At 40.4% G+C, this 144,179-nt stretch overlaps 6 protein-coding genes across 10 annotated transcripts in view; 4 read left to right on the forward strand and 2 right to left on the reverse strand.

The window, feature by feature from the left end:
* LOC138201266 (myc box-dependent-interacting protein 1) overlaps positions 1–9,305 on the forward strand; it is a 16,257-nt gene extending 6,952 nt beyond the window's left edge. For 2 of the 3 annotated variants that reach the window (XM_069154614.1, XM_069154615.1), the window contains 7 exons: positions 395–517; positions 2,635–2,655; positions 4,868–5,257; positions 5,797–5,868; positions 6,397–6,489; positions 6,595–6,696; positions 6,848–9,305. In XM_069154614.1, coding sequence (XP_069010715.1) covers positions 395–517; positions 2,635–2,655; positions 4,868–5,257; positions 5,797–5,868; positions 6,397–6,489; positions 6,595–6,696; positions 6,848–6,949 — 903 coding nt within the window. In that variant the 3' untranslated portion in view covers positions 6,950–9,305. The remainder of the gene's footprint in view (positions 1–394; positions 518–2,634; positions 2,656–4,867; positions 5,258–5,796; positions 5,869–6,396; positions 6,490–6,594; positions 6,697–6,847) is intronic. The other variant, XM_069154616.1, reaches the window with a different exon arrangement.
* Positions 9,306–11,407: 2,102 nt separating this feature from the next.
* On the reverse strand, positions 11,408–16,465 carry LOC138200746 (indian hedgehog B protein-like). Its single transcript, XM_069153621.1, has 4 exons — positions 16,160–16,465; positions 14,696–14,853; positions 14,294–14,397; positions 11,408–12,138 (listed from the first exon to the last, which is right to left on the reverse strand). The coding sequence occupies exons 1-4, from the start codon at positions 16,463–16,465 to the stop codon at positions 11,408–11,410; spliced, it is 1,299 nt and encodes a 432-aa protein (XP_069009722.1).
* A 25,364-nt stretch (positions 16,466–41,829) lies between these two features.
* LOC138201267 (sorting nexin-4-like) lies at positions 41,830–50,468 on the forward strand. Its single transcript, XM_069154617.1, is given in 15 exon segments — positions 41,830–41,885; positions 42,828–42,952; positions 43,907–44,027; positions 44,029–44,049; positions 44,240–44,389; positions 44,770–44,817; positions 45,063–45,118; positions 45,466–45,538; positions 46,073–46,134; positions 46,403–46,468; positions 46,638–46,727; positions 47,357–47,456; positions 47,800–47,945; positions 48,372–48,486; positions 48,656–50,468. Coding segments are annotated over 15 exon segments (1,254 nt in total). The 5' UTR covers positions 41,830–41,852; the 3' UTR covers positions 48,704–50,468.
* A 1,746-nt stretch (positions 50,469–52,214) lies between these two features.
* Positions 52,215–71,811, forward strand: LOC138201268 (brain acid soluble protein 1). Of its 3 annotated transcripts, XR_011178482.1 has the most exons (13): positions 52,215–52,502; positions 58,768–59,030; positions 59,438–59,612; positions 59,987–60,087; positions 60,197–60,329; positions 61,014–61,046; positions 62,972–63,058; positions 64,991–65,017; positions 65,484–65,501; positions 67,067–67,180; positions 68,682–68,741; positions 68,865–68,954; positions 69,595–71,811. XR_011178482.1 is itself a non-coding variant. In XM_069154618.1 (12 exons), the coding sequence occupies exons 1-12, from the start codon at positions 52,439–52,441 to the stop codon at positions 68,891–68,893; spliced, it is 1,104 nt and encodes a 367-aa protein (XP_069010719.1). In that variant the 5' UTR covers positions 52,216–52,438; the 3' UTR covers positions 68,894–71,811. The 3 variants fall into 3 exon arrangements, 2 of the variants coding, with proteins under 2 accessions (XP_069010720.1, XP_069010719.1); XM_069154618.1 differs by having other exon boundaries at positions 52,216–52,502; positions 68,865–71,811; XM_069154619.1 differs by lacking the exon at positions 62,972–63,058 and having other exon boundaries at positions 68,865–71,811.
* Positions 71,812–73,636: 1,825 nt separating this feature from the next.
* arsh (arylsulfatase H) lies at positions 73,637–81,747 on the forward strand. The gene is made up of 11 exons (XM_069154620.1): positions 73,637–73,713; positions 75,416–75,571; positions 75,719–75,840; positions 75,971–76,093; positions 76,686–76,888; positions 77,908–78,128; positions 78,971–79,107; positions 79,360–79,497; positions 79,650–79,809; positions 80,124–80,245; positions 80,709–81,747. Exons 1-11 carry the CDS (start codon positions 73,709–73,711, stop codon positions 81,116–81,118), a joined length of 1,797 nt encoding a protein of 598 aa, XP_069010721.1. The 5' UTR covers positions 73,637–73,708; the 3' UTR covers positions 81,119–81,747.
* A 32,124-nt stretch (positions 81,748–113,871) lies between these two features.
* LOC138201271 (matrix-remodeling-associated protein 5-like) lies at positions 113,872–131,663 on the reverse strand. The gene is made up of 13 exons (XM_069154621.1): positions 131,628–131,663; positions 131,367–131,549; positions 130,533–130,758; positions 130,188–130,317; positions 128,533–128,774; positions 127,761–127,912; positions 123,431–127,017; positions 122,157–122,298; positions 121,273–121,408; positions 119,794–120,981; positions 119,451–119,658; positions 117,879–118,097; positions 113,872–117,643 (listed from the first exon to the last, which is right to left on the reverse strand). Exons 3-13 carry the CDS (start codon positions 130,724–130,726, stop codon positions 115,469–115,471), a joined length of 8,373 nt encoding a protein of 2,790 aa, XP_069010722.1. The 5' UTR covers positions 130,727–130,758; positions 131,367–131,549; positions 131,628–131,663; the 3' UTR covers positions 113,872–115,468.
* Between the last annotated feature and the right edge of the window lie 12,516 nt (positions 131,664–144,179).

Raw genomic sequence — 144,179 nt, forward strand, 5'->3', positions numbered from 1 at the left:
AGACACCCAGTTTTCTCTTCCTTCAGAGTTGTAAGAGTTGTCCTACATAATTATGTTTTTAACACAGAGGATTGGCTGTGTGTAATTTAGGTGACAGCTCCAAGGTGCTCTTTTGCATTCAACTCGGTGTCACGGTTTACTGATCAATCACCCCTTTTACATACAGAACACTTTCTGTGACTACATAAAACATGAATTCATTAATTAATCTGACTTTTTTTTAAAAACATATATAACATGTACAAAAAAAAAAATAGAGACAGTTTGAAATACCTGAATGTATAATCAGTTAACAAATTCTGACAAAATTTTATTTCAGAATACAAATTCATAACAGGACTCATATTCATTTGGCTTGTGGAACAACTTTATCGTATTTTCTTCTGTATTCTAGCTAAGACCAGCAGTGCCTCCTCCACCCAAGGTGACCCCATCTAAGGACATGAAAGCAGAGAACATCATCAATCTGTTTGATGCTGCAGCTACTCCTGATATCAGCGTCACCTCCCCGACAGAGGTGAGTGAGCAGCTGCTGTCAAATGCTGTGGAACAGCCCTTTAACTTTCCCTTTTTCTGCAGTGGTCAGAACCTTTCAGTGTTCCTTCTTCTGGCCTGCCCCTCCACCTATTCTATTCTATTCTATTCTATTCTATTCTATTCTATTCTATTCTATTCTATTCTATTCTGTTCTGTTCTGTTCTGTTCTGTTCTGTTCTATTCTATTCTATTCTGTTCTGTTCTGTTCTATTCTATTCTATTCTGTTGTATTCTATTCTATTCTATTCTATTCTATTCTATTCTATTCTATTCTGTTCTGTTCTATTCTATTCTATTCTATTCTGTTCTGTTCTGTTCTGTTCTGTTGTATTCTATTCTATTCTATTCTATTCTATTCTATTCTATTCTATTCTATTCTATTCTATTCTATTCTGTCAAATTCTGTCCTACTCCCTGCTGCCACTGTTGTGCCCCGTTAGCCAATGAGCCCTCCTGTTCCTGTCGTTATCAGTTTGACAGTCCTGCAGTGAGCAGCTTGTTGGACATGGACCTGGACTCTTTCAGTGCAGCAACCAAAACCTCGGCGGCCACACAGGTGGATGATTCATGGCATGAACGTAAAGATCGTAGAGACGCTTTTCTGTAGGATATGCCAATCTTCACAAGAGATTTCATGTTTTATTCAGACAAGTTCATTTCATGATATTTAAGTGCAAGGTAGGTGGGGCAAATTATCAGGTACTAATAGCATACAACATTTATGGTTAGCAGTGCAGTTGTTTGACTTTAAATATGTTGAAATAAGCTTGATGAGTCTGAATATATAATGAAATAACTTGGTAAGCTTGACATGGTTTGAGGTGTTGCTTGCTCTGCTTCTTCCCGAATTTCAAGAGGTGGATGATGGCATGATAATCTGTAGAAACCTGCTTCTATAGCGACCACTTCTTCCTGCTTCAGCACTGTCCACAGGTCACTCATGGCATGAACGGCAGATTACAGCCCTGCTCTGTGCTTTTCTTCTTTCTCTTCAGGACCGGTCAAATCTTAACATACAGTTCAATCATATACACTTTGCTCATATTACTGGGAGGGTGTTTTTATTTATTTATTTTGAAGGTTTTTAAAAGTAACCTTTTTTTGTTTTGCATACTTACATATATTTGGCATATACACAACATTAACAAAGTTTTTGGGGGGGGTTTTACTGCATAATGCAGGGCTCCGTCTCAACATCTGCCTGGTGCCAAACAGCAGAGAGACAGAGTTAGTCAGAGAAGAACGTGGAACATGCAACATGCTAAAGACCTACTGTAGATATTTGTCTCAGAAGTAGGTGGAGAGCAAGCCAGAGCTCAAAGAGTGAACATTGCTATGGCCAAAAACATAGCAACAAATGAATGCAAATGGTTGGAGCAGAAATATTTAGCTTCCATAAAGTACATAAAGTGCAGTTAGTGCCCATTTTCACTATTAATGTTAATGGTAATATTGATGATAATACAATACAATCCTGTCTTTAGCAACGCCTTTTACAGGCTGCTACAATTCAGTTAAAATGAGAGAACTTGAAAAATCTGTTGGAATTTCTTAGTGACATGTTTTGCTTGTATTCAGTGTAGACTGACAGGAAATGTAGGGAGAGAGCTGCACATCACTTTTAACATAGCTGCCAACAATTTTCACTTTCCCTCATTGCAAGGATATTTAAAATTAAGGTAAATCATTAGCACTGCACCCTTGGTGTTAAGATGCTGTCCTCTGATTCAAGTGAAAAAAATGGTTCACTGCTGGTACGAATGATATTAATTTTAAGTAACGTTAGCTCTTCAGACAGATTGCGAGATTAAACAGTTAAATAATGTGGACATTAGCATTTGTGCCTTTCTCATACGCTACACTCAAACTGTGCAGGTGACCGTCATGTACAATAACCACTTAAGCGAATCCAACTCGTCAGACATACTTCACTTTGTGCGTCAGACTTCACCAGGTAGTGCTCTTGTTCTGGGAAGATCTATGGGGCTTGTAGGTTTAGAGCATGAGACCCGCACTGATTAAATGCAAAGGCCAAAATCACAAACTTTGGAAAGAACTCTGCTTTTCTCATTCTGTTGCTTCCTTGGTTTTCTACAGCCGGCAAACTGGGAATCATGGGTAAGCAAATCATCCTCATGGTATAAATGTCTTGAAAATATATGTAAATATCAACAATGATCACCATCTTTATCAACATATTGTTGTTTGTGTTCGTGGTGCCCATGAACTCATTATCATTGTTTGTAGTATGTAGCCATTTTAAACGCCCCACTGTCCCCATGCTTCTTCTATGATGGATTTTTTTTTTTTTTGGTTCATAAACAAGCTTGTTTGAATCTATTTCATTTGTGTGTCCCAAATCTGTTTGTGTGTTGTCTGTGTGTCTGCAGTGCTTGGTGTGATAACACTTAAACACTGAAGATATTGTCGTACAACACAAATGGAACTTGGGAGTGAGCCGGAGTCAATTCAGTTTTAAATTGACATTTAACCCTGTTACGCATATTGAATCAATATAAATGGTATCTCGTGTGCAATCCTATCTTAAAAGCAGTCTCTCTATGTCTCTCTACAGTATGCTGTATATGCAGCGTGTACAGCATATTGATGATGTACGGATCTGAAACTTATAAAGGATTATTCGTAAGACACTACTAACATCTACAAACGATGAATGTTTGTGTATAATAAATGTAATTGTAAATGTAAGTGAAAGTTCTCTGTGGCGTGAAATAATTTGTAACTGAATTGAGCTCCTTTCTTTCTGTTTCCCCTCATATCCCTGTATGTTCACATATCAAACAGACAGAACATGTAGCCTTTACATGTGTCCTCATGCTACATGTGACACACAGGGATCAGTCTTGTTCTGAAACTTGAGTGAAGTTGCTCATGTTTGCAGTGGATTTCTTCTTTTATAGAAATGAGAACAGTAAACTAACAAGAACTAGTGGGCAACTTCACAACGCCTTGCTTGTAGCTCGGCCTTCTGGCCATTTACTAACCTTTGCGTTCATCCCTGTCACTGTAAGAGGGATGTGTCTCAATAGTCATGGAGTATATCAGAGCTTGAGGCAAAGCAGCGATGACTCACAAAGGAATGACACTTCTCCTCTTACAAAGCTTCCTTCCTCTTTCTCCATCTGAACATAGCCGTGGGATTATAAACCATGCTTGCTAACTACACACAGAAGATCCAACATCTATCTTCTGATGGGAAAAAGATTTTGCGTTTCCGCCTTCTGCTGCCACCCTTCCTAATCTTCATCTGTCTTTTGATTTAATCTGAACCTTCCCTGCGAAGGTTAAGAATTCTACATCAATCTTCTTGGGTCTTATGATGATGATGATGATGGTGATGCTGATGACTTGCTGACATGGCATCTTTCATGACCCTGTTTTTGCTCATCAGTGCAAAACTGCTTCTTTTTTTTTACCCCTTTAAATATAGTAGATCATTTAATCAGAAAAATACTTGATATCACCTCCCCAAACATTCATCCACGTTCAAATCCCTGAAAAGACTATTCTCATTTTGCAAGTTTTAGCCCCTTTACTAATCAGTTATTTACATTACTGCACAATTTAAAATGACAAAGAGATGAAACATGTAAACAGATTCTCACAGCGACAATGCTAACATACAATTTTACACCACCTTAGGGTAGCTTGTTAGCCTGCTATCATTTGCTAATTAGCACTAAATACAAACTACTGCAGACTCTAATAGTAATGTCATTTTGCAGGTATCTGGTCACAAACCAAGCTTAAGTTTTGACCTGATCATAGTGCCAGAAAACTTACCAAAATTAGTACAAATCTTTTCCCCTGGAACACACATGGACATGAAAGCTGTAAACTAGAGAAAATTATATTTGAATGCCAACCAAAGTGGCCAACTGAACAACATTTCCATCGGGTCATGCCGCTTGTGTGGCTAAAAATATTCAATAGAATATGGTCAACATAAGATGCATTAATCACCATTAAGTTAAGGGCTAAAGATTTTAAAATCAAATGGTCTATTAATTTTCAAACATTCAGTTTTGAACCCCTTGTTTGGTATTTCCATAATGCACCGTTTCAGTGTTTCTTTAAAATCCCTCTCAATTTCCGAATGCCCTCTCCATCAAATATTTAACTGTATTCCTTTGCCCACTGTTGTGTTCATACACTTGGACACACAAGCCCTTAAGTACCTCTTCTTCCTGGCCTTTCTGTCCCTTAATACTCCCCCTTTCCATTTGGTTTATGAAACCCTTACACTGCCCATAAGGTATTCTATCTCTGATGACCTCTGACTCCTTAAAACCTAACCCTTGCCCTTCAGCCTGAGAACATTGGTGCCCAGGAAGAGGACACCGAGCAGCACTATGATCCCGTGGCTACTGCTACAGAGGCCTGGGTGGATGATGGCACGCAGCCTGTCCACTATGACCCCATAGCAGCTGCCACAGAGGGCTGGGGGGATGACGGAACCCTACCAGTTCGCTATGACTCTGTGGCGGCGACTCAGGAGGAATGGGGGGATGATGGGACCCAGCCGGCTCATAACGACCCTGTGGCTGAAGCCCAGGAGGGTTGGGGTGATGACAGTAGCCAGCCGGTCACAGAGGTGCCTGCCACAGACGATGAAACACCTGAGGATGAGGCTCCGGCTGATGCGGCTGAGAAGGAAGCCACCCCAGCTGCTGATGTGTTGGATAATAAAGAGGGTCAGGTAACCAAGGAGGCAGAAATGGAGTGATGCATCTGGACGAAAATGGTGGATGCATCGACTCTTGAGAAGGAGGTTTGAGCATGGGGTACTGGACAGCAACAGATAATGCCAAGATAAGTCGTGAATAAAGGTGGAAAGATGGAGAAGTCTTGTCATGGGTAGGTTTAGGATGCATCTGGACCAGAAGGATGGATGCATCAACTGTGATGAAGAGGGCAAGTTGAGGGAAAGCAAAGAATAGCAACATCTGCTTTTCAACACGCACAGTTAATCTCAGTCACTGCTAATCACAAGTCCACGCATTTAGTATGCTGTGCAGAACCTTTATCTCTAGCAACTGTGCAATAATATCAAATCTTGCTGTCTATTCAACATGCCTGTATTAACCAAGACTTTGCTGTTTAGGCTGTAAGCTTGTCTTTTTTTGTCTGTCTTTTCTGCCTGTTCTTCTTTCACTCTTTGCCCCTCTTTTTTTTTTTAATCATTCATTTGTTTCACTCTGTAACATCTTTGTTTGTCCTCTTTCTCTCTGCTCACAGGGTGAGTCAGCAGCAGCAGCAGCAGCAGCTGCTCCAGCAGAAGAAGAAAAAGCAGCAGCAGCAACAGAGGAGGTGAGTGCAAGAGGAACTTCTGTTATAATGCACTTGTTATTGCAACATTAAATTTCCCATTTTGTTTCCAAAAAACAGCGAAGCAAAGAAAAAAATTTATAAAGCTCTGAAGAGCCCTGTTTTTGTAAACAGTTATACGACCCCTCCACTTTGCATTGTTATGTGTTAGGTAACCATATAAGTTTATCTTTTAATGGTTCTGAAATTCTCTAAGAAAGCAAAATACTCTTACAGGCTTCATCTCATGAACCACAAAAAAATCCATCTGATCAGATAATTTTGTTTATAATTATATCATAATTAAGTAGCAATTACACCATTGGCTCGACTGACATTTGTTTTATGATCAAACCTTTTTGGAAAAGCTTTTTTTTTTTTTTTTTTTTTTTTTTTTTCAAATATGGACAGTCGGTCATCTGCTGTCGGATTTTCCCTTTTTGCTTCAAGAACATCAAACCTAATGGGCACAATTATGTGTCTTACAAGTGTTGCAGTGTAAACAACTTGTCAGTAATATTTCCTGTGTAGACACCTCCTGCAGCAGCAGCAGCAGCAGCAGCAGCAGAAACAACAGAAGCAGCATCCGAACCTGCAGAAATGCCCCCTGGCTTCCTGTTCAAGGTAAAACAGGCAACTGATTTAAGAAAAATCTCAATAGTCTGAGCATTTACACAAATATATCCTGCACATATGGAGATAATTCATGTTAGTATTTATGTGAAACAGGTCCAGGTGATGCACGATTATGCTGCCAACGACACAGATGAACTGGAGATGAAGGCCGGTGATTTGGTGCTAGTAATCACCTTTGACAACCCTGATGAACAGGTACACACACACACACACACACACACACACACACACACACACACACACACACACACACACACACACATATATACAAAGTCATATAGTGATGTGCTGTAGTGTCACAGACTCTGATATGATTATGTCATTTTTGACATGATTGTGTGTTTAGGATGACGGCTGGCTGATGGGAATGAAGCAGACTGACTGGCAGCAAAACAAAGAAAATGCCAACAAAGGAGTATTTCCCGAAAACTTCACCCAGAGGCTGTGAAAAAGGAGGACAGGTCATTCCAGCGCTCTCCTACATGTCTCTTCTCCTCTTTCCTATATCTTTTTTCCTCCCTCTTGCCCTGATACTGTATCTTTACTAGGACTTTGGCCATAGAAGCAGAACTGTCACAGCCCTGGGTGAAACCACGCATTTCTAAGGTCTGCTACACTGTGCTAAGAGTGGATCTTGGCATTTCTGTGGATTTCTGCCAACATTTACGAATTACAAATGTCGCCATTTCACAGGTCCCACTCTTTGCTGTCTCTCTGTGGTATTGTTGCTACTCCACACTTGAGGAATTGATTAGAGAGTTCTGGTCATGTAGGAGAGACACAGGGAGACAGGGATTGACCTCTGCGATGGTTACAACTGAAATTAAGGTTTTATTCTTGGTCATGTCTCATCATAAGAGAGAAAATGTCTTATGAGATGTGTTCAGCTGGTATTGAGAGCAGTGTAAAATTATTAAGACAGTGCCATGTAGCAGAGTATCCCGTACACACAAATAAGCCCTAAAATCTGTTTTTATAAAGGATGAAAGAGTGTAAACTACTAAAACCAGATTTACAAAAGGGTAAAAACACATATTGGTTTGTCTTCTCTGTAGTAAATAATATTCATCACACTCCTGACACAATGCCTTTTGGACACATCTAGCCCATCATCCATCCCTTCTTTAATCGTTTACTCGTGGAAATTGGGCCCTTGGTTGTTGTATTAGTTTAGATTCTATGGTGGTATAGGTAGTACGAACCTGTTGTTAAAATCCAAATACATGCATTCACAGTTTACTGGTCATCAGACAGCAGCGTAGCAATCCAGTACAAAATTCGGAGTCATATAGAGTAGAAAAACACAACCGTTAAAGTCATTTTTGACCATTTTTAATTCCTTAAAATTGTGTGGATCGATCTTTTTTTTTTCACAAGGGATTCCAAATATGCATTAGCAGGCCTGTTAAAGAGCAAGCCAACAAAACTACATCAACAAGAAGCTGCTACTGGTAGTATAAAAATTGTGTTTGTCAACGTGGTTACACCCTAATACTAATCAAATATATATAACTGAGCCAGCCTCATTCAGCCACACTTTTTAAAAAAAATCGTGCCGAAAACAGTTCCCTCCGTTTGCATAGAGACTACTTCACTCAAATGCTGATGATTACGAATATGCACCAGAGCAACTTCTTTTATTTTTGTATGCTGCCAAGCAATGATTACATATAGCCTAATGTAACTATGTCAACATAATTGCCAACTGAGGATGTTATGGAGTCTTTTGTACTTCTGTAAGGTTTACTGCTCTTGACGTAGCCGCTAGGTAGTTGAAACTATCTCACATTCAGTCATTCATTCAGTCGTTGACTAAAAAGAGATTCACGAGTCTCATGATATTACTAACGTGTAATAAGTGTGAGAGAAAACGTGTGTGTACGATTGTGTGTGTGTGTGTGTGTGTGTGTGTGTTTATGAGTTGTTTGAGAAACATAAATCTTTATCTATAGGCTATTGTTATTGGACGATATCACCACCACCAACACCTACCAGGGGATAAGGTCGTCCGTTTTACAGGAAGTTTTTTCTGACTGGACAAAAGGCAACTCAAACGTATTGGGTCTTTTCCCGCTGACTGGTTTGATGGTTCCAGGTGTTATTGTGCATTTGTTGTGTATAAGTGTAATTTTTGCCAAGCTGTGATGACAGACACATATTCTATAAAGACATTCATATCTGTATGTGAGTTAATGTGAGCATGCTGACTTCCCATGTGTTGTTGTGTGAACACCCTTAATTTAAGACGGTGATACTTGGGTCACTTTTGAGGCAGGAGAAACAAGCAATTCTTTATTTTTTATCGATTTTATTTTCTTAATCTTAGCAAGAGGGATGGTGGAGGGCAGGTACATCGTGTTGTGATTCCCCACCATTCTCTCTTAAATCAGTCCTGATTATAATTGCTGGTTGTCCATCAGCCTTGCCTCAAAATGTTGCTAGGTATCGTGGTCCAAACAGAGTTAATTACACGGAGACAGGACACATAGAGATAAATTGCAAGTCACCAGACTCAGGTGGACTAATGGTTTTCAGTATTTGAACCACTCGGGATGTGCATGATTTTTATTTTCAAGTGTATTTAAAAGGCCTCATGTGAGAACAACACCTGCAAATTTAGGTAAATCAATCCCACTCACATTTTCTTTTCTAATTGTGTGTATAATAATTGGTGAGTGTTTTACCTGGGTCTGGTTCTGTATCTGTCTTTATGGATCAGTCTCCTGCGATGAGCTATGGGATACGACAAAAAGGTTTTTCCTGTACCTAACTGACCAATAATAATAAAGATTACTTAGAATCTACTTTTCTTTGGTTCTTGTTTGTAATCTGCTTTGTGCACATGACTTGGAAACACTAAAAAGTGCAATTTCCTCTGAACAAACTGATAAAATGAATTTTAAGCATCTTTACTTACTCGTCTAGGTCCCAGATAGAAAACCTTGCAATGGAAACGACAGTAAAACTAAAGTATCCTGTGCTTAATTCTTTATGATGTCTTCTCTGTAAATATCCAGCAGGGTGTGCTGTGTTCAAGGACTAACTCTCCATCCTGGAAAAAAAAAAAAAAAGAAAAAAACTTTCAGCCATCAAGAGGATGAAAGAAGAGCGTTGCTGTGTGCTGCTGTCCGTGGTACTGAAACCAACCAGCAGCCCACCCTCTAACCACAGCTATTCATGCTGTACTCACTTCGTGCCGGTTGTTGTGGTGCTTCGCTTTCCACAGTGATCACCAGGTTATTTCTGTTTATATATCAACACATAATATAACATGTCGGAAACTTTTTTGTTTCTCAGCCCCACGGTAGAACTGCTGAAAAAGTTGAATGACATTTTGAGTAGAATAAGCATGATAAAGTAAAAACTGACTTTATTAAATAAAACTTTGTCTTCGTGATTAGTAATGTATGACTCATGATAATTTTTTTGAATTTGGTTGCTATTACAGAAGCACAGTGCGGTTTGGTTTACAAACAGAAACTTTATGTTTCAAATACAAATTTTATGAACAGAGTTGCCAAAAAAAAAAATACATTTACATTATTTTCTAAAAAATAGATCTTTAAATAGTCTCTCCAACAATACCTTAATATACATATTTGACAAATCTTTGAGCAGTCATGTAGAAGAATGCTTTGGAGTTTATAGATAATCGTAATGTTTAAGTCTTGATCAACAAGTTTCAGCTGGTTTTAAGCAATATGAACTGCATATTGTATATATCCATTTCCATTCAGCCATCTATAAAAAGATAAAATCCCACAGTGTTGGTGGTAAAAGTCAGATTCACTGCACCTCTGCCAATTAAGGTAACAGATGGGATAGTAAAAAAACACCATGCAAAGGAGAGCTTTCAAATAAACTCGTATTATACAAGAATAAAAATAATAACCGTTATTTCATACGGCGCCTAGCTGTTACTTAATACAGTAGTTGAATACAGCCTGAGTTTTGTGTATGTCTTAACTAAATACCTGAAAACAATATAAAACAAAAGTAAAACCCTTTAAACAAAACACCCAATAAAAACATGGAGATGCATAAATGGATGACGTGAATCAGTTTGAGATGATCAAGTTGTATGAAAAGCAGATGGCAGACTTGATAAAACAGATAAGTTACAGCACCAAGCGTATTAACCTGCATCAATACTTGACAAATGTAAATTTCAAACTATATGTGTGCACAAATACTGTGTCTTCATCTTTATTTCCTGCTATTCAACATAGTTCAAATCCCCTTTCAGATGTAAAGCTACACCAGCAACTTTATCTGCACCTTCATCATCCACATTGTAATCAACTTTATGAATTGCCCAGTTAAAAAGTATTTTGCAAATTAATTCTAACATACAGTATAGGCTCTAAAAAAAGAGTACAAAAAAAAAAAATCGGTGACTTTCCTGCCTTGATAATTCTAACAGTGAACTGAACAACGTTCAATTGTTGTCTGTCTTTCCTTCCGAACCGGACTTCACTGTATAAATACTTATGTACATGTAGAGCTTTGCATCTCAACTTGTTCAGTCACGAGTTTTCTCCCTGCTGTTCTGTCTGTGTTCACCTAAACCTTCTCTCTTGAGCCTGAAACTCTTAAACTGTGACACAAAATGTGCCATTATATATGTAAATCTCTTCTGTCATCAGTGAGTATAAATGTTGACAGATTACAGTACAAAGGAATGATAAAACCTGACGATCGGACTTCACTATTTATGTTTCTGATTTGATTAAAGTCTCTTGAAGTACAGCAAATACAGGCAAGTGGAGTCAGTATAAAATATATTTACACTATCAAATCAATTGCCTTTGGTGGTCCATCTTGCTTTCTTCTGAGTAGAAAGACATTTGTGCTTTGGTGCTCCTAAATACAGGTAACTGACATGTCTCTGTGTCTCCTGTCTCTGTCACTGTTCAATACCCCAGGGGTGGAAGTGTCCAGGGTCCAGCAGCGTTTTCCCCAGCCTCTGTAGAAGCCAAGGGTACCAGTGCAGCCCATCTCTCTGCACTTCTGAAGGCCCTGTCAGGCTGTAGAAGAATCTCAGCGGGGCCAGGACCCAGTGGGACAAATGGTGACTGTCCACAGCAGCATAGCAGGACGCCAGCACGCCATTCACCGCTATTGACCCATGCTGGGTGAGGGGGGCATACAACCCAGTGCGCCTGTGCTCCTCCACAAAGGTCACAACTGAGAGTCTTGACCTCACCTCCCCTGCCGACGTAAACACACACTGTCCCGGCCGGACCTCGCTGGCAAAAACTGTCCTCAGACTTGCTCCCCAGCGAGCCCTGCCCTCCCATATGGAACCCAGAAGTGACTCCTCAGCTGTTTCTTCCCACCCTGGTTCCCTCGGCCCACCAGTGCAGTCTGTGGTGAAGATCAAGTGAGCCGCTGTGAGTGTAATATTAAATCCGGCGTCGGTCCCGATAACGTAGAAGATCTTTGTGACGTTGGGCTGGCGGTCCAGGAAGGATAAGACTGGACTGTAGAGGAGAGGACCGTGGCCGTCTGTTGATGAGGAGGCCAAGACGAGGTCGCCAGGAAGGAGGTCACGCATCTGTTTCGTAGCCCCGCCTTCAAGGAGAACCTGAGCATCACCAGGGAAACAACCGCCGGTTTTGGCTGCAACAGAATGTTCTGTAGAAGTGAAAGAAACAGAAACATAATGATCGTACTTTATTTGATTTACATTATTTTATTTTGTTGCAGATGCAAGGATGAGGAGACAAAACAGAAAGAGAGAACAATGGAGTTGGAATTCCTCTCAGGGGTGCGTTTGGCATTTGGCCTTTTGCAGGGCCTGCATCTTCACACCATTCTAGGTCACTGAGTGATCTATAAAGCAGGTGAGACTTTGACACTGACTCATAAACAATTTTATCTCAGTGGATCAGAGGTGGATTGTTAACATATGGATATAATACAACTCAGGTTTTAAACTTTGCCTCTGGCTCTCTCCTTATGCTCAGAACTCATTCACACACACAGAAATAAAATTAAGACATACCCTGCTTTTTTCAGCCTTTAAACATCATAAGTCCTAAAAACATAAACAGCTAGTCCTTTGATTATTTTGAACTATTGCTTTCACTATTGTGTGGAAAAGCAAGTGGATTAGAACTGGAGTTATTTAAAAACTTTATAAAAAAAAAAAAACATTTTCAAAAGAGGAACTCTGCCGGTGCTTTAATTTGATATTTGCCCTGGCATGCACATGCATATCTGTCATGCTACTGTATGCATGTGTCAAATCAAATTTTGCATGTTACCATCAGTGTGACATAAGAAAATAGAACATTATTAGAGAAACATGCTTGCTCCTGAATTTCCTCGCCTGGGGATGTATACAGTGTTATCTTATCTTGTTTATTTTCTTTTGGGCTATTGTCACTCATCTGGACTGCCAAAGCCTCCACAGACTGTGCATTTGATCTTGTTTGAGCATATCTGAACTAGTTGGCCCTTTAAGACGCAGTGAGATGAGGTGGCAAGAAGGGGTAAGTCAGCGAGAGCTAATGGATAACCAGCTGATTGTATCACCGCAGTCAGAGCATGGCCTGGGGTCAGAGAGACAGGAAAGTACACAGACTCAGACCTGGTTCTGGATATTGTTTGGATTACAGCACAGTTTGTCTTTTAAATGCGAATGCTCAACGGTTCAGTGACGAGTGAGACTTCACAATGAGCCTGAATCTTAACAATGAATCCTACTATTTCAGAAAGTATCTGGTACAATGACCTCAAATCAACTGGAAAACAAGGAAAGGAGAGAATAGAATAGAATAGAATAGAATAGAATAGAATAGAATATTCACCATGACTACTGAAGTCAAAATCTGTTTGAAATAACGAATTAATCAGTGTAATTGTGTGTGTTTGTGTGCGTATTTGTGTGGGAGGTTTGTCTTAAGGCAGTCTTAGGGCAGCCAAATATTTGTCCAAGGTGTGTGTGTGTGTGTGTGTGTGTGTGTGTGTGTGTGTGTGTGTGTGTGTGTGTGTGTGTGTGTGTGTGTGTGTGAGCCCGAAGGCTGCAGAAAAGGAGGGCTGCGAGCTGGAGGTGATAAGACTCAGATAAGGGATCTGAGAGAAACTTACTGAAGGAAAAGCAATAGCAAAACAAAGAGAGAGTTAATCATCTCACAGCCTACTAACCTCAGCAGACTGCGAGAATGTAGCTTGGCATCAAATAACTGGTGGTACCAGACATGGGTGAATGGATTTCTAAAATGTCTCCAAAGTTTGAATAGCTGGAGGTGGAATGGTGTCATCTATTGTTCGCATGAAGACTGTATCCAATAAAATTTGTGTGTTGGAGAGATGTAACTTATTAGAATAAAAATGTGATAAAATGCCAATAATCTATAACAGAAATGCATAGTCAGTTGCAACTTTAAATATACAGTAGATGTTTATAATTCTTTATTTATGACCCACCATTAAATATATCCGTGCTTACATTCCTGTTTTACACCGGCTCATCCGCACATTATGCGGCTAAATATCCTGCAATCTCAACGACTGATGACTTTGAGATCTGACCAGTGAAGTGAGACTGAATACAGCAAAGAACACAGGTGCACGCCCTGCTTTGATTGGCTCCCAATAGGCCATACACACAAACACACACACAGACAGGCACCGAACGGCAAGCTTCAACCATTAGTGACTCACCAACAAAGGGCCGAGCATCAGCCTCATTAGCGGTAATGACAGCTGGCCACACATGCAAAAAACATACAAAAACACATTCAGACGATATAGACAGACGCTGTAGCTCATATCTGTCTCTTACCCGACTTGACGCTACAGTGAATGTGGGCTTTGGACTCATAGTAGACCCAGTCAAATCCAGCTTCTACAGCCAAGCGGGCCAGCATGGCATACTTATTCCTCTCCCTGTGAAGAGGACAAAAAATATTTTTGAACTTACAATGTGTGGTTTAATTAGACAAACAGAGAATGCTTCTCTATAAATCTACAAAGACATTGACAGTATGTGGATGAAATAATGGTCTTGAACGCACTCAAATTTAAATTTAGTATCACCAAAAAAACCGCAGCTGTTTTGCTGACTTGTCACATTACTGATAAATTGATTGACTGACTTGTCAACTTTCATAACTGACAGACTTTAAGCAGTTTAATTGTTGTCTGGCCCATTTACACCACATCATGTAGTCCCCTGCTTGCCTACCTGTCTGACGTGGTGATGTCGACAGCACGCCCCTCATAGTGCAGCGAGTCCTCTGAATGATGACCGTCCTCATCCCAGCCCTCTGTCACTCTCAGCTTCACGCCCGGCCACATGTTCATCACTGAGATGGCCAGAGAGTTTAACTTGTCTTTACAACGCTACGAGAGATGCAGAGAGAGAAACGGAAAGCAGGCCGTTACAATCAAGAAAACAGTTACTCCTAGTAGTACACAGAAAATAGCCTGAGGTGAAAAGTGGATGTTGAGAGGTGAAATGATGTGATGAACATGAAGAAGGAAATCACAGCAAAGTAATCAACAAACAGAAAAACACTCAGTGTGGACAGTTTGTGTGTCTCATTTAGTTAGAGATATCTGTGTCATCACACAAATATGGGACGGTGAAGGTGGATCAGAAATAGGATGACCTACAGAGGAAGAGCAGAACCCAGACAGATAACAAGAAGGAAGCAACTGAGTGACAAAAAGAGCAAAAGATCTGCCCAGATACTGAAATAAAAGTGATAAGGAAACTAATCAAACACAAAAATACACAAAAATAGTACTTTTGGATTTTAACTGTATATTACAACTGTGTGAGGTGAATTTTGTCAGGTTAATGGTCAAAGTACAGAAAACTGGGATTGTGTGTTTGCTGGGAATGATTTAGCAGTTGTTGTTTTTTCAGATACTTACATAAGGCTAGAGGTCAAGATGCCTCTCAGCAGTGGACATCTATTTACTCAAATATGTTGATTTGAACCGATGCATTTTTAGGGCAATTAATTTGAGTCCATCATTGAATTAATGAATGAACGATAGATTAGACTTTGTTTTACATTTCACTTCAAATTCACGCAGCAAGGCTGCAAGGAGTGTTGACTTGATGCGTTGTGCGTAAAAGAGCCACTGCTCCAGTTGTTAAAAATTACAAATAGGTGAAAGGTGTGTTCTTGCCGGCCAAATAACCAGAAAGACTGTGATAGTAAACTAGGATTAAGACGACTTTTTGGTTGGTTAACCGTGCGTTGCATCTACAAACCCAAACGAAGTCATTTTACGCATCCCATGTCTGTCATGGCCAAACGGAAAATTGCATGGGACCACTTGGTGCGGGAGTAAAAAGCAACACTTCAACAGCAGCTAAGTATGTCACGTAGCAAACTTCAGAGGTGAAACGGAGGACCAGGAGTCAATGAAATCAATCATTTTGGTTTAAACATTTAACTGACAGCAAACATTCAGCAGACAATTGGGTGCAACATTGTAGTTAACGTGGTCAAACGTGATTCACTTCAGTCATCTCTACGGAATATGCATGCAGTCAGCTCATGATAAACGAAAATTATGTTTGTTACTTAAATCTAAATACCAAATGTAAAGCAGTAGAGTCTGGGAACAATATTTGGCCAATATTTGCGCGTCTTTGCATGAGGTATGCTACTCATTCATCTCCCCTTCTCACCTGGGTCATGAGCCTGTCGGCGCCCGTGTCCTCTTCATCTTTAAAGATTATATCTGTGTTGTAATTCGGCGTCAGTTCTTTAAAGCGCTCGGAGTTGCGCGTTATTTTGCCCTCCGGTCGCCCGCTGGCTCCCAGGGTCTTCTCGGCGACGTTGGGGCTAAACTGCTTGTAGGCGAGCGGGATGAGCTTATTCGGGAGCCGCCTCTTGCCGTACCCCCTCCCCGGCCCGCAGCCCTCCGAGGCAGGTGCGAGGAGGAGGACCAAGGCACACAGAGAGGCGGTGAGAAGGAAGAAGGAGATCCGCATCGCCCCGGGGGGAGGGAAGACTCTCCCGGGGGAGAGAGATGTCTTCAGTACCTCCCCGGTTTAGTTCCCGAATCCATCGTCCGGGACAGTTGCAACACCACGTCCGAAAAACTAGGATAAAAGAAGACCAGCACCTCGGCTACACGGGACACCATTAGGACACCAAAAAGTTTTTAGCTTCTCCAAAACCTTGACCCAAATTGAGAAAGTTCTCTTCCACCGCCTTACAGAATCAACAGTAAGTGTGCAGGCTGTAAAGTCCGTGTATTTAAACAAACAGGTTCAAAGTCGATTTGGTGGGTGAGAGAGTTAAAGAGAGAGAGCGCGGTTACTGATATCCAAGTTGCAGTGTTGTGGTTTCTCTCCCTCTCTTTCTTTTGCTCTGGGAAACTGTCACAACATCAGCCACGTTCGCCCGCTGTTTGGTTGGTGCCCTCTCTGGATTGAAAGCCTTTTCCCTTCCCATATGCGGCCGGCGTGCAACAAGCTGTAGCTTTCCAGTTGAATTGGAGGGATTTGAGTGATCCAAAACGATCTGTTGCCACTTCAGACCGCACCCTGCCAGTCCTGCCCTCCTCTCTCTCTCCCTCGCTCCCTCTGTCCCTACACTCTGCCACCCACCCCGCCCCTCTTGGGCACAGGGCGCACTGGAGAGTCCTGTCCACACTGCGCTGGCAGGCAGGCGAGCAGCAAACATAAGCTTTGTCCTTCATTGCTGCCACTTCACATTTCTAGTTGTTGTCTTTGTCTGTCTGTGCCCTTGACAGCTCTGTAAGCTGACAACCTCGTTTTTTTGTTTTTTTGTTATAGATTGTAAACAACAGACAAGCACAATCAATTAAACCAATCAATCCCATGCTGCCACTAGTGTTTACTCCCAGCTGCATTCCAATATCAAAAGAGATCAAGGGTTATTGGTTGGCTGGCTGTTGGGTGCCTGGCTGGGTAATAGGGTAATTTACCAGGGGTGAGACAGACTAATTGCCTGGATGTTTGGCAGGTGGACTAAATGAAGGATTGCTTGGCTGAATAACTCATTGACTGACTGACAGATTGTTTGACTGCAGGGCTGACTTACATCAGTGACAATCGGTCTAAGATTAATAACTTTATGCCAGCTTTACAAAATGGATCTATTTAATTTAATAACTTTTGGCTGCCTGGCTCTTTGGCTGCGTGAGGATAGCTCACACGCACACAAACACACAAACACACACACACACCCCAGCAAACCCAGCCCCTCCAAATTAGCTCTTCAAATATTTGCCAGCAGAAAATCAGTGGTCGCACCGCTGTTTCTCAGGGCAGGCTCCTTTGAATGAATTGAACTGTACAAGACTTAAGGTTTCCACAATTTATGTTTTATTATTTGTGAGTGTAAACACCGTAAAGTATTTTTGCTGCACAGCCGCTTTTCAAGTCTCTTAATGGAACAGAGAAAGGCAAAGAGAGAGATTCACATACAGCAAACAGCCATCTATAGCTGTGTTTACCTTTTTAACCGAAATAGAACTTCTACTGACACTTGTGTAAATTCATTAGAGCTTTCCTGGGATGGAACACACAAACCAGTTAAAAGAAATCAGAATTTGTCAGAGCTGTCAGTGTTTTGGCAAATTTGTTTCCAGCTTTGTAAAGTGGAAAGGCTTTGATAATGAAGTTCCACTTCTTTGTGGAAGAGGAACTACTTGTACCTTACTTTACTTGTAAATTCACACAGACGTGTCAAAGTCCCACTTTTGCTCTTCCATTAATGAGAAGTTGCCTGAGAGCTCTCAGCAACATCTATAGGTGGCAGTTCATCAGATGGTCAAGCATCTCGACTACTAAAGCAATCGTTTGACTGTTGGGACAATACGTTTAGAAGATCAGTGCCAATCTCATATCAGTCCAGCAAATAAAAAGGTACTGTCAGATGCAATGTTGCTTTGCTTAAAGTCAGGAAACAAGGGATAACAGCTAGCCTGCAGCCTGATTTCACGCGAAAGCTTGTAATTCTCGTCATCCCACTAAAGGATATTGTGTCAGTGTCCCGTTTTGCCTCGTCAGTAGGCATGAAAAGTACACACACATATGATCAGGTTCAAAGAAGGACAGCATGTGACGGATGTAATTTTATACAGGTCATGTGAAAAACTATAAAGAGTAATAAAGAGGAGGGAGGTAGGTTAGGGGCGGTTGTAAGGATAAAACCAAGGACTTACGCCCAGGGGACCGGAGTTTGAATCCGTGAGAAAGCCTTTAATAAAAGTTACCTGCATTACGTATTCAACTTACATAAAGTATGTAAAGTAACTTGCGTGATATACATTGTAAAATGACTTATTTTAATCCAAACCATGATCTTTTCCTGTCCCCAACCAAGTAGTTATTGTGCCTAACCCTCGCCAAGTCATTTTTTCCTAAACCAAGTGACAAGGCAAAATGTGACACTGACATGGATCCTGTCGTGGACTGACAGGTGTACTACACACTTTGGTGTTGCAGCCTGGTTCCATCCGAAGGTTACAGAACCCACCTATCAGCACCGCTAAAGCTCAGTAGCTAACAGTGCATCTTGTTAGTTAAGTCTGGCATAAGAGAGGTTATGTGTTTTCAGGTTAGATGCCGGACTATTCCTGTATTAGATTTAACTAGGAGTCACCTCGTACCTGAAAAAGTATGATGGAACCGCTTTGGAAGTCAAAACTATGAATCCCTGAACAAATTCAAAGGACACAATCTCAAACATTAACATTAGGTGTGGTGAGACTGATATTGTGAGTAACGTTCTGACTAAATTGATATAAAATGTTGTGTCTGACAGTCTCTTTTATCTGTTGTTCATTTTCTTATGTTACATGTATCCAATTAAACTCTGTTGATGTTGCAAATTTTCATATACAGCTTGCCAACAAGTTTGTCGCTGTCGGCCATGGTCATTGTTCACATTTGTTCTTGTGAGTCTTGGAATGCTGCAAGCACTAAATTCAGAGGGTTTGGCATAAAATTGTCTGACTTCCAAGTTTAATCGAATAAAGTAAATATCTTTGCGGGGACTAGTAGCTCCACCTGCTGTTTACAACCTCATGGTGAAAGGACTTCGGAGCTCCTGGCCAAGAAATAGTCCGACACATGACCCGTTGTAAAACAACAACTTGCCTTGTTTACACTGAAATAAATTAGTTAGTTTAAAATGGACTTTGCTGCAGGGGGAGGCTTCATATTCAACATACAGAAATGAGAGTGGCATTGATTTTCTGATGTAAATGTAATTCTGCAATAAAGTGGGAAAGCATTCTGTATTTTCCCACAACATCAAACCACTCCAAGGCTTGGTGGTTACATATGGTTCCTCCAGTCTCTAACTGTTCTTGAGCAAGACACTGAACCCCAAACTGCTACTAAGGAACAGATATACACTTGTAGATGTTGGTATAGGAGCTTTGCACTGCTCTCTGGTTAATGGCACTGCATGAGTGCAGCCAGTTGACAGCTCAACAGTAGACAGCATTTCAGTTTTCAGTTTTCAGTTGATCAGAGCCTTTACATACATCACATGAGTCCTGATACTTTTGTTTGCTTCATTAAAGGCTGCTTTTTTGGTTTTGGTTTGCACGGTCGTCTCACAGCCAGAAGGTTTGCAATTTGAACCTACTGGTCGGCTCGGACTGTTCGTATGGAGTTTGTAGGTTCTCTCTGTGCCTGTGTGGGTTTGCTTCCTTTCACAGTCCAGAAACATGTGTTTCAGGTTGTTTGCTGATTCTAACTTGGCTGTTGGTGTAAATGTGAGCATGAAATGTTGTCTGACTTTCTCTGTTGACCCTGTGATGGACTGGTGACCTGTGCAGGGTGTAACCAACCCTGTGACCCTGTACAGGAGAGAGTATAGATAATGGATGGATGAATGTATCTTTTTCCACATGTGTACAAAGGTTTGTATTTTTTCAAATCTACATGCAAATTTGTGAGTACCCACATTTGCACAAGCATGTGTTTTCCTGTAACTATCAGCATTTTGTGGGTGTGCGTGAGTGTGTGTGTATCATCCTTCCTTTGAAGATCATAAATACAGGCGTGGCTGCAGGCAGGCCCGCTGCCTATACAGCGTGGCTGTCGACAATGCTTCAGAAGTGGTCACATTCTCCCATCCATCCATCCCTCCCTTCATCCATCCATCTTTCAGTTCCTCTTGGCCTCAAGAAAGGACACTACGGCCTTTCAAGCAGACACCAATCTGATCAGATCAAACCAAAGTGGAGCCCGACACCCCCCCTTAAACACACACACACACACACACACACACACACACACACACACACACACACACACACACACACACACACACACACACACACACACACACACACACACACACACACAAAATCTTGTTTTTCTGTTACTATTTATCAACCTGTCAAATGCTGTGCACTATTCCCGTCAGCCTCTTTCAGCACTACTAAAATTGCTTACATACTGTAAGGTATGAGCTCAAACACATGCACATGCATGCAGGACCATAAACATACAAGCAGAGACTCACATATCCAGGCATGTGTTCACAGTACACATGCTCACAGATACACTCACACACATCCACCAGGCCAGCCGACGAGCCAACCAAGCATCAGGCCCTCGCTCATTGATGTTTGTTAAAGTTATTAATTTTCTCTGTGAAATAAGAGGCCATGGTGGCAGGACAGAGGGAGATGGGTGCCAGCCCCAAAATCTCCCTCGGCTTTCATCTGCTGACACTGAGGCTGGAATAGTCCACAGCCTTCACATGGGCATCGGGGTTACCCACGCATACCCAGGGCCTTAACCAACAAAGGCTCTGAGTGGGGCAAAAGGAGGAAGACACAGATGAAAGAAAATGCTTAGAAGGAGATGAAAAGAGAACGATTGAGAGGATGTGAAAAATGATTACACAGAAAGACAGAGAGATAATGAGAGAGGGTGAGAAAACTGTACAAAGGAAACTATATCAGAGAATGAGGACAGGGAACGGAGGGAGCAAGATGTGAATTCAAAAAGTTGATCAAAGACAGAGAAGGGAGGGTTTAAATGAGTAAGAGGCAGCAAACGGCACATTAGCTAGTAAACGAGTGAATTTGGGTTGTTTTCCACTCAGTGGAAGCTAGCGTGTTTGTGGCCTGTGGTGGTTTGCTGTAATGGGGGTTAAAGGACGTTATGCTCAAGGTAACAACAGCTGGTGGCTAAAACCACCATCCCTCTTCCTCCTCCTCCTCCTCCCTCTGTCCCTCCACACACTCCAGCGTCCAACCCCAGACCACAATAAACACCTAACACTATGTCTTTATGCACCAGGCTTCGAAGCACCAGACCGGTTCTGTCTGAAACGCTGCGGGCCTTAATCTTCCAAGACAAGGAGATTAAACTTCCTGGATGCGCCGCAATAAAGTCTTTGCGCATTTTTTTTTCTATACATTTTTGGCAGCGAGTGCCACTTGGCCGGTGCAGTTTAGCAGCTAAGCTGGGGCTAACATGGCAGCCAGTGAAAACCACAATGACCAAATCTGTCTGTCAACGGCTAAGAGTGGCACCGGCACTCGTCTTGCTAAAGGCCGGTTCAGTGCTGCATGTTTGGTCAGAGAGCAGACAGAAGGAAAATAAAAGCAGGATGATATAAAAGTGGAGCACAAGCTAAAAGTATCTTGGAGTTAGCGGGCTAGGATAGCCACCGCACAGCTAAAGCAAACAAAGAGCTGCCCAGGGGACTGAAGTAGGGAACATTGTGCTCTGACATTAAACACATACTGTATGCATGGAGACACACACTTACACGCACCAGTGCACATAAATAAAAGCATACAATTGCAGGTAGCGTCGGCCATAGGTCATCAAACACACACACACACACACACACACACATGCAGTGGAAGTTAAAATGCAACATTTAATTTAGCAATAAATGCATACAAATTTGCACTATTGCAAGAAAACAATCTTATACAACACACAATCAGTCATGATTGATTTTGATTTTTTTTTATTTTTTTATTATGCAACACACTAATGTGTAGGCCTATAGGCCATTGACTGTGTATAAAAGTGGATAGAGCTTCTGGGTTTAAAAAATTAGGCCAATGTGCCTTAAGCTGCAATACCACCAAATGCCTCTAGGGGTTGGCTCCAAAAAGCCTCTGTCTGCATAGACTGCCATTCAACTTGTCTCATGAACTCTAAAGTCAGAACATTTGTACCACTAGTACTCATGGTGTTGTTAGCTAAAGTCCCTCTTTCAGCCTGGCAATCCATCTGAAAATAATCTCTTCATTAATTAGAAAATAGGCCTCAACAAGCCGTGTTTGATTGTTTGATCGATTGTTTGATTGACAGGCCTGTGCAGTTAGGTTTCCACCCCAGCTTGTTCAAATATGCTCACTTCTGGCTCCAAACCGATCCAAACAAGCAAGATGGCGGCGGCCGTAATCCGAACTGGAGGCTTCATAATGACAGTTCACAAACTAGCGAGCGACGCCACTTTTATATAGACATGCATAGACACATACTGCGTCTCAGAATATTTCTGTCCTTCAGACTATTAAAAAAAAAGAATACTGTAGAACAAAATAGATTCACACAATAGTTGTCTTACTTGTGTGATCATAATAATTATTTAGGTGTTAATTTAAAACCAACACATTGTTTGATTTGAAAAGAAGTGATACGAAGAGAAGTGGAATTAATTTTGCTGACCAGAAATGAACACTGCCAAAATATAATACTCTATTTATGCAAAAGAAGAATCTGATTTCTACCCCAGACAGAAGTAGTCAAACTTCCCTTTGATCCTTATAATTGCAGTTGAATGGCATATTTATTAATGACATAGACAAGTCTTAAAAATAAGACTTGAGGACTGAGTGAGACTCAGAGATTGGAGGGTAAAATTGTCGACATAGCCCTAAGTCAGATTTGTATGAAGTGTCCTAATAACAAGTCCAGTAGCGTGGTATTGCCAACAATAATGCAGCCGAGTGCTCCTGCTGCACTCTCTCAATGTCAAATGAGGGTTTTTTTTTCTCTCCCCCCCTCCCCCCTCCTCTCTCTCTCTCTCTCTCCTGAGTATGTGCCACATCTGTGGGCTCTGTGGTGATGTTTCTCTGCTCAGAATGGATTCACCAGCTCAAAAACGTCCTTATTATATTTATATTTTACTACACCACCAGAAAACCATGCCAGCTGGGCTGCAGAACTTTGGGCAGAAAAAGGGAGAGAAGGCAAAGGGGGAGGAGGGCAAGTGAGAAAGAGAAGGAGGAATGAAAGATGGAGAAAAATGGAGAGAAGCAAAAAAACAAGCATGAAGTGAAAGAGGATAGAAAAAAGCACACACAGAAGAGAAAGGATAAAAAGTGACAGGGAGTGATAGAGAGAGGTGGAGTGGGCACCCTGAAATAAGCTTTAACAATATGACGACCCTCAGTGCTCAAAGGTAAACACAGAAATGGACTGACAAATGGATGGATATGACAACAGTGTCTTTATTTGTTTTCATGACAGTCAAGCTTCTCTTGCACAGATATGCACTCGCATACACTCACATACATACACATACACACACACACATACACACCCTTTTGTACAGGCAGAAACCAAAATCAGAAACAAACACAGTGACCTCGGATGATTAGAGCTGGAAGAAGGACCGAGGGATGTGGCTTTGAGAGAACACAGGGAGTGAGAGCTGATGAGAGATGAGGAAGAGAGGAGGTCAGGGCAGGGTAAGTGGGATGACAGAAGGATTTGGTTGAGTAGAGTGAGAGAAGAGAAACACAATGGGAAACACAAGAAAGCTAGAAAAAGCACAGTTAAAGGTTGATATGAAAGTTGAGGAAATCAGAAAACAGCTTGTTTCTCCACTACTCCTCTATTATCTCTGAGATTCAATCCATTCATATATGTCCCTATGTTCCTGATGTTGTTGACATCTACACAGGCTACTGCTGAAATTTTTGCAGAAAATAGAAGTTTATTGTCCAGAGTCACATCAAGGTAACCTGCTGATGGAGATGGCTTTACCACAGAATAGCTAGTGATGAATGCAGGTGTCAGTGTGAGCATGGCTTCCCCATAAAAAAACACAATTACATTTTAATCTAGGTGGAGGTGGTGCCTAACGTCTCCAAAATGTCTTCCAGGCAAGCTACTGTGTGATGCATGCCTTGACTTGATTGTCAGATTGTCACAAGAATAGCAGCGTGTCATCACCATAGCAGCAGCAATGAGAATTGTACCTTCTGGAGCACTCATCATGGAGAGTGCTTTAGACACTAATCCTTTTCTTGTCATCTGATAGGAGTGAACTGTCACCTTCTGATGCACTTTGAGAATATGGAGAGCCTGAGACATCCAACCATTCAAGGGTGGATATAATGGTCTGGTCGAATACCAAATGCTGGAGAGGAAGGACAGAGGAGATTTGTCTCAGGTAAGTGGCTGCCTTGAGTCCAGTGTGGTGGGGGGGACAAGAAAGTTTCCAACTTCCCTCAATCATTGTGTCATCATGCCATCAAAGTAAGATAATGAACAAATCTGTAAATTACTTCACATCCATTATGCAGTTAATACTATCAATAATTTCTCAGTGCCTCTTTTTATCTGTTGCCATCAACATGGTAAATACTTGTATAGCGCTTTATCACCTTTTGGTCTCAAAGCACTTTAACATGGTTTTCCCATTCACACACTAATGAGACAGATCACCATGCAAGGTGCTGCCATCAGGAACACATTCACACACCGATGGGACACCATCGGGAGCAACTTAGGGTTCAGTGTCTTGCTCAAGGACTCTTGGGCGTGTGGACAGGAGGAGCTGGGGATTGAACCACCAACCTTCTGATTAGTGTGCAACCCACTCTACCATCTGAGCCACAGCCTCCCTTGGTATCCTGGAGAGAAAACACATTTGTCATGGTTTCCTTTGAAGTAACAATAAAAGTTTTGTTCTGGCTTCTATTTTCAACTCTTAAAGCCCTGTAAGCAACTTTCTATTGATCACTGAGAAATACATTACAAATTTCTATGTGGTCTACTTAGTTAGATAAAAGCTCATGCATTTAGTTGGACATTTAGTCTTATGTCCATCTAGTGAATTCTAATTTAGCCTATAATATTAAATGGTGGACTTAAAGCAATGTTTCTTTTACTAATTTTGCATTAGAACTAAACATTTCCACACCGCTCGTTGCACAAAAGAGGTATTTCTCAAAATCTGCACTAAGATTCTTATCCATGTGGTTAATAGTTACTAGAGTGAAACAGCTACTACTAAGGAAGGAAATCAGGACATGGGAACAATTTCATTGAACAAACAACAGGATTAATCAAGATTATTATCAAAAGGAAGTGATACAGGCTACTCCCCATAAAACTAAAATCACAAAAGCCACTGTGAGAGTAGGTTTCCTTTGTTTGTTTGTACCAAACTGAATCAATCTGTACAGTACAAAAACTGAAATGTCCGTTTGTTCTTTTCCTCCATCTGAGGGATCAAGCTTTTCAATCATAGGACTCTCTTTAGTATCTGGTTGGTTTATCCACTTGAACAAAGGCATCACAGTCAAGTAAAAAAAAAAAAAAAGTCACGCATGAAAGAAGTGAAGTTATGAAGTGTTCAGTACCAGTGAAGAAATAACAGGGACTGTTAAATGAGGGCCATAGACACAAATGAATTTGATTTAGATGTTGCTTGCGTTTCAGAAAACCTACTAATTTACAAAAGTCAGTGAATCTGGAAAAATCAAGCATTGAGAAACTTTTATCTTATTTTGCACACATTTTCAAAGAAATTCTCATTCATAAATAAGACACCCGGTTTTAGTGCCCATGTGCAACCATCAATTAAAAAATCTCAGCAGGAAGATGTGTGAAGGAAAAAGACTGATTGAGGGGTAAAGACAGGAGAAAAACTACTTGACAATGACAGTGTATGGTACATTAAAAGGAATCAAAAGCTGGATTAGACAAAGAAAGAGTAAATAAGATAGAAAAATAATTATTTTATACCAGTTAAAAACACTGCAGGAAAGAAGGAAGAAGAGGGATAAAGACAGGAAAAGAGTATGGTGAAAAGAGTAAGCCAGTGAGAAAGAGCAAAAGAGTAAGATGGATGGCTGTGAAGACTGGTACTGATCAGTAGCTCTTTCTGTGATGCGGCTTCCAGCTTCCAGCCCACCGATTGGTCAGCTGCCTAACTCGGAACATGCGTTCCCACAATCCCTCAGCACCACTTCAATCCCACCACACTGGTTTACCACTCTGCGGTTCAAAACAGTGCCTGCTGGCATGGGCAACATATCAATAAATTCATTACACATTTATACTTAAATATTTATACTGCAGCAGTGTGTTTTGCACAGAGATGGTATTTATAGTATTTGTGTGTACGTGTTTGTGCGTGTCTATGTGCGCTCATATTTATAGCGCGGTGTCACACCGTAGCTCTGTGCTGCGGTGAGACAGATGTCTGGGGTGGGGGTGGGAGTGGGGGGGGGGCGTTGGCCTTTGGGTAGGGTCGGGGGGGTGGGGGGGTGAATGCAGAGTAACAGAGAACAAGTGGAAACACTGAGGGACAAGCGTTTAACAGAAATATATGATAGATGAAGAAAGAGGAAATCCACTGAGGGAAATATGGAAAAAAAAAAAAAAGAAAGAGAAAGGGGTGGCACACAGTGAGGAAATCGGAAAGTAATAAGTCAGGGATTTCATGAATAATGAAACAAAGAAATAAAAATAGCAGATAACAATCCATTTCGCTTCCACTACAAAACAGTAATAACAAAGCTCAAAATAAAGAAACACAAAACAGAAAATAAACTTAAAAATGAAATGTTCTTTCATTGGCAGCAGTGCTCCCACCCATAGACTCACTTGTGCAAAGACAGAGAAATATTTACTCTGTGAACATAAAGAAACTGGGGAAATTACATGGTGTTTTATTGTTCAACTGTTTATTTCATGAAGACATTCCCATTCAGAAGACCTTTTAGATACTTCACTATTGTTCCAATGGTTACAATGGTTTTTATAAAGTCCATTGAAAACAGTAGCGTAAGACTACGTGCCATCTAGAACATGGCAGAGAGGGTGAAAAGGCCACGGACACTTCGGCTCAGAGCTGTAAATGAACTCACATGGAGGTAGTTTTAGCAGCGGGCATGTCATGAAAAGGAAGTTCATTTAAATTGTTGTGGTGTTCACGTAATGACATAGATTCCTGGTGACGAACAATGAACATTAGTCACTTTTAACACTGACTATGATGTGTCATTAGCACCGTGATTCAATTAAAGAAGTTGCACTCTTTCTTTCAACGTACGTTGTATTATATCACACATTAAGGCTTGATGTTCTTCAGCTAAACTTGAAAAGTCCCTTTTACTATTGTTTCATACGATAACTCCCCTCAGTTTTCTCATTTCACCTTGATCTTTAATTTTACAACAACAAACTACACATTAGTTTAATCAGAATCAAACAGAAAAATCTTTTATAAAGAAGTGTGCCGTTTTTTCACTATAGGGAGGTAAATGAAGCAGGATCGAAGTTGAGCGTGAGTTCAGCCTGATCTAAGCACAGTTCATCACTGTATGTAAACCAAATACATGGAAGTACTCTATCCATATGTCACACACAGTTTTTCACCATGACTTCAGTTATTGAAAGAGTGACAAAAGGCACTCTTTTAAAAGATGTGCCACTTTAGCCAAGCTTTCATCACTGGAGACCAACTTAGACTGCGTTTACTGATGGAAAGTTGTTGGGGTTAGCAGCATGTGTTGACTTGTTCACTGCGTACATGTTGCATGTTTACTCAGTGAACCAGTGAAAGGAGTGGAACATGTGTGTGTACTTATATGTCTATCTTTGTGAGGACCAATTTGAGTTTTAGACCTTCGGAGTGCAGAAGTCTAGCTGGTCCTAACTCTCAGACACACCTTCAAAAGGCTACAGTTGGTGTGAATACAGGCGGTAGGGGCTAGTGTGCATGAGCTGAAAACAGTTCTTGGTTGCCCCTTATTTATGCATGTGTTTGTGTAGAATACAGAACACAGTGTTATACTTTGACGTTATCCCATGAAGCTCAGGGCCATCGGTCACCTCTTATCTAAACTGCTCACACACTGTGGTTGAGCTAGCTGGAAACATCTTTCCACTGCTTAGACTATCACCAAGGGCACAACATGAGCTTTAAATATTTTTCCCACATCTCTTGTCAGCATCTGTCTTGTCGCCTGCTTCTGTTCAAAAACATGTCTGTGTTGCACACATACAGAGGCCTCACTGAAAATAACACCCCAATCAACAACGTCTTCATTTGACTTCATTCACCATCAACAGCGTCATTTTACCTTACCATAATTATACCTCGACCAGCCTCCATTCCCCAGCAACAACATCTGCACTGCATTTGCATCAAGCATCTCAACATTACAATTACATTGTCAATGAACCAAATATCCATCTTGGAATTAATTAAGACATGTACAACAACATGTGAGACTTTTATCGTGCTGACATCTGGAAATTATTGATTCCCTCATGTTCTGATTTTATGTCAAAAGGCGAACAGAACTGAGTATATTGTGGAATAAATATAGCAAGGTTCTTGGAAACTTTGGGAAACCTACACTTGGTCCAATTTTTGTCTGATCAGACAAAGTACAGTCACAGCATTATAATGTGCGCAGCCAAATACGGTAGTGGCCCAAAAGGGAGAAAGAAATTAGCATAGCTGCTGCAGTGAACCGCAAAGCCTCTTCATGGTCAGTAACGTGAACCTTTAACATTTCCCAGTTTTGTTTAAAAAAGAAATGTCCTCCTGATGCAGCCGAGGGAGAAAAAAAAAGAATCATCATTGAGATACAATTCATTATGTTTCGAATTGAGGTTTTTATCATAAACCCCTCAAAAAATGCCCAGAAACAAGAGTATGGCGCCCCTTTATCTGATGCTGTTAATCAAAAAATTAATGAATTAAAGAGAACCTAATACTCCTTTATAATGTTCATTTTCGAAGTGAGAGCTGAAAGAAAAGCAAAGAGAGAAGGCAAAAGTGAAAATGTTACATGTAAACACATCAATATGAATGCAATACAAATCAGTGCACAGTTTAATTTAATGCACATTTTAGATTTATGAATGCATACTTTGTTGGCTCAGGTCAGCACTCTGACCTGCATGAGAGAGCAGCAGTTTTTAGATGTGTGAGAGAGAACTGAGTGAGATGATGTGAGAGTAAGAGAGGTTAAAAGAGAGAGACACAAACTGGGAGACAGCGACGGACAGACCGAGAAATTAGGGGCTCCACTGACCAGAAACTGCTCTGACTCAGACAAAGTCAACATCTTTGCTGACATCACTGACCATCAGCTCCATCATTTCAAATTTAAATGCTTTGATGGCCCAAGCAACCTTCATTTGTCTAAACCCACAAGAGTTTTACTACTGCCAGTGAGACAGGGGTAGTCCTGTCACACTGTTAGAAAAAAAAATGCCACACCAACTTTATGCTGCAATTCAAACACATTAAAGGATTTTAAGTCAAATGATTTCACTTAAATGCAAAATTGTAGTTTCAGGTTGAAAACACGGTCAAACTTAAATGATGAGCTTGGCATCTCTAAAAGATTATTTCTTTTTTAAAGTGACTTTACTTATAGAGGGGTGTTGTGAATAAGAGGACTGTTGAGTGAGATGAGAGAGGTAGATGGCTGACCACAGGCGACCTGCAGGCACCAGTCAAATATACACAAGCTTAATTAACACTTGTAAAAAACCCTTAACAAGCCTAACAATGTGATCCATGTTAGGTTTTCATATACATGGAGAGAAGTTAGGATGTATGAGTCTATAGATGTATAGGGGCATGTTTTTCTCTTTTTGTTTGGAAGGAACAACATGTACGATTATAGATATAGGTTAGGTAAGCCTTCATATTTCAATTATGAACCAGGCTGCTTTCATTCATTAAGGAATACATTGAATTTGGCCACAAAAGCAACAAAATTCCGAGACTGTCCATGTAAAGTTTAATGTTGGGCATTAAAATAGAGGGAAATAATGAAATAAGTTAATAAGAAGGGCTAAATTAATGGAGACTTACCTTTCAATAGCACCAATACCTATTAATGGATGATATGTACCGAATAAACTGTCCCATATTTGTACACAGTAAAATGATAGCCTCACAATACAAGGAGCACAAAGAAGGGTATGAGGGATTTTAGGGTTTAAGGTTGTGGTAGTCAGCCTGGGGGGGCAGGCACGAGGGGGAAAAAGGGGTGTCGGGGTTTCAAACCAGCAGCCTCTAATCCTGACACGCTGCTTCTGCCAATTATAAGGGCTTCAAACACGGCCGGTGGGAGGAAAAAACATGACCAGGGAGACCAGACTAGCGCCGGGGCGTATTTAGCAACATACAGGCAGACTGTAATTACATATATGGCCAACAGAGAGATTTAATGACTTTTTCCTCCTTCTACTGATTGACAAGGCAGAAGGATGGACGGGGGTACGGGTGGATAAGGCAACAAGGGCGAAAGAGCACGAGTTACAATGTTTCCTTTTAGCAGGAAAGATCTCCTGATTCTCGGTATACTTTGACATCAGTGCACTTTCTGTGATATATGATCAATCAAACATGTTGTGGTATGAAATGATGTTCTTCTAAGACTTTCATAATCGTGAAATTTTAGCTGACGATTAATTGTGCTAAATTGTGCCGAAGCAAAAGTCAGAGGAGAACCAGAGTCATAAGCTTCAACCTCTTAGGACCATGAATGTCTTTATAAAATGTATAGCAATCTATCAAATAGTTGTCATGATAAGTGTGGCTCCGCAGTGATTCCCAAACAGGAGTATTTTTTTTAATTTCACTTTATTAATCCCTGAGGGGAAATTTCTTCACTACAGTGGGGGGGCTCTCAGGGGGGAGCTGCTGCAACAGGCTGCCACTAGCACGGCGCCAGGTAACCTGACCTGAGGTGCATGTTTTTGGATGATGGGAGGAAGCTGGAGAACCCGGAGAGAACCCACACAAGCACAGGGAGAACATGCAAACTCCGCACAGAAAGGCCCAGGACCGGATTTGAACCTGGAACCTTTTTGCTGTGAGGCAACAATGCTAACCACTGCACCACCGTGCCGCCCTTTATTTTTTTCTCTTCAGAAGTAAATACTGCCGTTTTTTTTTTTTTTTTTTTTTTTTAAAGTATTTTTAAAGTACTTTAAGTACTTTAAAGTATTTTAAGTATTATTTTTTAAAGTACAAGTATCCCAAGAGGTAGCCAATGATGAATGTATTCATGATTAAAATGGATATGTGATGGCCAAATAGTGAATGTTGTTGGCTAACAGATACAATTGTTAGTTAAACATTTGGATAAACATTTAAAATGGTTAGCAAACAGTAAACAAATTAAATTGTTTTCTGATAATAGATAAAATGATGAAAGAGCAAACAAAAAATGTTAATAAACAGTTGGAAATTAGCAAAAATGATGGCTAGGAGTTGAAATTGTTCACTATAAGCATGCATTAGCAAACACAACTGCTAGATACAATTATGATTCACCACATGCCAAAAATATGGAATGGATGAAATTGTTTGGAAATTATTAGTTAACATAACTAATCGTTGTAATTGTTAGCTAGTATGAATTACGAGTTGAAAGTGTTAAAAGTATGGATAAACGCTTGACCTTGTAGCTGAAAGAATGGGTAACGGTTGAAATTAATTGTATAAACAATGAAATTGTTCACTAAGCATGAAAAAGCTGAAATGGGATGTTCGTGAATATAGTTGTGAAATGGAACAGAAGCTGAATGGTTGAAATAGTAAGCTCACAGTTATTAGTTAGTTAATAGTTAGCTCACCATAATTTATAAATGGTCCGCTCAAAGTTGTCCAGAAATGTTTAGAATAGCTAAAAGTAAAGGCTAAACAGTTAACAAATAATGGTTGCATTTTTCTCATTAGAATCATTTTTTATTTTTTTTATTTTTTTAGAATACTATAAAACTTTTTGCAATTGAAAAATGCAAAGATACACACTAAAATAATACCCAAGCAAAACAATATATATATATATATATTTTTTTTCCCATATAAGCCATGTTTACCACAGGGTGCCTTTAATTCTAAATTCTAAATTCCTCTGAAGATGTGAAAAGGGATTGTGGTGTATGTTTCGCCTGTGAGGCTGCACCATAGCCACAACTTGCCTCTCATATATCAGCATTATCATAGTCAGAGTGGTGGTAACCATTCGTTTCTCAGAAATCCAATTTCCCTGCAATCTCGAAAACAACAGAATTTCATTTTACAACACTGCTGTTCTCCAGACTCTTCTAAATACCCGCATGAGAAATAACTCCGTCCACTCCACAATAACAACAAGTTTAAATACCTTTACCAAGTTGCAACAATATGCAAGTAAGCAGCTATGTGCCATATTTATTTGGTTTAAGCAATAGAGTCACAATTTGGGAATTTGGTAAAAAGTCATTATTTATACGAGGTCTTCAGTAAATGTCGACTGTGTTGAAAGGAAGCGTTTCTAAGAGGTGTCCAACAAAATATCTGAAGTGAATTTGCTTTAATTTTGTATGGAAAAATCTACATATTTAATCATTTTTATATCTTGACCAAAGACTTTTTTACCAATTGAGACCCACAGGAACATGATGTTTTCACATGTTGTTTGTAGATAGCGTGCTGCTCTTGTTTACTCCCTAGCAAGTATCTTACATCATTACAACCGCAGCAACATAATAATAGCATGCACTGCAGACACACACACACACACACACACACACACACATACACACACAAACAGACATCCACATACACACACACCTCATCCCATCCTTTCATCGCACACCACATTCACACTTCCCGTAAAACCCTGGCTTCTTAATGACGGGTCGGAACCCACGATGGGTCGCAGCCCTATTTCCGGTGGGTTGCCACATGATAAAGAGTCCTCATATTGTTTAATGAGCTTGCATCACATGCTATATTTCTCCTTTTGGTTTAAAAGTCAAAGGATGTGAAGGAAACTGCCGAAAACATCCCCTGTTATTTGTGATATATCTTTCCAACCCCTCCATCTATCAAAAGGTTCCCGTCGCTAGCTTTAATTTCTTCCTTTGAATTGCTTTGAATCCTTTTTTTTCCCAAGATATGACCACAACCTGATACCATGGAGATGAATACAACATTGTTTGGGTATACTATACATGGCACGCAACACAGTCACTCAAAATGTATTTTAACCCTCCCGTTGTCCTCGGGTCAAAATGACCCGCAGCTGTGTTCAACCAAATTCTATTTTATTTCTATTTTTTATATATTTTTGGGATCATTGGTGATCATTCTTTAAAGAAACCCTCACAGCCTCCTTGACACCAATGATCCCAAAAAAATATAAAAATAAAATAGGACTTGGTTGAACTCAGCTGGGGGTCATTTTGACCCGAGGACAACGGAAGGGTTAAATACACCATCGTATCACCAGGGTTTCATTTGTCATCAAATATTTGTTGGTGAACCAACAGGAATAATATTTCAGCTGGTTACATTTTCAACCAAATCGTCCTGCTTCTGAATCACTGGTGAAAGATGATTCAGACCATCACAGGCCTCATCTGGTTGATCTGCTGTGAAAAAAAAATATTTGCATTGACTTTGTATGTAATCGCTGCGCGGGAGTAATTCACTTCGGGTTCGGTGAACACAGCTGCAGACGGCTTTGTGATAAAGACTGAACTGGTATGAAGGTCCCGGCGCTGTGTAGCTGTCATTCTCTACATTTGCGGGCCAGCGGTGGGCTATTGGAGAGCTATGATGATGTAACTCACGTTAGCCGCGGAGCCCAGCAAGCTACTATTTGTTGGTGCACCCTGACAGGTCGGCCTGCCTCGTCAGCGCATCTTAACGTTTTTGACATCCGATAATGCCATTTGTCTTACCCACTGTTTGCCAGCAGAGTATCTTCCCTTTTAAATGCGAGACACTCACTAAAGTACCTTCAGCTCTCCCTGCTGCCTCAAACTGTATCCCTTGAGTCACTGTGTTGATAAAAACAATCTAATCATAATGATTACTAGTTTTACTTCTTGTGCTTTGGATGCTGCGTTTGTGAGTGCAGATGCCATTTGTTTTATGAGGTTTTAGATTATCTTCAAAGCAACATTTGTATCACACACAAACATGTCTGAGACATCTACGTCAGTGGTTCCCGACCAGAACCTGTTGTACCACAGGTGGAGTTTACATGCGTTTACCTAATCTACAAGAGAACCAAACACAAGAAGTAATGGATAAATATCTGTGACAGCTGTCGGTAAAAGCTACATAAAGTTAAAATCCTGAGCTAAGGAAATGGATAAATTACAGAAGAACCTGGAGGTAATTTTTTTTTTTTTTTTTTACTGTACATTACATTTTATGATTAAATAAAATTTGAAATTTCTGATACATATTCAATGTGTCAGGCTTAAAGGCTTATAATGTTTGTTTTTCTTCAGCTATAAAAAAAAAAAAAAAGGGAACATCCAGCCTGTATAAGACTAGCCCAGTTGTTAGCGTTGTTGGCGTGGCAATGCACTTCCATGTATTTGGTGGGTGGAGCTTCTGAAGCAGCGCTGAAGAAAGGTATATTTGTTTGGCTGTTGAATGCCTCTCCAGAATCACTGACTCTACCTTTAACGTAAAATTTTGTTATGTTTTTTTTTTAGGTACCCCAAACGTTCTGCAGCTACCTCAGTGACACTCATGAAGTACTTTATCAGTTATCTTAATGGTGAAAAAGTAAGTGAAAACAAAATGTAAATTCACTTTAAATGTATTTTCTAAACTATGGTATCTTTCTACAGTTTCACTGAATAGCCCTTAAAGTTGTGTGTCAAAACAATAAGTATTTTTCTCACTATCTCTTACTATTTACTAATCAATGAAACAGATCTGTAAACTTGAACAAGATGCCTGGGCAGTGTCCCTACATGCACATACTCTCTCTCTTTCTCTCACATACACACACATACACACTTGCATACATCTTGCTGCCAGCAGATGTTTCGTCCACCGCTGCCTTCCCAGAAACCCACAAGTGAGCGTATTTTCCCGCCGCAGGGTCGGGGAGCAGAACCACTGAAGAAGACCGCTGCACCCCAACATAAAACAAAACAGCAGAGGGAAAAAAATGTACAGAAAACCTTTCAAAAAGCAAAGGAAGGGAAAAAAGCAAAGGATTTTCTAATCCATCCTTTATTGAGGTGGCTGGTTTTCGGCAGCGCAACCTTTTTTATGTGTGAGAAGGCTGGCCTGTAATTTGGGTAGCCACGACGACCAGAGGGACTTGTAATAAAACGAGACTCTATTCTGGGATGCTCTGTAATAATGGACGCCACCATCCACTCCTCTTGTTAGAGATGGATGGATGGATGGATGGATGGATGGATGGATGGATGGATGGATGGATGGATGGATGGATGGATGGATGGATGGATGGATGGATGGACGGATTGAAAGACAGATGGACTGTTGATGGACGTGCACCGTGAGAGCAATGGAAATGGACTAATGGAGGAATAGGTCAAACAAATCCAAATAGCTGAATTAATAGCTAGAAACATTCTTCCCAGACAAATAAAAATCGTGACCAGATGGACAGATGAATAGACAGATAGATTGGGAGCTAAATGGACAAACCACTCTCTCTTGAACTACTCGTTACGTCACTCACTCTCAAACTCACACTAACTAACTCAACCAGTAAAGATCTTTCTGAAACTTGGTATTACTTCTGATCAATACCTGGCAGAACTTCTGAGTGGCCATAGTGCCCTTCAGCAGTGTTACAAGTCCATGTGGTTGAATTTCTGCATTCAGACACCTCTCTATAATCTCCACGCCATGTTAACAGTCCCCCATTATGCCAAGGCCATAATTAGGAAATCACATTGGCATATACATCCTGTCATTAGAAGTGTCTATTGCTATTGCATTGTAATTACATTTTAGTAGGTTGTTATTACACCATTTAGAAGCTGTCCGTCTCACCTCAATCTCCTCCTTAATTGGTTATGTTGGTCTGTCCCGCCCCCTAGTTCCGCCCACCTCTTTGACAGAACATTCCAGTGGTCTGAGCATTTTAAGCTGGAGAGTATTACAACTGAGTCTAATATGCCACAGAATGAAAGAAATGAAGAAAAAAATTGGAAAGAGAGAGGGAGAGAAATTGAGCTTGGAAAGAGGGGTAAAAAAAAAAAAAAAGGATCGAAAGGACATGAAAGAAGGAAAAAGGGTGAAAAACACAGTTTTCTTGTTGCATGACAGATTCCCTCCCAGCCAACCAAGGCTTGTCCTTTAATACCCAGAAGCCTTCATGTGGCTTCTCAACGATTGCACATGGGGCAAAGCTGACCACATTTCTGCCACGCTGCTTATTATACTGCATTGCTCACACTCTGCATGTGTGTTTGCATATGTGTGTGTGTGTGTGTGTGTGGGACTAAGTGCCCATCTACAGTAAATGTGTACACATGCATGTGTAAGCTTGTTGGAAAGTAGCGGCAGTCATGCAGAGAAGCGCTCAATGAGACTTGCATGTCTTAATTTGTCAACACGCTGGTGATGGATGGGACAGAGGAAACCAGACGGACATTATTAAAATGTGTTGGCGAAACAAGAAAATATAATTTTTCAAAACAACGTTAACTTAGCGCAAGTATTGCCAAGATCAGTAAAGCTTGTAAAAGTTCAAATTACGTGATCTATCCTCTTATGAAATGAATGACTTTGAATTCAATTAAGCTTGTAATGCTGCTATAAGGGTAGAACTATGATACACTACTAAATATTAATCTAAACTAGTTTGTTGATATGTGTCTAGGTGTAAATTAGAACAATGATCAGTTTGTTTAAGGCAAAATCAAATTCTTAAGATTAACATGTGGATAACTTACAAAATAGAAACATTAAGAATTGTTAAATATATAAAAGTTATTTAAAGAAACTCGTTCTTTTATTGTGGGTAGTTCCAAGCACACTTACTCATGACATTTTATAGATGCGTATGCTTTACAGGTTCACCCACACAAATACAGGCCCACTGGACACACTGCATGAGTTTTCCACCACTGTCAAAGGCAAGAATAGAAGGATGAAGGAGAGGAAAATGAAGGACGGAGGCTTTGACATGGAGCAAAACATGTGTTCCTTTCTACTGACCACAAGGACTTCCTCTTTATGATCTTCGTGACCGGGCTTGTATGCAGCACGCACACACACACACACACACACACACACACACACACACACACACACACACACACACACACACACACACACACACACACATACGTAAATATGCACATAAATTGCAACCGCCTAAAACTTCCTGTAAACCAGATATTTGGTAAATGTCACATATTTTCATTTATCTCAAGCAATGATGCAATTAGTTTAAAATTATAGAAGACATTCAAATGAATAACCAGACACATAAAGCTTTACATGACAGGATGATTGACCATACAGTAAATACCAGGCAGGATAATAGTTCACTAATTTTAGTGTCTGAAGTAAAGATAAATATGCTGTGTTTTTCTCAATGTTCAAACATTCCATTTCAAAATAGACTTTACTTCCATTCATATGCAGTATGCTTCTTTGTATGACGTATATTATATCCATTTATGTAACAAATAATTAAAAATTGTTTTAATTATACATTCATGCCAATAACGCACTGTTTTGATAGCATATACACAGTGATATGGTTAAACATAACGAACAAACGTTATCCTATAGGATAACAACACAAAATACTTTTCCTTAAAGAGATGCTTGTCTTGTATTTCATGTCATGACTCCACATTTCAAAAGAACAGTGCCATTAGCAACACGTGCTTTTTTGCAATGACAAGTCAAACTGTCTGTTGTAAAAGAGACCTGTCACACTCATTCATACTCCTACAGCCTCACTATGTAATGCTATGAATGCTGATTGTGATTCTCATCTGACCACACGTAGCTTAATTTGGTTTGTGCTGCCCTCTGCTGTTCAGACGTAAACAGACAGAATAATCATTTCAAAAAACAAATATCCATGCAAAGGAACTCAGCGATTGATTTGAACAGATAATACAAAAATAATCCATTGAAGTAAAATATGTTTTTTGACAACAGACCTAAAAAAAAAAGTCATCTGTCATCTGTTCAAATCCTACGAATTAAAATAGTATTATAAAATAGATTTTTGTATTTACAATATTCAGCTATAATTAAGAACCATTATTGTACCTCTTTTCACACATTTTAGTATGAAAACATCTACACTGCCATCATTTTCGAAACTAATTTAGCTTTTTAAAAAAAGCTGTCCTTTGCCCTTTAGAAACCCATGAAGGCTTTTCTGACTTGATGTGAGTGTACAGTGCAATTGCTGGTTTGAACTGAAATTGTAATTATATTTCTCTTCTATTGTGCTCTGCTCTCTAATTGGCTACGCACACTCATAGAACTCCAGTTACATCCAGTAACTCCATTATTTTGAGATAAAACTATGGAAATGAGGGTCAGGTTATCAATTCTCAAATGATATAAATCATTTTAATGACACAGATGCACCAAGAATTATTGAATAGCCAAATGTAGAATATCGGGTTGCCTAGAATCTTGACATTTGACATAAAAATTTCTGTTTGTGGCAAAGACTTAAAGAATGAGAAATACTAGTAAACAATGTGAAATACGGTTTGCTGGAAAATAAGATACATATTTATGTTTAAACAACAAACACCATTGATTTATTGGTGAAGATGCATTCAAATTTGATTCATTAATGATTCCTTGGTTGATCTTGTGTGAATATCATAATGGGATTTTCATGAGATCACCCAAGGAATTACACAGTTGGCTATGCGATTTATCTTTATTATATAGTCTTTTTTTTTATCTTGCTTACATTCCACTTTATTGTTCAGTATTTTCAGTATGCCACGCTAAGATTTTTGCAGGCCCATTCGGCCACCACTCTAAATATTTTCTGCAGGCGCCACTGAGCTTAGCGTTCAAAAACATTGGTCAGAGAGTTGTCAAATGGCCAATTATAGTCAGCCAAATAGGGCTAGAGGCGTGTGTGTCCATATATGTGTGTGCCCATGTGTGTGGACAGGAAGTGGTGATGGCTGGTTTGAGGTCAGTGGCAGGAAAGAATGGTAGCTATGCTGTTGCTGAGACAACGGCTGGTCACAGCACAAGCTCAGGGTTTCCTGACACACTGCAGCCTGAAACCGCATCCCACCATCACTCCATCCATTCATCCGTCCGTACTGGCTGCGCCTGAGTCATTGAATATTTTAGAATGAATGATGATGTCAGTTAATGTCACCTTCATACCTTTTCTTACCTTTTGGGCATTTCTTTTTTTTTTGTCTCACACCATCCTTCTCTTTTTCATCCACCCCACATCCCACAGCACTCCAGCACCCCACTCTGTGCCCAGTGGCATCTATATAAAATGCTTCCTTACTAAATGCTGCTCCACCCTTCTCTTTAAACATTAAACACTGCACAACAGTGTGACCGCAGGAACTAAAAGGCCGTGTTTCTGTGCTGTTTACTAGCCTGAGGCACACCGCATCCCTCTCATTCAGATCAGGGCCCACAACCATCTACAAAAAATGAGAGAAGGACCAAGTGATATCACCACAGTGAGGAAACTCATCATCTATGACACCTTTTTCATGTTTTTGTTGTTAAGGACCATAAAAAACTATGCTAAATAGTCATTGTTTGCGTTAGTCAGGGTAATTTTTTAAATATATGGTGCACTGGCCTGGATATTTTACAATCTGGGACCACTGTTCAGAGCCAGGCAACTGTCAACACACGAGTATCTTGATCTCTTCTACCATGTGGTTATCATTCTACGGGGAAAACATTTAGGCTACAGATGGGACTCTGCAATTGGACCAACTGGTAATTAGCATATCATACATTTCTGAGTGTCAGTAAAGTTGCCAAAAATAAGAAATCAAACAACAAGAACCGAAGCATGAGCACTGGGGCCTAAGTGAACACGATCTATTTTCGAACCACAGTCCCACCAGTAGATGTCAGCCTTGCTAAAGAAAGGTGTTGAACCCATAACCCTGCTGCACTGCTGCAAGGAAACTTTTAGAAGCCATTCATTTAACTACTTCAAATATGCACCGGTTTTTATCATCTTCATGTGGAATGATGCTATATATTGTGTAACACCTACACATTAACATAATACTTCAATTTCCTTCTGTTCATTAAAATTCCTTTATTACTGTATATGGTCATTTGTTGGAGCAATTTCAATACAGATTTAAGGTCTAATTGCTTGCACTGTCTTATGTTGCACCTCTAACTGCATGATTACATTTTTAGTTGTTCCATTTTCTTTATTCTTCTTCTTTTTTTTTTTATTCAAATATTGGACTCTTGACCAGGATGTTTCTGATATTATGTTGCTTTTAGTCTTGTGGACTCTCATTTAAGATAACCTTATTTTATTGCATGTTTTAATCATTAAAAGTGATGGAAAATAAATAGGTACATTTAATACTGTACTTACAATTTTGAGGTACTTGTACTTTACCTTAGTATTTCCATTTGATTTATACTTTCACTCGTCTACATTTCATAGGGAAATATTGTACGTTTTACTCTTTATTTGACAGATTTAGTTACTTTTCAGATGAAGAAATTTGACACAATGGATATAACAAGTATTTAAAATCCAAGATTAACCCAGTGCTCTCCAATCTTTTTTGGCTTCTTATGTTTTACAAAAAGCAGTGTGCAGTCAGGGTCACATTTAAAATGTCTCTGAGTTGTTAACAGCTCCACAAAAAAAAATATTGTTTTGCCTCTAAACCTTTCACCCGGATTTATTTCAAAATATGTTCAAACGATCCAATATCTCACCAAAAATCAAGTTTAGAAAAAAAAAAAATCCCCAAATTGCCCAAAAAAATTATTTGTGTACCAAAACAGTTTTTTTTCCCCTTCTTTTCTCACAGTAATCATTTGATGACCATTTGGATTTATCTGTTGACCCTGGAAATAAAACTGAATATAAAATAGTTCAAGCTCGCCAGGATATTTCGTGAAACTTATTCACGTATAGAGTGTTTTTACATTGCTCTATTGGTACTTTTACTTTTACTGCTGTTGAGTCGCTTCTTTTTAACGATGTCGATTTAATACTGATTTATTAGTATCTTTAGTTTATCAGCAGAAAAAGCGGTCACTGATCCCTGGCCTCAGCCTCAAGAGCGCATGCGCAGAGAGAGAGCGAGAGAGCCATACAGTCCACTCCGCCAGCTCAGCAGCAGCCAGATGATCATGGCGGACTCTGGGAGCAGCGAAGAGGTAGCCGCGATTGGTAGCGCCGACATCAGTCCTACGGAATCAGAGAACAACATAATCAACACGGTCGTACTTTTTTTGTTGTTATATTCTACTTGAAGCTTGTTTGGAGTTTAAAAAGCCCGTTTTCACAGGTGAAAACCTTCCCGACGAGGCCTAACAGAGCTGAGCGGAGTTAGTGACGAGACTTTTTGCTCGTCCGGTTTTGTGGAACATACGTCGGCTTTACGGCTGAATCCTCAACCAGATGAGCAATGTGAGGTTCAAGTTACGAAATGAGCTTCAGTTGCTCGAGACAACGGTGTCTCAAAAACCATTTGGTAAACTTTAGTCCTCCCGTTAGCTTGCTAGCTAGCAACTCCAACGCTAAACCACGTATGTTTAGTTTACTTTAAATTAGCCTCATTCCTCTTTTCTTTTGTGAAGGTCCAGTCTCAGTGAACGTGGTGTCTGTAATTCAAAATACTACACCTCGGTATTCCCGGTATTTTGCTGGTTGTTGTCATGTCTCGTGACATGCATACGTCTGTCATCAACCTGTAGAGGAGCAGACTTAGTTACTGTCTTCAGTGGCAGAGCTGATGTCCGTCTGTCCCTGTCTGTTGTTCTTTTAATGCTTGTCTGTCCCTGTCTGTTGTTCTTTTAATATCCGTCTGTCCCTGTCTGTTGTTCTTTTAATGTTTGTCTGTCCCTGTCTCCTGTTCTTTTAATGCTTGTCTGTCTGTGTGTCTCCTGTTCTTTTAATGCTTGTCTGTCCCTGTCTGTTGTTCTTTTAATGCTTGTCTGTCCCTGTCTGTTGTTCTCCCATCACACCTGCCTGTTCACCTGATGCTACTTTCCCTTGATGCGCCCTCTTATAATTGTCTCACACCGCACTTCTATGTTTCTTTCCCCTTTTGTTTGCCTTTTCACGTTCTTACTCTTCAGTTCTTCTGTCCTCTGTAGATGGTGGAAAGAGGGACAGCTCTGTTGAGGAAAATGGAGATAAATGTGGCGGAGGCAGAGAAGAGAACCGGGAAGAATACGGTCAACATGCAAGAAACCTATACTGTCTACCTCATAGAAATAAGGTAGGTCAACAACTGGAGCGTTTGTTTGTTTGTTTGTTTGTTTTTGTTTTTTACCAATGAAGTGATTGTTTACCCAGATTTCTGATATCAGGGTTAAAGCGTATACAAATGGCTTAATATGGTGCTATAATAACCCAACAGGGTTTGTTATCTCTTTCTATCAGACATGTCCATGTCTGTAACAGGTTGTATATTTATTGTCCTGCATACCTTTGTTTTACTTGTCATACTTATCGTATGTTCTCTGATTTGTTTATGCAGTGGGGGAAAACAAACACAGATTAATGACATGTACACACTTCCACCGATCAGTCGCAACATGAAAACATCTGACAGGTGAAGCATAAAGTCTCATGCAACAGTCCAGAGTTGGTCCTACTATTTCGTCAACCCTAATTTAAATGGCAAGGTCAAAATATTTGCAACACCCCTTAGTATAAACCCACAGAGTTTTAACGCTTCCACAAGCCGTAGTCTCCAAAATGACCACGTAAATAAATCAATACCTCTCACTCAGATTGAAAAACAACATCAAACATCCTTACAAAGGCAGGATTTATTTCTGTGCTGCTGTATTATACCTCATGCTCAGTGGGTTTAATGTCGTGCCTGATCGGTGTACATACTCACATACTAATGTAATCACAGCTGGCTGCATGCAAAGGTCACAGAGCAGATTAGTATCATCACTATAACGGGAGATTAGTTGGCTCTTCAGCTGGCAATTAGCGAGATCGCTGGGGTAATGGATATTTTAAAAGATCATCTTGTCACAGACGTCGTGATTATTTTTCCCACCCTTACTTGAAAAAGGCAACTGGAAAAAATCATACTTAGATGTCATGTGTTGCTCTTTCTGTGGCTGAAGCTGCTTTGAACGAAACGTCTTACCACTTCAAGGAAACACATGTGAATCACCAAAAATACTGTTTGTTCCCACTCTTCTGTCTGCAGGCCAGCTGAAGCAGTCCCAGAGGGAGGTGTGCCAGCTACACCCGACACTTTGTGGAGGCGCTACAGTGAGTTTGAGCTGCTGAGAACATACCTCCTGGTCACCTATCCCTACATCATCGTCCCCCCCGCTGCCAGAGAAAAGGGTGAGTCACAAATAGGTGGCAGGGTAAAACGAATTCACGAACTAATAGATTCGTGATATTTTATTCATTTGGTGGATACAACCAATAAACTAAACCTTGCCCTCACTTTCGTCCTCATCGTAGACGATACACTGCCTAGTCTTTGACCCTGCGCTGTTTGTGTTCTCTCCCTTGATTGTGTCCCCTGAAGGCCGAGTTTGTGTGGCACAAGCTTTCAGCAGACAACCTCGACCCAGACTTTGTTGAGAGGCGAAGAGTCGGCCTGGAGAACTTCCTGTTGCGTGTTGCATCACATTCTGTCCTTTCCAGTGACGAGATTTTCTTCCTCTTTCTCACAGAGGTTAGTGACCAAACACGTGTCCCACGTATACACGATTTATAGGTCAGCTGCTCTACATCATGCATATTCTCTATAACAGAGATTTCAAATTGAAAATAGCACTATTGAAAAACAATGCAAGAGGCTGCACTGATGGGAGGAGGAACAAGAAATATCGCCCTTTTCCAAGTTGTAAAATTATTTCTTGAAGAGTCTTGCCATTGGATACCACATTAAAAGGAACCTACTGATTTGTATTTCAACTCGGCTTGTAGCAAAAGGCTCAGTCCATTGCAGCACCTTTTGTTATTTAATTATAGTGTTGCTGTCTTCTAGAAGACCCGTTCATATACAGCATGAATGATATTTCCGTCTGTCTTGTGTCCATCATCTGTCCTCAGGAGAAGGGATGGAGGGATGCAGTTTTGGAGACAGGTTTCCAAGAAAAGGTACCGTCAGTTGTGCTTGATCTCTGTCACTTTCAACTTAAGCGGTACATTGTATTTGAACTGTTTTACAAACATTCAACAAGTTCCTCTTACTGAATGTCTTCACTGAGAATTCGTTCATTACCGAGCAATGTCAATATTCCGGTATTGTTTTATGATATCAAACTGGATCATATCAAAAGCACCGCTTGATAGATTTTCCTGTATGCCATCTGCAAAATGTGTTTAATTCTGTTCCCTGCCAGGTTGACTCCAGACTAAAGTCTCTGAGTGCCATGTTCAGAGTCAAGAACCCTGACAAGTAGGTGTAAAACAGACACAAGCGCTTGTTTTGAAAATGTAAGTTTACATTTCATTCGCCAGGATGCAAACAAATCACACAATGGAGACTCATTTTTGAGCTGTCGTCAAATAGTTTCCCAGCAGCTTTTAAAGAGTAGATTGAATTAAATATTAATAACAGGTTGTAAGAGGTATGATAATGAAAGCTTGAAGATATTTATAAGCACTAAAAGCAAAGTTACATTTAGCAACATATTCAAAAAGAATTTATTCTGGTGTAACACAAACTGACACACGTACACAATGCTCAGATTAAACAATGCAAAAACACGGCGTGACAAATTACCCATTTGTTGTGTTCTCCAGGCGATTCACAGCTCTGAAGCAATACAGTGATGAAATGCACGCTGTCATCTCTCAGTTACTGCGGGTGCGAGCGGTGAGTTTTGGCACATTTAAACACGCTTGCAATTTAACACTCTGTTTTGATCTGGCCAGCGTTAAGGTCAAGTTTATGTCTGTCTGCATGTTGTGTTGTGTACCATGAGCTTCCCTTCAGTGAAATCCAAATTTCACTGACAGTTGGTGTGTCAACACCACCCCACCCTCTCACACACACACACACGCACACAAAATGTCTGGACCAACATGGTAGATTTATGGCTGTCTTTATCAGTTACTCACTGCCATTTTGTCTTTGGCAAGTAATCCACCTCCTGCTTACATTTGTTCATAACCCAGTATTAGTCTGGATTTATTTTCGTGGCTATTCACAGCAGTGACTTAAAAGATGACTGCAGTGCATGTTGATTCTCGGCGTAAACATGAATTTGCAAGCCTTTATCGTCAGTAGAAAGTCATTTGAGTCCATGTTCACATGTATCGTGTATCACCTGAGGGACTTTAGATAGCGGGTCATCTGAAATAACAACAACAACAACAACAACAAAAAAACGGTTTCCTTTTTTCTTAGCGTGTAGCAGACAGGCTGTATGGAGTTTACAAGGTCCACGGTAACTACGGCAGAGTTTTTAGGTAAGAAACACCTGTTTTATTGTGTCTGGGTTTTTTTTACATTGATAAAGTCATAGATCAGGGCTGAAACAAAGAATTACATTGAAATGAAATGAAGCATTAATGAACCAACAAGTTATAGGAAATAACAATCGGCGCATGTACTGGATCAATCTACATTTGCACTACACAGCTGCTTGAAGAAGCAGATGTGAGCCACATCATATCTTACATCACATTGAATTTTTTTTGGTAAATACATGTTACAATACAAATTTCCGGCCTCTAGTGAGTGGAGTGCCATTGAAAGAGAGATGGGAGATGGACTGCAGAGTGCCGGCCACCACATGGACACGTAAGTAGCAGCCTACACTGGAGACTTACTCCCAACCAGTGTACCATCTCAATTCATCACCTGCATTTCAATGTGTTAACCGAGTTGTCACATCCACCCACACTCTCACGCATAATGTTTGATTGACACGGGTTCGCTTCTGAATGTGACGGTTTGTGTATGTGCCCAGGTATGCATCATCAATAGATGACATACTGGAGGAGGAAGAGCACTACGCAGACCAGCTGAAAGAATACCTCTTCTACACTGATGCTGTCAGGTACATGAGTGCTTGAAGGAAAGAAACATTTATCTAGAAGTAAATCTAGCTCTATCTAGATTTATAAATCCATCTCATAGAAGACAAGTGAATTTAGCTAATGTCCTCCATCAGGATGGACAAACCATCTGAATATGTGGAAAATTAGTTCTCGGTTTCTTACAGTTCTAAACAATTTGGGGGAAGAATGTTTACCCGATGTGTTAAAGTAGAATTATTGATTTAGGCCTTATAATAATCCATCCTCCTGGATTGTTCTAGACTCTTTATGGAGCTGTGATTAACATCAGACTCAAGAGGACTTGTCTTCTTAATTTATCAGACAAGTATGGGAGGATCCTCCTCGTGGATCGGGGCATCGGTGTTATCTCAAAGATAAAGTCTTAACTTTTCTTCTCCAACTCATATTGCCCTCATATCTACGTTTTGTAAAAGCTATCCTCAGGTGTGTTTTAGAGCTGTTCATCAATGAACACAAATTAAGTTATATTAAGTATGCATTCATGTTGCGGGACTCCAATTCAATCTGGGTCTAAACCCTGTGTGTGTGTGTGTGTGTGTGTGTGTGTGTGTGTGTGTGTGTGTGTGTGTGTGTGTGTGTGTGTGTGTGTGTGTGTGTGTGTTTTAAGGTCAGTATGTAAGAAAAACGAGTTGATCCAGTATGAGTTGGAGATGGCAGCTCAGGACCTCGCTCACAAGAAACAACAGAAAGAAGAGCTGGAAACCGGGGTAACACACACACACACACACACACACACACACACATCAACAGATATTCAGGTCTTACAAATTAATTATACTATAACATTTAGGCAGAAGGTGAATGTGAACTTTTGCACTGTTTGAAGATTTCATCCATTTTTTACTCAAATTGAAAACAAATACACACACACACACACACACGCACACACCATCTTAGGTGTCACACACAACTTAAAAGCTGTCAAAATGTCACTACACAAACAAGTGCTAAACATTAGTCAACAGAATTAGGCACGTGTTAAAAACATCCTTGTGATTGTAATTGAATGAGTTCATTTGTGTGTCTGTCTCTGTCTTTGTGCGAGTGCAGACGGTGAGAATCTTTTCTCTGAAGGGAATGACCAGTAAATTATTTGGCCAAGAGAGCCAGGAGCAGAGGGAGAGCAGGCTGGCAGCCCTGGAGCTGAGTATCCAGGAGGAAGAGGAAACACTCAAGGAGAAAAACACAGAGTGCCAGTAAGCCAAACATCCACCACAGTCTGTTTTACTACTATCTGAAATTAAAGAGTACATAATCCGACTCTGGTTACCGACCGATGAATTGTATCAACCAAATAATACAAATATATCCTCACAACTTGATTATCAAAAACAGGAGAACAGATATCTCATATTTCGTGAATAGAGTTACTTCCCTAAAGTTGAAACCAACGGTCAGGTGGCCGAGAGTCGATGTGTAATTAAAAAGACGTAATTGATATTATTCCGTAGTTTTGAAAACAAAAACCTCCTTTATCAGGAACGAGAACACAAATAAATAAGGAACAAACATTGTTTTAGTTTTCTCTTCCTCTACCTCGTCTCCTATTCTTCTTCCTGTGCATCTCATCCACTCAAAAAGACTGACAATAGGAATGTGTTTTTGTTTGTGGCCGTCATCAGGGAGTTTGTGCGAACAGCGTGGGGCGACATTGAACGTTTTAAGGAGCAGAAGAACAGAGATTTGCGTGAAGCACTAATCAGCTTTGCCATCATGCAGATCAGCATCTGTAAGAAGGTGTGGCTTTGTACTTTCTCTTTCCCACAGTTTGGGTTTCTACTCGCCCGTGTTAAAAAAAAAAAAAAAGACCTGTGTTTTGTCATGTCAACTCTTAAGCAATTCTAAAATCCTATCTTTAAAAATCTCAAAATCACTCATGTTCTCCACTGTTCATTCACCGTTTCAGGGAATCCAGGTGTGGTCCAACGCCAAGGAGTGTTTCAACAAATTGTGAGCCACTTTCCAAACCAACGACGCTCTGCACCAAAACAACCGTCACTTGGCCTGTACATTCTGGAACCATCAGGCATTGAGAGATCAGATGGGAGCCCAGATACTGCCTACACTTTGTTTGCTATGCTGAATTGCAGCTACCGAGAATAATTCTTTCGCTCCGTCTCACTCACTCACTCACTCACTCACTCACATTTATTGACAAATATTTACCAGATGGATGCATTCATCCACCTTTTGAAATTCAAGTGTCTTAACAGTACTCCTTTCTTGCTAATATTAACCTTCACACTGCAGACAATCCTAAAACTTTCATAGCTTGTTGTTGGTTTCCCAGTTGACCGCAGGTACAAGACAACAACCCAACACTAACAATGCTGATTCCACAGAGGAGTGCTGCCTCATATTTGAGTTGTAGAGAAGGGGCTCAGTGGTTCATGTGACTCGTTGTAGAGTTACCTGCTACAGAGACAATTAAACAACTGTGGTTTGTACTTATTTGTAACATGTTTTGCCCGTCAGTGTTCCTCAGAGATTGTACTCGGAGGTTTTCACATGAGTTGAACTGCAGCTAGCTGTCCATTTACTAAACTGGCAACAAGCTGAAGAATGGAAAAAAATAGCTTGTTATTAATAGAACTACCAACCAGAATCAATTGGGATAATTTGTCACTTGGGTCAAAACTTGTAATCTGCAAGAGCATCTTTAAACTGGGAGGTTTTGCGGTGGTCCCCGAGCCTCCCAAGTATAGGTAAACAGTACATTGAAATGAAAATGCAGGAATTAGGGAATCAGCCTCCGGAGTGTTCTCTGCCTTTGATAGATTCATTTGTTTAAAAATGTGTTAAAAAAAAAAAAAAAAACAGTCAAACAAATCAATCTGAAATTAAATGCAAGGAATCAGACTGTAAGGCAGGGAACATGGACCACACTTACAAAACCCACTACACTGTCACACTTTGTTTTATTTTTTATTGTTATTGAATGAAGTTCTATACATCATTCTAAGGTTAGTCTTTGTTACTGCTGATTGATAGCCGACCAAAGTGCTGATGACCAAGTGCTTTTATGGTACAGAGGACAGGTGGAGAGCACAGAAGAAGGATGGAGGTAGTTCTGCTAATTGGTATTGATTTTTCGGTTTTTGTTTTGTGCCAAAAGAAAAGAGCAGAGGGTACAGTGAAGAAGGCCCGGCACCATTTTAGTGTTTACTGCCTCCTATACCTCCTTGATCTACCAAGTACAACCATTAAAGTTGTTGATTAATAGCTGAGCCTTTCTTTGCTGTCAAGCTTTATAGCCTTAATATGAACATTTGTTTTGTACAATCGAATGGATAAAAAATAACTTGTTGACCTTCTCTGCCCGTTGTCAATGTGCCTCACACCTTTTTCTGATATTAATTTGACGCAGGTACAGGTTTAACTTCCAAACTTTCCTCAGGTCTGTGTTTATGAAAAGTATTGACCAAAATGTGGAAACCTTTAAATTGGATCCCCGCAATTTTCACAATGTGGCTTAATATATAGTTATAGTTAAACAAAACACATTGCTACTTTTTTCTTTATTATTTTCTGAGAAGGAAAAATTCATGCCAAATGGATCTGACATTTGAATGTCATGCTGAGACCAGCAAATCCTACCTTTTTCAGAATAAAACTAATATACTGAAATCTCAAATTGAGGCTTTATGTATGTTTTTTATGATAAATGTGTCAAATGTAATTATTGTGTTAAGACTAATAAACTTTTTTTTTAACTTAAACATTTTTTTGTTTTTTTTTACCTGATCTTATGCAGAGGAGGAGTCAAAGATAATACTAAAAAAAAAACAGGATGACATGGTTTTACATCCTGTTTAGAGGTGACTGAAGAATTCTTTGATTTTCCACTAAGGATTGTTTGTTTTTGGTGGTGACCTGCTTTTTTTCCTTGTGTCTCAAAGATTAGGAAGAAAAAGGCTTTTAATGAGCAAAGTCTGAAGGTCAGGCTGTGTGAAAATAACACAGCCTTACCCACATGTTGGGATCATCTTTTCTCCGTGACGCTGGTGGTGAAAGGATGTGTTTACACTCGAGTGATGGCTCTTGATCCTTAATAACGTTACTTCCTCCATGTTTCAACAGTTAATCATGTTAACGTACAGGTAATAAAATTAGCTTACTTTTTCCTGCAAAATCATTGAATTTAAGGTGTGATTTGAGTGTTAGTAACAAATCGAGTATTAACCAGAACCAAGAGAAGAGAGCACATCAGTCCAGCTTTGGCTGCCTGTAAGACACAGGACTGACTTTAAGCTCCTCCTCCTCACATACAAAGCTTTTAATGGGCACAGACCGAATTAGACCGAGTCTCTGGTTAACTATGGTGCTGTGCAAATAAAGTTTATTATTATTATTATTACATTATGAAATGTATTTTCAGCCACAGAAAGAATGGTGATGCTGGTTACGAAAATGTTCATGTAGCATAAATATTCCCTGTAAATCAATTTGTTTAATGTGTGCCTTTTTGGTTTAAAATGATTTATTATAACTCTATACCATTCTGAGTTCATGGCTAACGTAGTCGCCAATATAATGGACATACAAGATGAGATATTTAGAAAATAGTCTTGAAAAACGTCTAAAGACTCTCCTTGATTGGTGGAATATTACCTTGATACATTGGATTTTATGTATTTGTCCAGTTCGGGTGGACAAAGCAATGACCACGTGTTGTACTGCGATTTGAACACCTTTGATTGGTTGCAGGTGTACACTATGAAATTATGAATGAATGTCGCCACCTGCTGATTAATGCAGGTATGAGCGTTTGAGTTTGGCAGAGAAAGGTACGGAAAATAAAACGTTCCCCTTTGAGAGCCACCGACTGCTTGGTCGTGTGGTTTACTCAAATAGAAACATAACATTAATTTATCATTAACAGACCGAAGTCTTAAACATCCAGTAATTCTGTGTGCCCTTCAGAAACTTGATATTGTAATAATTCCCAGTGAATTACAGCCTTATTGGGCTGTATGACAGCAGTGAGGACGGCATGTTATAACTTTAGGCCTGTATGGGAATTTTTAAGTAAGGAAGTAATTTCCTTTCGGGCATCCGGTATATGGCACAGCTACTGTAGGATGGATAGATGGCCTTGTTAGACCAATTGTTTTAATGAAGGGGACAGCTACCTCCAATTAAGGGACATTTGAAGTTACAACTGCGCGCATCGCGACTGTTTTCATTTAAAATAACGACTTAAATGACACAATACGTTTCACTTGGAGTTTCTGGATAATTGAGTTAATTATCGGTCTAATCAGGGTTGATAAAGACCAGTACGAATCTAAATTGGAACAATCTCGGCGTCGGGTTGATAAAGATAAAGAATGCTTCTGATTAGCGGAGAAAGTATATCTTAACACCCTCACAGCAACGAACATATCCAGCCCTTCTGTCTGTCTTCTGCCTGTATTTGGGTAGAGGAGACCCGCCCACCTTAATAAAGACTGGACCTTCTCTCCCAATCCAGACAAAAGAGGACGACATATCCGCGGCGGCGCGCACTGAGCCTGAGCACCTTGGAGCAACGCGGGATCGATCCGACGCGCAAGAACGCACCGGCACTCTGACAAGCACGCCCTCCAGATTCACCTGAAACCCTCAGACCGGTAAATTGTCCTTTTTGAAGGGTGAGACAAGGGAAACTGAGCCCAGGATTCATTCGCAGCCAGAACACCGTGTTCCCATGATGTCATACCTGTGGATTCTGCTATTAGGAAGCCTGCTGGCTGCACACGCCAAGGCACAAGGTAACGATTATTTCCAATTAATTCAGCCCAGCCTTCAGTTGTATGCAGATGTTTTTTTTTCTTCTTATGCCTGCATGGCATCTATCTATCTATCTATCTATCTATCTATCTATCTATCTATCTATCTATCTATCTATCTATCTATCTATCTATCTATCTATCTATCTATCTATCTGTTTATCTGTCTGTCTGTCTGTCTGTCTATCTCTGTGTCTCTCTGTCTGTCTGTGGTCATCTCACTGTCTCCATTTCTCTCCCCACCTTTACATCCCTCCTGTTTCTTTCTGTCTTTCAGTATTTCCTCTCCTTGTGAGCCTGTGCGTGTCTGGGTGCAATTATCCAGTCTCTCTTGCCAGTCTGTCTGAATCCCTGTCTCGTTTCAATTCAGTTCACCTTCAGCTGCATTCAGTTGAATGAATAAAAAGCTCTTCATCTTCACTGTAAATATGTTCCTGGCTCTGCAGCCCAGACATCATCAGTGAATAAGGTGTGTCATGTAATATGGCCATATCTTTCTGGATTTGAGTTCTGGTTCACAGGGGTGTGGTGGACCCAGAAGAAATCCTCTCCTTTGTTTGGGATTGATCCCCATCTCCATTTTTCTTCTCTGTATCTATCAATCCCCCATTTTTGCTCTCTCCTCTTCCTCTTCCTTCTTGCTCAGCTGGCTCCCGGCCTCTGCCCTTCCCTGCGGCGCATGCAATGATTTCAGTGTTCAAATGTGCAATAAAACTCACAGGGAGAGATGGGAAGCATTGAGAAAAACACATAAACTGAGGGGGAAAAAATCAGAGGGAAAGAAGGGGAGATGTTGGAAGAAGATGAAGGTGAAATGTTGTAGCTGATGCAGGGGGAATAAAAGGATAAATACAAGGAAGGAGAAAGTGAAATAAATGGTTGGCCTTGTTATCACTATGCAAACAGATTCAGTTGAACGTTTGTGTGCTTGGATGTGATCTAGGATAGTCTCACTCTACCGGTTCAGTTTTTATTTCCACAGAGGAACCACCCTCACACACACACACACACACGCACACACGCACACGCACACGCACATACTCACACTCAGACACATTATTTTCTTATTTCTTGCTCTTTCCCACACACACTTCCTCTTCAACTGTTGAACATAACCTTGCCATAAACTCAGTGGACGTTGGTCTACTGAGACACAGAAAATCTCAGTGGGTGTGTTTGCTGACTTGTGTGTGTGTGTGTGTGCACCAGTTCACAGTCACACTTGAAAAGATGGGGTGCTGCTGGGTCAGTGGCATATGTGCACATCATTTACTGTGTGTGTAAGTTAAGAGGTGAGGGATAGGGAGTGTCGGTAACTAGATCCAGCTCCAGCTGTAGACAACACCCAACAGCACAACCAGTTTCAGCGACTTCCTCTCCCCCAGGGCCTTCAGCATCTGTGTGTGTGCGTGAGTGAGAGTGTGTGGGAGGGTGTGGGCTTGAACTTTAATGTACAGAACATGTGGGAGTAGGGAAGTGCTTCATTAATTTGTGTGTGTGCATTAGGTAGCTATAGAACATGTGTGTGTCCTAAAGGCAAATGAAAAGAACAAAGAGCCTTATGATGTGTGCCAAGTGTGCGTGTGTGTGTGTGTGTGTGTGTGTGTGTGTGTGTGCGCACACTTGTCTGTGTTTACACCTTCAACTGCCAACCCGTAAATCATTCATTTAGTGGGAAGAGAAACCCACACCAACTCTCGCACAAACACTACACACACGTAATCTCCCATAAAGGCACTCTTAAGGTTTATGTGAGTGGTGTAAACACAGCACTTTCTGTCCCATAGACACACAATAGAACCATACTTGACCGAACAATGTGTTTTGCGGCGGGGCCGTTGTATCACCTGACACACACACACACGCACACAAACCGTTCCTAGTGTACTATTACGGACCATGGCTTGCTTAGTATGTACACACATTATTACGCATCAGCCAAATACAGGCTGACTGATCTCGCACAATTTCATGAAGGAACCAGATAAGTCAGAAGATAAAGTTGAACTTTTTAACATTGAACTTTATGTAATATGGCCAGTGCAGTACCTGGTGTTACCCAACTAAATTACTTAAAGAAAATAACAGAAATGAAAAGATTTTTAGTTTTTTTTTATCAGTGGGCTTACCAACAGCTGCTGTTAGATGTTAACTGTTCGAACACACGTCACCTTCTGGACATCAAACAAAGGCACCTGCATCCACACACCAGTGCAGCGCTAACACGTCCGTGAAGCGTGTGAAATGTGAAATACATACAACACTTCAAGTGCAGTGGTCATGTTGTATTGACTGTTGTCATAGTAACCAGCAATAAACTGCAGTTTTTATAATAAACATACTACATACTTTATAATCCTGTCACATACAGTCTTTTAAATAACATTATAAAAGTGTCTTTCCTTTTATCATACCAGACGTCACATTTTCCATGCACCTTGTTTTTTACTGGTCATCTGAACAATTCTTGTTTTTGTCAGATGAAATGTTGATTTTTTTTTTTTAAATTTTTTTTTTTTAAGAGTGTTGAAGCCTGCAGAGTGACCATTTTGGAAAACGTAGTTCCAGTATTAGTTAAATATTTCAAAGGATATCAGAATCCTGCTTGGAGTGAAATGGAAAGTAATGTTCATTATGATCTCATTATGACAGCATCATATAGGGGGAGTTTCAGGTTTCAGTGTTTCAGCAAAATAGTCAGTTTTCTTTCAATCACAGAAACATTTTCCTGTTAAAGGTTAAAGGTAAACTCTTATATTCAACTTGGGGAGAACACCATGTTTAACTCTTTTCAGTTTGTGTTTAGGCAAGTTTCCTATTTGTTACTGTCCAAAAAGTAGCATTGAGCTCAGTTAGTAATTAGAAGATTAAAACGACTGGAGTTTGTGGTTTATTGAGGAGTTGTGTGTTGTACCATTTCTTGACCAAAAGTTGGTCAAGAAAAAAGTTTCTAGTAGAGCTGCAACAATTAGTCAATTAATTGATTAGTCGATTGATATGAAATTAATTATCTTAATCATCAAATAACAATTTTAGTCATACTCCAGCTAAATTGTTAAACTTTTGCTGTTTCTAACTCGCCAAACATGAGGATTTGATGCTTAAGGAAACTGATTATCTTTTGATTTTTGTTATACAAGAAAAAACATTTTATGTTACCTAAACCAACCATTTGAAACAATCTACTTTGATTTTATAGACCAAACACATTTTGATTTGTAAAAAAAAAAAAAAAAATAGACAATTAATCAATAATGAAAATAATGGTTAGTTGCAGCCCTAATTTCTAGGAACCAAGAAGCTCCCACATACTGTAACCCCCAACACAACTCCCTGTTTGTACACCTTGGTTTTTGTACAAATTAAGAGGAGCCTGTTAATTAGTGAGCTCAGAGGTGTTGGTGGGTGGATTTTACTGCCTTTGGACCGAGTCAGGAGCTGTTTCCATTCTTTCTGCCAAATTTGCTTGATCCTGTTCTCTCCGATGTACCAATATACATTAAAGACAGAACGTTTTCTGTATCTATCAAACCACGTAACTAGTTTTTAACAAAACACTGTGACTGACAGGATGAAGCTTTCCCACATGTGTAAACTGGTTTGACTTAGGAGTTTTTCTCTGGGGACTTTTTTACTGTTTAAAACTGTTGTGTTGTACAGCCCCATACAATAGCGTGCAGCCATGTCATAGACACAGATGAATCACTAGCCTCCAGGGAAAGTAGTGGCAGTGAAACAGAGAGAGTTTGGAGAGAGAAAGAGAGGAAAGGGGGGGGGGGGGGTGATAGACTTAAAGACAGAAGGGAAGGAAGGAGAGAGCTTGGGATGTGCAACACTTGGTTTCTCTGCTGCTCTAACACAAAACAGGACTCGTCTTACAAACTCATAAAACATTTTCTCCTCCCCTTTCATTTCAAACACACAACCACATGTTCACACACACGTGACAGTTCATGTGCATGTTCACATTCACTACATGTACTTGCAGTAAATATCTGCATTTGTGTGTGTGTATTGGTGGGTGGAGGGGTGTTTGTTGTAGAGGTAGTTAAAGGAGGAAGCGCCAAACCGATAGATGGGGACAGAATGTTCTGTGGAGAAACAGAAAGTTTGCATACAGTCTCCCTCTACACACACACACACACACACACACACACACACACACACACACATGCACACACACTCCCACACCTCCCCACACACACCCACACAGGCTCTCACGCACAAAGAGCGAGAGGACTTTTATGAGATCCACATACCTGAAACCCACTGTAACACACGCATGCATGTAGGCACAACTCCATGATGAAATGTGTCCACTCATTTCCACATTTACTCAAATTGAAAACATAAATACAAATATGCACTCTCTCTCTCACACACACACACACACACACACACACACACACACACACACACACACACACACACACACACACACACACACACACACACACACACACACACACATCAACAGATATTCAGGTCTTACAAATTAATTATACTATAACATTTAGGCAGAAGGTGAACGTGAACTTTTGCACTGTTTGAAGATTTCATCCATTTTGTTTTTTCCGCATCTTTTCGTAAGTGGTCTGTGCACTGGTGAGACACATCACCGGCATCTTCACTTAGTTTCACTTAATTTCCATGACTGGCGTGCCAGAGTATGTCTTTGATGAAGACAGCGATTTCGGAGGAAGTCATAAAACGGACAAACACCACACCCACTCATTCATGTGCGTACTGCTTTCCTTGAAACCACTGATTAATGTTTACTTTGGATGCTAAGGTGGTCCAGTGACATTCACTGGAAAGACAGAGTGGAAGAAACAGGGAGCTCTTGTTTTTATCAGTCAGTAAGCATGTAGCTGTGTATGCATGTCAAATATTCATATTTTAGTTCATGTTGAGTGAGTAGAGCCGTGCTTGTGTGCACTTTCATGTGTGTGTGTGAATATGGATTTGTTTCCCTGTGATATGAATGTGTGTTTGAAGGGAGTCAGGGTGTCGCCAGGACTTCTCGCCTCGGGAGTATTAACGGTGTGATTGAAATACTTGAGATGCGTTCATGCTGCTCTCCCTCAAGGCTTCACTGACTCTGATATAATCTGACTTGGCAAACCCAGTGATCCTTCAATGAACATTCACTCGCCAAGGAATAACTGTTAAAAAATATAAAGAATTATTTTCTCTGATGTCAGCATATTAAAGAAAAGACGTAAAGAACTGAGCTCCGACTTGGTGATATGTGTTCATTTTTCGATATCTTGTTTTAGTACTTTAGCACCTGTCCTGCCTTCCACTGCATTTTAGAGTTTTCTCAACAGGAAGAAAAGCGTCACTCACACCATAACTTCAGATGTCCTTTGTGCATGTTTTAGTCAATAGTTGGTATTTCTTTGGAGGAAAGTGCTGCCCAGATGAACCAGCATCAGGGTGCAGCTGAAATCAGCAGAGCAAAGAACAATTAGGCACAGTTTGCTGTTTCAGCTTCTCTCATGCAACAGGGGAATGTCACAGCGCTGGCTCAAACACGCACACATCCACACAGACACACACATTGTGCACATCACAGAATGACAAAGAGTACGCCTTTGTCGTTTTCTCATTAGCACAGAGTTGCAATGCCAGTGCTGAGGTTGAGACGTCGTATGATGTCGAGTTAGGTCAGACGTGATCGATGCGTCTGTCATCTGGTTGTGGCTGGAGCGCTAACATCAGGCACCAATCAGGCCAGGGTGTGGCTCTCAGCATGTGTGTCATGTTTGAGAATGTGTTGCATCTACAACATCTTAAACACCCCTCCAATGATTTTGATGATTTTAAATGACAACAGATGGATTAAGGAATGCAGTTTTTAATTACCAATGATTACACTAATCACCTTCAATCTGTGTTGGTTCAATTTTAGTTTCGATTTACAGTATAATATTTCCCCTTATTCGTTTGTGAACAGGAAAGGGCACAAATGGAACAGATGTCTGACTGTCAGTTTTTCAGGGATGTTGTGTTGCATGTCTTTAAAGGCAGGAGAAACTTCCTTTGCGGCATTGATTTTTGGTTGCCATGTTTGCCACCACCCTTCATTTCAAAAAGGAAATGCTCGTTGCTCGGGCTTCTGTCAGTCGTGTGATGTTTATTAAGGCACCAGGATTTTCCCTTTTTCTTTCCCACACATTTGAAATTGATATGTCCCAGTTGTACATCACTTTGTGCTCTTTCTTCTTTCACACATTTTCTGTAGACGATGCAGCCCCAACAGAGGAGGAAACAGTCCCTGAGACCCCTGCAGTAGAGGCAGGACCAGAGGCCCAAACTGAGCCAGGAGCAGAACCGGAACCAGAAGCAGAAGCAGAACCAGAACCAGAACCAGAACCAGAACCAGAAACAGAACCAGAACCAGAAGCAGAGCCAGAGGCCGAAATAGAACCAGAATCAGAGCCAGAAGCAGAGCCAGAGGCTGAGGGCGAACCTGAGGCTGACGAAGAAACAGAGCCTGCATCCGAGGTGAGGGAAAATAATATTTTGTTTGTTGGTTTGTTTTGCTTTATTGATTTTTTTTTTTTTCAGTCAGTCTTTTATCACTGTAGAAGTCTCCTGGTAACTCACAAATCTCAAAGCAATGGAAAAAGAGTGGTGGTTACATGATCACAGCTCCAAATAATGGAAGGAGAATGTGGTTCAAAGTTTGGATTATTGTTAAACTGCAGAATGTTTTAACTTTTGTGTTCGTCCTGACCACAAACTCCAGAAAATGTTTATGTTGCATCGCCAAGAACACAACTACATAAATATAAAACATGGCATCTTTCAGAGCTTCTGTCCAGCTGCGCGTCTCCGCCTGCCCTTTGATAATCTGAACGAACATTACGTGAACGTAATTTCATGAGATTAATATCTTGTGCTGAATACAGGAAGTAGCACCAACGGTGAGTGAGCCTGAGCCTGATGCTGACCCTGAAACAGACGCAGATCAAGCAGCAGCTCCCGCAGGTGGAGATGAAGAACCAGTGACTCCTGCTGATGGAGACGCAGCACCACCAGCTCCTACAGCAGACGCTGACGCTGAAGCAGCTGCAACGACAACAGGTGATCTACAGCAGTTCAAATATACACATTTAAAGTGAAGATGAGATGCAATAGTAATTGTCGTACTGAATATCTGTCTTCATCGCTTTAGGCTTTCTGAAACATTTCAAGCGTCTCTGTTGCCAATTTCCCTAATTTTGACACAAATTCTGTTTGCGCGGTTGTTGTTCAAGTGACGAAACTAGAACTACTTACAGCTACCTTCTGCTCCATGCACGTCACTATGCTGCACCCCGTTCACTCGCAACAGGAACAGTCTTTTTGATCGCAGCTCATAGCCGATGCCATAACACTGGATAAATATATAATAAAAACACAAACCAGTGATCTAATATTTGTCCTCTTCTCTGTTTCACTCTTCAATCCATGGCCAGCTGCGGACCCAGAAGTTATCGATCCAGAGGCTAAGGAACCAGCAGCTAAGGGAGAGGAGGAACCTGCCTTAGTTGTTGACACAACACCTGCTCAAGAGGAGGTCAGTGGCTTTTTTTCAAACTTACTTTGTCCCGCTGTGTATATTACAAATATTATTCAGGAGCTGCTGTATTATTAAGCTAATATTTCCTTTGTACACATTTTTATAGATCGGACCAGATGACAAGACCACACCAGCACCGGTAGCAGATAATGTTCCAGCTGCTGATGAAGACCCATCTAATGCACTGGACAAAGTCGTAACAGAGATCGCAGCGGAAGCGAGGGCCTTTATTCCCCCAAGTAAGTACATTGATATTTGGGTGCATATTTTGCATACTCACATATTCAGAGGGTAAAACATGGTCTCACATATGTGGCTTGGCTTATATTGTTTTTTTTGTTGTTGAAATTGTTAGTTGATTTAGCTTTATGATCATTTTAGAGGATGCAGTGGTGCTCCTGAGTTGCAGTGAGGCTTATGGACAGATTTTGTTTTCCACCCCTTTTAAATCTATAGGCTGTGGCAGTAGGCTAAATTACAGAAGCACCTCTCTGTATAAAGAGTTGTAGCGAGAGGTGAGCAGATGTATTCTGTAGATGATCTCACCTCTTCAGCATGTGTGTCCTTTACATGGGGAAACTGTACAAACTTGTTTGTGAAACGTTCTGCCCCTCGTATATGGTACAAGTCAAATAACATGCCATGTTATGCAACTGGGTACAAGTCATGATAAAAAGTGTTCAAAGTACATGATGCCTTTATTTTAAAACCCGGCCTATGTCTTTGGGCCTGATGCAGATAACGATATTAGAGAGTAAAATTATATATCGGTCGGCTCTACTTTATATATGATCAGTATATAATGTTCACTATATAAAGAGAACAACTACTGCTGATAATGATGTCGCAAGAATTGTATATTTTAAAAAGTAGTAATAAGATGTTTTCTTCAAACCTTGATTCTCGTCTGTCTTTTCCTTCAGTTAAAGAGGAGGCTGATCCTGAGGTAAAATCAGGTAAAAATATATTTTATTTACTATTATATTTTATTTTATAAACCTCAATCAAATCGTACAACTAAACAGATGGTTAAGGTGCGTCAAAAATAATGATTCTGATGTTCCTTTCATCACACAACCTCTGTGCAAAAATGTTTAAACTACTTTATTCCAGTAGATACAGTAACTATTAAGCCATGAAAAAGCCCACCTGTTCAATTAATGCTCAGAAACTATTTTAAAACATTACAGAAATAGCAAGTGACGATCAGAAATAGTTTGAAAATCACTAAACAGAGATCTGCAGTGTTCTTGTTGATTGTGTTGAAGGTAGACTGTGTTTTTCCCATAAACTCTGAATGTACTGCAGCAGCTCTGAGCAACCAGCTGAAATTAAACAGATCTGGAGATTTATACCCTTTTGTTTTCTAGATTAAATCCATCTCAAGTTTATTGCTATATATTTCAAAACATATTAGATCTCCAGTGTATTCTTTTGACCCAGAAATTAAATTGCCATTGACAGAATGTTGTATCATCAGTCATTTAAAAAAAAACGTTTATGTTCTGCTTTCATGGGTTATCATGTATTATTGTTCTGCAACTCCCCATTTTCTGAACAAATTAATAGGCAACAGATGTGTCTTTCTATCGAAAACTGCAAATCCTCAAGAAGGCTATGAGGTGGGACTTGGGCCCTTATGATTTTACCTCTTAAATTATGTGCGATTCAGTAAGGAAGCCTCCCAAATGACCTCAGATTGATTTAATCACAACTGTCGACCTGTTTTTTTTAGTTTTTTTTTTTTTAACATCATCTTATATTCTCTTTTCCTCTTTTGCTCTTTCCTTGCTAAACTTCATGCTGATTTAATTTCAGTATTTCCTGTCCCAAGAAGCCTTGTTGATTGCATTTACTGTATTTATAACAGGACATCCTCCTTTGCGTCACTCAAGAATAGTAATTCTATGTTTAGCGTAGCTCCTTGCAGTGCTTGAGTAAGAATGGGAAAGAATGTGTTTGTTGTTGAGAGAGTGGTTGCCATGGAAGGCTTCTTCCATGTGATAACTGGCAGGAGAGCATTTTCTCACCTCGGTGTCAAGAGGAAATTATTTGAGAAATGGATAGCAGCATGAAGGAAGAGGAAGGGAGAAATGTATTCAGAGGAGAAGATGGCAGAGAGAAGGGACTGTAGAAACTAAAGTTGAAACATAAATAGAAGTAAATAAAGATGAGAGTAGAAAAAAGGGGAAAGGGTAGAGAAAAGATGGTGCGGGTTAATGGAAAGGTCGGGGAATAGTAAAGGTTGAAAGAAAGGCCGGACAGCAGATGGAAATAGTAGAGATAGTCTTTGTAACATTCACGCACTCACCTGTGACAAATGGTGCTTTACAATGTGAGCACAACACTTAATATTGTATGTAGTCGGGAGGCCAGAATCATCACTGGATAATTGTGCCTTTGAGGTTCTATCAGTGATAAATTACCTCACTGATCATCCTGCACGTTGCCCTTCCCACACGAAAAGTGCTTGAGTCACACATGTTGTATAAGTCACTTGGGTTTCCCCCCCCTGATGAATATAGAGTGGGTTAAGGTATTGTCCCTGACAGATAATAATCCTTTAATCTAAGTCAAACACTGGTTCACAGGATCATTGTTACACCCTCGGTGCTGGTAGTGTTTCAGAGAGCTCATTGAGGACGCCTCTGCAGGGCATTCACAATGGGGCCATGAGGGACTGAACCAAGCTGTGCTGCTCCGATGCTCCATGTGATCACCAAAAAGTTCAACATGAAAATAAAGAAGTGTAGGCTGTTAGAGAGACCGTATGTTTTTGTGGATGATATTCTCCGGGGTGTGAATATTCCCTTACATGGATAACTTTTACATTTCTGTCACCCATGATGGTTCATTGCTTTCTTATTTTTTTTTGGTGCAGGGTTTAATTTGGAAGATGCTTTGGCAGGAGATGCAGCAGTGGGAAACTCACCACATTCAGATAAGAGCAGCAGCTTTGGAACTGAGGGTCAGTAATCACTCATAACAACATCTGTAATTGTCACCCAAAATGTCCAGAACATGTGGAAATACACACCAATCTCTCGTAAAGCTATACCGTGTTCAATTTTAGTGGAATTGTTTTACCTTTTGCTGTTACTACAATCTAATGAATGACTTGTTTCAGTCCACTTGCTTTTTGAAACTATGAGGTACAATGAGATTCGCCTTAATTGTTTATTACAGTGACTGGAACCCATTGAGATCTGCAGTGTCTCCACTCGAGGGAATATCATGACGCTTACACAAACATAGAGGGATCAGTACTTGTAACTTGTTAGCTGAAATTAGCAATTCTTTTTCTCAATGTTTTCACAAATATATAGAAAATCTCAATAGTTACTATCGGACACTTATAAACATTAAGCTGGAGTTATTTTATATTATCTAATTCCGTTAATTGCTGAAATAAGAGTTTAATAAGTATGCAAAATTAGGTTTAAAGTTGTATTTTGATGCCTTATTTGAGCCGAGTAGCTCACTGAACCCACTGAGATTTGTACATTAAACAAAGAGCTGTTCTTATCCTTCAAACAAAAAGGCTTCTCCTTCTCGTTTCATGTAATTTTCTGTTTTAAATGGCTTTGAGCCTTTTTACTTTAACATCAACAGCCTCATGAACAACGTCCTCCAATGATGAATCAGCCGTCTTTAAGCCCTCCATGTACTGACTGTGGTCTCACAACAAAACTACAAAGTCACTCCTCGGCAAAATAGTTTGTAGTACCTGACGACTCGAAAGCCGCCTCGTAAACTTTGTTTTGAGACATTTTTCTGGTTTCTCTGTAGCGCAAAAATGCTGTTAGAACTTACTGAGCTTTTCTCTCATGAGAAGACACTGAATTGATTCGTTTTATGAAAGCATAATCACAAGCCACAAGGCAATTTGACAGTAATGCAGCAACAAGATATTTTCCTTAAGCAGCTTCTCCCAGTGTTTACCCTTTATTCCCCATTTGAAAGCGGATTTATTTCGATTGGTATAATCATTATATATTACTCAAAGGTACTCTTCTCGAGGACTCTGTTATTAGCGGCTTTGTCAAGTTGAAGCAGGCAGAGGGCTGCCATGATGTCCCAGACAAATACAGACTGGCAGCGCTGAAGGAGATAACAGGGTTTTTTGTATGTGAATCAAATGAAAGATCAGAGACAGAGACAGAGACAGAGAGAGAGAGTGTCTCAGATACTTTATCACTCTGATGTTATAAAAGCATCTTTGTTAGCATATAGATGGGACACTTCAAAAATAGTTGTGTGTGTGTGTGTGTGTGTGTGTGTGTGTGTGTGTGTGTGTGTGTGTGTGTGTGTGTGTGTGTGCGTACATACATGTCTTTCTTTTTCTTTGTGAACTAATCTAATACGAAGAACTGCATTTCATTTTTTTTTGCTGTAAAGCACTTTGAGCTGCAATCTTTCAATGAATCGGGCTGTACAGATAAAGTTTATTATTATTAATTTTGGTTCAAAACTATCATTGTAAGGACATTTCTGAATCATGAGTATATTTAAAGTCGTCCGCACAACTTTAAAGGGCAATTTGAGAGTTAAGATTTAGGTTAAGGTTAGAATTCGGGTAGGATTTGGGTGGCGTTAGGCGCTTCACTGTGGTGGTTAAGGTTCGGGTAAAGGGCTAGGGAATGCACTATATCCATGAATGTCCTTACAAACATAGCACAAGTTAGTGTGTGTGCTTCCAGACCGGTTAGGACAGAAACATTAGAGCTCGTAATGCCCCTGAGGTATAAACTACAACAAAGAAAATAATCTCCCCCTTCTTCTTTTTTCCGCTGCCATCTCTGACACAATGATTTACATGCGTCATTAACACATTTTAAAAAATACCTTTACTCTCCTTCCTTTATCAAAATCTGATTTCTCTTGTTTTGTCTCTTTTCAGGAGTTGCTGCTGGCACCTCAGGAAATGGTAAGAATATTTGTTTTATATACTTATGCTCAAAATACGCATAATAACAACCAAAATCCTCCTTCAATCTCCTTCGATCTCCTTCAGTCCAAATCACACACATCCCTGTCATATACTATGCAAACTGTAGCAGTGCGACTCCAGCAGTAGCAGTAATGTTCACGTAGTTCTGAAACTCGGTGAGATAGAGGCCGTTACTGATACACCTTTGACAATTCAAACAGGATGCAAGAGTCTATTGGTCTTTGTTAAAGTCACATTACTATCAGTTCTGTTGGGAGTATAACTTCCGCTCCTGAATATCAATCTGGAAACAGATTCATCAGAATGACAGGAGTACGTTGATGGTAGATTAAACTGTTAGACATTCATTGTCACATGTTTGTGCATTTACTACCAATTAGTTGTAATTAGTACAATTTCAAGTTGTTAACAGTATTTCTGTATTCTTTGTTCCTAATAACAGACAAACCTCAGGCTCAAGGTGAGTTCTCTCTTGTCTTTCACATTAAACCACTCTCACTGCCAAAAACTACATGCAGCATAAGTACTCTCCTATTGTTTTGTGTCATGCACCGGCTTAGGTAGGTAGGTAGGTAGGTATATACTTTATTAATCCCCGAGGGGAAATTTTTTTAGGCAGGTGTGTTATTGCTGCATGGTATTTCCAGAACTTTTTTTTTAAAACTTCACTTTGAAATTCAGTACATTTGCATAGTTGTTGAATGACTTCAAGCAAAAGAAGGAGCAGTGGCAGGATTTTAACCAAATGACTGAACGCTTCAAGTTACCAGTGCTGAAATATGTGCTGGGAAAAAATGTAACTTGAATAAAAAGTTAAAACTTAAAAAAGTGTTTTATAAGAACGAATAGTATGACTTGGAGATATAGAAAAATTAGTTTTATGACTGTCAACACACCTCTTTCTAATGTTTGGTATCCTGCATCTGTTTAAGCACTAAAAATCATGAGTCAGTTGTGTCCCGGCTGAGTGTCGTGCGTGCGTACACATGCATGTTCATACAGGTTGGCACCCATCTCTACATCCGTTTACCAACTTACTCATTTCTCCTGTTTTATTCCACAGAATATCACTGACTCATTCCCTTTTTTTTTTAATGTTCTGTGACTCATGCCACTCCGCTGATTTTCTCACCTTATCTTCTATCACCGGATTTACTGTATATCCTGTTTAATTCTATCAAGTATGTTTAAGTTGCAAACTCGTCTTTTATACCCCAACATCGACATTTCCCCTCCATCTCCCCCACTGTTGTCAATTCAGCATATTTTGCCATCATTACTCTGTGGTGCCTGAAGACACTATACTATATAAAACCGTGAATATTGTAAGTTGTGTAGACACCTTCTTTATATTTCACACTGGATGTGTTAAATCTTTGTTTTTTTCAGTAAGAAGAAATCCTTATTATAAATAAAAGTTATATACAGGTTCATCAAACATATTTGTTGTTGATTATCTTGTTAACTACTCCAGCATAAAGCAGATAATTACATTCACTGCCTATCTGAGCAATTTTGTGGTATTTGTACGAGTGCCTATACTTCGCTGTATGCTGTCACACTGCATGAAAACTCTTCAGATTGCTGTTGTCATAGTAACTAGGTTACAGGTGCAGACAGATTTCTATGACTGCTCGCTGTAAAAGCTTTTAGGCATTTAAATTACAGAATAGACGAATGAAAAGGGATCAGAAAATGCTGGAACAAGATGATGTGTCTCTGTCTCACATGTATACGAACATAATACGCACATTTTTCCATGTCATTGAGCTTCATTTCTGTTCATTCTTTCAACTGCAAAATGGCACTCGGTGGTGACACTGAACATCAGGATGATGTGCTTTACAGAAGTGTTAACTAAAAGACATTCATCACAGTGCAGTCACATTAATAACACCATAAAACATGCCCAGGCTTAGATATTTATAGCTCAAATGGCATTTTTCCATATAGCTTTGCAGCACATTTTCCTGTTCTGATTCACTGGTATCATTTATCTTTTTATGTTTGTTTGTTTCCCTACAGAGGGCTCTGGCTCTTTAGCAGGAATCCTGTCTGCAATCGTTGTGTCTGCAGTGGGAGCAATCTCTGGATACTTCGCCTATCAGAAGAAGAAACTCTGCTTCAAAAATAGACAGGGTAATTATATTACTGTCATTTTGTAGCTGATTACCGAACTAATATTTAATCAATCGAACAAAATGCTTAATAACACAAGAGTGCAGAAACGGCTGGACAAAAAGCTAAATATTTGACTGAAAAATAAGCAACTTACAATGCTTATTGTAGAAGTTCCTCTTAGCCATTCAGTATCTTAAGCCATTCTTAGTTTTTTATTTTTTTACTTCAATTCCAATGAGCTTCCAAAAGGTGATTTCTAGTCTTCCTGGGGACACACAAAAACAACAACAAACAAATTAAAAAACAAAAACAAAGACGACTGTAAGAAATCAAAAAACAATTAATCAAAAATGAAAACAGAATTGTCACAAATTTGCGGCAATAAAAGAGGAAAATTAAATCATCAAAAGTTCAAAAACTGCAGTAACAATAATATCAGCTTGATCAGATTTTTTTGTGACTTTAAGAAAGAAAATCTACTTTTGATGTGTCTGATGTTGATGAAAACATGAATGAACTGCGAGCCAAATTTGTATTTAATGTTCTATATTAGAAAAAGATTTGATCTCAACTCCAGCCTCTATGGCTTGTTTGGGTCTAATCACCGATTAGCAGATGTTAACCCCCATCAGAGCTCCAGATTAAGAGTCAATGACGCCATGCAAGAATTACTGCGGAGTTTTCACTTCAATCTGATCTGAATCTCACCACCATCTTCAACTCTTTGCTGTGGCCTGGCTCCAGTGTGACACAGACAGGGTGTGCTTTTGTGTCTTTTAGTGTGAAAAATTTTGAAGGTCATTCGTCCTTATACAAGATAGACTCAGCCTTACCTCTTTGGAAGTGTTTTTGATTACAATCAACTCACACATCCTGCATCCCAATACTGCTAATTCAGCAAAGTTTCAATTTACAGTCAACATGAACATTATGCCATTCAGGTTTAGCAGTGTAGGCCAAAGGTCAGATCTAGAATAAGTGTTTTACTCTCAATATTTACAGTATGTTTCAGGGATCTAAATTTGAATAAACATCATGTTTGAAAATTAAGATCTCCTATTCTCCTGCATATTTCTAAGAATGATTCCCTCAGTGGTAAAGAGTAAGAACTGTAATTTGTAATGTAATGAGGATTTACAGCCTGGAGGTGCTCTACTAACAATAAATGGGGATTTCTGACTGCACAGATACATTTTGCACTTTTCCACCAGAAGACTATGAATATGGTGGTGATGATAGGCTATTAGAGCAGAGAAATATTAACATCCTCAGAAAGCCCTCCTGGGTGCTTAATTCACACCCTGTGTGACTGTATAGTTTCACAATTACAGAAGGTGGACAAATGCATTTTCTTCAGATTTGCTGGAGGGGACGCCATAAAGTGACCTATGGTCAATAGTAGGAAAATTATGTATCTAACTAAATACGTGTGAAAGTCAACCTGCCGATGTGTTGCCTCGTCTGCTTTATTTAGTCTTTTTGTGGTTTTCTGACTGACTTTTTTAATCGGCATTATTAGAAGTGGATCCAGAGGCTGCACACAAAGCTGATGCTACAGAGGCCCAGGCAGATCCCCAGGGTATGACGCAGACACACACAAACACACAAAAATAATATTTTGAAGTGGATACAAACATCACTCTCAGTACTTTGAAAAGTTTTAATTTTTTAACTGTTTTTTTTTTTCTTTCTGGTTTTAAAGTCCTTAGCAACCTGCTGAACTCCTCCTAGACCAGCAACGATCACGTGACTGCCTGGACCAACTACAGTCAAGCAAAGTGGCAATCTCACTGTAAGGCTCTGGAGCAAAAGTACTGTGAGGCCCCAGAGTAGGGCTGTGTGTTTCTGTCTGGGTGTGTGTGTGTCTGCAAATGTTGGTCTGTATGAGCCTGCGTGTGTGTGTGTGTGTGTGTGTGTGTGTGTGTGTGTGTGTGTGTGTGTGTGTGTGTGTGTGTGTGTGTGCACGCGTGTGTGTGTGTGTGTGCATAATGTGTGTTCTCGTGTGTGCACGTGGGGGAAAAAGAGTTAGTTCAAAATCAAGTAAATATATGTGAATTCTAAGGGTTTTAATTGTTACAAGGTAGGAATTTATTCAAATTGATCAGACAAACTTTCTGCTTTCAACCAAATCCGTCATTTTTTTTTTTTAAGAGTGGCCAAGAGATTAAATCTCAAATTAAATATAACCATAAAATGGCTTAATTATAGATCTACTTGTACATTTTATTTGAATGGCCACTATTCTGTTTTTAGTAATCCAATGTAAATATAAACCAGTAATAGATATTGATGTTGTAGGTGTTCAACTTGTAGTGAATTATTACAAGTTGGGTTTTTTTTTTTGTTTATTTTTTTAATTCTGCCATTGTCTGAACCATCCATATGATTTTGAAAGCCACTGGCAACCTGTCAAACTGATTTTTCTTTTTCAGCTGTCTGCAGGTCAAATGCAGGGTAAATGGATAACAGGGGGCTTCAATAACTACCACTGTATTTAATGGATTCTGATTAGGAACAGTAGTATGAGATGTTCACCCGTATTTTTGGGATGCTGTTATGTGGTCCAGTCTGTGTTTAAAGGGCCGATGATGTCAGTGTGTGTGTTTGTTTTTTGACTGGTGAAGGGGCTTTGTTTAAAATCCTGTTGAGTGACTATCACTTCTCCTCAGTCAGTTGAATACATTTGGTGTTGATACAAATCAAGTAACATCCACCAATTCAAAACAAATCTATTCAAGACATTCCAAAACATTTAAACAAAAATTATATTTTCTAAATCTTGCTGAGGTGAGTTGAAGCGAAGTGTGATCCAACCCTAGATTGGATAAATTGGTCACCTGACATGAACAAGTTAATAGATGTCATGTAGAAATGTTTTAGACAGTGTTCTGATGTAGTATGTGTCAGTCTAGTTGTGATGCAGTAATTTCTTCTTAATAGTGCCTTTCACTGACACAGCCTGGCTTGACCAATCTACAGACACACAGGGAAGAATTGCTGGGACATTCATGTGAAAACAGGCAAAGTAGTTGGTGAATGTCAGAAATATATGAGACAGAAAATAACAAATATGTACTTTATTAATTCATAAATGATAATTTTGATGGTTAAAAATGGTTACATGAACTGCTCATCCATGTGAAATAGCTCCATTATAATACATGATTGTAACAGCTGCTGTATATGTGTTCACAGTGGGCCAGTTTGCCATCTTTGTTCTTTTTAATAATAATCTTGCATTCCAAACTCTTCTAACAGCCTCTGTTGGCTTTCAGCTGTAAAACTCTCCTCATTGTGTGCCTCTTTATTTGAGCAAGCCAGTTGCTGTCACAGTGTTTTTGTATCATTCATATATCCACATTACAAACACCATTCACCTGTGACTTTTATATGAATCCTTTACATTTTAGCAGTGGTGCCTCTGAGCCGACACAAATCGTTTTAGTCAACTTGTTTGCTGTGGTATTTTGTGATTATGATTGTGAAATGCCTCAGAAGCAGCACTACTGCTTTTCTTTTGCCATTGTAGTACAAAAAAAATGTAACTTCTGAATTTCTTTTTGTTGCCTTGAAGTTTTTTCTACTTGCCCTGCTCCCTTTAAACTTTTCAACATGGTTGTAGAGGTTGCATAGTGCTGCACTTCATGTAAAGTGTGTTACTTTGTAAAGCACCATATAGCTGCAATACAGGACAGAGACTGTTGCTAACAGCCTTGCCTCAAGCTGAGAAATATTAATAGTCTGTGATGTCACGTACCAATTAACTCTACTCTGTAAACTGTGGGCTGGACGCAAGGTCAAAGCTCTGTTTGAAATGCCTTCTAATCCTGTAATCTGTGACGATAGATGAGTTTCTCTTGAGACACCAAACCAAGTGGATAGTGTGTCTGCATGGCATGGAGTAATAAAACACTAAATACCCTCTAAATGATAGTACAAGCTTTTACAACTAGCCGCCGATGCCTTCAAAATAGAAAATCGTCCTTTGAATGAAGTACTCGCTCCTTTGTACCCTCCAGTAAATGCTATACGAGTCAATAAAAGCACTGTGATGTCCTGCAGTGCACATTTAGAAAACTTGCTTGGACTGATTTAATGTAAAGGAGACTCCAATGATAATATGATCCCGAAGAATGGAACACAATTTGCTTGTTGTGAGCATTATGGTCCACACTCCATTAATGTCCTGAGCCCTTAGATTCCTTGTAAACACAAAGTATTGGAGCATAGCATCCAAACCAGAATGTAAACCTTGAGACTTATTGGGTCCTGAAGTGCACTTCTCAGATAATGCTAGGGCATCAATCATGGCGCTGACCAGTCCTGCCTTATACCTAACACCCTCTTCAATATTCCTGCGAGTAAAACAAAACGTCATCATCAGAAAGACAATGAAATGAGCATGAGATGTTTTGTAATAACAATCTCTATGGGAGAAGCACTTTCCTATCCTGTATACATCTTGATTTATTAAACATATTTAGACAATTCATTTTCGATTTGGACAAGTGTAAGTCTTTTCCTTTTAATTTAAATACGCTGTTTGTACTTTGTGTAGGAACCTTCCTCATTTTTGTCATCTGGCACTTGTGTTCTTCTGGAGTTGTGTAAATAATGTTTGAGGAGTCAATTAAACAGTTTTCGTGGGAGTTGTTTGTGTTGTTTTCTAATTTTAGTGACTGTCAATGGATCATTTCATTACTGTGGTCCAGACTGAAAAATTTCAGTAACGATTTGTCAGATTGCCATAAAATTTGGTAGAGCCATTGGGGGTATCTAGAAGATTAATTGTAATAACTTTGATCCACAGACCTTTCATCTAGCACCATCATCGGAGCCAAATGCTTTGGTTTATCACCAAATACAACTTGCTAGCATTGTCCTCATGAGCATGTTCTTGTAACCTGGTCCAGTCTAAGCACAATGGGCCTCATTTTCCAACCATTGTTACAAAGAAATTTAAGAAGAAATTAGTGAATCAGGCCGTGATCTTAAAGGATGATCTAAATACTAGTATTAAAAAAAAAAAAAAATCAAAATATATTACGTATGTAAATGATACTGTTTTATATGGATGGAAAAACACCTTTATGTAAAGTTTGTGCACCTGCATGACCTTATTTTTCCTTGTTAGTGTCTCGTTTAGTCCCTACAAGCTGTTGGAAAATCAATAAAACTCAGAGGGAATAAACAAAAAACCAGGCACCATAAGACATGAATCAAAATGCTTGATATGTAAGGTATTTAGAAGGAAACTAATACAACACAAGTTCAGGCATTGTGGCTGATTAATGGTGACAGGTCTATAACCTCATCAGGTCCTCAGAAGACAAATGTGGGAACTTGCGTAAGGTTTTCCTTCTTACCACAAACACACCTGATGTCTGTTCGTGTGCACATATTCATTCCTTACCCGCCAGCTATTTCACCCACACCAACTATAAACAATCTAATTAAACCCAGTACTGAGAGTGACTCGGAGATGCTCTCATGACTAATAGAGTCCATTTGATTCCAAATGCATCAGTCACATTTGTCACGGATGAAACGCTGAAACTCAGCTGTGTTGGTATCTGTGGGATGAGCTGACTCATAAAAATACCAGAGGTGAGGACTTATACCTCAAGGTAACTGGCTCATGTTTGGATACCTCCGTAAACAACTCAAGTCGCAGTTTACGTCCATGTCTATCCAGATCAATATGATATTTGTAGTAAAGATGTTGAGGGTTTTTGGTCAATAAAGTTGATTCTGACAGAACACTTGTCGCCATGTTAGTAAACAATTATTTAAAAATCTAAAACATTGATGATTCATAGGCATTTTTAACCCAACACCACAGAGGCTCTGAACACGGTGCACACCGAATATTAGTGTCAACAATTCAGTCTATGACCAATGTTTAATATGGTCACAATCTCCCCCTTTGCTCCTGAATTATGTTTTGTGTTTTTGCAAAACACTAAAGGTGAAGCGCTGAGTTACTGCATTCACAAGAATGGGACATATGTATATAAGTATTTGGACAGATGGATAACAAGAATGTAATAAACAGGAGCAGTTTAAGTAGCAAAAGTCAAGTTGAATTCAATTAATGTCAAATGATTCCTGCACTAATGCATTGTTTAAACCAAACCAGCGGTTTACAATCTGGGGGTTAACTGAGGTCACAAGATAAATCTGAAGACAAGTATTACAAGTATTACTTATATAAGACAAAATATTACTGTTGTGTCTTTTTTGTTTACGTTTTGCTCACTTTAAACTACCATTTATAGTAAATGTTTCATCCATACACGTCACTATAATCAGGACACAAAAACAATTGATGTCAACCATTAATTTACTCTTGGTCAGGAGCCCAGCTGCTCATTTGCTGGACTTCCACTTTTTTTTTTTTTATTGCGCACGTACTCCACACGTTAAGGTAAACGCGGTCTGCGCTCATAAATCCGTCATTACGGAAGAGCCACGGAGGCGGGCCGGTTTCGCCAGCAGAGCAGGAACACGACTGGGTGCAAGAATAGTGCATTGTGCAGGTACAGTATGAGGTGAGTTCACATGGCAAGATTTGCCTGCTTATTCAAAACAATTGCTTATGCATTGTGTGCCAAATTAACTACAGTACAAAAGCTCTAATTAAGACATCAAACTTAATGCGCCCATTCGATTCGACGGCTCTGCTCTCCTGAGTGCGTGGACTTTGCTCATGGCACAGACAGTTTACAACTCACTTTGAAGCACTGGCTTTTAAACACTAACTTTTCTTTTGTAACATAAATCGTCACAGTAACACGGTTGTGTTAACTGCACACCGCTGGCCAGAGTGCCTGGGAGATCAATCATTAGGGCCCGAGCACCGAGAATCGGTGCGAAAGCCCTATTGTTTTTCGTGAAAATGTTCTTCTTCTTCTTACATAAAGTGATTTGCCTTTTTGGAAGCTTCATCATATTCAAAAACTCATGAAAGTGAATACACACGTGTCTCCCGGCGAAAAATTTCGTATTCTAGTGGAGTCGCGAATGGGCGTAACCAAACGGCTCGAGAGCGCCCCCTACAGAGATGCCCCTGCGGCCACATTTACCTAAATTCACAAAATCCGGTGGACAGGTGTATCACACCCAGACGCACAAAAAAGTTACATTGCACCTTTACCTCACCTGGACAGGAAGTCCACTATTTTTAATTTAGTCGCCATTTTTGGCGATTCTGACACGTTGTACTTTGTCGAACTCCTCCTAGGGATTTTGTCGGACCGACTTGAATTTAGGGTCTATGGATAGAAAACATGTTTGGGATTAAAAGTTATCAAAATAATTCGTTTTCATCGATGTGTGTGCCCGTAGCGTGGCGGCCATTTTGAGCATCTCGCCATGAAACTACGAGTTGCTTTAAATCTTATGTACATGGACCGACCTTCTCCAAACATCACAGGTATGATAACAGCCCCGCCCTGAAGACCCCTGTGGGGTATTCGCTCATAGTCTTAGCGCCCCCTGTTGGCCACTGGAAATTACACTTTTCATACTCTAACATTCTACGTCGAGCTGGTTGATCCCATGAACGTAAAGTCAATAACCTAAACATGCAGTATATATTGAGACATTCATTCGACTTTGTCAATGGGCGTCGCCGTGACGATGCGGCAAAGTTTGATGTCTCGCCGTGACACAGGAAGTTGATGTTTAAGGTCAAAGGATGCTTGAAACCTCACGAAACGTGTCACATACATCCGGCGTGGTGAGACGATACATCTGATGTGTTTTGCGAGTGGGCGTGGCCAAACGGCTCACCAGCGCCCCCTGCTGGAGACAGGAAACGAGACAAAAATAGAAACTTTAAGCGGGGATACGCGGTCCCTCACGCGCTCCACGTCGGGAGGCGGCTTCCGGGAGGCGGCGTGCCGGAGTGCGAGGGCCCGTACGTCACTGCTTGCAGTTTTAATTACAATTCTTTTTGCAGATGCAAGATTTTTGGGTACGTTTTAAAGCCAGTCACTATCAATACAGAATAAGTGTTCTGTGTATGAAATACATATGATAAAAAACTGCACATCACCATTCTGCAGTCTGAATTATAGTAAAATGTTGTGTTTGGCCTCAATCAACAGTCCACAACCCAATTGACAAGACTGCCAATTGTCACATTTTAAAAGTTAAAACCAGAGAATATGTTCACATATTTTTTTCCTCAACTATTTAATTTATTCACGTTTTATTTAAGTCAAACTAACTCTTTTCAAATCTGCCCAGGTCTGCCCTGTTGCTACCTCTTCTTCTCTTCCTGCTTCTGGCAGCAGGAAGGGATGTCACAGGGGAGGAGGTGGACAAGAAGCCCAACTTTGTTCTGATGATGGTGGACGACTTAGGGATTGGCGATATAGGGTGCTACGGTAATGATACCATCAGGTAACCCCTTTGCGTTTTAACTCTGCTTGTTGTTGGGTAGCCTTTTTGTTTATTAGGTCAGATCAATCCAAATGTCACTCTGATGCCCTGCAAAGAAATGTGTGAGTCTGATTTACTCTAGTTATTTATTAATTCCTGTCTCTGTAGGACTCCTAACATAGACAAACTTGCCTCTGAGGGGGTGAAGCTGACTCAGCATATTGCGGCTGCTCCTCTTTGCACCCCAAGCCGGGCTGCTTTTATGACAGGCCGTTATGCACTCCGCTCAGGTAACAGCCAGTGTCTGATTGGCAAAGCCTGTCTATATTTGTAAAGTGATGTTTGATTTTGCCTAACATGATACGTCTCATGATTGTTAAATAATTTATATTTGCACATGTGTATATGTTTGTTGACTAGGACTGGGTAGCACGGGGCGTGTCCAGGTGCTGTTGTTCCTTGGAGGTTCGGGGGGGCTTCCACCTACTGAGACCACCTTTGCTAAGAGGCTGCAGCAACAAGGATACACCACGGGCCTAGTGGGTGAGATACCATAATGTGATCATTTATTCATTGGTCGTTGTTGGGAGATTTTTCCTGATTACGTTTCAGAAACGGCTTGAAACTGAGGGAGCTTTGCAGAAAGGCACCACAATGTGCACAGCATATTTATGGATTTCTCAATAAAATTTTCTATTCAATCTTTTTTATATTGCAACACATCGCGACATTGATCTCAGGGCACTAGCATAGTGACGTCCACCGTGAGGGGACAGAACAGCATACAGAGACAACAAACACTGGGCAGGACGCTGGGGTCAGTAACCACACATCAGAAACTTGTGTTTTCTACTTTTGTGTCATAGGATTATGAGAAAATCTTTTTGTGCTTAGGGAGGCTGTTTTCAATACCATCAACAGTTCCTTCAACGTTTTCACACTTTTTACAAGCATTGGCAGCTCATAAAAACATTATTGTTTTGCATTTGGCACACACAGATAAAGATCCCTGAGATAGCAGTGTGTTGAAAAGTGGAAAAGGTTTACGTGTGCTCACATTCTTGTGTCACGTCTTTGTTTTTGAGTGTCCAGCCCTCCAAATATCTCCCTTTTTCTACTCACTGTTTATCTGCAGGTAAATGGCACTTGGGTGTGAACTGTGAATCCAGAGGGGATCACTGTCATCACCCGAACCAGCATGGTTTCAGCCACTTCTATGGCCTGCCGTTCACCCTGTTCAATGACTGTGTGCCTGGACATGGCAGCAGCGTGCTGGCAGATCTCCAGCATGCACTCAAAAATCTGACCATGTTGCTCGGAGTTGGACTTGTCACAATGGTAAATGTGACTTTTTTGTCAGTTTATCTTTTCCTCTCCACAAAAATGATCACAATAGGGTCCAGTTGAAAAAGACACATAGAGGCATACAGAACGAGAGAAGATGGTTGAGCTAAAAAAAAATAAAAAACAAAAACAAACTTAAGTGATACCTTTTAGTTGCCAGACTACGAGGAAGAAATTGGAATACAAAGAGTTGTGCTGTTCACCCCAAAGCAAAATAATGTGTGTGTAATCACACTCTGTGCCAGAGGGTTTAAAAAAAAAAAAAAAAAAACTGGGAACAGAAGCCGCATTTGTGAAACTCAGTCACGACAGCCAGAAACTTGCTTCAGGGGAAAGCATGATGTGGAAACTGAAATTTCTAATGAGTGAAAATAAATGAATACATAATAAAAGTGCTACGATAAACCATAGTGCCCTGCAGGGAGACAGAGGTCCTTTGTCATATGTTACAGAATAAATCTATTTTCAGATCTAAATTTGAATACTGCACTGTTTGAACAGAAGGACACCATGTTCTATTTGTCTCACCGGGTGAAAATAACTACTTTGGTTTGTGATGTCATCTACTGGCAGTATCAGGGAATTACGCACAAATCTAGCTGGAAGTCACAGTTTAGTAAAATGAAATGTCAAGTCAAAGGAGTACGATAGCAACAGCTGTACAGTCAATCCTCTTATTGTGAAAGTGATTGTGTAAGGTAAGGGCTGGGACTTAATTACGTTGCAGCAATTTTTTTGTTTAGTGTTGTGTCAGACTGCATTACATAATAAGTTGTTCCTTTTTTTTCCCCACTGTGTCCAGAATATTAAGTGAGGACAGATCATCATCATGCAGTCCATTCCAGTTACACACAAACCGCGGCCTCACAAGTTAACTTGGTATTTCTGTGAAGGATGTCACTGGTATTCAGACACCACATGTGAAAATCTGTCTGAAGAATAGGATTCGTGTCAATGAGGGGAAAAAAACTTTCTAAATCCACTGTCTGTGTGTCTGTGTTGTGTATTTTCAGGTGTGTGTCCGTGTTTGTGGCCTTTTTGAAGTCAGCCTGTGGCTCCTGGTGCCACTTTCCTTTCTCTGTATCTTAGCAACCGCTGTGTGGTATGTGCCCTTTATGCTGCTGCCAACCTGGAACTGCATTATCATGAGAAACCAAGAAGTGATCGAACAGCCAATGACGGTGGAGACGCTGCCCCAGAGGTTGTTGGGAGAGGCACAAAATTTTTTAAAGAGGTAAGAATTCAGGAACAAATCCAGGTGGTTTGTTTCTTTTTTTTTTTTAACGAGTTTAAAACCCCTCTGGGTCGTCTTACATTTACAATCTAAACAGGGCAGTTTAAAGTTATGTGGTTTTTCCCCGACTTTATCTTGTATGTTTTTCCTGTGTTATCACATGTAGCTGATTGATCCACAATAATGTTTACTTTTCTATCGTGAGAAAATGAACTTTCAAAGATGCAACTTAGAATAAGGCTGAATTAGTGTAAATTATTTTCACTATCAACTAATAAAAAAAATATCCTCATTTTTGTTCCAAACCTACTTGGCTTCTACTGAAGATGTAAATTTTCAAAGAATTTCCCACAATGCATAATCGGTAGTTTAATTTTTAAAGTAGCTGTAAACATTCATTTTATGTTATCAATGGTTCACGTGACAATGTGAACATCTTTGTGAAAGAGATTGCTTGAATGAATTTTGCTTCGAACCAAATCTAGCTCCCATGATCTCTGTGGAGCGTTTTAGCATCTTGTAGCTTTTTGTTTTGTTTTCTCGGCTGCACCCGTGTTGTTTTAATTCACTTTTACTGTATATTATTGCATCATGAAAAGTTCTGAAAACTCTTGCATGCTACCTGTCCAGCACCAAAAATTATACAGAATTTGAAATTAGTACAGCAGACTAAAACTTCAGCTACACGGGATGCACTTGTCAGTAGGATCAGTTTATTGATGATTGTGGGTGACAATAAGAGAAATTAGAACGTCACCTGTCACCGTTAACGTTTCAGCAATGTGGTCAATATTTAAAAAGAGCTAGAGTCAGGACTAATGAGAGTGCTTTCTCCTCTTTAGGAATGTTGATAATCCGTTCCTCCTCTTCTTCTCATTGGCCCATGTCCACACGCCACTGTTCAATACTCCAGCCTTTGCTGGCAAAAGTCGCCATGGTCGCTATGGTGACAACTTGGAAGAAATGGACTGGATCATTGGTGGGTGTGCCATGTAAAGTGAATGCGTTAATTGTGTGTGCTCTGTCAACCATTATACAGCGAGGTTTAGTTTGGTGGCCATCAATGACTCAACTCAGCATTTCAGTGTTTTTATATCCTCTAAAAATCTGGCCAAAGGTATGAACGCCAGACACAAGTTTAAAAAACAATCAGGGAAATCAGTGCTCCTTGGTTTACAGAGTTTGAACTCACTCACTTCATGTTATCTAACCAACCCACCTGGTTTTCTAGGTAAAATGACAGAAACGGTTGATTCCCTCGGCCTAGCCGACAATACTCTGATGTACTTTACATCAGACCATGGTGGACACCTGGAAGATGCTAATTTGTTAATTGGACAGACAGGAGGCTGGAACAGTATCTATAAAGGTGAGCTATGTTGAAGCTGTTTTTTCATTGCAATCTTTGACTTATTGATAAGTGTTCATGTGTTTTGTTGGCATTAAGAGAGAATTAAACTTTCTCTCCTCTTGTTAACAGATATTTTTGTTGTCTAATTTCTCCTGTTGTCTCATCTGTAGGTGGGAAGGCTATGGGGGGCTGGGAAGGGGGGATCAGGGTGCCCGGTATTTTCCGCTGGCCTGGCAGACTGGCTGCGGGAAGAGTGGTGGATGAACCCACTAGCCTCATGGATTTGTATCCCACCCTGAAATATTTAGCCCAGGACACACAACCAGACAGGTACAGAGTTGTCGATATGGGTGCTTTCTTTTTATTGGGTAAACTTTCATTCACAGACTTTAATTTCTTTCAACAAAGTTTAATTCCTGGAAAGGTTAAAAAGTTTCTGTACTTCCTGAACCACTTACCGTTGTAAAAAAAACAAACACTTGACTCTGTCTGGGGCTGAAATCACACCTTCAGTCTCTCATTTAAAACCTCTAAAAAGCACACACACAGTAGCTCAGTGAGGATTTCTGACACTTATTGTAATCATCACTAATCATCCATTTCCCACGTTCCCCTCTCTTTCCTCATCTTGCCTTTCTCACAAGACAATTAGATGGCCATAACCTCATGCCACTGTTGGAGGGGAAAGCTGTGCGATCCGAGCATGAATTCATGTTTCACTACTGTGGCATCTACCTGAATGCAGTGCGCTGGCACCCACCTGGCAGTAAGTTCACACAGAAAAGTTTTTATTTATCTTAATACTTTTGACTTTCTAATTTATTTGACCTTTATTTAACCAGGTAATATCAATTGAGAACCAATTCTCATTTACAATGATGACCTGTCTAAGTGTGCACAAGGTTCCATTTTCTCCACTGTGGCTGTTTTCTTTCCTCTTCCTTCATTGTTGTTTTTTTTCCCCCCGATACCGATTTCTTGCTTCTAGCCCCACTCATTCTAGATCGTTTTAGTATTTTGTTTAACAGCAGTTTTCATGTGTCGGTGGGGGCTTTTTTCTTAAATTGTCCAGGAGAGTTTTCGATCTACGTCGCCAACTTGAAACGCTCACCGGAAGTCATATATTAAAACCAATTTGTATATAATTGCACATAGTTCTGGTTTTCGTGTACTTTTTCTTACCACTGTACACTGTGTACATGTGTTGACTGGTGTGTGTTTCCATCCAGGTGACTCTGTCTTTAAGGTGCACTTTTTCACTCCCAACTTTTCCCCTCCGGGAGCCGGTGGATGCTATGACACTAAGATTTGCCTCTGTCATGGAGAACATGTGACGCACCACAACCCGCCACTGCTGTATGACCTTTTCCGTGATCCGTCAGAGTCCCGCCCACTGACCCCTGATACTGAGCCGCGATACGCTGAAATCCTTAAGCAGACTGCCAGAGCTGTGGAGAGACACAAAAGCAGCCTCACAAACGAACAGGCGTCTGACGCCACTCAGTCACACGTCAACACAGCTGCAAGCAGCGTTCAAAACCAGATGACTTGGAACAAGATTCTGTGGAGACCCTGGCTTCAGCCATGCTGTGGGACATTTCCATTTTGTGGGTGCAAAGAGGACACAACACATATGTAAAAAATAAATATCACCAGAAGAAATTTTCATATATTATGTGCGCTTACTAAAACTTCTGTGATAAATGACAGGAATCTACTTTAATAAAACAATTTGATATTTTGATGAATACTTTTTTTTAGTTCAGGCTGCCTTTGCGGGATTTCGGCACTCCAAGTGTTCGGAGCATTTTAAAGGCATGATCTGACAAGGTTTGGCTGGATTTGGTGTCTAAAAACATTCTGCCATGCCATTTATTCTTTCAAGTATTTATACTGTGCTAATATTCAATCAAGCTATGTCTGAGCCATATTTTGTGTTGATAACAAATTATATTAGAATTTGCTTATTTACTGAGGTAATGTAAATCTTTCTTTTGACTTGTGAAATAAGATGAAATGCATATGCTGAATTAATTAGTATGTATTAGTTGTGATTGACAAGATGATTGTCAGCTGATTAGCAGCTGGTTGCCAGCTGATTGTCAGCTGTGATGGGGAGAAGGACTGAGTTTTTTGTTCTACTTCACCAAGCATGGAGGAAACGTGAGGAAGGGGCATCGGTACAGTCTTTGACCTCACGTTACAACGAGAATGTTTTGTAAACTTTTTTGATTTTTGATTAATGTGAGAATAAACGAAACAACTGAACCGGCGACTGCAGCGTTATGATTTAGACCGGTTTAACGTGTGAGTCAAGCGGAGCCCCTATTAAGATGGCACAGTTTAAATGAAAAGGACACGGCCATCACAAGCTAAGTCTAAAAAGATTTAACTTCACAATCAGTTTTTTTTACACGTTCCATTCAATGAATTAAGGTTCTGTTCAGTTCGTGCTTTTATTTTGTTATTTATATTGTTACATTATCCAGGAATGAGCTTGAAGTAGAACAAAGACATGGGTCAGAGTCTGTGAAAGGTGTGCGCAAACTTGATCACAGGATTAAAGAGCTCACCTATAATGCCAATCCATAAAGAAACCATTTCATTTAAAAGCTCTCAAAGCTTTTACAAATCCAAAAGATTCAACGATGTTCGTTTTCTGTTACCAAAAGCCCATCTGATGAGGACAAGAAAAAAGGTGATGACATTTTCAGGAGCTGTTGGACATTGCCAAGAAGCTGCGAGTGACTTTTTCTGTCAAATAGATTAAAGTGACAGATTATGTGGTTAATTATTTAATACCTGACAGGGAAAGCAAGCCAGCTCTCATCTGACTAAGCTGAGGAAGGTGCAGCATTTGCCGGAGGAGGCTGGTGAGCGAGTTGACATTGCAGAGTCACAGATCAACAAGATGGAAGTCAAGAAATGTGTGGGCAAGGTGAGTCAGTCTGCTTCAGTTAGTGGACCTTGTAAATAGTCTAATGAGAGTAAATAACCTATGTTCATTCTAATTTTTCAGACAGCGGAGTTTAGTCGTGCTATGGCCTCATGAAGACAGTACAGAGTGCAGTCTTTGAAACTGAGCTGGTTTTAAACATTCTCTTCACCAAATATGAGTTTTTCTTTATTTAAAACACTACATATACAATTTATTGTGATCAATGGGGCTTTGAAATGACTTTCTGGTGGATGTAAACAAGGAACAAAAATAAGAGTCGTACATTTCAGAAGCAGCCAGTGATTTACATTGGCTTTCATTGTTAGTTTCTACCACTAGAAGGCACCAAAGCACCAACGTTTCATTTTGTACATGGTGGCTTTGAATAAGAGGCAGCACAATGACGATTGTTTTTATAGTGGATAAATATTTGCCTAATTGCAACAAAATGTACTCTTTGATGCTTTGTTTTAATCTAGACTGGGATTGTATCTTCCTATTGTTTCTTAATATTGCATGTAAGCAAATGCCAGTTGGTATATTGAAATGTGATTGAATAGGTTACAGGAAAGCTTAGTTCTTAAAAAAAAACCTTCTTGCTAAAACAGGCATGTCAAGACAGCCAAAAAGGGAAAAATAATGTGGATAATTAGACAAGGATACACTCAATTATATTGGTTGTGTATTGATGACAGCAGACATTAAGAAACAAAAATAGCATTTTTATAGACAATAAAAGCAAAGCATACACTAAAATTTAATTTAATTCCATTTCAATTTACAACATAACTTTGTTTACTTATTATAGTAAGGTCCCTAAAACAGAACTTTACTACATTAAAGAGAAACCCAACAATTTAATAATTCCTACGAGCAACGGTGGGAAGGAAAAACTCCCTTTTAACCTTAGACAGAACCAGGCTGAGGTGAGCAACCATCTGCCTCGACCGGTTGGTGTTAAAGGAGGGCAGAGAGAGAACAATACCGAGCAACAAACTGTACGACATTAAAAACATGATGTTCAAAGTGCTTTACACTGGCACAGAAACATAAAAAAGATATTAAGAAGAAACAAAAATGACATCTAATAGAAAATATAAACAAGGCAGAAACTAAAACTAGGCTACATTTAGACAATAAAAACAAAGATTGCTCAAAGTGCTCTACAGAGGCACAGACACGTCAAAAATGTATATTAAAAAAACATACTGTAAAACAAACAGAAATATCTGCCAAGTAAGTCTGAATACCATGACTTCCTGTATGGATTTCAAATCAAAACATTTTATACAAGGTCAAGAGATATCTGTTTCTCAATTATTGGAATTACATATTAACACTTGCTATTTTGCGAGCCTATGTATATTGATGTTGACAGGTTTGATGACATGCGATGCACTATGAATACCAGGATAGTGCATTCAAAATGGACAAAAAATGTAGTATGAAATTCTTGATACTTCCTTCCCTAAATGGTGCCACCTAAAGGAAGAGGAAGGGCCATCAACAGATTTTGAAACTATTGAAATCAGCGCGAGGAAACTGCAGCCTTTGACGAAGTTGTGCCCCTCCACACAAAAACACCATTCTGCTGCTGTTGGAAAGATGCCATTTAGTTGTTCTGGAAACACAGAAAGACACGTTCAGTTTTCAGTAGAAGGAGTAAAAACAGCTGGCAGATATGTTGACAGGTAATTCGGATTCAGATGTTGCTTTCATTTCCGGAAACTGAGCGATTTGAGGCAACACGACCAGGGATTGATTACTTTATTGATCCTTAAAGGGAAACGACAGTTAACGTGATGATAAAACAACAACAACATAAAAAAAAAACATGCTGTTGTGTAAACCTAGTAGCATTTATTTAATATGTTTAACAGAAACTGTAGGCTAGTGCAAAGTGCACTATTTAATTATCTTATATTTGTTATGGCATATTCAAGGTCAATATTAAAGTTAGCCTCAATAAAGATACAGAAATGACATTGGCAAAACCTTTTTGTGTTTGCAGGTCGACCTCTCAGACCAACAAAGAAGAGGCAGCAACTAAGGATTTTCAACGAGGAGCTGCTGGAGGTGGAGGGAGCTGCCGTGTCCATTTCCACTTGGACTAAAGGTAAGCAAAATATGGGGTCCCCCTTAAGTGATCATTGGCCTATTTAACTAGGGGAAAAAAAGGGATTTGACTGGACTGGACTGAACTCTCTCCAAACGTCAAGGACTAACAAGGACAAAAGAAGAGACATCAAGCTCAGAACGTAACACTGAGCGGGTATCAACAGAAATTGAACGGTGGGCAGTTTCGTATCTTTTTTTCTACTGTTTGTTATCTGAATGCACCTTGTTCATTGCAGACATTTGGACTTGTCCCAGAAGGGGAAGCACAGGTGTATGATGGATACATTCCACTTAGGGAAAGTTCTGCTTGATGAATGAACTCTGTATAGCTGCCATGACTCACAGGAAAACTTTTTTTTTTTTTTTTTTTTTTCACTTACTCAAAGTGTATGAAAGTTGGACTTCTTTCTTATTCTGTCGGTTTTCACAAAGTATAGCTTGTGCCTAGCTCACCATCCATGTGTTATCCATGTGTATGTAACTGGCTTTAAATGTAGTCCAATATAACAAGTAGGTAGCTTTGCTTTGTCTTCCTTAATTGGAGTTAATTCAGTCATTTCAGCAAAGTGGAGGTGAAATTCCATAAAAAGGTAGTTTCGGCTGTTTGCCACTTGGGGGCAAAGTCAGACTGTTTTGGACAATGGATCGCTGTACTGGGTTTTTGAAAGAGAACAGGATGGGCTAAGATTATAGTTCTGTTGCTGTGGGCTGTTATGCTGCCTGGCAATAATAATAATTATTATAACTAGCAGTAGGTTGCATATTCTTATTGTAAAAAAAAAAGTATTAGATACACAAATACAAAAGCAAAATGTAAAGCACGTAGGTATTGCTGTAACATAGTGCCACGGTTTACCTTCAGTTTTACCTTCAGTTACCTCCCAGTCATCGTTTTTGACCTTTTCCTTGTTATATATTCTTCTGAGCCCTGCTCCATTTTCTTCATGTCTCCCTTCCTTCCCCTCCCAGATTATCCTCAGAAATACTCACCTGTGACTTCCCTTCCTATCCAGCTGTATAATTTCGGTGACATAATAACACTTTTCTATCATCCAAACGGATTTTTCTTTCCATTTACACCCCTTCGTGAAGATCAGAGCACAAAGTCAGCTGCAGTACCATATTGCTCACGGACACCGGGGCAGGGTGGGATGGTTGACCTACTTTGGCACCCTGTGGCTCCAGAGATCTTCAATATTAAAAGACTTTAAAGACTGTGTGAACTTCTCCATCATCAGTGTCATCACCATTCATTATCATCATTATCAACGCTGTCTCCCTCCAGCAGTGGCTGACTGTCAAAACATCAAAGTTTGCCACAGCAGCAGCCTATAATTGCTCTCCTTCCTTCCCTCCTTTCTGTTTCCTCCTCATCCGTCTACTCAAACTGCCTTCTTCATCTGCTCCTCCTTTTTTTTTTTGCCCTTCCTCTTCTTTTTCTCCTTTTCTCCCTCCAGAAATTGCACTCGCATTTGTAAGTAAGGAGAGAAATTTCATCATAATCATCATCATCACTATAATTGTTGCCATCACGGTCATAGTATTTACTTCTCTCCCTCCAGCAGAGCCCCGTACATCAAACACCCTGCAAGTTCATTACAGTGGCCACTGCATTATGTGTCTAACTGTAAATCATGCAGTCGACCATACATAACGACATTTGAGTTAATGATGGCTGGTGGGATAGAATGTTACTTGGCTGTACATCATGTCACACACACGTTTAGCCGCACACACGTGTAGCCGCACGCACACAGGACCACATAAAAACATGAACATTTGCACGGGACTAAATGCACACACAGTATATCATGCTGTTTCGAACAGATCAGTGGCTTTCTGTAAAGGTCAGTGTTTCATGGGACGCCATAAAGCATTCTTATATCTGTCTATTTCACACACATAAACACACATACAGCTTGAAAAGATAGGGATGTTGCATGGCAGCCTAAACACACTGCAAGTATCACAAATACTAATAGCTGTGGGGGTGTTGCAATGTATTGTTTTTCTTAGATTTTCTTTTGATATACATGTGGGTTTGTGCCTATAGCTTGGATGATGCTAAGAATAGAGTTCATTATGTGGCATATTATCTTTGTTGTGGAAAATCAGTTTTTCATTTGGGCAATTAGTTTCCAGGAGATGTTTGTTGTGTTCAGCGCTTGAAGTTTGAGTTATAAAAACATTCTCATACTGACCTTTTAAATGTCAAATATACACACATAGTCATCAGTCATATTATGCACTGTTTTTGAGGGACAGCAAACGAGCTTCGTAACGTTCTGCCGTTGGTCTAGTTTCTTTTCCGTTTCCTCTGTTCACATTACGTCTTCTTCGGTTCTTAAGTGCGGCCTCTTTTTTGTACGATTTTACCATCTGTGCAACACAATGCAATTGATCCCTCTGTCATGTGTGGGAATTATAGGAGAAGTTTGCTTTGAAGACAGAGCTGTAACTGTGAGGTGGTTAGTCTAGTTTACCACCCAGACAGAAAGCAGCAATAAAAATAAAAAGTTAACCTAGCCCAAATATGCACCATCACTTAAGCCTGGTATTATACAACCCAAATTAACTACGTGAATAGGGCCCTGCCACGCTCCATTGGCGGTTGTTTCTAGTCGTTGCATCCTAATTTGTGCAGACCGCGGGTCAATTTAAAACTATTGGAGCAGTTTTTACCCAATTGGCGTTGACTATCACATGATGTACGCTATGCACCGAAACTCACAAAGTCTGTACACAAACTGAGGAAATATACTGTATGTACATATAATTTGTGTTTTTACTTGTTATGTGCTGAGACTATTTGGTAGGTAGGTAGGTAGGTAGGTATATACTTTATTAATCCCCGAGGGGAAATTTTTTTTGGTGCCAAACATCAGACTGTTGTGGTGATTTCTTTGGACAATTGTTATGACAGTGATGTTGCCAAGTTTGGTATCATTTGAGTGTTAGAGATTTACAGTATTCTGAACCTTCTGCTTACCAACCATATCTGGTGACAAGCTCAGTTACCCAAGGTGCCTTACAAGGGTGTTTGCAGGTACCTGGATAAACTATTGTTTTATTCATTTCTTCATTGTTTACTCTGTCTGTGCTGTTATCTTGCTCCGTGAAGCACTTTGGGCTGCATGTTTGTATGACAGGTGCCATATAAATAAAGTTGAGTTGCATTTGTTAAGTAACAGGTGAGTGTCAGCCTGCAACACACCCTAAAGCCAGTTAAAAAAAAGAGAGAAAAGACATGGTAATTCGTGCGCTTTAGAAAGATACTACTTATTATGACATTGTTTTGACTACTTGTTATCTGAGCATAACTAAGAATATTCAAATGAAATATATCCTTTTAAACTCACCAGAATGATCCCATAAACACATTAAGTATCTGTCAGCTGTGGAAAGGAAAGAACATTGAAGTCTATTTCTATACATGAAAAAGGGAGATGAGTCTCTGTCGCCTGTCAGTTACCATATTACTGTTGTGGTCAGCTGAGTTTTTGTTAAAACCACAACTGACCTCCAGTAAAGCCGTCACGTACCATTACAGTCCACACTCCACACCCACCCAACACAGTGTGCACTCTTTGCCCTTCTATCTCACTTTATGCCTTTTAGTATTTCCTCAAAATCTAAGCTAACATTGTCTGCCGTGTGTTGAAAGGCCTGAGGCCGCATGACCAGGGAATTGAATAAAAGTAAATGTGTTCCAGGAAAGCTGTAGAAACATCAAGATTTCACAAATCTAAGATCTCTTAGAAAACATCCCACCTACTTCCATCCACAACTGAATTTCAAGAAGAAGTCCAATACTGTCGACTATCTGTTTCTCTTTCTGGGTAATTTATCTACTTATCTCTGAAAAACAGGAAACGGCAGAAAATCTCTGTGGTTCATTGGCTGCCTGCTGCTGTGTTCTGTTTTCTTCAGATGTGGTCTCATCTTCTACAATGGATTGCTGTGGCGAAGCAGCAATTACGCACCATTACAGCACTATTACATTAGGAAGCACAGAAACTGTGTGATGGAGAGAGAGAGAGAGTCAGGTTTGTCAATGAATGAGGCTTTTGGAGGGCGAGAGAGAAGTGTTCAAGATACCATTAGTGCCGATTGAGTTTCTGTGTGCATTAAGTTGTATGTGGTTTTTATTATAACGAGACAGTACGGAGAAGAAGAGAATGGATTTGCGTGCGTAGCTGTTTGCTTGTGTACAATGTGAATGTCAGTGCAGCAGATTTTTATGTATGTGTACATGGATTATGTGTGTGTGTGTGTGTGTGTGTGTGTGTGTGTGTGTGTGTGTGTGTGTGTGTGTGTGTGTGTGTGTGTGTGTGTGTGTGTGTGTGTGTGAGAGTGTGAGTGTCAACAGCACTGACCGAATTGTTACCACGTGAGATAGGCTTCAGGGGATGAATTGTGGACTCTGCTGTGGAGCTTTCATGACACACACATGCACACACACACACACACACACACACACACACACACACACACACACACACACACACACACAAAATTGATGCTAAACCTTTCCCCATCTCTGCATGTCTGCACTCTGCTCTTGTATCTAAATGTAGATTTTATTCTAAACCTGCGGGAGAACGGTGGTACTGCACCAGACCATGCTAGGTTTTTGTGCCATGTTGTGTGCCATATGGTCAAAATTACCTCTCACAGGGGACAAGGCTGCAGGCAGGCAGGCAGCAGGGTATTTGGAGTACCATGTCAGCACACACACGCAAAATCCTATTCCTACACAGAATTAAACAGCACAGCTTATATGGCATGCACACACACACTTAACTACAAGTGACAAACAACTTCAGTCATTAATGCACTCATGTACTCGTTTAACAACCAGCCCCCCTTTGGTGGCAGGAAGTGTTTGGGTAGGTGGGGTTTGATGAGGAACAGATAGCTAAATAACAAGACTAACTGAACAATTGTAGTCCATCACACATACACACACACTCTGTACTTAACCTCTCTTCTTTTCCTTAGGCCTCTTAAACTGACTGAATTTGGCTGCAACGTTCTCATCTGTTTTTCAGTTTAGCACTCGAGAGCAGCAGCACTCTGGCTCTTTGCTGCAGAGACACGCTTTGACTCAGCGTCAGAGAAAAAGAAAAAAGACTAAATGGAGCAAAATGCTAAATTGCACTCAGTTAGTTGGACGTGTCAGAGCGGTGTGTATAATTTAGGGGAATTACCGGTTTTAAAAGAGCAGCCCACATCTGACACCTCGACCTAAATACACAAACACACACAGGCTGCATCAGTGTGTTTGAGCTCAGACTGCAGATGTCACAGTGAAGTCAGTCAGGCTTGCTGAAAAGTAAATGTGTGGCCTGCATGTGTTCACTCATCATGTGGGATGCAACAGTTTTTAAAGTTTTATTGTCCTGGACTTCCCTCATTGAGGCAGTTGTGGATCTCAGAGTAGCAATCATATTCTTATTCATAAGCTCTTCAGGCACACGTTTTTACATAAAAACAGAAATTCTTTTTTCACTGACTAGCAATGAACAACAATGAGCTTTTCCAATTTGTTTTAATTCCCAGGGCTTCAAATACTTACGTCTCGTATAGACAGACAAGGTGATGTACTTTTAGGCACCAAACATCACATGGTAGGAAAGATAAATGGATTTGGTTAAATGTGACATGGCTGCCGATTGGTTCGGTTTAGGCAACAAAACTATTTGGTTCGGGTTAGAAAAAGATCATGATTTGGATTACTGGAAAGAAATCCATGTTGAATTTTGCTTTTTCACGGACTCAAACACGGGTCATTATTAACCAAGATGAAAAACCTGGGTTTGTTCCATTCAACCTCCATCCTACACTCTAACCTTTTCCCTTCTTCATACATGTCACATGACCTTCTACGAACAGCTTCGTCACGGTGCATAAAACATAAGGTACCATGTGCATATCTCCCAGACATCAACGGCATCAAAAAAAATGTCCCCTTGGGGATTAATAAAGTAACTATCTATCTATCTATCTATCTATCTATCTATCTATCTATCTATCTATCTATCTATCTATCTATCTATCTTTTGACAAACCATATCATTTGACGTCCTGGGAATGAGAATAGACTGTCTTTTCTTTGTTTTTAAAGCTGTATGGAAAGAACATCCATGTGTTTGAACAGCCATGAATTCAGTTCGAGAGAGTGTAGAATGATAATACTGACCAACAATACCAAGGGCATTCCAGCTGGAGAATATGTGCAGTAAATATGTGACACCAATTATCATTAAAGAAACTCAATGAACAGTTAAATCACACTGAGGAGGAGAGTGTGCATTTTAATTATAGGAATTAAACAACAAGGAGGGATGTGAAGTAGCTGCGGGAGTGAAAAAATAAAAAAAGATGAACATTTCAAAGTGATCTAATCTTAGAATCTATTAGATATTCTATTTACATACTAAAGTACACATATTATAATATTACCTTAGGAGAACTTGCCTCCCCAGCAGGCTCAAACAAAGAAAGTCAACATACAGGAAACCAAAAACAGACAACAAAATTTTCCTTATTGCAAAACTATACAGTAACATGCTGAAGGATAGAAATTTTTGACATTTGGTATCACAAATATGTAAATACAACCAAAAGCATTTTGAAATATTCATAAACTCTATGACCAGATATTCCCTCTAAAACTCATCATGACAAGGTCTGGAGGAGCAGAGGCATTAGGAAGCAGAGCAGAAATGAATAATGGAAAAATGGCGTGATGGTCAGTGAAGGAGGGACGGGTGATGTGTGATGACATGAATGATAGTGGGAATAGAGGATGGAGAGTGGAGGAATAGCAATAGGAGAAGTGCTTGAGGTGTGACCAACAAGATACAGACCAGCTGATGATAAATTGAACAAAAACTGCTTTTTTTTTTTCCTCATACGAGGGTTAAAGGAGAGAGAGGAAGAGGAGGAGGGATGAAGAGAGAGATATAAATTATTCTTGAGGGCTGAGACCACCCTTGGTCCTGTATGAGAAAGAGACTGACTAAGAGATGAACATTTAACGAGAGAAAAATAGTTGTACAGTAATGATTTTGCTGAAAGAGAGATGTAAGAAATATAATAATTGTGAAACCTTGACTAAAACCTTTAAGTCCCCCTCAAAGGGTTAAAGATAAAAACACCAAATAAAAAAGTGTCATGCCAGTAGGGAGATGTGGATGTTTGATCTCTCCAAAAGCAGACACACATTTTAAAAAAGAAAAAAGGGAAAAAGGAAAGAGAGAGACGCGTATGGGGAAGCAAGAAGTAGGAATCAGGAGAGACAGAGAGGCAAAAGGAGGTCTCATACTTTATGCTGTGACCAAAATGATGTGGAAACCCACCGGCCCATACTGCATTAACCTGGTGTTACCAGACCAATGTTCACTGCGCAAATAAATGGGTCTGGATACGTTCCACAGGGAATCATTTACAGCCGTCGCATCCTACTGAGTGTAGACTTCAGCTTCATTTGAAAGGATTGCAGCAGCTTTAATCATTCGGTGTATGTAGAGACTCTAATGGGCCCAACTGATCTTCATTTTCATACAGTCAACAGCTATTAGTACAGTTTACATTGTAGTGATGTAGAAATTTGTTGTAAATCCTTTAAATATTTCAATATTTAAGTTTGCCTGTGCTGAGCCACACAGCGTGACGTCAAATCACTCCCAACATGGTGTAACGCTAGCATTAGCTTGACCCAGTCGGACATTGTTGGTATCTGCCGTGAGAAGTAGTACTTGAGAAATTTGGTCAGTGGCATAATGGTACAGGGTCTAAAAAGTGTCGCACCTTCGGTATTCAAAAGTAACATTATATCACTCAATTACGGCACTGTATTTTATATTTATACTACTTTATACTCCACTGCATTTCTTTGACATCTTTAGTGACTGGTTAGTTTTTAGATTCAGATTCATAATACAAAACATAATCTGCAGTTATGATGTTTCATTATGAAATATGACAAAAAATAACAATCTTTCCGGTATTTAAAATGATTAAAATTAAGTGTAATTTACCACTTTGCAACATTTAAGTGGTTTATAAATATTTGCATCTGTAATTACATTACAAATGTTATTCCTAAAAATACCATTCTTCCCAATAAGTATGTTTACTCTTAATCCTTTAAATTAAATTTGATGCTAATATTTAATCTTTTTAAACTGCAAAATTATTATTATTTGTATTTAAGTAAGAGATCTGAATAATTATTCCACTGCTTGTTCAGTCTTAGCTATCTGTTGGGAAATCTGATGGCTGTGTTATAATATTTGAAATAATATTGTGCAATGGTGCAAGTTTCTTGTTCTGACATGACAGTTCCTCTGAGCACCAAATGATATCCATGAGGAAATGTTTTTTCCTTTTTTGTAAAGAAGAACTTGCCTGACCTGAATTTTAATGAAGACTTTTTAGAAATAAATGGAGCACCAACTCTGATGTTATGGCCCAGCATTTGTCCCCAAGCCTCACCAAAAGAGTGGATGTTGTTATATCAGCATGGGGTTGGAATGATATATTCAACAGGTATCCATACTTAGACCATGTATGTGTGGTTAAATGTGTTTGGGGGAAATAAAAGAGGGGAGGGAAAACTGTTTGCAAACGGTCATGTCATCTTGGAGGAGAACGAAAGGTGTAAGAAGAAGAGGCGGCTTTCTAGCGAGGTGGTTGAAGAGTAATAGAAGTATTTGTCATCAGTGGAGAGATGAGAAGAGGAGAGCAGGATGAACGGAGGGATGAGAGAGAGAGAGAGAGACTGAGCGAAGGAGTGAGGAGAGGGGATGTAAAGAGAGATGGAGAGGGGTTCAGAAGGCATAATAATGACAAAATGACAAGAGGATGATCGAACCATGGGTCATGTTTACCCACAGGAGAGGGAGAGAGAGAGAGATGCTGAAGAGTCCGCAGGCAGAGAGGCGACAGCAGACTTGAAGGGTCATTCTGTTTACGGGTAGAGGGAGAGATTGAGGAATATTGATGTGAGGCGGGAGGAGAGAGATGAAGAGAGACAGCTCAGGATGGAGAGAGAGCCTCTGGCTCTGAAAAGAGAAGGGGGTGATGGAGCAGTGGAATGATGAGAGCCAGAGAGGGGCAAAGCAGTCACAGGGGGGCAGAGATAAAGGCTCGAGAAAAGAATAGTTGAAAGGAAAAGAGAGAGAGAGAGAGAGAGCAAGAGAAGCCACAATCCAATGAGAATATGGAGTCCACTGTCCAGAGGCACTTCTTTTATGTTTTGGAAAAATGCAGGAAACATTAGGGATCCAGTCAACAGCAAACACACTTGTTTTTTTTGTTTTTTTTATCCAGATGAGGTAGTCTGCAGGGAGTGAAGGAAATTGAGAGACTTGACTGATCTGTCTGTGTTAGAGGGGAGATGTCCAGACAAAAGGTTGGTTGCACAATTAAAGAGGGCTCTGATCCGAGTTGATGAAGAGAGAGGTGAAGACATAATCTGCAAAAAGTCTGTCAGAACAGAGACTTGATTTTTAATCTGGGAAAGATTAAGATCGGGGCTCTTCAGAAAATGTTATCCAAAACCAGAAGATTTTGATTGTCAGATTGAGCAAACACATTGTTACCCACCTATACATGAACCTGGCAATCCATAAGTGAGCTATGACTATATTGTGTGGTTGATGGTGCCCTAACAAACCAAGACAATGAGTAAACTAGAGAACACTGAATCAAAAATGTTGCGCACTGAAAAAAAAAAAACATCCTCAAGTAAGCACAACAAACAATGGACGCCATTCAAATCCCACTATTACTAAGAAAAAAAGAACAGCACAAATCTTTGAACTTGTTAAAGCCTATGATCCAAGTTGCAGCCATGGTGATACTAAAAGGAAACGCTAGAAGCACCTTGAGCAGCTGGATCAGCCTCAGCACAGCCTACTTCCAGTCTGGATAAACCAAATTATAGCCAAAGAAATGTACAATAACTAATAAACATGCAACAACAACGCAAAATTAGTTCAGTGTTGTTTTTAAATAACACTGAACAGATAATACCGAGTGGCAGACAGAGACTGAGAAAGACACACTGACCATTAGGATTGGTGGAGACACACAAACATGGCGCCTCGAAGAAAAGTGTCGCTTCTGCCAAGTACAAAATGTAGAGATGTAGATGTGGAACAACACCTTCTGCTACACTGAACATATATAAACATATACTTTAGCAAAATAAAACCCCAAAGCCAGTGTAACCCAGTAGTAAAACTGCGCGGGTTAAAAGGTTATTGTCTATTTGCTAAACACAGTGTCAATCATAGCCACTCCCTTCAGACGTAATTATCATTGGCTTTATCAGGTAATGCAGCATTCTGATTGGAGGAGGGGGTTCAGTTCCACCCCTCCAGGTAGCAGGCCGAGTGCAGAGAAGTAAAGACGGTGTGAACAAGATGAGCGCGGCTCGAGATGGCGAATTTCTTCAGCTAAACACAGGATAGTAAAAACTGTGTGAACGATAAGTCTACGTTTTAAGAGAGTTTCTGTGAAGAGACGGAAGTTATCTGAGCACCTGTGTGCCAGCAGTTGACCTCGCAGTGTCTTGGAGAGTCCAGCGAAGTTAAGCCAGAGCGGCTAACTGTAGAAGCTCGTGTGGTCGTCCAGCTCGAGGCAGCTCCGACAGCTCGTGCTCACCTTCCTGATACGTGAACTTGGCGTTGTATCTACGGTTGTGTTTGTCGGAGCATTAAGCTGTAGTTAATTAAGCACCATTCTGCATTGATACCTGGTAGGGAAAGTATGATTCATAGTTCAATTGTTCCTTTGATGTTAGATGTTAAAACTTTTGTGTTTAAGTTCCTGTTGCACTATTTATATTGCAGCAATGCTGTCCTGTTATGAACTCCTAACTGCTAATGTCTGTTTAAGACTACTGAACATGTGCATTTAAACTATGATCTTAAATGAGAGACCGTGAGCATGTAATATGTTTATTTATGTTCAGCAGATGGTTTAAAAAGTAAGTAAGGCGAGCCACCTTTAAGCCTGAGGAATTGGACCAAGAACACTCGTTGTTCCACGGAGGAGACCGTCCGTTCCTCCATCCCTTCATCCGAGTGCACCAGTGTGGTAGGACAGTTAAAGCCCCACATCTCGGACTATTTTTTTTGTTGAACCAAAGAGCTCTCTTGAACTGAACTGACTTGATGCGATTTTTTTCACGTCTGACTGAAAAAGCTGTTATGACCTCAACAACAGAATCAACTTAACGTTGGATCCCAAGATCTCTGAACTGTTTTCACTAAAGAGAACATTTTGTTTTATCACCAGTGACACTGATAACAGGTTCATGAGTGTTATGTTTTCAAGCTGCTAAGCAGTTATTGGTACTTTGATACCTCTCCCTTACAAATCCAGACACGGGTTCATATCATGTTGCGTATTCTGTTAACTCCGTGTGGGTTTCAGCCAGAATACAACTAAATTCTTACTGACTCAGAGCCATGCAAGCAGAGAAATAGGTCACCGCTGAGCTCCTAAATCTGACCGTGCACGTGATTTTTTTTTTTTTTAATCTGGGTTTAATCTGAGTGTTTACCACAATCCCTGCATTAAATCTTATAACTAAAGCTCACATTGTATGTATTGTTTATTCTGTTATTATATCTCCACTGTAAACTTTGCACAATAGCCTCTAGTAATATTATATTTAATTATGTCCAGTAAAGGACAGTTAAATCTGGAGAGATGAAGACAGTGTTTCAGGGGGTTGACTTCATCTCTGCAGAGTTAGAAAGAGAGCGATGGCCTGAGTGAGAAACAGATGAGTGAGAGAGACGATGGCGGAGAAACTGCTGAGTCACTCGATGGCAGGAAAATGGTGGTAATTAGGGAGGGCGAGGCAGCCAGGAGTGGGTGAAGAGGAGATAAAGCGGACGAAGGGCGGAGCGTGGAAAACGCTGAAGCAAGAGGGGGGAAAGGGGACTGAAGAGATGCAGAGAGGGAGGAATGAAGAAACGAAAAAAAACAATAGAGTGATGAAGGCAGTGGCAGTGATGAGGTCATGCTTTTGCTATCGTTAAACAGTGTATGTAGGTCATGCGATTTGGTCCCTCCTTGCATGATTTGGTCTTGATGAACACCTGTTTCTAAGAGATTTTCACAACACATTGGAATCTGACTCTGTTTGTGTGGGAAAACAAGTTTTAATATCTTAACAACAAAATAACGTACTTTTTAGTTGGTTGTCATTTCTGTCTAAATGTGACCCAGTGTTTTCAGATCTTCTGCAGGACAACAATTTGTTCTAAGCTATTACAGATAAATGTTTAAACTAGGCCCAAAAATGACTTGGGTGAAGTTAAAGGATATGGCTAATAGAATTGTATGGGTCTTATTGTCGGTGAATCACATGAAAAGACCAAAATAAGCAGTGCATTAGTCTGTCCCTGTCTTTTCTACTCTATCTGGGGCATGCCGGTAAAACCCCATTAGTTTCTACAAAAGTCATTCTTCTTTGAAAACTGGTCACACATTTATTTTCCTTTTCTTTTCTTTTTTTAACAGTTCTGTAATTTCTTAAGAGCTGGGTGCTGTGGTTTTACAAAAATGTTATCCAAATGGGAATAAACTTGTTGGATGGACATCCAGTGCCCATTTTTAATGAAGGAAGATGTCGCCAATTTCAATGGTGTGTGTTTGATTTTGTACAACAATAGAGGTGTATGGTGCCAAGGAAGATGCTACATAGTTAATATTTGTTAGTGGAATCAGATAACTGTTGGTTTTCATGTCTCTGAAATTTTTATTAAAAGTTATATTCATTGTTAAAAACAAAGATAATCTTGGTTATGTCCAGTATCTTATTAAATACTGTTTTACCCTGGGACCACACACCACTACCTCTTCGCATTTGCTTCAGTCATTACTGCTGCTGCGTTATTGCCGAGTTGATTAACTGAAAGGAGTTGTAATTTAAAAATCAAAAGGAGAAATAAATAATGGTTATGTATTGTGTAGCAGAGGCAATGCATGAAAGAGTGTGCATATTGGTATTTGAATTAAAACAAATGGCAGCAATAGAAAATGTGTCTGCTTTTAAAAGAGGCACCACAGAGAGGGTATGTACCTCGATCAAGAGAAACAAATCTCTGAACTCAGTGCTGAGTTCCCTGCAAACTACTGTAGTTTAACAGCAGTGAGCTTCACGTAGCAACCGTCCATTCTTCTGTTAGATGTTGATCCCATAAATTCCTTGGAAGGGTGTCATCCATGCATTAACTTTACTTCACTGTGTCCCACACATTCCTTGTTTGCTAATATGTCCAATAGACTTCCAACCTTGGTACTCTCAACAAAAGTATAAATGCGACAAATTTGTTTCGCTTCCATTTTTCATGAGTTGAAGTACAAAATCTAAGACCAAAAAAAACGTCTGGAGTGCTCAGTTCAAACTAGTGTTACGAAGGTGCTCTTTGGTAAGGAACACAAAAAGTTCCAAAACAAGGAAAAAAGTCCGAGGCACTCTTCTGGCAAAAGAAAAATCACCTTTAGTTCACTATGAAGTAGCCATCTGAATAAAGATGTTTTATTTTGGCTTTGGACTTTTTCCTTCTTTTTCAAAGATCTAAAAGCTCAAGTTTATTTATCTCAAATTTTGTTCACAAATTTATTCAAATCTGTGTTTGCCAAGATAACTAATCCACTTGACACGTGTGGCACGTCAAGATGCTGATTAAACAGCATGATTATTGCACAAGTGTACCTTGCAATAGTCACAATAAATGGCCACTCTAAATTTTCCGTTTTATCGTGCATCACAATGCATGACATAAAGAGTTGAGTGAAATTGGACTCTTGGCTAAATAAACACAAGGTGTTATCACAGAAACAATCTTATACTGACCTCATCTGTGTTAAAGTTACAGCAGACCCTTGTAGCTGGGATTTAAATCTCTCTCAGCCTGGAGAAATTTAAACCCAATAGGTGGGCTGTGATCTGTCACCATCATTCAAACAAGCTCAACTTCATCAGGGTGGAGTGTGGCAATGATGCTTACTCATTTTATTGTTGTCATGGTGATTATTGAATCCTCTAACAAGGAGGAAACAACAGTCAGTACGAAGCATACCATTAAATTCAAAACAGCTTTTCCAGATCTGTTGTATACATGTTCACCGTCTGACATTTCAAAAAGAAAAGACTCCACCTCTATGTTTTTCAGTTCTCTGGAAAAAAGATTAAAGACGCATAGATACCACTGAGATTAAAAATGCCTTTCTCTGCAGTTAATGCTACGTCAAGTTAACATGAAAACTGTAACATCTGTAAGTATAATTAACTATTTTGGATATTCTACAACGGTGTTTTGATGTGTTTTACAGAAACTGTTTCTGTGCTGCGCTCAATAGGCTCAAACCTTCAGGCGCAATTTCACACCTCTGACCACCCTTCAGTCAGCGATGTCAACACAATTGTTTTTGCCATTGACAGCTGATTCATAACACACAATTCCCTGCATCACTGGGACGAGGCTCAAAGAGTTCAGACTCAATGTTGGATTGCCCTCCAACATTATGCATTGCATAACATTTTAATTCAGTAATCTGAAAATTGTAAACATATATTTTGCAGTGAATGCGGTTTTATTGATGTGATGTCAGAATCAGGTCTCTGAAAATCAGAGGTTCAAAATATGTTTCCCTTTATAGTCAGGGTGGAAAATCAGACAACCTTTTGAATTTGATTGACTCTCATCTTGATGTGGTAGAACCAAACAGTTGTCTTCATCAGTCCCTCTCACTGCTCCATGCACAAATAAGTAAGTCTGATGAACATCCATGACATTGTTTCTTTCTTCATCTTACTTTAATTTTTCTCCTGAAAAGAAATGACAGTCTATGCAGTGCCCATAAGACAGGAGAAGAAAGAGGGCCATTATTGTGTTGTCATAGCAACAGATTACAAAACAATTTAGGGAATATTTGGAACAATAAACCTCTTTTCTGTTGTGCTTCAACAAAAGGGAGTCAGACATAACTTAGAAAAAAAGTCATCTCGCTCTTATTGTATCTCACTGTAGGAATAATTAGAAAATGTTTATTACAATGGTTCTTACATTACAATGGTCTGTCCCACGATGTCCTGAAACCAGTGGTGTGTTTCTGCTTGTAGGACGCACCAGTCAAAGGTTAAGGAGTGGATTCTTATACATTTTGAATATTCCCACCTTGAATTGTTTCGGAACGCACTGTGCAGCATTTTGAACTTTGTAACAGTGAGTCTGAATGAGAAGAGTTGGCAGGCTGACTCCCCTGTTTGTCTGTGTAAATATGAGGCGATCGCTTCAGGGGATATTTCCTCTCCTCTCTCCTCCACTTCCTTTGTGTTGTCGGGTCTTTCTGTTTTCATCCCCTCTCCCGTCCCTCTGCCTGTGTTGTTTTCTTTTTCCTGCTCATTCATCTGTTAGTTTGTACAGTGGTCCTTTCTTAAGTCGAGTCTTCCTTTTGTTCCAAACTCTCTCCGTCTTCTGCCCGTCCTCATTAATCGCTCTTGTCTATCTGCATGTCATGTTCTAACATGGGGCTGTTCTCGTCAACAAAAAGCATCTTTTCATATGATGACCTCTAAAAGCTTCTAGACATGACCATATTATTAGTAACAGAACACACATTTCCTGGAGTTTGACTTAGGATAACTTTTTTGGTTTGAATTAATGGAAAAGTTTAGCTCATGATTTGGGTTTGGCAGCAAATTATAATCATGAGCTAAATCTTTCTGGTGACATAAGGTTATTATCACATTTGCATAAAATCATTTAAATTATATTTAATATTTATATAACTATGACAATATATAATGTGTATAGAAGACAAGGACGAGAAATTGAGACTTTTTTTGTTGTCATTCAACACATCTGTTCGCTCTGTAATCGTCAACATCATCCCTTGCCCTTTCACGTATTCCCATGTTGGCCACAAACATGTGGCTCTTTCACATGCATCACTCTGATTGTACACACATGCATAAGCATCACACAAACACCACCCACCAGTCGTTGAGTCAGAACCTCTCAGGTTTGCTGACTCAGAAACCTCTCCTGTTAAATCTCTGATAGCATTGCCTGCACTCCTTTGCATGTGCGCACACACACACACACACACACACACACACACACACACACACACACACACACACACACACACACACACACACACACACACACACACATATGCCCGCATTAGTCTCCTTGTGCACACAGGGACACATAATTTTGCAAGCTTTGATACACATTAAATTATAATGCACATTTATTCATTACATATTGTAAAACAGACACTCATTCATGCATGAAAAAAAGCACATACCCAACCATGCGCACAGACACGCTGATGTCATCATATCTTTGATTTTCACATCTACAAAACAGATTTTTGTAGATCTAATGTAGATTTGGGGTTTTTGGGTTCTTTTTTTTTTCCCTCATTTTTCTAGATTTAAATATCTCAAAAGTATATTATTGAAATATTTTTCATCTGAATTTTTCTTCGGTGCCACCATGAGGTTGTCCTCTTTGATATTTATAAAATTGTCAAACAACATTTGGATGTGCCACATAAATCTGGTTCAGGCATTCAAGGTTTCATCCTGCATTCATTTTGCCAATCCTTTAATTCTTTCTCTGGCACCACCAGCGGGTCCAGCATTAAGTTTGTCAAATTCTACCCGCTGAACTAATGATATTTTCACCTGCCCCTGCTTTACTTTATGTTTAGTGCTAACTATTTGTGAGGACATCCACATGCTGAAGTTCAGTAGTTTAGTAGTAGCAGCTGTGTCTGAGTTTAGGGAAATATGGAGTTTCCTTAGGTAACTTATATTTTGGCAGCACTCAGACACAACACAGAATTGTTGTAATTACACACATAAAACAGAAGAAAATACACTTGGAGCTTCAGATGAAGGGAGACAAAAGTTGTTACACAACCTGTGTAGACAGCTGAGTGATTGAAATAGCAGCACATCTGTACTGTCACGTCTCTGAGACTGACGAGTGAAAAATGCAGCCAAAAGCTTCCTCTGTAGACAACACATAGGTGCAGCTCACAGTCACACACACGTTGGTAGCCTTTCAAGTTATGCACAGAGTTAAACCTAAAACAGAGGTGACATTCAGGTTTATAATCATCAGGCGTTTTGGCTAAAGTTTTGCTTCACAATAAATTTTCATTGTTTCTTGTAAATGTCATTTCTGATTTTGTGTCCCCTCCAGTTCTCATTGGGAAAATCAGGCAGTGAAAACTGTTGTGGAGCCTGGCACCTGTGAATGTTTGAGTCTGAATCAATATGTCACTTCCCCCGAGGGAACACAGACCTCCTCAGTGTGACTGTGTGAATGGAAACCCACGGCACCTGATAAGCAACAAGTCCTGGCGTGCGTGAGAGTCTGCAGTCTATGAAATGAGCTTGAATGTGTTCTGCTTTGATGCCATCTGTGTTATTGTGTCAGAGATTAAGTGAATTTCTTCACACACAACCAGAGAATGATTTCTTAAAGAAAGCAAAGAGACCATTTGTTTTTGGTTTTTTTACAATGAACACACAGCGCTCTCATTAAAATATACACCAGGAAAACACAGATATCCAAAACACAGATGACACTGAACAAAGTTTGGGACATGATTATGCCGTGATCCTGATTTGTATTCTTCATGTTATATTACTCTCACAGCCAAACATACAGCCATCTGCATGCTGAAATCCCATCTAAAAGACTTAATCTTCCTTTTTAATCAACTCCAGAAAATGTTATTCACAAGAGGCCACCTTCCATATTTCGTTTTTCACCCTTCACCTAACAGTCTAGAGTTAATTAGAATTTTTGGCAAAGATAATCCGCTTGCTCTTCAGCTTCTTCAGAAATATGCGCACTGTGCAGACTCTGCAAATCATACTCCAGCTTCTGCTGCAAACAGTCACAAGCAGCCTTTAGTATATCATACAGCATGTGCCATAAGATACACACTGTAAGTCACAGCTTGTCTGCAGGTCAGTGCCAATGATGTAGAAGTGCTGCGACATTTAAGTCGGCACAGACACAAGGGGATGAAGGTATATTTAGTATATTGGAAGCTCGCTGTAAGTCATTGTGCAGAGACGAGAATCACTTCAGTGACTTTAATATAAATGTAGGCTGTGTCAGAGACGAGGGAATAACAAGACATCGCCATAACTGGGGATTGATATTATCCAGCGTTTATTAAGAGTCTGAAATGGTACTCCCTGTCTTTCCATTTCTGCTAGTCGATGCTCTTTCTCTTCTTTCTCTCCCTTTTTATTCTCTCTCCCACCCTAACTTACATCCCGCAAGAACAGATTCTATTAGCAAGACCTCCTTTCTTGTCTCTCAGAGGAGAAGTGCATAATTACTGTGCCTGGGCCTTTGCCAGAGTTCCTCAGTCCCAATTGTGTTTTAAGAAACCTAATTTTCACAACTGCATCACCACACTTAGGTTAAAAAAGGAAAAGTTTAGTTCTCACAAAACCTTGTAAAGTTAATTTACATTTGACATTATGGAACAAGAATTTGACTTGTGCTGTAGTGACGTTTTTTAGTTGAATTTTAAACTTGGTTGTCAGGGTGTCTTTAAGACTAAAGCTTGACCAAGTGGTAACCTTGGGGCACAAAAATGAAGCCAAAGTGTGAGTGCAAAAAACTGCAGTTTCTTAAATGGCCACTTGAGGCCACTAAAAAAATTAGTCAGTTTGCATAGACCCACCCAAATTAAAATGACCAACATTACAGCAGAAATAAACCTGCTTATAGGCTGGTATAAAAACTGTAGCTTATCTCTGCATTTATGACTAAAAACAGGAACACAACCATGAGCATAATGTGTCCGTGTCAAAGTTTGCTCCGCTTTGGCGTAAACAACCACGGGGTTAGGGAACAAATAAACACTTGGTTAGTGTTAGGCACCAAAATGTATTGGTTAGTGTTTGGAAAAGATTTCCTTCTCCTGGGTGAAAGTCCTGGGTTTAATTCATCAAAGCATCCCGAACCTGTCGTCCTTTTTAAAGTCACGCCAAGTTGAGGCAAAACGAGACACTGACACGCTATTCACTAATGGGCTGACGGGTGTATTACACGCTTTGGCATGATCGACCTGTCGACCAATATAAGTTTCCCTTACAAAGAACAAATGATATAAAAATATTAATATAGATTTATACATGAAAATAACTACAACGCTCTTATTTTTCCATTATAACATATTTCTTATTGCCTTATTTTTTAATCATATTAAAAATGATCATATTAACTGTTAAAAAGCAGAAATCACATCCTTCTACCGTCAGCTGTACCACACTGGCTTTTACAAGTGGGCTGGTTTCAAGATACTTGTCTGTCTTTATAAAGGCCACAGCTCCCTGAAGAGGTGTCCTGAAGTAAACTGTAATATGAAGAACAAAGGCTAACCTGTGACCTGAATTTTTTTGTTTTCCCTTTTTTTTTTTTTTTAAGAGCCTTTCCAGACTTAAGAATTTTCTTGACATCACAAGGTATTTTTTTCAATTTGAAACTCGCTGGAGTTTGTCTTTTTGAAGAGAAAGTGCAAAAGACAGGGCTGAAAATGGGAGGTTTCTACAAGGCACCAGGGAACTGGGACAAAAACGTCTCTTATACAAACCTCCTGGCTCCCAATAGTACTGTGTATTATTATGGCTTCCTGATACTAACCAATTCTCTCTATGCCGTGGTGTCTTTTATTGCTACCACACAAAGACTTCTTTCTTTATAGTTTCTTCTCCTCATAGATATTCTTTTCTTAGTCTTTTATTTATTTATTTTTTATCTCTGACTCTTTCAGTCTCTCGCTCTCTCTCTCTCTCTCTCTCTCTCTCTCTCTCTCACACACACACACACGTAAAAAACATAAAACACATTTGGTGCAGAGATATTCTCCCTAATGAGATGCAACGGTACTCAGGTCTGGCACACACACACACACACACTAGAAAACACACCTACACTTACCGAACAGAGACACACACACACACACACACACACACACACACACACACACACACACACACACACACACACACACACACACACACACACACACACACACACACACACAGACAGACAGGATGAGACATGCCCTCAGAGCTCTGTGGCTTATGATAATGTCTGTTTTTCCCAATTAGACACTTCTATCCCTGTAATGTTTTCCACACTCCCTGCACTTTTTCCTCGTTGGTCTGCCCCTCTGTAATTGTCTTTCTCCATTTCTCTCATTCATTCATTTTCTCTCTCTATCTCTCTCTCTCTCTCTCTCTAAGGTCCACTATCAGCCTGTAACTTGCTTCTGACACAAAACAGATGTTTTCTCCATCTCCTCCTTCCTCCCTCTATCTCTTCCTGCTCCTCCACCTCTCTATCCTTTCACTTAATCTTCACCCACCTTCTCAGTTCTTAGCCCTATATTTTCTGCCGCTGCCCTTTTCACCCTGCACTCCTTTTTGTCTTCCAGCCTGATTTCGTCTCCTCTTTGTGTCTCATCGCTTGAATTCCTCCTCCTCTGTCTGTGTTTGGTGGGATAGCATCAGCAACATAATGATTTCCAGAGTGCTCCGACAAGTATTGTTTGACTCTTTGTCAGCAATGTCTTTCATGAACAAACACTCTCATAAATCAGAGCTGTTAGTTTGGCACTTGAAGTTGCTGTTGTAACTGTAACTGACTGAGCTGATAAGAAATCAACTTAGAGACATACCATTTAATTTCTTTGCTCTAGAGAAATGAACAGATACATCAATTTGTTACAATATCTATCCGTTGCCCAACGTCCACACAGCCATCTGTCCACATCCATCATCCTTCCATTCATTCAGATTATTCCAACATTATTGCTTTCTGCTCCGAAGAATCCTCTGACTCAGTCTCATAAATCAGCCGTGTTTGTTTCATATATAGTAAACTTACATCTGTCGATTTATTGCGTTGTTAATCCTTCTCATATTTGTCTCTTTATCCTTTCCTTTATTCGCTCGTTCTCAATCCTGTTATCCTCCACTAATCCTTTCCATCCCAGATCACCTGAGGCGAGCTCACCTGCTGCAGAATAGAGAGAGCCTCATTATCTCTGTCACCTGATGAGCATGTGCTAGTGTTTCGGAGCAGCTGTGTGTCTCTGTTTGTTGTTTCGGCTGGTGAGGTGCAAAGTTCATAGTGTGTGTTCCACTTGTCATCACGAAAAAGTGGCCATCTCACAGCTGCTCTTCAATTTGTGTCCATAATTATAACATGCACATGCAGAGGAAAATGTTGCACTTAACCAAGATCTGTGTGTATGAATGTTTTTGCAACTCGGGGTGTAACAACATTTTCAAAATATGTCTTATTTAATTACTTAATTCACAGTTCTCCAACTATGAATCAACCCAAAAGTGTGATGCAGGCTTACTTAGACTGTATACCAACTAGGGTGACCAGATTCCAACAAAGCTCATGTGGAGCAAAGAGTTTGTTTGTGTGCAACAATGTGTGACATGATGCTGATAGGTTGGTTGTTTGGACCCTGTAATACGACCCACAGGAGTGTTTTCTGTGAGAGCGTGTGTGGTTAAGTTCAGGCACAAAAAATTATGATTAGAACCATGTTGTGAGTTAAAGTTACCTCGTCCTTAGAGTTACACAAAGTTCATCGTCATGGCAACAGTAAACATGGTTTGAAAAAGGATCCCATCTCTTAGTTGGAAACAGGAGGCTAACAGCGATCTCTTTCAATCAACTCCACTGTTGTGTCGAACCCCGACCAGCCTCCTCCTAACCAAGATAAACTCACAACACAGACATCATCTGAATTCTGAGATACCAGAATGTCGTCACTTATATGAACTTTAAAATGTCACTGTATGTTGTAATAAGCTGCTTGCACAAAAGAACTATGGGGTAATTATCTGAAGGAGAACAGTCTCTCAATGTGACACTGATCCAACTCAATGTGGTTAAAGTTTTTCCCCTCTAAGTCACTGAGTTATAATGACAATAGGAGCACTCCCCTCTGCAATATTCCCAGGAACCCTTCCATCCATAAATCCCTTCTATCCACCTCAATCCATTAAGTTTATTGCAGAAAAACTTTGTTGAGGTCCTCCACAGTGCTGGGATTTCCCAAATCCACTTCGACATGACTCGGTGAGCAAAGTATCAATGCTGATCTGATTCACACACTGTTAACAGATTGTCCTCATAATTGTTTAGCAGGGAAACAGGCTTACCTCAAAAAACCTGATAAAAGGCCAAAAAAAGGCTTCTTGAGCTGAGTGTTTTTGTGGTAAATGTAAGACATCGCACTGTCCTGTATTTTTTCCAGAATACACTTTTTTTGTATGTTTATCTAATGTTTTAGACCCAAGTGGTGATTTTATCAGTAATAATATAATACAGCATGTCACATCAAATACCAAATTGTTTAGAATTCAGCAGCACACTAAATATTAAATGAAGCTTTTCAGCAGTGAAATGGTTTCCATATAAAGCTATAGCAGTGTTAGAAGTCGTTTTTCTCGCATTGTCCCCTGAGGTATGTTTGAACTTAAACTACAGTATCCAGAATACTACTCAGTGAAGCTAAACCTTTTTTACTCAGCAGTGGAAGGGGAGAGAATTTTCTTTGCCAAATAGCTGAAGAAAGTGTTGGTGCCATCGATAAGACGTTTGTGAATTGAATATCAATACTCGTGTGTGTTAGATTTCATCCTAAGCACTAAGGCTACAATATTTACATCTCCAGTGCAGATATGTGAACAATATTCACATGTTTGGCTCCAAGAATGCTCATAATGAACCTTAAAACTGTTTTAGATTTAAACTTATGTGATTAAATAAACGGTTGTAGACTTAAGACATATTGTATGTCTGACAAGTACCGTGTTAGTTATGCATTCACCTCATAAATCATGGTATATATATTTCTCCTCTGTATGGTAGTAAAGTAGCTACTTTCTGCAATAAAAGGTTTTGATACCAATATTGATATTTATGATTCTGGCTCTAATATTAGTTGGTATGAGGTCAAAACTGAATTTGAGGATATTGCAAATCCTTAATTTTCTTATGCTGTTGCTGTACATATTGGGCTTTAATGCATTAAAAACACAGGCCCCAGTGTGTGGGATAGTTAACAGTTTAATACAAAAACAATGAAAAGTTCCTTGGCTATGTCTTATTTCCTTTGGAGGAACATATTTAGCAGTTTTTTTTATTTTATATTTTTGTTCGAGACTTGTATTTTAATTTTCGAAGTAGAGAGATATAAATAATGTATGCTAAGTTTATATTGTTCTTAAGGGCCAAAACATAACCCCAATGATCGTATCACAGGGTTAGTTTTGAGGGCTGAAAACAGTCTGCAGTCTCTCTGTTGAGCAGATGTATCGTTTATCTGTTTTTGTCAGTGTTGTATTTATCTACCAGCCTTTTGGGAGTGTCGCCTGAACTGCATAAACGAAGCAATAATTAATTAAAAGAAGAAACGAAGAAAGCCATTTCAAGTTCGGTAATGGAGTGATTTTGTACACATCTCAGTACAGTCAAATAAATACAGTGTCTCTCCTCTCATGTGGGCTTCTGACAAATCCTACAGCACAGGCGAACCAGTCGCATCAGAGCTGTCTAGGTTACCACAGAGAATATTTATCTGTCATCTTAACTTTTGCAGTTTGCACCTGATCAAGGTTTGCATGTCTTTGCACAAAGTACTGCAACGTTACTGGACCCTTGCATATGTGCGTGTGTCTGTGAGATGTGCAGTGATCCAGTTTCCAGTCCCAGAAAAAGTAGGCCAGCCAGGTTGCCCATGAGTCAGCCTTTTCTCCTGAGAAAGGAGACTCCCTGACATTACAGCATCATTAACAGCTGACCAACACACCCAGTCAGATGCTCACTTTTGGCTTAACGCACACGTGAAAGTAGTGTCACACATACAGTATGAAACAATTCAAACACACAGTGGACTCGCATGCGCTGTAACACACCCACAGTCTGGCCTCAGCCTCATTTCCTGATGGATACTGTAACCGTTTGTCTCCCCTGGTGTAAAAACGTTATGCTGAGGTCACCGACTCTCAGTTGAATTTAAATGAAAGCTGACATGAACCTCATTGAACTCAACGATACTGAATAAACTGGGCCGAGCTCTGGTTTTGATTGTATTATTTGTCATTTAGGTTTATTTTTTTACTCAAGTTTTATCTGCTTTTGGCCTGATGTCATTATTTGTCACCCCTTACTGTAAAATACACCATATGTCCATGACAGAATTCAGTTTGGTTTAATTAAATTGCATTTAACATGGTGAAATAGAATTACCACCCCACTGTTGTATTCTTCCACCAACCAGTCAGGCTGCAGTTTACACAAATCTGTCCAGACTCATTAAGTGCTGTATATGTCGTGTAAGACTTTGAAGGAATCTAGCCAATAAAGCGGTTTCTGATGGAACATAAATTTGTTGCCATGACAGGAGAGGATGCTTCAAATATGGATGTTGCTGCGAAGAAGTTATTAATTCTAAAATGTCAATGCTTCACAAACATCTTCAACCCGACAGCACATAAGTTTTATACAATCACCACAGTTTCGAGATAGACACCCAAGATTACTATCACCAATTCAGTATCTGACCAAAAGTGAAATATGGTCACAACCTGCCCTCCTGTTCCTGAGTTATGGTCTTTAATTAGAGTACAAATGCTTGAGTAAGGGCACAAACATGTTTTGTGATGTAACAGTGACCTTTGACGTTTGGCCATCAAATTCTTATCAGTTTATTAAATTGTCCAAGTGAACGTTGGTGCCAAATTTGTTTTTACAAATGGGACGTACATCAATACGTATGGACGGACAACCCTCAAATGCCAAAATCTATTGGTTTCAAAAAGAAATGTCTGCCAGACCTAATGGATTTTCTGTTGACTTAACCTTTAACACCTTCCTCTTCAAGGTGCAAGTCAAGCGTTACCAGTGAAGAAATTTTGACATTGAATCAATACAAAAGCATTGACCCAATTTCATAATGGCAGGATCAAGAAAAAACACATTAGAAGCAAAGTTGAGCTCCTCAAACGTGTCATTCCTCAGTGTGTATTTAAAATGTATTCAAACACAAAGAATATGTGTGAATTGAATAGGTTTCATCAGAGCAACACTGATAAAGCATGGCCGTATTTCCAGCTGAGCTGTTTTTTACGAGCTGGGCTGGATGGATTTCCTCTGCTGGATTCAGATTAATCCCAGTCATGTCACTGTGCTGCAATTTCCACTTCTGAATTCATGCCCATGCTATTAGAAACAGTAGATTTTATTCTAGATTTAAATAATGTCAGAAGGTCAAAGCATTTAAGTGACACTTTCAGTCTTTTTTTCTGCTATATTATGAATGATTTTCACAACCTAATGCTAAAATCACTACAAAAAAACAGCTAAAATAGGAATAGAAGACATCCCATTATTTTCTCAGCTTTTGGTCAGGTGAGTCTACTTGAGGAATTTATTTTAATTAAACAAAAACATACATGTCTAAGCAAACTGTGGACCTGAATGAAGTGTTCTCCAACACTCACGCAAGTTGTTAATGGGTGTAGGAATTATAGTGTAAACACAGCCTGTTGTGAGGGGTGATATTATTACGTGACGTATGTGCAACAAGACGTGTTTTGAGAGTATGTTGCTGACAGGCATACTTTGTGTTGAGTCTTTCTCGTCTCTTTGTAATAACATTTTTGAACAGCTGGTGACATTATATTAGGTAATCTCTGCTATACTATACTGCATAGTGTCTTGAGTAGGTGCACCTCTTTGTACTTGGACGAGATGTATCTAATTTTAATCCTCATATATTAACTCAACATCTGTTTTCTCGTGAAATCATGTCTATGAAATCTATATAACACCAGCGGATTGAAGCCTCGCTGACAAAACAAAAGTTAAAACTCCAATAATTGCTAGAGTATACCTCACCACCCACCCACTCTAGCTTAATTTCTCTTTTTCCATCAGCTCATTACTGCACAGGTGGATCTTTAGTAGAATGCCTTAAAGGAAAATAGTCCTCCTGCTGTCTTCATAAATGCTGGTGGATGGAATGAGCCATACTCACAATTTACACAAGCAAAATCACAGATAATAGGTGTAGATAGAGTGAAATATGATTGGACTATTTAAATGTTACATTACATTGAGCCCGTCATGTAATGTGAAAAATAAAGCATTCATGTATCTGAAGCCACAGGGTGAAGTTGTCCTGTGCAAAGCGGTGCTTTTCCCAAGTGGTCTTCCGTGCTGGAATAATTTTCCAATTATTTCCCGTTATATAATCGTTGTTTCTGTGAAATGAAAAACTTCAGACCATTTTCATACATTAATATCATTAATATTTCCTTTAGAGCAGCAAAACAGGGGAAAAAACGACATTGGAAAAACACATTTACGATGGGCGACCTAATGAGGCATCAAAACAAAATGTCTTTTTCACTCCAAAGTCTATCGTTGTTCTAAAGTAACATTAAAGATATGAAAATAATGATGCTATCTGAGGCCTCTCAGTCGGTGGGGGAATATTTTCAGTGTAAATGACAGCCAAACTTGAGAAATGCCACAGTTTCGTTACTGATTGCAGTTTTTGTGGATTATCAGTAGCAGGGTACATTTTGAAATCAATCTTCCACCTGAGCACATGTGGTTCACTGCAGAGTGTAATTGAATTCCCATCCTGGCAAGAAACACCCTGCAGTAAAATGAAAACTTATTTTTGTATGCGTGTGTTTTGTAGTTGAGCACAGACACACAATGAAAAGTCAGAGCTACAAACACAGATGACTTGCTGTTGTCTGTCTTGTCCCTGTGATTCAAACATGAAAGCTGGGTGGACTGTGACATGTGTCTTGTTGACATGTCAAATTTAGCTGGCATGACTAATCTATGATGACACCACTGATGTGAATATGTAAAATGTGAGCAGATGTAGCAGCAGTGGGGGTTTTGTTGCGTGTAGTTTTGAGTTTCCAGGTAGAGCATGTGGCTGGAGTCCTGTGCATGTATTAGTTTTCTTTTCTATTGTTCCATTATATGATATCACAAGTAATAATATTACCATTAATACAGTAAGTGGCTGGGCTTATGCACTGCTGCTGGACTGTAGATTATTAGCATTAAAGGCTTGGGGCACTTGTGATCGTCAAATGTAATTGAAGTTAATTTGCTTCATTACTTTAATATGGCACATGACGAACACTGAGAGACAGTTTTGATAAAGCTGTGTAATATAGATGCTTTGTTAATATGATAAAAGTGACAAGACAATAGTGCTCTTGTCAATAAAGTCATGCTATTGTCATATATTTACAAACAGTTCAGTCCATCCAAGAGCACTGTACCCATTCTGTACTGTTGTCATGGGAGAGGAGGCTAAAGCCAAAGTAAAACAGATGCAAAATAAAATGCCTTTGTGATTGCATGAAAAAAGGGCATTAGCAATATATATTTGCTAAAATGGATCACAAACAGGAAACCATAAAAATTGATGGGCCACAATGGATGGAAATTCTCCAACATTACAATGGAGATAATTCAAAACATGAGAAGCCTCCACAGAAAACAACTGGCTTCATCAAAAATGGAGCACAAAGCACAGCCCTAATGCTGCTTCATTTCCCTCTAGATGCACAACTTAAACTAAACTGGCCAAATCACTGGGTGGTGCACAGCAATGATTCTAATTAGCAGTGTCTTTGATCTGTGAACAACTCACATCAATAAGCTGCAGCTCTGCAGTCCTGGAAATAGTTATACTTTTTTTTTTTTTTAATTTTATTTTTTTTACATTTAAGTTATTCACCAACTCTCAGTCTCTCAGGTTTGACTAACAGCATCACCCGGTTTAGACTGAATGTATTGATCACAGAGCATTTAGTCCAGAGCTAAAACCTTTTGGAACTTTTTAGCCCTGGATGAGCCAGTAGATTGTTAAGGAATCCTAAATTACTCGGCTCGTCTTGGCCTCGACGTTGGAAGTGGAGGTGACTTCACTGCACCAAAACCTTTTTCCTTTTTTAAATAGAGACTTTCAATGATTTTCATTTCTGTCTTTCATTTTTCCCTTCAACATAAAGAATGTATGCTTTCATTGCCGAGTTATGCGAGTGTCAAAAATGAAAAACCTGTCTCCTCATGTAAGCATCACATATTGCATGTCAGGAATTCTGATGCACATGCGTGCGCACGTCGACCTGGTTCACTAGCAAGTGAAGTCAAATTAGGCAAGCGGATGGTTCAAGGCAATGTCACAAAAGCTTAAGACTTGATTTCTTTTCAAAACCTCCCTCTAAGCCAGCTAGGTGCCCGAGAGAGAGCGAGAAAAACGACACCTGCAGATCTGGGAGGTGCCTTTTAGTCTGCAGAGTAAAAGCACACTTCTAAAAAGTGTCCTAATGTTCATTGCTTCGTGCTCCAGTTGAGCTAACTGCAGGAGCCTATTTTACTTTTTTTCATTTGGCCGTTATACAAGCATGAATAGCGAGCCCTCATTCAGAAATGCTCTTTCATTTAAGTATTCTACAAATATTTGCACATTCAAATTTTCCCATATGATTTGGCACTTAATTCAAAACAAAAATTTAGAAGTGCTTCACAACTGGGAAAAGTGAATATTTATGTTTATCTATTTGTACCTGTAGTCAGATTTGGTTTTGAAGTAGACAAGGCATCTTGTTGCACAAACATGGTGAATATAGTAGTGTGTAAGAAAAGGGTCTAAAAGTTGTAAATTTACTGTATGCAGGGTGTGATGGCTCTGTTGACAGCTCAGGTGTTTTTGTGTCTTTGCTTCGCAGAGGTTCTTAGCTGGACGTCCCTCATTGCAAACCTTCGGTATGTATAGCTGCCATGATTTGCTTTAAAAAAAACAAAAAGTAGCCAAAGTAGTTCACCATTACGTCACACTGCTCCTGCAGATATTGTCGTGATTAATTTAAAGGATTAATATTTACTGCACTCAGTGTAAACACCAGGTGTGAGCTCATGCAGGGAGGAGCGTGGAGTTGCTCCGCAGGCTGCTGTGAGTTTTATTGCGTTTCCCGGGGAGAGCAGGATGATGTCATCAACATGTCTCATCTACAGTTAAGACCCCATTTCCTGGTCTGACAGCTGAGCTAGGGATAAGGAGTTTCTGTTTTCATAATATACCCAAGGAAAAGTTTCCTCCCGCGCTCTCTCGCCCTCCCACAAGGTGTTTTCTTTTCTCACTGACTCTCCGCACAAAAACACTCGCTGTTGACATTTCATGGAGTAAACATTTTCCGTTCTCTTCCATTTTTATTTACAGTATAAAATGAAGCTGTTACAAGTATGTCGAGGATTCCTCAATGGCTTGTGAGACATCAAACACGCATAATAATAGTTCAGAATTTCCTCCTGATGACAAAAAAACAGGTGTATCACAACAGTCTTTACAAGACAAATAATTTAAGGACACGATGAAAACATTAAAAAGCAGAGTATGGAAACATATATTTATATATATATATATATATATATATATATAATCATGAACTGCTTGCTTTGTGCACAAAATCAGAGCGGGCTCTTGAAACACACATTTATACAATCTTAAATATCAAAGGAATCACGAAGAACATTCTTCAAAGAACTGGCTGTTGTGTTTGTACGAATAATTTGTGCTAGATCTCATTCTCCCCCCTGTTGCTGTAAGAATGTGAGAAACAGTCAGTGGTACAAGATACTGTCAGTCACAAGATTACTAAAAAGGTTCTGAAGTCCTAAAGAGGCCATAATAAGAAGTACTCTATCATCACAATAGTTTGCAATTTCATGTGACACGTGAGAGTACAATACAAATAATGCTGCCCTCTTAAGTTACTGTATGCTACATATGCAAAGTAAATAAGGTAAATGCCAACATGACATTTAAATCCAAGTGTGTTTTTTGTCCTAATTTGCAACATTTCCTTTATAAAAAATATGCTTTATACACATCAGATCAAACAGAATAATGTTACTGTATGTGACATCAAACTGAATTCTGTATGTGACTGCAGAGAATTGTAAATCAAAAATAACTTCACTGTGCAAGAGTGTGTGGTCTGTTTGATTTTCAGTGACTCAATGATACACTGTATTTTATATTACACTAGTTCAGTGCAAATGTCTGGTAAAGTAATAAAGCCAAGTAAAGCATCATTGTTTAGGTTTTTGGTTTTGTATTATTGAGTGTAGCAGTCATTAAAACTGCAACTGTGCAAAGAGGAAGAGTGATTTTTCAGTCCTTCACATGAGGGTTACAATCTTAAAAAGTTTCAGCGTTTTTTTACATAAATACTCATATTGAAGTCCTGTTTTTGGATTGTCACGGTTCATTTTGTCCTCCCTACATTTTAACACAAGGTAGGGATAAAAAGACAATTTTGCTGGGAAAAAATATTGCAGTTATCTGTGTTCCCTCAAAATACCCAAGGGTCTCTATAAATATGGGCACGTTTGCTGCATTTATGAAAGGATTTCCAAATGGCTTTTAAGCCAAAGAGACAGGCAGCAAGGAACAAAAGGTTAAATCTGTAGCACCACCTGGAGAAAACTATACATTTGTTTATGCAGAGAAAAATGCACGAAAACTCAATCTGCAGACAATCGCTCAGCTCCTAATACAAAAAATACAGTATTGACAACAAAGTCACACATTAGAAATACATACATGACACATATGCTGTATGTTAGTAGTGTCCTTTCTGAGATTCAGCAGTATCTCCAGCACAGAGCTTTGCAGTTGCTTTGGGCATGAGGGACACGTAGTGTTAACGGAAGAAGAGGTCAAACAAATGGTGGAGTCTGTGTCTCCATCGCATGTGTGTGTGTTTGCTTCATCCCATTATATTACGTGTAGGTAGGTTGCCTTGGTGTCCACTCCTATTACATTTTTGGCAGTGCATCTGTAAAATCCTGTATCCCTACTTGTCGGGTTTTGTATGACCAAGGAGCCCTGAGGACTGAGATAGTGGTTGCCATAAATACGAGGCTGACCCATCACCCTCAGCTGTGTCAGGTCTGGTGTTTCCCAGGTAACAGTCGCGCGGGGTGTTGCTATGGTGAGGCAGGGCAGCTCCACGGCAACCCCGGGTCGCGTGTAGGTCACAGGGGAGGGGCCTGTTGTAATGCGTGGAGGGTAGGCGATCACAATGACGGGAACTGTGATGATTGAAACTGAGGAGTCGTAACTGGTGGATCTGCAGGTGTAAGTGCCTCGGTCGAACACGGAGGCCTGTTGCACTGTTAGTGTTCCATCTCCTTGGACTAAGTAATGGCCTGAGTCGCCACTCTCACCCATGGACAGCACTTTGCCGCTGGGCGTGGTCCAAGAGAGAGAACCCTGACGGTATCCAGGGGTTTGAGACGCAGGGCAAGTCAGGCGAAGGGTCTCTCCATTGATGATGCTCACCAGAGGGGCCGTTCTAGTGCTCACTGCTGGCGCTGAGACACGGCCACCAGAGGCTGGAGGAACAATTGGACGAGATGTGGCAGGCACACTCAAGCCCCCGTGCAGAGGCTTTTGAGTATTTGGGACTCTTGGATGAAGCACAGGCGAACCTGGCCTTGAGTTGGAGGACTGGGCTGAATCCAGTACGTCTCTTGAGTGAGGCCCCTCAGTGGAACCAGCACTCTTCTGCAGAGGTCTTTCCACTGAAGGACCCCTGTGTGGATATCTGGTCTCCTCCTTTGGCTCTAAGACCTCCAGATCCACCCGCATCGTCACCTCTCCTCTCTCACTTCTCACTACGCATACCAAGGTCCCACTGTCACTCAACCGCACGCCCCGCAGCACCAACGAGCCATTTCGGTGCACCGTCAGTCGGCTGCCATAGTAAGGAGCTGGCAACATGCCGTTACCGGGCAGTAACCAGACCAGACGGGGAGGAGGGGAACCTTGGGAGGGGCATGGTAAAATAACAGTTTGGCCTTTAACTGCTCGCTGCTTCACTGTCGTCATCACACCCACAGCAGTGTTGGTAAAGTTATTAACACCTGCATTACTACTTGAGCCACCACTGCTTCTTCTGCTGCCACTGGTCCCTCCTGGACTGGTGCTCCCACTAAAACCATTTCCTCTGGGTGTGCTGGTACCAGCTCCAGTATTAGAGGCACTGCTGCTAAAGCCACCAACATTTCTTGAAATACCACCTAACCTGCCATGATCTCTACCAGTGTTAGCATCATTTCCAGCCCTCCCTGCAGTGACTTCATTATTATTAGTCCCAGGATTCCTTTCAACACTATCTACTCTAACTGTGCCTTGACTGTTACCCACAATATTACTACTACTAGTCATAATATTGGGTCCATTTCTGTTTATTCCAATATTATCAGCTTTAATGCCAATATTCCTTGACCCGCCCACCCCAACACTGATTACGCTTCTACCAAGCTGTGTTGTAATTCCACTGGCAGGCCTGTTAAATCCATGTTGACTGTCACTCCTAGAGGCAGGATTAGAGCCACTGGTGGCTAAATTAATGCCTATGTTTGGTACAGTGTTTCTTATCCTGCCATTACTGCTGCTGTTATTGCTGCCCAGCTTGTTTGTGATTCCACTGGTAAATCCAGACCGGATGATCTCTCCGTCATTAGTGTTGTCCCCCGATCTAATGCCATAACTGCTGCCAGGCCCACTGTTAGCGCTCCAACCTCCTCCTCCCACCTGGCCACTCAGTCCACGGGTAGAAGCCTCCACCTCCAGGCCCACCACCATGCTCTTTCCCCCGGCTGAGTTGCTCGATCGGCACGTATAGTTTCCGGTGTCTATCTTTTGGGCCGTACGGACCTCTAGAGTTCCACCTGAAACCACCACGACCCGTTCAGAATAATAACCAGATCCCAAACTTCGTGGAATGACACGATTTGCTGGAGAGAACCACGTCACTGTCGGGGCAGGATCTCCTTTGGCCTGGCAGGGAATTGTTGCAGTTGCTCCCAGACGTACTTTGACGACATGGTAGCTTCTGTCATCGGTGAAGGTTGGAGCAGATGTCATCATAACCTTTACTTTGACCTTGAAGTAACGAATAGATTATGACATCACTTAACAGTTTTTGTTGCTAATTTTTGGACTTAAAAAAACAAATTATTGTGACAAAGCCAATGAACTGAACTCACAATAGATCAGTTGTTTTTGTGAAGGTGTAATTAAAATAGTAAAAAAAAAGTAGTAAGTAGTAGTAACAATTTTTTTGTGATTGATCAGAGAAATGTCTGAAGTTTTCTTCAGGAAGAAATGTTTTCCTTACCTTCATGGTGTCTTGACCGCCTTGATTCTCAGCGTAACACGTATACTCCCCTTCTTCTCCCATACTAACTGCTGGAACCAGTAAGGTCCCATTGTCAAACACAGTCAGTTGTCGTGCTCGCCCTCTTTCTTCCCCCTGCAACACACTGTTCACCATGGTTCCATCTGGTAGGCTCCAACGTACAGCTGGGTCAGGCAGTCCTGATGCCTGGCAGTCCACCTGCAGAGGATCAGTGTTTCAGTGACGCTACCATTCAAAGGTTTTTTCGATTGGAATGTAAGTTGTAAGAACTGTTGATGAATAACAGCTTCTCTTGTTATTTTCTTCTCAGTAATGCAGACTTTCTGTGGCTATATGTGGGCTCTTAAAAAGGGAAATTCACTGCATAAAACCCATTTAACCAACCAGATATTTAAAAACACTCAAAAGACACCATTCAAATGCTTATAAATGCTTAAATTTAAAGTTTGAAATTAAAAAAGTTAGAAATTGAATAAAAAAATGACTATTTTCATTGAGCCTTTTAATAGTGATGTGCCCAGTTCTATCCCCTGAAGGCCATGTCGATGCAGGTCTTTGTTACTTTTTGAGTGAAAAAACATAAAATGAAGCTCTTTTCAAACACAAAATTAATTTAAAAAAAACCATTTAGAAGCTTGAACTTTGGGACCCCAAATATATCACTGCCTCAAGATAAAATAACGCACAAAAAACTCAGCAGTGGGGGTGTAAAAGACGGGCGGACTATTGGGATACAGAAAACTTACAATGACCTTCCCCTCACAGATTTGGGACATTTCCAACAGCATGAGATACTGTATACTATAACTTTTCAGTATGATAAATCTTAGCAGGGTGAAACTGAGTATTTATTTGGAATAACGCAATTCATTCCATAAACAACCAAAATTCCAAGACAATTGGAGTCATCCATTATTTTAACCAACAGCCCACTGGGCAGAAATTCACCAGGTTCTGCCTGCACATCAGGCTGAATCCAAAGCGTGTACGCAAGTAAAAGTGTACATCTTAAGAATAGACAATCGATGTGGGTATCTTATGCGACAGGACAGTGAGGGAAAACCCATATGTGTGTTAGTGAGCTTGACACAGGTCTCGTAAAGCTAAAGAGACATAAAGTTGATTATAAAAATTGTTCGTTCCAGTCAGATAAGTATTTGTTAACTTTGCTAGCCGCAACAAGTAACAAGCTAGTGTACTCGCCACTGTCTGGAATTGAATATAATGATACCCCTTAAAGTGAAATAAAAGGGGTGCACATGACTCGTTTATTCCATGTACTAATACATCTATTAATAAGTTAATTGTTAGTTCATTGTAGCCATTAATTACCAAAGTATTCTGTGTGGCCCATAAGCCCCCAAAGATTTTCCTATTTGGACTGCTAGCTATTAAAGTTGAATAGTCCTAATCTATATAAATTGAGTGAACAAGACCAATTGGCATTAAAATGACTTACCTAATAACTGATGATGTTACCTGAAGAAACATTTTTGATTAGGAGCAAAGGAGACTTGTAAGTATAATTCCCATATTTTTTATTCTGCTCACCTTCAGCGGTTTGCCAAATGACACCATCTGATTGAGTGGTTGCTTCGGCTCGATCTTGGCAGGCTTGGTAGCCACGGTGACACGCAGGAGGCGGTAGTCATCTGCGACTTTGTTGCGCGCAATGCACAGGTAGTCTCCAGCATCCTTCTCTGTCACTGCCTCGACTGACAGGGTGCCATTTGGATGCACCTTCAGACGTCGGTCAAAACTTTAATCCAGATAGAGACACAAAAATACGTAAAAATCACAGAAAGGTAGACATTTGAATTCGTTGCCAACACAATCACCACAATATATAAAGATACAACACACAGAATTTGTAACCCACCCACATCCCCTGTACCTGAAGTGCATGTCCACTAGCTTCCTGCTGGGGGTCCTCCAGATAATGATGGGTGCCGGGTTGCCAATTACAGAGCAGTGAAGCTGCAAAATCCCCCCATAGTGGACATTAAAAATGGAGGGGGATGTAGAGACAATACGGGCTTTACTGAAAGGGGAGACAGGCAAAGGATGCAAAACAGCTGAGGCTCTTCTGTCAGTGGGGAGAGAAGAAGTAACTCTTCTGTTGTTTATACTGGGTGAGACTTGTGTTTTATTTATCGTTGCAGTGGAGGGTGGGGAAAGAGAGGAAACATTCTTTTTTTTTATGTTGGTGTAGTGTGTGGGGGCGGCAGTGACAGTTTTATTTATTTTTGTCGGTGAGTTAGAGGAATTATGTTGGTGAGAAGAGGTTGGGGTGAGCGACAAGGTCCTGGGTCTATCAGAGGGAGATGAAGGGGAGAATTTAGCAGAGCTGAATGGGTCTGAGGGTTTGTTAGGGATGATCGAAGTTCTGTCTTTATCTAGTAAAGATGAAGAAGAGGGTTTTTGTGTAGCAACTACTTTCCTCCTTTCATTTCCTCTTTCTTCCTCTGCTCCCCCTTCAATTTCTACCTTCACCGTCCTCTTATTAGCCCCCACAGCATTACTTGCAGTGCACTCATAGCTTCCTGAGTCCTTTGGCCCAACTTTTCGAATATGCAGTGTCCCGTTGGGCAAGACAAAGAGGTTGCCATGGAGAAACTGAGATGGACGAACAAGGGTCCCATCTGGGATACGCCAGCGCAGGGTTGGTGGTGGGGCACCTCGGGCAGAGCAGTGAGCATAAACAGGCCTCCCTGGAGACAAGAGCAGGTGTTCCTCTCTGGGTTGCTGTATCACCGGGGGCAACGAGGACACGTGTACGCGCACAGAGGCACTGGCGGCACCTGCTGAGTTGGAGGCCACACAGCGATAGACTCCTCGATCACTCGGTAAAGTTACTGAGATGTGAAGTGTTCCATTTGTGTCCATTCTGATTCGACTGCTGGAGGAGCCAGCAGAGGTCAGGACAGTACGATCGGGCAGAACCCAGGAGAGCAGAGGGGTGGGGATACCATCCGCCTGGCACTCCAAGCGCACTTCTCCGCCCTGATGAATGGTGGCTTCTCTGTAACTCGCCAGCTGCATACGAGGCGGGCGGGTCCAGACTTCCAGGGTAGTTAGCAACCTGTCATGAAGAAGCAGAGCAAACGCATACTCAATACAGAAACACATCGGTAAAATTCAAGTTATTAAAATATTTTAAATAGAAATATGCAGGTCATATGATATATTTTTGATATATCGGTTTGTAATTGTGTTTGCAAGCACATAAAAAGTAGGCATAATATTAGCACAAGATGCATATATATGATACTCAATATTTAAATCATCTTATTTTGGGCGTCGCCTGGTCATTATAAGTGAATGGTGTGCTGCATAGCGCATTAATATGCATAACCGGTATCAGTAGCCTCACCTGTCACGACCCAGGAAGCTGTGCGCGCTGCAAATGTATGTGCCCCCGTCCTGCAGCTGAACATTCTGGATAACGAGGGTGCCATTTGGCAAGACCTCAAAACGCTGAGCCCTGGAGTGGATTGACATCACCGCTCCTGAGAGACAGACAGGAGAGAGCGAGAGACAGCAGCCGTGAGTGGACAGAGCGAAGAAAACAGAGACAAATTGGGAAAGAAAGTTCGAGAATGAGACACAGAGACAGAGACGGCATGGAGACGGAGAGAGAAGCAGTAACAGTAGCAAACTGAATGGCACAGTGTGAAGTAAAATCAGTGATGCAGTGCACCAAATGTTCCATTACTAGCTTTCAATGTCTTTTCCACATGGCAAGCTAGAGAAAAGTCTATTGTGTGCATGCCAGTGTGTAATGTTGGGTGTTAATGTTTTTTTTGTTTTTTTCATCACAGTAAAATGTGTTCATTTTACATAAATGTGTTTAGTCACAGTAAATACTGGAGCTGAGATTAATTTCCTTTCGAGTCAATGACTTCAGAATGTAGATACAAACCATTATTTATTCTGCTCTAAAGGCACGGTCTGCATAGTTTTGCCACGCAAATAACACATATGCAGTATACACATATCTAATATACTTAAAGATGGTAAATTAGCTTTTCTGTTTTCCAACATTATTGAAAATATAGGCTTTGAGTCTTTCCCAAGAAACCAGTTTAAGTGCTCTGGATATTTGCTTTTTTTACGTCAGGCCATGAACCACAATGTAATTTGAAGATATAGCTTTTTGTTCTGATTTATATCCTAATGCACTTAAGTGTGTTTTTGTTTATAATGCATCCATGTGTACATATATTCTCAAATATATCTATGTTGCACTGTGCGTACCTGTGGCAACCTTGGTCCATGTGATGGAGGGTTTTGGCTCCCCTTGAGCTTCACAGTCCAGCCTGGCAGTGCTCTCTGCTGGGAACGACACTGTTCTGATGTGTGGATCTGCAATCCTTGGTCTGGATCTCACAATTGGAGCCTATGCAAAAGATTTTAAAAACATATTATACTGGGAAAATGACATTATGGAAAATAGATTTATTGACTTATTAAAAAATAGTCATAACGAGAAGACATCTGTGAGTGGGGCTCCACTAATGAACATTTTTCAACTTGCAAAGCTGCAGAATTGTGCAGTTTTTAGAGTTTTAATTTTTAAACTAAATACCAGGCACCAACGAAAGTGCATCACAATCATAGTGAGAACTGTCTAATAGCAAATAAAACGATGCAATTCTCTCCACAATGCAATCCACAGATCATCTGATCAAGTGCTTTCTGTGCAAAACAACATCCCACCCAAATGAAACAACAGACAGAGTCATGGAGGAAAGGATGAAGGATTCAGACTATAATAAGAGAGTAACACCTGACATATACTGGCAGTAATATGTAAATATCTCAGTAATACTTTTTGCAAAAAGTTTTGAATCGCTTTTTTATAAATAGTGAAAACTTGTAAGCAGTATTGTGGAATGACATTGGAAGTTGCTGCGATCCCAGATTTAGAAAGACTCATTGGTGGTGGCCCTAGAGACTCGGTCCACTGGGGCTTGCCAAAAGAACTTTGGAAATTAATTAACGATTGATTATTTGAAATCCCTCAGGATTAGGCTCTCAAAACACATAATGTTGTTGATTATGGGACATGTGTTTTTCATCTCTTCTTCAGATCTGATAGAACTCTGGAAAATCCATGAAATTGGAATATTGTCATAAACATGTGGATAAAGATTAGACCGTTTTCACTTCAATTGTGCATTTTCTGTTAAGCTATTGCCCCGAGGGTTTGCACAGTTGCTACAGCGTGTGTGTGTTGTTATTTTCTGGGTCAGCACTCACTTGGAAAAGAAATGTTAAATTGAGTTCAACATACTGTATATGAACTGCAAACTACATTTAAAATTGAAGTCAAAGAAATCACTAAATGATTAAATTACGAAATGATTAAAAGGGGGAAAAATGGGGAAATATTAAACATTAACAAATTGCCCTGTCTTGGTTCTTACTGTTGCTGTACTGTATCATATGTGCTTGCTTTAGGACCCATTGTTGGGTAACACTCTCTTTAAATTAGAAATATGATATTATTTGAATTGCTTTGGACTTACCCCAGGAGCTGCAGGGAGCGAGGGGTCAGAGGACCATTTGGACCTGCTGTTGTGTGAATCTGGAATTGAATTAGCTCCGGGGTTCTTCCAGTTAGTAAGGGGTCGACTTTGGTCTGGAGCACCAGAAACAGGCCTCCATCTGGGGTCAACTAGACCAGGGCTTGGCCTCTCTCTGGATAACACTTTGGTGCTTGTTGATGTCCTTGTTGTGGTAGTACTGGAAAGTGTTGTAGGCGTAGCTGTTCTTGTAGTAGTTGGAGACGTTTTGGCCGAAATGGTAGTTGGAGTGATTGTAGTTGGAGTAGTAGTTGTAGAAGTAGTAGTAGGAGGAGTAGTAAATGGGGGGTTTCGTGTTCTGGGGATATCATTGATTGAGATTGTTGTACTACTACTAGTAGTGCTAGTATCAGTAGCGCTACTTACAGTAAAGGTAATGGGGCTAATTGTGGTGGTAGAAGTTCCAGTTGTAGGAATATTTGTGGGAGTAGTAGATGTCAGAATAGGAGTTGGGGTCGTGGTAGTAGAGGTAGGAGTAGTTGTAGTGTGTCTCGTCGTGCTAGATGTTGGAATAACAACAGTAGTTGTCGTAGGCATAGAAGTACTTGCAGTCATAGGAGTAACTGTAGTTGTTGTGGGAAGTGAGTCCTCAGCAGTCAAAGCAGAGGACGAACTTATAGTGCTGCCAGCATAACCAGAAGGATGATCTCTCTTGAGAGTGCTTGGAGTTGTTAAGGGTTTTGCAGTAGCAGTGGCGGTTATAGCTGCACTGGATACTGAGGAAACGGTGGAGGAGTGAACGGTTGAAGAGTGGGACTCGTGTTGTACACCAAAGTAATTCCTCTCTAGGTCTTCGCTGTGTTTGCTTGGGGGTCTATCAACATGTTTGCTTGAGGCTGTTTGTGTTTCTGTGGGTGTCTGTATGCCGTGTGTGAAGCTCCCGGTGTGTGTGTCTGTCATATGTGCTTCTGAAATCACAACGTTAGAGTGAGTGGGTGCTGGTGTGCTGAAAAGAGTGGACTCTTCAGTGTCTGGTATTGTGGCTGAGTGAGTCATCATGCCTGTGTGTGTGTTTGTAGGCGAGCGGGAGGGGGAGGGGGGAGTCGGCAAGGGTGAAGCAGATTTGGACATGGAGATACCAAGAGTGTTGGAGTCAGGTGGAGACGCGGGATTCGGAGACACTCCATGTCTAGCCGTCTTTATATGGTCACTCGTTGTCAACAAAATAGCTGGAGATGTGGCTGTTGACACCAGCGACAACATATCAATCTGATCCGTGGTAGTGTCAGGTGTCACAGTATGTGACCTTGGGTTCGCAGGGTCAGGGAGAGGTTGGGCTGGGGTCAAAGGTCGACCCCTGGGCCTGTTGATGATTCGTCTTCGCTGTCCAATCCTCCTGCGTGAGTTCCAAGGGCTCTGAGGCCGTGAGTTGGGAACCAAATTAGGGACAAGTCCCTGTCGAGGATTCTGAGGCCCGGTTCTGGTTGTGTTGAGGTTTGCTCGTCGTGCGTCTCCTTCCACTGGTTCAGGGACAATTTCATTTGTTCCGGACGTTGATTTAGATGTGACTGGTACTTGCTGTGTCACTGGTTTTGCTGCTGTCTCTGTTTGTGGACCTGCTTTCTCTGTCTGTGTGTGTGTCTCTGTCTCACTCTCTACATCTATCGCTTTTTCTGTTGACTTCTCTGTGCCTTTCTCTGTCTTTGTGTCCGTGTTTGTCTGTGTTTGTGCATGAACAGTTTCAGTGGGCTGTTCCTCTTGGAGAACTGAATCATCAACCGTTGACCCTTCCGTTTCTGCTTCCACCCCTGCTCCCTGAGCTCCAGCTCGTTCTGTATCATCATCATCATGTTCCTCAAGTCCTCTGGTGTCTGTATCTTTGCCTCCTTGGACTGGTTCAGCTGTGGGCTTTGCTGTTGTGATGGGTTGGCTGTTGTTAGTCTTTTGACGTATCTTAGCCAGGAGGTCAGCCCATTTCTGAGGGTCTATCCTTTGTTTGTTTGTTGTCACTCTGTGTCTGTTCTCAAAGCGGTTTCTTCTCTGGTCAGTGGATGAAACAGGCCCTCCACCTCTTCTCAGGGGGCCTTCTCTCACAGGACCACGCCTTCGTGGGTTTCCAATTGAAAAATGTCTGTTCAGATTTGGTTGGCGAGATATCAGACGCTTTCTATTGCCAACAAGAGTTCTCTCTTGTTCTTCTTTCTCTCCATCTCCCGATCCTTCGTCCACTTGACGTAATAACGGCGCTCGTATCTTGGTTGACCGGCCAGCGGCTGACTGTGGCCCTTTGGGAAATCTCCCAATAGCGGGGATGTGTTGTGAATTTAATATCAGCTGCATGGACAGAGAATCCCTACCGTACTGGTTGACTGCAATGCAGCGATAGTGACCAGCGTCCCTCAGAGAGGGGCTAGGCAGAGAGAGACTCCCATTTGATTCTATAGAGAGTGCACCTGAAATTGCTAAACCCCGCCATATAACATTTCCATCAGGCAAAATCCAGCTCATGTAAGGTTCTGGTGAACCAGATATCCTGCAGGACAGACTGACATGTTCCCCAACTTTTCTAGTGACAGGAGGTCCCACTTGCTCCCCTGAAAGTGGAACAGAGGACTCCTCCACTGCCAGTCGCACCGGGAGAGCATCCACATCCCTTCCAGCCCAGGCAACACAGTAGTATATCCCAGCATCTGAGAGCCGTACTTTTTGTAAAAGCAAACCAGAAGCTGAGGCCCGGAGCCTACCATCTAGGCTTCTGGAGGGGGAGATGAGCTTGGATCCATCTGAGAGAATCCACTGTACTTTTGGGTTGACAGAACTGAGAAGAGGGCAGGATAGCTCCACTTTACTGCCTGCTACTGCTGACAGTGCTGTGGTAGTATGATTAGTCGAGATTAGCACCCATGGGTGAGAAGCCAGAGAGGCTGTTGAGAGATGAAAGGTAGGATCGGGACGAACAGAAACTCTCGTTGAGTATATAAGCTGAACTTTATGTCCATTAGACTGCGCTCTGTTCAGCTGAATGCTAATGGCTGGCTGTAGTAACCATTGTGGTCTGGCTTTAAGAGAAGCTCTGACTCCAGTGTGGTAATACCCATCTGTCTCTGCCGCCTGCCTGTAGCGGAAGGCCAACGCCGGGGCTTTGCTCAGCATGATCTCCCTCTCGAGGCGAACAGCAGTCTCACTGTAGTAAGCCAGAATCCTCCAAAGTTTCTCATAGTCCTGCCTCTCCACGGGGCACTCCAGGGAGAGCGACAGAGCGAGTGGGAGAGGAGAGGAGGATGTCTGGGAGAGATCTGGAGGAGGAGCAATATCCTGGGAGTCGGACGAGTGAGTGATGTTGCAGCTCAGATCAACACTGTTCCCTTGCTGGTCTGATAGACCCAGAGAGGCAATGCCTAAAGGCTCTCTGAAGGCCTCACTTGATTGGATTTCACTGAGTTCTGTCTCCAAAGGTGTTTTTTTTCCTCTTTCCCAGATGACGGGTGAAGTGCACGACAGGGCAGTCTGCTCAAGCAAGCCCTGGCCTTCAAGAGAATTGGGCAAAGCACAGACTGGACACTGAGGGCCACTGGGGCATTTCATTAGGCCTAATTGAAGGAGAGAGACAGAACAATTTAGACTTAAGAGGCAATCTTGCCACCGTCTGTGGCAGATCAGCAGTGTATAAATAACATCGTAGAAACTATACAACTATATTAGTGCACATTTCAGCTGTTTGCACATAGTAGAGTCATTTATTAGTCATGCCAGCTCATTTTAAGAATCCATTACACTTTATATCTCTTACTAATTAGGTATGGTTACTTCATGTAGTCATGAATAATAAATATGCATCACTTTATTATTACACGGCAATGATTAGCCTATATTTCAGCTGCCACACATCAGTGCTGTCATCACGGATTAGTCATGGCAGGTTAAGTCTGGCATATCAATGAGACACATTTCACAATGCAGCACGTTTCTTTACATCTCTGTAACAGCGTCATGGAAGAGATGGGAGAAAAGGACTATGAACATGTGACAAAAAGCAGTTGGAGAGTAGTGGCCAAAGGTATCGAGATAACAAAACCAGATGTATTAAATAGGAAGTTTACCCCATATCTCATTTCATCTGGATGGATATGATAGTCCTTAGTCTCTGTTTATAGATTAGAATTATCAACAGATAAACCCATTCCCCATGTTCCCTCTCACTACATCTTCCTCTCTATCTCTTCTCCTTAGTCAATCAAGAAATTTCCATGTTGCATAAACCAATAACTGAAAACTCTAAAAGTCATGTGCATGTGGGAGACAAAACAAATAATTTTTCAGAGATGATAGTCACCTGGATGAGCCAGAGCCCAAGTGAGAAACCAGTTCATCCTACAGTCACAACTCCATGGATTAGCCTGCAGCACAAGAGTCTCCAGCAGAGGTGCTGTTGCTAAAGTGTCTTTGGGCAGAGTGGTTAGACTGTTGTTGGAGAGGTCGAGGTGTCTGAAGGAGGGAAAGATAGACCCAAGAAAAAAAATTAACCTGAGAAGGGGAGGAGAGGATACAGAGGTTGAATCAAAGTCAAAGGGAATTGATGGGAAAGAGAACGGTTACAGGTTAGAGATAAGAAAATAATCCATCATTTTTACAGTTTTCATCAGCACCTTCCTGGCCTCACCCACATTATATGAGTGGATAAGAAAATGGATGAAGAGATGCTGCAACAGTTTTATGGTTTGAGATTTATTCGGCTAAATGCTAATAATCAGTGATGGAAATGTTCCCTTTTTTTTTTTTATAAAGCTATTAGTTTCTTTGAAGATGCAGTCAAATGTCCCATTACTACCAGAACTGTGCAGCAATGTTTTGCTATTATTTGTTCCCAAATCAACCCATTTCTTCTCTGATTTTGACTGTCACGACTGCATAGATCAGCAGATTTATGATCAAATGGCCCATTTTTTGTTGAGGAACTATAAATTTAGTTGACTGTTTTTATTTAAGTCGACATTCCTTTGGTGTCCTCGCCGTCAGCACCACAAAAAGGCTAAATCTGATGACTTTTGAAATCAGACTTCCCTAACACTGATTATTACATGATGTGCTTATGTGTAAAAGCCCACCTGAGTGTTGAAAAGTAATAAGTATTCAGTAGAGACAGTGTGCACAGAGTCTGAGGGTGTAGCTGATGCAGCCTGTTCCCCTGCAGACGGAGCAGCCTGAGGCTAGGCAGCTGGAGCAGGGCCCGGGGGTGAATGTGCTGGAGGAGGTTGTGATCCAAGTACAGGCGCAGCAGTGAGGTCAGGCCAGAGAAGGTCAGAGATGAAGAGATCTCTCTCATTTTGTTATAGCTTAGCTTCAGTATCTGTGGGGGTAGAGGAAGTGAGCAGATGAAATGAAAGATTAGAAGAACTGACATCAAGGCAGATTAAAAAAAAAAAAAAAAAAAGTCTATGCTACAGTCATAAATCTGTCACTGGACACCACATGCTTGTGAATTTAATTCATGTCACATGCAAAAATGGGAAAATTAGCCCACAGCAAATAAACAGACAATATATTCATGCTGTGAGTTGGACCAAAGCAGGGAAAACTAAGAGGATATTCTGGCACTAGGGGTCTACAGCTTTCTGAATATGGAATTTAGCCCTTTATCCCCAACAGGAGACTCTGAGGAATCAATTACTATTCCAGTCGTGTGTGAAGAACCCACCAAAAGTTTAAAAAGGCACACCATGAAAATCAGGTTGTGCAATTTTGTTTCTGTAAAGCTTTTGATAAATCTGCCCTCCAAGGAGGCTACCTAGAGCTCCTGCTACTGACATATCTAGCACGTGAAGATGTCAGCACAGGGAAATATGGATCCTATTATCACAGAGTGGCAAATATATCAGCATCTGCCTGGGAGATGAAGGGAACAATTGTTTGTTGAGTAATATCACTTCCCCTCGGACGGCTAACTCTGCCCTTAGGTTGCTGCTAAAATGTCCAGTGTGTTTCCTGTCACTGAACAGTGAAAAGAATGATGGCACATAAATTATGCATTGCAGAATTAGAAAAATGTGCTATAAATGTTAACAGAGTCGTGTTGACTGTTATATTAATTTCATAGCTTCACAGATCAAAGCTTTACTGTATGAATCCGTTTGTTAATCTTTCAGTACGACCGCCACATTTAGGCCCATTTATCCGTGTAGTGTCAGCTCCAAACCTTTTCAACAAATGCTATACGTCTTGATAATCCCTGCATTACTCATGTTATTAAAAACTGAAATCTTCTGACAAGCAGTTTAAATATTTTCATTGGTCACAGTTAAGAGAGCTGCACCGACTGTAAACTGCAAGTGCTGCTGTGTTTGAGTCAGTAGTCCTCCCTGCCTGAGGCTGGAGAGTGATGACAGGAAATTTGGACTTTTTCGCATCCTGCAAAAACCTTCATCTCCAAAGAGTCAAAGGTTAAAATATGAGAGGAGGTAGTGATTTATGTTCGTAATTAACAGAAGTAAATCTTGTAACTGATTGTTTGGTTTTGGTGAAGGACAGTTCGGGACCCTCAACACTGACTGCCGCTAGCTTCCTGAGAGACGAGAACTTCAAAACAAGAAGAATCCTCCGTACGATGACTTCCTATCTCCATGTCATACATTTTTTTTTTGTTCACTGTCAAGTCCACTGTTTTGGGTACGAATTAAATTCCCCATTTCTTCAATCATGTTCTGTAACATCAACATGGAGGGCCATGTAGTGCGTGTCGTTGGTGCTCTTCTTCCTTTTTTACCTGCAGTGACTTCATATCTCTGAACACTGCATCTGGAAGATGATGGAGGTCATTGCTGTGGAGCATCAGAAGCTCCGTCTTCTTTAGCCCAGCCAGAGACATGTCATGGAGCCTGCTGATGCTGTTGAACCTGCAGGGAGTACAGAAACAGCACTTTCAGCCTGAAACATCAATACGTAAACAAATATTTTTCCATGTCAGCTCATTACTGGTTTGACACTTAAATCCAGGCTCTGTAGGTGTGTTGCCAAGATCAATAAACTTTAGCTCAGAATCTTATTTGTGTCGGTGAATATGTGTGTGTGCATACTTGCATATTTTGCAAGCACGTGTGTGTTCCCATACCCGAAGTTAATGCGCCGTGTGTGTGAAGGCAGGCCAGGAGGTACAGTCAGCAGCGAACGGAAGGTGCAGTGGACTTCGTTGGCCTGGTAGCAGTTACAGCTCCTGGGACACGACTGCACCCGGGGCACCATAAGTGTCAGCACCAGGAGAGGCAGCAGTGCCGCCGGCACACACACACTTCGATACATCTTCATTCACAAGACGAGACGCTCCTCTGAGATTACTACTGCCAAAGAGAAAAAGGAAGTCAAGAATAATGCAGAGGAGCAAAATGCACTACAACAGTAGTCTCTCTCTCTCTTTCTTTTCCTCTCACAGCCCAATTTCAAGACAGACAGTTTCCTAAACAGCCCCAAACCAATAATTTGACTCAAAGGGCTTTGCCATCTGTACAACAAATGATACCCTCTTCCCTGACACCCACTCTGCAGCTATACTGGCACATTGCACCTGTATCAAATGTTAGACTTTCAATGTAACTACGCATGCGCATATCCGGGGGGGAGGGGGGGATTAGTTAAATGACATAAATAAAAGTCAAAAGCGCTACACGATTGAGTCTTTAAAATTGGAATAAACAGAACGTTAAATTACAGAAGAAACGTCCCTTCTCCCTCTCCCTCTCTCTCCCTCTCTCTCTCTGAGTCTCTCTCTCTATCTAATTTCACAGAAAAGCACTTAAACCATTGAAATTCATCAAACCAACTGTAGAGCCATCGCTGCGAGAGGCTTTTCAACTTCAGGTTGAAATTACAGTAATTTTCGCTCCGTAGCAACAATACTTCGAGATGAATAGATTTTTGTAATACATGGTCATGGTTAATAAAAGCATACCTTGAAATCCTTTGGTCCGGAGGAGTAAATTATTTCACGGAATTATTCATATTGCCCATTAAATGCCGATTTTCATCCAGTTGCACGGTTCGGGAAATTGTATGTGCACTTAACCAGTTTATTCATCCATCAGCTCCGACACTAGGAATAAAATCCCCCAAAAAGTTGTCACCTTAGATGTCACTGAGGAGAGAGAGGAAAACCCTGTAAAGTAGTAGCACTTTTGTCAACTCCACAAAACAAAACTTAAAAAGGAAATACCTTTAGTTACATCCAAGAGGTCTTCATGTTCGTCTCTGCAGAAGGAAAGTCGTGCCAGAAGCTGCAGGCGGACTATTTGCAAACGCGTCTGGCGCTGCGTGAATGTATGTGTGTGTGTGTGTGTGTGTGTGTGTGTGTGTGTGTGTGTGCGCGCGCGTGCGTGCGCGCGCGCGCGCGTCAGTGTGCAGGGCAGTGAATGTGTATTTGAGTTTAGGGAAGGGGACTGGACTGAAGTGAATAGTGACGCTCAGGCAGAAGGGTTTATCCAAGGAGGGGCTTTTTGGAAATCCAGAGGTAACAAGTTGCAGCGCTTTAGGCTGCTGCTCCTCTCAAATCCTTAAACTGTATGTAGGCCAGAGAAACGGACATCTTCATGATGAGCTACAGCTCATTTTTATCATCTGATCTTTATCAAACCCCTCTCATAACTTTTCTAAGAACTGCATCTGCTTGTTTTGTGACCTGATTTGGGGAGGGCTGCTGGCTTTCAGTTAAAAACTTAAATCCTATTTCTTACAAATATTTTTTTTCCCCTTTTTTTTTTTTTTTTTTTTTTTTTTTTTTGTTGTTGGGTTGAAGTTACAGCAGAGCCTCAATGATTCATTTGTAAACACAACATTTTTTTTCCCCATCCTCAAGAATGTTTTTTACATCTATTTCTATTCCATGTCTGTTTAATGTCATTCACTTTACTCAGTAGGACAATAAAGCACTTTAGGTTTAGGAGATTCTCATATGTAACATAAAGCATAGTCCCAGATAGTTCTTGTGAAATGTGTTAGGCCAACTAAATAAGAGACAATCCTGTCTTTCGTGTGATCTCGGATTCTCAGGCACCCCATAATCATCAGACCTCCTTCTGAGTGACTTAAATGAGGGAAGAACAAAAATAGACTGATGCTCCTCAGCTGTTATCTCCTGTAAGTAACCAGCCACCATGTGTTTTTGCATGTGAGTAACAGGCAAGTAGGCAGCCCAGTGGCTGTTTTCACATTAGATTGTTCATTTAAATAAGATTCTAACCAAATTTTCTTATACAGAAAGAAACATCAGCATACATGTGGTGACTCGACTCACCACAGGGGGCAGCAGCGCCGGAGAGCAGCAGCAGATGTGAGAATAAGGTCAACACTGAAGACTTGAATTTTCACATCAGCTGCCTGAATAATAGATTGTAACTTTAATCTCGAATGACTGTTTATAGCCCCCAGCTCGACAGTCGACAAGTGAACATCCTCAGACGTCTTAGCGGTTGGGATTTGATGCTTCACAATCACCAGCAAAATTCCCTCTCATGTTTTTCAGCAGATGATCCAGTCCTCACCACCGTATAACCCTCGTCTCCGTAGGCAATGTTGGTCTGTGAGTGTTTAGCAGTTCTTATGCTGCACTGATTCCCTGTAGCTGTAATATGGCTGCAAAAAGCATTAATTCCAACTCACTTCATTGCAATACTCATCACTATTATTGGAATGTATTGCTCCATAAATGAATTACTGTCTGTCTGACTGCAAGCACGTAAGGAATAAAGACATAATGTAATATGCATGGCTCCCTGGGGGGAGGTGAATGAATGAATGAAGGAAGGAAGACAGCAGGAGTAAAGAGAGTGAGGGTTAAAGGCATCATGCTTTTGACTTATGGACAATAACCAGCATGAAATTAATGAATGAGTCAGTCAGTGAATTCATAAGTGAATGAGTGATGTTGCTGACTTACTCATACAAAAGAAACACATGAATTTTATATGTGCTTATGTAATCAAATGTGACCACATACACATGTGATTGTGCACATGTGAAACATATACTGTATTTTCTCCATGGAAAACGTGGTAAACATTTTTTGATGGTGTAATGTGTGAAGCCCATGTAGATTCTCATGTAAAAACCTCCCTCCATATTTCCCCCCATGTTATCATAAGTTGCAACAGGTGGAAAACATTTATCATACATGTGATCACGTGTCCTATGTGGAAAACATGGGAAACTCGCACAAACGCTCATTTACAACCATTGGTAGGCCAATGAAATTAGGAGATGGGTTTGAGAGGAATATTTCATACAACAGAGTGTTTGGGTGCAGGAGACCAGTGTTCACTTCCCTTTTGCATCAGTGAGTGAGGACAGTTTTTTTTAAAGCAGCCTTTACTGTTGCCTTGACAAGGAGTTTGCTTTGTAAATCTTTTCCCCACTGTTTGTGGTCAAGAGGTGAGCAGAGCCCCAACAGTCTCTCTGACAGAGCTTCAGATGTCCTCTGCAGAGATGGGGGAACCTGTCAACATGATGACCAACTCAGCACTCCATCAATCAGGCGTCTGTGGTAGAGCAGCTACGCGGAGGCAACTCTGAGTAAAAGGCACATGACAGCTCGACTGGACTTCGCCAAACTGCATTCAAAGGGGAACTTTTTTTTTTTTTTTTTAATGAGTCAAAAACGTCAGAACTCCATACAGTTTTTCTGGTGAAGACAATGCACTGCTCATCATCTGACCACTACCAACCAAATAATGAAGCATGGTGATGGTATTATCATGCCATGGGGGTGCCTCTCAACAGCAGGGGCAGGAAGACTGGTCAGAGTTGAAGGGAAGGTTGAATGCAACCAAATGCAGAGAGGTCCTTGAAGAAAATCTGACATTGGGATGACGGTTCTTCTCTCAGCACAACAGTAAACCAAAGTAAACACCCACAAGAACACCAAGGTTGCTTTGTGGAAAGTTTCTGACTTCCCTTGAGTGGCCCCACCAAAGCTTAGACTTAAACCCTCACGAACATTTGTGGAGTGACCTGAGGATGACAGTTCAGAGAATCTTTCCATCTCATATCATAAAGCTTGAAAGGACCTGCCAGAAAGAATGAGATAAACTGTCCAAATCCAGGTGTACAAAGCCTGTAGAGACTCACCCAGGAAGACTCAAAGATACAAGAGCTGCCAAAAGGGACTTCTGCAAAGTATTGGATTAAAGGTCTTTTGTAAATGAAAGAATGTAGCTTTTGATAAGGATCCAAAATCATATTTCTTCGTGAATGTGTTATTGAGTGTATATGGATGTGGAAAAAAAGGCCCATTTTATCCATTTAGAATGCAATTAGCAACACAACAAAGTGTAAAACAAAATGCGGGGATTAGAATCCCCTCTGAAGCGACTGTATCGTCAGTCTGTGAAGTTGTAGTCTGACTGTCTGTGCCTGCCAACCAGACTCTCCCACTGAGATTTTTTAAAGTAGACTGGTCATCAGTGCCCTTTATCATTTTGCCTCTGGGTAGTGGTGCTATCTAGGTCAACTAATGGAGTGCTGATTCATGAATTCAGGAAGTAAACAACTTATTGCCGCGACGAGGACAGCTCGCTGGTACATAATTTCAAATCATGTGCATTATAAATTCTTTTTGATCTGGCTTTGATGTGCGTAAAAAAACTTCTTTGAAAGTCCTGGCTAAAAAAACATAACATTTCCTTAACTTGTGTTCTTTTTCCAGTTCTAGTCCTTGCATTATAATTTTTTTTCAGTCTTGGTTCTTTTCTTTAATTACAGTACATGTAGTATCAGTTCTCATTGTGTCAGTAAAGCTGAAAGCGATGAAAATACTGTGTGAAGAGGGGGTAAGGTTTCAGATGTGCTACATAATCTCTACTGTTACTAAAACATGATCCCTCTTTTAAAATATGTATTGCTTAGTTTGTTTATCTTGGAGTTCATATGGTGCGCTGTTCTCAACTAAATAAAAACTAAACTAATAAGAGAAAAGAAAAACAAACATTTCAAACATCCCCTCATAAGACCCTCTTGGTGTCAATGTCATTTCAAAAAGTGAAAACAGGAATAGAGAGATCAGAGGGGGCAAGAAGCCGAGAGCTATCCTTAGAAGAACCAAGACCTTCGATGACATTCTTCATGACCTCAAGGCTCCGGGTAGGTTGAGGCTGCGGGATCATTGAGCTGTGGCTAAAGGCAGGAACGGGTGTTCAGCACACACCCTGCTCGGTTGGCCGCCATTCAATGGGTAAATGTATATATTTTTAAAACATGTTTATATTGTTTATTAATGCATGACTCAAGAAACTGGGTGTTTTCTTTTAGAGCCCCGCAGCTGAGGGACCCATGCTAGCTTCTTTAAATCCCTACTTAGAACCTACTCTTTTAGAAAGGCTTATTTTGTCCAAGTTCTATCTCTCTTTTAGCGCTCTGATTCTGTATGCGGTGGGTCTTAATTGTTTGTTGTCTCTCTATATAGTTAGATAAAACTGAATTTAAATTACATGTATTTTTATTCTGTTTACTGTTTTATGGGACTCTGCAAAGCACTTTGTGACTGTGTTTTGAAGTTCTGTAGAAATAAAGTTTGTTATTGTTATTAATGTAATTTTCTGTCACATAGTACTGTATATAAATGTGATTTCCATGCCAGCAAAAGTGCCTTTTTATTCATTTTTAAATCCATCGTACTCCGACAACTATCTCTTGTCCAGATAGTGGTTACGCCTTGTTTCTGTTGAGTCTTCCTGTCAATGCTTTTGAAAAGCAACATTTTGCCAAATTCAACACTGGCTAACTCTCTTGCAATCTTTTGAGACGGGTGGTTTGGATGACAGCTAACTTTCCTGCTGAGCGGAGGAGCTCTCGCAGAGCCCGAAGGCGAACTGTAGCACCAGGACCAGAACCCTGTGGTCTATTATTGATTGGAGGCTCCAGCACCCCATGGGGTTAGGGCCTGTCTGGCCAAGTGTGAGCCTGGAGCTGAGCCGCCAAGTAGCCAGCCGTGGCAGGGCTTTAGCGGGCTTATGGCTGGATGAGGATTCATACCAACTCATCAAGTTTAAAATGTTAAGTAGTTGTGTCCTTGGGGTGCTGTATAGGCTCTGACTTTGGGGAGAGAGCGAGAGGTCACTGATAAAGAGGCAATTAAAATGAAGGGGGACAGAAAAGGGGTTAAGAGGTTGTGCACCGAGAGATGTGGACATAAACAACAAGGAAAGAAATATTGATATGACAAAGGGGTCAAGGAGGCACAGAGGAAGGGGAGAGATCATCTACCAGATCCAAGACCCGATTAGAGTAAAATGGAGAGCTGATAAGGAGCAGGGTCAGAGGGGGGAAGTAAGGAGTGTGGTGAGCCTGGAGGCATGTAGTCTGGCGGCATGCAATTCTTTACATATGCGCCCTATAACAGGGGCTTTTAAATCAGCATGAAACACAAACACACAAAGTGTCACACAGAAGACGTAAATAACAAAAGCTTAAGTGGGAAATTCCTTTTCTTCTCTCCTTCAGCCCACTGCTTCCCCTCTGGGTATCTCACTCTGTCGCTCCTTTTCCAAAACTGCAAGGACAGCTCATTAGCAGCATTACACATGATTTCATTTCAGTGTGTAACAGACAGAAACAACATAAATACGTTAATACCGTGTTAACTTGCTCTCATTAGACCCACAAACCCGTACTCATGGCCACCTCGTGAAAGATGATTTAATTCTACATCTTATTTTCATGTGTCTAAACGCAGAGAGCAGTTGGGGCAATATGAGTGTGATTTTATATCAACCTTTAAGTTAGACTGTTGTGTGGGTTTACTACCTCATCATCATACGATATATCTACATGGGTATTTACTAATCTTTTTGCCCTGCTATGATATGCTGGATATTTCTCCATTACTCCTGTAGTTTATTAAATGTTCATTCAAAATTGATCATCTTTGCAAATTTCTTTAATTTCTCAATCGTGTTTTTTCTCGCCTCAAGACGGAAAGTAATTTAATTTAAGAAAATCAAGTGAAAAGATCTATTATCTGTCTATAATTATGAAGCTCAAGCCAGCAACCTGTTAGCTTCAGACAAAGATTAAAAACACAAAGAAACAGTTGGCCTGACTTAAAGTGGGGGAAAAAAAAAAAAATCTGAAATAAATTGATTAATTAATGAACAAATGTAATGTTTTAGTCTTTGTTCTTAGACTGAGGGAATCCTGAAAATATGTGAGTGCCTTTCAGTTGAACCCTTCAATAAAGGGCTCACATCACTGTCTGTGAAGTGTTTCTTCATTAGAGACCCAAAATTCCTCAGGGACCTGTTTCCTGATCTTCAGCCTGGCTCTGCACAGAGCAGCACAGCAGTACATTTTATTGAATCGGGATCCCATGGCGAGACTACAATTTTCTCCAGTTCGCCTTGAAACAGTTGAGGAGCCCCCAATTTAAAAGAAGACAAAAACAAAGGGTGTGCCGGTTTTTATCTTTTACTTTGTCATGACTTTATGTAAACTGCAGCTATTTAGACAGTCAATTACTCCAATTGGTGCTGTTCACCATCCACATCCATAAAGTCCATTCACATGGAGGTGTGAGTAAGCTGTTTTGCTAACTAGCTCAAACACTTGAGGCTTTTTAGAGGGTTTCTCGGCTCCCCTGAGTCCTTCAGGCCTTGTTTCCTCACTCATGGCTGGAGGCTAAAACCGAACTGCAAGACTCTGGAAACTAATTTAGCTGAAAAGTTGACATTCAAGGAAAAACATCTGAGGAAAATGCTATCATGCAAGAAATATAACTTTGCCTGTAATTGGCACCGGCGTAATTGGAATTAAATCAGGTTAGAATATAAAAAAGATACAGATGCAATCTCGTGTGCTTTGTTGTCCACAATATAATTATTTTTTTCTCTGTAAATGTAAGACGTCTCGTTTTTAATTGCTGGCAAATGAGAAATGTGGAACTGTATTGATGCTTCAAGGGAAAGACTGTTTTCTGTACTATGATCCCGTTAGTGCAGCCAGTGGAGTGTTCAGTACTGAATATTACCACCATGGAGGATGTTTGCTGACATCTGCTTTGAGGACAGTCTTATTAAAAATACTCCATCAAGGCCCTAAAATCTAGCTTTATATTCATACATATATTTAAGAAGTGTTGATGTAACAAGCCTAAATCCTAAATATAGGACACATAATGAGTTGTCAAAAAAGTGGCATGTTAATAGAATGTTTAAAGTTTAATTCGGGGATTTTTTTTTTTTTTTTTTTTTTTTTTTTTTTTTGGGGGGGGGGGGAGGGGAGGAACTTAAAACCAGCTCTGTAAAGTCATAGGTCATAATGTCTATTAAACAGAAACTGCTTGGAAACACAAGCACAGTTTAAGGCTGAGCAGCCAGCATCTACCTAAAGCATGAAAGAAATGGCATTTACAACTTGCAGCAGTTATTTAGCAAGTTGACCTTAGTATTAGTGCTAAAAGTCACAGCCAACCGGCCAGGACAGAGAAAGAAAAGGCAGGGAGAGGCTCAGATAGGTTATATATGAGACAGATAGACAGTTGGAATAGAAATAAAACATTTATAAATAACATTAACACTTTAACACTTCTACATTAATGTGAGATTGCAGGCTGGGAAAACATGTCCTCTGAAGAAAGACAGAGAGTCTAATTTGGACACAGACCATGTAAAAGAGCATTTGTTGCTTTATGAAAATGTATCTTGCCTCCAGTTCTCATTTACACACCAAAATACACAACCAACACTGTCAGAGCACTCAGTGAAACACACACTGATGAGATCAACTTTTTCCTCTTTTCTCTTCTTCTCTCTTACTCTCAGACACTTAGAGAGATGCACCCACATGTGGAAAAACACAAATGCACCAGAACAGACGCATTAGCTGCCCTGCAGGTCAGACACCCAATCTGTAATTATCTCAGGGGAACACTTGACTTTCGCATTGAACCTTCACGCAGGAATTTAGACCTTTTATGCAAGCGCTAGTGTTCATAAGAAACATATTGAAAACACTGATAAAAACTAATTTCTGAATGTCACCTTTTAGTCTCCTGGCTACTTTTCTAGTATGTTAATACACAGCTGCCATTGCATTCACGACAGTGTTCATCCTGCGTTTGTAAAGAGGCAAATGAGACAAAACAACATGTAGTATTTTCTGCTCTGTGGCTTGGTCTACATCCTGATTCAACTGCATTAAGTTAACCTTGGCATGCAATGTTGGACATGTTGCCTGCGTAACCCTATGTGTCTATTTTCATTGTAATGTGATTTATATATCTAACTGTAACAGTTTTTTTTGTCATAAACGGAAATCAAACAATAATTTTTTTTTTGGACTTGGAGCAGGTGGAGTGGTGTTGGGCCTTTCAGCAGGACTCTTGTGTACCAGCAGGTGGAGTCTTGCGTACCAGGCTCCACCTGCTGGTACCGCCGTCTGAGGTGTACTGCTGTAAATTGAACTATGCTCAGAGGATACACATCAAGGTGATGTGACTTTATTCTTCGAGTGCACTTTGAGGGTTTGTAAACAACTCACTTGTTTGAACCGCAACTACGACGTGTCTGACATTAATTAGGATGAAAAAGTCAAGTTAATTTGGTTCCAGCAGAACTATGATCCTTCATCTCCTACAAGAGCTTGTCTTTTGAATTAGCTCTAAATATGACTGAGATGAAGGAAGCTGATTAAATTCACTCTGGTGGAAATACTATCCCTCATATACTTCAAGAGCTTGTGTTCCTAATTAGTTTGGACGATAAGTTGGCCATCTATCATTGTGGCGGCCGCTGCACTTGGGCTAAGTTCAAGGCTGAAAAGTGACTCACCCTGTGAACAAGTTACTGATGTTGCTATTGAAATTTTCCTACCATATGCTAGCTCTGATTAAAACTCCTGTGTAAGGATGTGGCTCTATTTAAAAAATACCCCCCAAAAAATATACACATGAGCAAAAACCTCACTCCATAAAGGAACAGCTGTCTCAGATATACACAATGAATTCAGTGTGTTAAAGTCCTCAAACATCTTTGCAGTCACAAAACAAAACACACGTCTACAGCCAAACACAATAATACAACATAGTTTGCCCCACAGCAGCTCTGATAAATGGAGAGCTTCTTTGACAGGATCACAGGTCTGTGTGAGTGGCATCCTGATGAGAGGCCGTAGACTCACAGCCTCCTCTCCTCTGCCTTAATAAGTCACATCATTATCCACCTTAGGAGAATGAAATGTATTCCGAATAATGGCAGTCCGACAGTTGCATGAACGTCACTGCCATTAGACCTCGTCCATGCCTCGGCGCTCCTCTCTCTCCCTGTCCTTCCTCTCAACTCTGTACCTCATTCCTTGTCTCCTCTCCTCACTGCGACAACACTTTCACTAGAAAGACTGTGTGTGTGTGTGTGCGTGTGTGTGTGTGTGTGTGTGTGTGTGTGTGTGTGTGTGTGTGTGTGTGTGTGTGTGCGCGTGCGTGTGTCTGTCTGTGTGTCAGTGTGTCCGTGTGTGTGCTCTTTTCATTGTGTCTCAGCCCATCTCCAGATGTCAGGGAGCAGGAGGGCTGCAGATGGTCGTCATTCCCCTCTGACAGCGACAGGAAGAGCGAGATTGGGAGAGAGGCATAGGGAGAGAGAAAGAGGTGAAAAGAGAAATGGAGCGTGTGAAGAACAGAAGGAGACAGGGAGAGAGAGAGAGAGAGAGACAGGGAGAGAGAGAGAGAGAGAGAGAGAGAGAGAGAGAGAGAGAGAGAGAGAGAGAGAGAGAGAGCAATAAAAGACAGTAAAGAGGTTCCTCTAGTCACAACAGTGACACTTTTGCTAAACTCCAGTTTGCTTGAGGGGACGTTCAGTACAGGGAAACTGATGGAGTGAAAACACATCAGAATTGGTTCTTTACACTTGTAACCTTTTTATAAAGTCAATGCGGCTGTTCCTGCAGTCAGAGCTTACTTTGCTTCTTTATTTAAAAACTTCATTAAAAAAAAAAACAACGATAATTTAAGCTTACTTCAGTTATGTCACAAATACATGTTTTAATTACTTTTGTACTTATTCAATAATATAACAGACATTTTGAAAGACTTAAAAACTTTTTTTACATAACTCTGAAAAAAATATGAGATAATAATTTCACTCTATCTATCTATTGATCCATTCATCCATCGTCCATCATCAATCCATCCATCCATCCATCCATCCGTCATCCATCCATCCATCATCCATCATGAATCCATTCATCCATCCATCCGTCATCCATCCATCCATCATCCATCATGAATCCATTCATCCATCCATCCATCATCCATCATGAATCCATCCATCCATCCATCCATCCATCCATCCATCCATCCATCCATCCATCCATCCATCCACCCATCCATCCATCCATCCATCCATCACCTATCGTCCATCATCAATCCATCACCTATCATCCATCATCAAGCCATCCATCCATCCATCCATCATCCATTATCCATCATGAATCCATCCATCCATCCATCCATCCATCCATCCATCCATCCATCACCTATCGGCCATCATCAATCCATCCATCCGTCATCCATCCATCATCCATCATGAATCCATCCATCCATCCATCATCCATCATCAATCCATCACCTATCGTCCATCATCAATCCATCCATCATCCATTCATCCATCATCCATCATGAATCCATCCATCCATCCATCCATCCATCCATCATCAATCCATCCATCCATCACCTATCATCCATCATGAATCCATCCATCCATCATCCATTCATCCATCATGAATCCATCTATCCATCCATCCACCCATCCATCCATCCATCCATCATCCATCATCCATCATTCATCATTCCTCATCCATATTCCATCATCCATCCATCCATCCATCCATCCATCCATCCATCCATCCATCCATCCATCCCTCCCTCCCTCCTATGGCTTTAAAATGATGCTAATTATCCGATGAGTCGATGAATGTGATTATACTGTACATGCACAGGTGTCTTTTTATAGGAGAAAAATGTCCTTGAGCATATGTAAACATTACAAGATAAAAATATAACCTAACAGACTGACAGCTTTAATGAATAAGTTAAATCCCGTATAGAATATTCTTTGATGTAAATGTCGGTGTGTGAAGAGGAGGAGGAAGAGGAGGAAGAAGAAGAAGAGGAACTGAGGAATGTTGGATTGGGCAGAAAGAGTGGAATGGAAAGATAAAGTGAAGGTTAATGAGGAGTCTGATGCCCCGGGAAACCTTTCCTTGGCTCCAGACATAGAGAAATGCACACAGACACCTAAACACCATGGTAAAACCCCAGTAAAAGTTGTTAACCTGTAGTTTAGCTTATCAACTGGCCAATAACGCAGGAAGGCTGCCTCATTATCACACATAAATATACTCACAAGACAACAAGCACTTTTTTGAGAACAAGAACAGGCCTACAAACAAAACATGACAGTGTGCTGGGCCTCTGTGGCTTAGAAAACAATCATGCACATAAAAAAAAATAAAAAAAAAATAAAAAACTCCCAAAGCCGACTGCCTGGACGAAACTTCATAAATAAAGAACAGGTTACATTTCAAAGCGCTGTCAGTTTGGCTTACGGCACTTATTTAGCACATTGGGAAAAAATGGGGTGTTTTTGTTATCATAAAGAACAATTTAATTTGACTGTAAACTACAAAAAAGAGCTATTTTTAACAATATCCTCCAAAGTGAAGACGTTTGAAAGCAGCGTGTTGATACTGCAGTGTGGACAAGAGGGAGGAAACGGGCTGAAAATGAATTGTGAGATCTGAGAGGGTGAATTTTAAGTGGTTTTCTTCTATATTGATTGTGTCCAAAAGTTGTTTATTTTTGGTCTAATTGGCGAATTTAAAAGTAACATGTGTTGCCATTATTTTGTCTTTATTCATCTGTTTTAATTCATGTTCGTGCGTGGCTCTATGGATGTCAGTCTGGTGGTCCACCAGACAGAAATATCTATCTATCGATAAATACAAGGTGCAATCAAAAAGTTCAGATTGCCTCTAAACGTACCTGATTTAAATCCGGCCACCATCCCCTTTAGAGTGGTCCTCTTCCCCGTTCCCAGCACTTCTGCCACCCTTGGAAAGCTGCCTGGAAATTCTGCTCTGTAAGCGCCATCTGCGATTCACGCTGGATCTCCTCCACAGTGTCAAAGCGACAACCCTTCAGTGTGAATGTCCTTGTCGGGAACAGAAAGAAGTCAGAGGGAGACGAATCTGTCGAGAAAGGGTGGTGGAGAGAGCAGCTGGGAGCAGCCAAGTTGTCATGTTGGAGATCAGGAGATCAGGAGATCAGCTCGTTTGGACTGAATGTTTTCCCTCAGACACTTCCGAACATCACAGTTTAAGTCTCCTGGGTCAGACTGTCAACACCAAATCTAACTATGACATTCCCGTTAAAAACACATCGCCTGTGTCACTGCTTCGCTGTTGTAGGCTTTTTGAAGTATTCCAAGGGTCTTTGTTGCAGATTCTCCAAGTTTGATACAAAATTTGATGTGCACTCTTGTCAAGTGTCAGGTCCGTGGTGAAATCACAAATGCAGACATACTAGCAGTCACGAACACACCTGTAACTCAACTGCTGATATTTAGCCATGTAACTTAAAATATTTTCATTGTACTTATGAACCTTATAGCGTCCCTGTGTGCCACGCACATTACTGTGCTGACCACCGTGAACAACAGGAACAGTCTCTGAACTTTTTGATCACACCTGGTACTGCCATTACACTTCATTCTGACATATACATCCCCTC

Source organism: Embiotoca jacksoni, unplaced genomic scaffold (genome assembly GCF_022577435.1).
Source record: "Embiotoca jacksoni isolate LCO1_2020_lvr unplaced genomic scaffold, fEmbJac1.0.p SCAF_2, whole genome shotgun sequence".
Taxonomy (NCBI): Eukaryota; Metazoa; Chordata; class Actinopteri; family Embiotocidae; genus Embiotoca; species Embiotoca jacksoni.

What these genes read in the sequence shown, in the direction of transcription:
- LOC138201271 (XM_069154621.1), bottom strand. Translation starts at nt 130,726, where the DNA reads ATGAAGATGTATCGAAGTGTGTGTGTGCCGGCGGCACTGCTGCCTCTC. An exon ending in ATGGACCAAGGTTGCCACAG is followed by an intron (nt 121,409 to 122,156) that starts GTACGCACAGTG and finishes TCTGTCTCTCAG; the next exon opens with GAGCGGTGATGTCAATCCAC. An exon ending in CTAGTGGACATGCACTTCAG is followed by an intron (nt 119,659 to 119,793) that starts GTACAGGGGATG and finishes TCTGGATTAAAG; the next exon opens with TTTTGACCGACGTCTGAAGG.
- LOC138200746 (XM_069153621.1), bottom strand. Translation starts at nt 16,465, where the DNA reads ATGCGGATCTCCTTCTTCCTTCTCACCGCCTCTCTGTGTGCCTTGGTC. An exon ending in CCGACAGGCTCATGACCCAG is followed by an intron (nt 14,854 to 16,159) that starts GTGAGAAGGGGA and finishes CATCTCTCGTAG; the next exon opens with CGTTGTAAAGACAAGTTAAA. An exon ending in TCACTGTAGCGTCAAGTCGG is followed by an intron (nt 12,139 to 14,293) that starts GTAAGAGACAGA and finishes TCACTTCTACAG; the next exon opens with AACATTCTGTTGCAGCCAAA.
- LOC138201268 (XM_069154618.1), top strand. Translation starts at nt 52,439, where the DNA reads ATGATGTCATACCTGTGGATTCTGCTATTAGGAAGCCTGCTGGCTGCA. An exon ending in TGCACACGCCAAGGCACAAG is followed by an intron (nt 52,503 to 58,767) that starts GTAACGATTATT and finishes CATTTTCTGTAG; the next exon opens with ACGATGCAGCCCCAACAGAG. An exon ending in CAACACCTGCTCAAGAGGAG is followed by an intron (nt 60,088 to 60,196) that starts GTCAGTGGCTTT and finishes ACATTTTTATAG; the next exon opens with ATCGGACCAGATGACAAGAC.
- arsh (XM_069154620.1), top strand. An exon ending in GCACAAAATTTTTTAAAGAG is followed by an intron (nt 78,129 to 78,970) that starts GTAAGAATTCAG and finishes TCTCCTCTTTAG; the next exon opens with GAATGTTGATAATCCGTTCC. An exon ending in AGAAATGGACTGGATCATTG is followed by an intron (nt 79,108 to 79,359) that starts GTGGGTGTGCCA and finishes CTGGTTTTCTAG; the next exon opens with GTAAAATGACAGAAACGGTT.